This window comes from Heterodontus francisci, chromosome 11 (genome assembly GCF_036365525.1).
Source record: "Heterodontus francisci isolate sHetFra1 chromosome 11, sHetFra1.hap1, whole genome shotgun sequence".
NCBI classification, from domain to species: domain Eukaryota; kingdom Metazoa; phylum Chordata; class Chondrichthyes; order Heterodontiformes; family Heterodontidae; genus Heterodontus; species Heterodontus francisci.
In genome coordinates this window covers 108,972,764-109,100,903 of record NC_090381.1, presented here as the reverse complement: position 1 = coordinate 109,100,903, position 128,140 = coordinate 108,972,764, and the positions used below count along the sequence as shown (strand labels likewise).

At 42.8% G+C, this 128,140-nt stretch overlaps 2 protein-coding genes across 3 annotated transcripts in view; one reads left to right on the top strand and one right to left on the bottom strand.

Annotated features, from left to right (window-relative positions):
- Window positions 1-8,956: 8,956 nt before the first annotated feature.
- On the top strand, window positions 8,957-91,942 carry LOC137375457 (ski-like protein). 2 transcript variants are annotated; one of them, XM_068042739.1, is made up of 7 exons: window positions 8,957-11,281; window positions 70,992-71,081; window positions 71,793-71,893; window positions 74,555-74,796; window positions 77,400-77,665; window positions 88,057-88,284; window positions 90,464-91,942. In XM_068042739.1, exons 1-7 carry the CDS (start codon window positions 10,166-10,168, stop codon window positions 90,644-90,646), a joined length of 2,226 nt encoding a protein of 741 aa, XP_067898840.1. In that variant the 5' UTR covers window positions 8,957-10,165; the 3' UTR covers window positions 90,647-91,942. The 2 variants fall into 2 exon arrangements, with proteins under 2 accessions (XP_067898840.1, XP_067898839.1); XM_068042738.1 differs by having other exon boundaries at window positions 70,989-71,081.
- Window positions 91,943-122,021: 30,079 nt separating this feature from the next.
- LOC137375071 (extracellular calcium-sensing receptor-like) overlaps window positions 122,022-128,140 on the bottom strand; it is an 8,004-nt gene continuing 1,885 nt past the window's right edge. The window contains exons 2-6 of the mRNA XM_068041699.1: window positions 126,624-126,891; window positions 125,444-126,280; window positions 125,037-125,264; window positions 123,017-123,140; window positions 122,022-122,935 (exon numbers count right to left, since the gene is read on the bottom strand). Coding sequence (XP_067897800.1) covers window positions 122,022-122,935; window positions 123,017-123,140; window positions 125,037-125,264; window positions 125,444-126,280; window positions 126,624-126,891 — 2,371 coding nt within the window. The remainder of the gene's footprint in view (window positions 122,936-123,016; window positions 123,141-125,036; window positions 125,265-125,443; window positions 126,281-126,623; window positions 126,892-128,140) is intronic.

Here is a 128,140-nt window from a genome sequence, read left to right as displayed (position 1 = left end):
ATTGCATAGGAGAAGATGAACTGTCCAAATCTATAAATGGCCACTGGGTTTGCCTCATTACTTTCTATGGCATATTCTAATTAGAAAACCTGGAAATTTCGAAGTAAGTTAGCAATGGCAAAATGGTGAAATTTGTGGCGTATATCGTCTGATCTCACTGTTGCAGGAAAATCTGGGCCAAAATTGTTTACTTGTTTTGCTTCCCAAACAAGTTTTGTCCTTTTCTGTGACAGACCTGTAGATGTGCCCCTCCCTTTTTAACTTGAGACACACCTAATGCAAGGGTTTGCTTCCGATCACACCGACAGATCTTTCCCAGTCATTGGTGAAATTCTGGGAATGAAATGAAAAAAAAGTTAGCAACTTTTTCTCTGAAAACAAAAACAAATCCTCTTTTAAAATACATTTTCTCAGCCAGAATGGTGATAGGGGCTTTACAATTGGCAGGAGCACCCATGGGGAAAGAGATGAAAATCAGCTAGCCTTCTGTCTGGCGATTGTTTTACACCAGTTTCCCCTGCTGAAATATCAACATGTGGATGTCTGCTGAAGGGATAAAATGAAAAGAAAGACTTGTATTTATGTAGCATCCATCATGATCTCTGGATGTCCCAAAGTGCTTTACAGCCAATCAGGTACTTTTGTAGGAATCACAGCAATATCCCACAAACAGCATCAAAATGGCAAGATAGTATTTTCTTTAAGTGATGTTGGTCGGTGGATAAATATTGGTGCGGTCACAGTTCCTCACAATTGTGCTGTAGGATCTTTTATGATCAACGGAGAGGCATCTCGGTTTAATGTCTCATCTGAAAGACTATAAGGCTATAAGAAACTGTGAATTTCCATTAGGAGTTGGACAATACAGACAGGAGGACAGGTAGGAATGTGAGATTGGAGGATGCAAGGGAATGACTTGAGCTGAGAGCCAGTGGAGAAACAGTGCCAGCATTAATTGCTCCTCAAGCAATACCAACAAAAAGATACAGATTATCCAGTCATTGATTTGCTGTTTGTGGGATCGTACTGTGTTCAAGTTGACACTGTGTTAATCTTCACTGAAACAGTGATTACACTTCAAAATTAATCCATTGGTGGTAAACGCATTTTTGGGAGTCCTGAGGATATGATGAACTTAATAAATATACGCTCTTTCCATAAGAGTAAGAATTTTGAGCTTCATTCACATGAGACAATAACAACAACAACAACTTATATTTATATAGTGCCTTTAATGTAATAAAACACCCCAAGACACTTTACAGTAGCATTATAAAACAAAGTGTAACACCAAGCCACAAAAGGAGATATTAGGTCAGATGACCAAAGCCTTGGTCAAAGAGGTAGGTTTTAAGGAATATCTTAAAGGTGGAAAGTGAGGTAGAGAGGTGTAGGAAACATATTCCAGAGCTTGGGGCCTAGGCAACTGAAGGCACGGTCATTAGTGGTGGAGTGATTAAAATCAGGCTTGCACAAGAGCCCGGAATTAGAGGAGAGCAGATATCTTAGAGCATTGTGGGACTGGAGGAGATTACAGAGATAGGGAGGGGTGAGGCCAAGGGGGGATTTGAAAACAAGGATGAGAATTTTAAAATCAAGATGTTGCTTGACTGGGAGCCAATGTAGGTCAACGAGCACAGGGGTACTAGGGCAATGGGACTTTGTGTGGGTTAAGACATGGGCAGCAGAGTTTTGGATGACCTGAAGTTTACAGAGAGTAGAATGCGGGAGACCAGCCAAGAGGACATTGGAATAGTCAAGTTTAGAGGTAACGAAAGCACGAATGAGTGTTTCAGCCACAGATGAGCTGAGACAGGGGCAAAGTCAGGCGATGTTACGGAGGTGGAAATAGGCGGTCTCAGTGATGGCATGAATATGATGTCAGAAGCTGATCTCAGGGTCAAATGTGACACCAAGGTGAGAACAGACTGACTTGATCTCAGAATGTTGTCAGGGAGAGGGATGTAGTTGGTAACTAAGGAGTGAATTTTGGAGCAGGGACGAAAAACAATGGCTTCAGTATTCCTAATATTTAATTGGAGTAAATTTCTGCTCGTACTGATGTTGGATAAGCAGTCTGGTAATGTAGCAACAATGGAGGAATCGAGAGAAGTGGTGATGAGCTAGAGCTGAGTGTTGTCAACGGACATGTGAATACTAACAGCATCCTTTTGGATGATGTCACTGAGGGACAGCATGTAGATGAGAAATAGGAGGAGGGGCTAAGGATAGATCCTTAGGCGACAGCATTGATAATGGCGCAGGAGCAGGAAGAGAAGCTATTTCAAGTGATTCTTTGGCTATGATTATATAGAAGAGAATAGAACCAGGTGAGAACAGTCCTAGCAATGGCCTAGCAAGCCACTCAATTGTCAAGGGAAATTAGGGATGGGCAACAAATGCTGGTCTTGCCAGTGATGCCCACATCACATGAACGAATAATAAAAAAAGAGCCCCACCAAGCTGGACGACATTGGAGAGGCACTGGAGGAGGATAATGTGGTAAACCTTGTCAAAGGCTGCAGACAGGTTGAAAGGATGAGGAGGGAAAGTTTACCTTTGTCACAGTCAGATAGTATATGATTTGTGGCTTTGATGAGAGCTGTTTTGGTACTGTGGCAGGGTGGAAACCTGATTGGAGAATTCAAACATGGCGTTCCAGGAACAGATTTGGGAGGCGACAGCACATTCAAGGACTTTGGAGAGGAAAGGGAGGTTGGAGATGAGTTGGTAGTTTATCAGGATGGTGCGGTCAAGGGGTTGGTTTTTTAAGGAGGGGTTGATGAAGGCAGATTTAAAGGAGAGAGGGACAACACCACAACAGCGGCTAAAATTAGGACAAGGAGGGGAGTTGGTTGATCAAAATTTGGTGGTAATAGGATTGAAGGAGCAGTAGGTGGGTCTCATGGACAGGATGAGCTCAGAGGTGACTTGAGGGGAGATAAGAGAGAAACTAGAGAAAGATGTGAGTTCAGGGCGAGGGTGGGGGGGGGGGGTGGGGTGGGTGTGGTTGCGGGTGGCGCATTATAAAAAGTTTGGTCAAATGGGCTAGTGGAAGGGAGGGATGCAGCAGAGGCAGCTGATTGGATGGTCTCGATCTTAGTGACAAAGAAGTCCATGAGCTCCTTGCACTTATTATTGGAGGTGAGGGTGGAGAAGACACAGGAGAGGGGTTTAAGAAGATGTTTTGCAGTAGAGAAAAGAAGCCGGGGTTATCTTTGCATTCCAAAAATTGATATCAATCGAGCAAACACCAGACTGAAGCATTTAAATATCACTTTGGCGTTACTTCTGTATTGCTCAAGTTTTAATTTGGATTATGGGAGACCAGTGCCGATGATTCAGCTCCTTCCAGCTAGATATCCACTCATTATTTACTGTTCTAGAGATATCGTGTATATTTGGAAATGATATAAATGTAAGTTGTTAAAGGTATAAATGTCTGCAAAAGTGATGAGACTATTGGTCGCAGTCCTGTACACACAGTTTGTTTCGTTGGAGTTCGAAGCTCTTGGGAGATGCGCAAAACAAGCAGTGTTGCTTTGACTTCCCATTATAGGTCCTCCTACTGTTACTGGTCCTACCCTTTATATGTCCCACCTATTATATGTCCCCATAACATACACTATCCATCCCTCCATTCTGCTCCCTGCCCATTATACGCATCGTTACATGTCCCCATTATATACCCTGCCCCTTATATGTCCCAGCCATTATACAGTCCACTTGTTATATGGGACTCCTTCATTATATGACCCTTGTTATGCGTCTCACCCATTATACCCCCCGCCCATTATACATCCTACCCTAAACAACATCAGAACTTAAAGGAACTTAGGGAATAGGAGCAGGAGTAGGCCATTCGGCCCCTTGAGCCTGCTCCGCCGTTCAACTAGATCATGGCTAATCTACCTCAACGCCATTTTCCTGCACTATCCCCATATCCCTTGATGCCTTTAATATCTAGAAATCTATCGATCTCTGTCTTGAATGTACTCAATGACTGAGCCTCCACAGCCTTCTGGGGCAGAGAATTCCAAAGATTCATCATCCTCTGAGTGAAGAAAGTCCTCCTCATCTCAGTCCTAAATGGCCTATGCCTTATTCTGAGATGGGCACCCCCAGCCAGGGGAAACATCCTGCCTGCATCTACCCTGTCCAACCCTGCAAGAATTTTGTATGTTTCAATGCGATCACCTCATTCTTCAAAACTCTAGAGAATACAGGCCCAGTCTCCTCAATCTCTACTCATAGGACAATCCTGCCATCCCAGCAATTAGTCTGGTGATCCTTCATTGTACTCCCTCTGTGGCAAGTATATCCTTCCTGAGGTAATGAGACCAAAAATGTACACAATACTCCAGGTGCGGTCTCACCAAGACTCTAGTCAATTGCAGCAAGCCATCTTTACTCCTGTGCTTAAATCTTCTTACAATAAAGACCAACATACCATTTGCCTTCCCAATTGCTTGCTGCACCTGCATGTTAGCTGTCTTATGAGATGTCTTAGATTAACTGGTTGCTTCAACCTTCTTCTGGGAGGATGGTGTTAACGTTCTGAGACATCAGAGTGATGCATCTTTGACTGCACAACAACAACTTATGTTTTATAACACTTTTAATGTAGAAAAGCATCTCACGATCCTTCACAGAAGTGTAATGCAGAAGTATGCTACAGAGCAATATATTCGGAGGTTTTTTTAAAAATTCATTCATGGGATGTGGGCGTCACTGGCTAGGCCAGCATTTTATTGCCCATCCCTAATTGCCCTTGAGAAGGTGGTGGTGAGCTGCCTTCTTGAACCGCTGCAGTCCTTGTGAGGTAGGTACACCCACTGTGCTGTTAGGAAGGGAGTTCCAGGATTTTGAGCCAGCGACAGTGAAGGAACGGCGATATAGTTCCAAGTCAGGATGGTGTGTGACTCGGAGGGGATTAAAGGCTTGGTTAAAGAGATGGGTTTTAAGGAGATTTCTTAAAGGAGGAGAGGGAGCTGGAGGGGTTTAACTAGAGGGAATTTGAGTGTGCAGTCTAGGTGACTGAATTCATGGTGGGTCAAAGGGAGGGGAGGGATGCACACTAATGCTATCCCATCCTCCTGGATCTTTTGCTGCTGTGTAAATTCACCATTCATGCTGGTAGCTGTATCTGGACAAACTGGCTTAAATTTCACCTGCCTTTCTCTCGTGGAAACTTGTCCATCTAAGTGACAGACTAATATCAACAATTTTTACTTTTGTAGCCTTCTCTGTCTTTCTGTTTTTTCAGGAACAGTCTTCTATATATACTGTACTAGACAGAGGACTATCAGTTGCAAACCAAGAACTAAAAGGGGTGTGGGTGAAATTGGTCATGTGGGAGGGTGGGGGTAGTGCAAAATAGGTGATAATGAATCGATAGCCCGTTTTACACCTCACCTGATTATCTTTTCCACAAAATAGATGTGGAGGGATTGCAGAGCAGTTCCAGAAGATGTGATTTGCAATTTTGCTTCAGGGTTGTGGCAGGGGCAGAAACTTTACTGGAGAAATTCAAACAGGCAGTTGTGGGAAAGATTGACACAGTTTGGTTTTACAGGGATTATAAAGTGAGGATGAGGATCTCAAAGTCAATACCATGGAACATGAAGCCAGCAAAGATTGGGATAATGGATGTACATACACACTTTGCTGTGGCTGAGAACCAGAGCTGCAGCATTTTGTACAGCTTGTAGTTTATAGAGAGCACGAGTGAAAGGACCAGCAAGGAGAAGTCAGAGAAATGTAATTTCAAGGCAATAATGTTGTGTAGTAAGGTTTCAGTGGTAGTGCTGGAGAAATAGGAGCGAACAAAGGCAATGTATCAAATGGATATGGAGTGGAAGCTGTATTTCCAGTTGAGTAATATACCAAAGTCCCATTTGCCTGGGCACAGCCTGACATAGCAGCCAGGGAGGTTGATGGAATTGATGCCAGAACCACATAGACAGTTGTAAGAGCCAGAGAGGATGACTTTGAACTGTAAGGCACAGCCAAATTCTTGGGTGGTTAAAGGACTCTTTGAGACCTTCAGAAGTTTTGGGATGTCAGAACCTCTTCATTTGTTAGTTTAATGTCAGACATATGAGTAAACAAAGGGACAGAATTCAAGTGTGATTGCAATAGATTAACAATCTGGAGGCTGAGGGTTCAAATCCCAACATGATAATTTGTGAAATTGAATTCAGTTAATCTACCATGTAAGTCTGTGGGCTAGTACCAGGAAAAATGACAAATACTGCACATTTTTGTAAAACCCAAACTGATGTACATATGTCTTTGAGGGAAAGGAGCTGTGTTTTCAATGTGACTCTAACCCCACAGTATGTGGTTGACACTCAAGTTCCAGAGCAATGGGTAATATGTGTGGCCTCACCAGTGTTTCCCACATCCTGAAAACCATTGAAAAAAAGCTAGTCTTCAACTAGAACATGACTCACTTTTAAAAAAATATTTAGAGACATGAGCACATAATCCAGGCTGACATGACCAGTGCAATACTGAGAGCATGCTGGACTCTCTGAAGTGCCATCTTTCAGCTGGGACCTTAAAATGAGGCCCCGTCTGCCCTTTCAGATGGACGTGAAAAATCCTGTGACGGTATTTAGAAGAAGATCTGGGAAATTCTCCAGACATTTATCACTCAAACCAATATTTTAAAACAAAATTTTCTGGCCATATTGCATTGCTGTTTGTGATAAGATGACCATATATCCCTGTTTTCCGGGGAAAGTTCCTGGATGAGGTATTGTATCTCTAGGTAAACAATGTCCCTGGCTCACGAAACTGGTCCTCCAATGAATACCCTAACAATTAATGGTTACACGGGTTCAAATCAGAGCTGGGAGAGATGTAGTGTAGTGGTAATCTCACTAAACTAGTAATCTCAAGGCCCAGCCTAATGCCCTGGGGACACAGGTTCAAATCCCACCATAACAATGGAATTTAAATTCAATTAATTAATTAAAAAAAATCTGGAATTTAAATCTAATCTCATGGTGCCATGAAGCTATCATTGATTGTTGTAAAAACCTATCTGGTTCACTAATGTCCTTTGTGAAAGGAAATCTGCCGTCCTTACCTGGTCTGGCCTGCATGTGACTCCAGCCCCACAGCAATGTCGTTCACTCTTAACTGCTCTCTGAAATGGCCTAGCAAGCCACTCAGTTGTCAAGGGCAATTAGGGATGGGCAACAAATGCTGGCCTTGCCAGCGACGCCCACATCCCATGAAAGAATTAAAAAAACACAAGCTGCCCTGCACTTGGTCAATAAAGTAGGTGGGACTGTGTGGCACATCAGCTTCTGATTGATGGGAGGGATATAACTAGTAGAAGAGGTGTACTCACTTGAGGGACATTATACAAAGGTTGTGTTCTGTAACTGCAGTGTGCATGCTCTGCCTGCCCCCACCACAAATCCCCAGATAGTGCTCGGAGTGCACACACTTTTCTTGTATAATTTGGTTGAGGAGCAAACAACCCTGGAATCAACATGTCTGTGTAATGGGGGCCACTGTTAACTGGACTAATGAGTGGTGGCTGGAACCGGGCTGTGTGGAGATCCTGGGAGCCGGATCAGAGCTTCCTCCATGACCTCGAGCGGTATCGGTGCATGGTGGGCTGCGTGCCCTGGGATTCAATTTAGAAAATATGGTCACATTAGTTTTGGGAGCTTTCTGGGCTCAGACCTGACTACATTGTACTCATAGAATTGTTACAGGACAGAAGGAAGCCATTTGGCCCATCGTGCCCATGCTGGCTCTCTGCAAGAGCAACTCATCTAGTCCCACTCTCCTGCCTTTTCCCCATAGCCCTGCAATTTTTTTTTCTCCAGATAATTATCCAGTTCTCTTTTGAAGTCCTCCACCACCCACTCAGGCACTGCATACCAGATACTGACCATTCGCTGCGTGTAAAAACTTTTTCCTTATGTCGCTTTTGCTTCTATTGCCAATCACCTTAAATCAGTGTCCTCTGGCCAATGGGAACAATTTCTTTCTATCTAATGTCCAGACAGTCATCATTTTGAACACCTCTATCAAATCTCCTCTCCAAGGAGAACAGACATATCTTCTCCAAACTATCCATGTAACTTAAATTCCTCATCCCTGGAACCAATCTTGCAAATCTTTTCTGCACTCCCTCTATAATGCGTTAACATCCTTCCGAAAGTGTGGTGTACAGAACTGGACACAATACTCCAGTTGAGGCCGAACCAGTGTTTTGTACACATTCATAATAACTTCCTTGTTTTTATACTCTATGTCCCTATTTATAAAGCCCATATGCTTCATTAACCACTTTCCCAATCTGTCCTACTACTTTCAATGATTTGTACATATATACTCCTCCACCACCTTTAGAATTGTACTCTTTAATTTATATTGCCTCTCTTTGTTCTTCCTGCCAAAATGAACCAATTCACACTTTCCAGCATTAAATTTCATCTGCCACTTGTCTGCCCATTCCACCAGCCTGTCTATGTCCTCTTTGAAGTTTATCACTATCCTCCTCACAGTTCACAATACTTCCAAGTTTTGTGTCACCTGCAAATTTTGAAATTGTGCCCTGTAATCCCAAGTCTTAATCATGAATATAGATCAAGAAAAGCAGGATCAAGAAAAAACACTGATCCTTGGGGAAGCCTGCATCCAGTCTGAAGAACAACTGTTTTAATAAAACATTTTAATAAAAAAACTTGATTGATTGTAAAGCGCTTTGGAACAGCCTGAGGTTGTGCAGGGCACTATAAAAATATTCAAGTTTTTTTTTCGTCCTTTACAATGGGTATCCCTTTAAACTTAAAAAAAAGGTGGCCACGTGACGGGGCGCCCACGTCTGCCCGGAGTGTGTGAGTCAGCGCTCCGTCTCGCCATGTGACGTAGCCGTTTTCTGCGTGGGCGCCGTTGACGTTGGCGCTTTCTGTGTGGCAGTGACATCATCAATGTCGGTGCACCGTGGCGGAGGGACGAGGAGAAGAGGCGAGGAGAGACAGTTTCTGTCACAGAGCCGGCCTGGGCCCAGAGGTTGTTAAATACTTTGAAGAGCAAGAGAGAAGAAGAAGATTGCGGATAAAAGAAAGCGGGGGAAGTTTGTGTGCGAGGAGGTAGAGCCGCCGAGGGGGCTCGAGTGTTGACAGGTCCCAGACACCGAGCGGCCCACAGAGCCACCGGCCTGTCAGGAAACACCAACAGCCGGCGGCTTTTATCCATCGCATTGGGACTTTAGAAAACATTTACATCGATAACATACAGGCATAAATGTGAAGGCAGATTAAATTGGAAGCGGCCTGGAGTCTGGAACTGTCAGTCCCCAATCTTCAATCAGCGTTTCTCCCCCACCCCCCTCCCCCACCGCCGTCTTTTCATTTGGATTTTGGAGCTGCTTTGGAAGAGAAAAGCTACCGCCGTTATCAACAGCCCAGGCTGACCCGGGGCAACATTTCAGTTGGCAGACACTCCCAGAGATTGATGCTGCAAAGGAGGCAGAAAGAAAGAAATAAACATCATCGCCTTCTTATTGAGGAGAGTTTGCATTCTTCTCACTTTCTCTCCCAAAGTAAGGAGCCCAATGTCAGTCTTCAGTGAGCCACATTGGACGTGCTTTGGATTGAAATGTATTAAAATTCATTTGTGAGAAGGAAGGAAGGAAAAATTTAAGACGACGGGAGTGGGACATTTTGTCGTGCATTTGGCACATCCCACGTGAAATAGTGGTTTGAATCCAAGTGCTTTCTGGTTAGAAGGTGTATTTCCTCCCATCTGGCGAATGATCAAATCAGTGCTGAGAAATTTCAAACAAGGAGGTTGGCTCGCCACCTGCTGAGCAGATAGTGTGTGCTCTTCGTACTAGTCTGAATATCGTCAGCGGAATGGGACTGCACAACACGAAACTGTGTACGTGAGATTAATTCGACAAATACAAATGTGGAAAGAATCAAAGCTCGTCCTTTGCCTTCAGTAAATTGGTGACATAGCGACTTAAATTGTTCACAGCATTCTAGTCTTTGTCATTGATGTGTGACCATAATGTGTTGAAATGCACGCAGAAGACCATTGCGTTCCGATTTTGTAGGAGCAAGTAATTGAATCTAAAATTGTAGCTGGAAATCAAAAAAATACACATTATCTGGCAGTTTTCCCAGCAACAATGGCAAGTGTACAAGGAGCTTTAAGAGTGATGGATGGAGTAACCTTCGGTGAAGTAATAGTGAAAAAAGAGCCGATGTGTGATGGAGTGGGAGAAAGAAGCGTCGCAGGAAAAGAATTTGATGGTAGAATTACAAATGTGCTGAAAACCCCAGGAGTAAAGCAGGAAAGTGGGCAGGCCCTTGGACTAGGGGAGACAGTACGCACAGACATGGGCGTGTCTAAAGCTTGCCTGTTGTCAGGAGTTCGTCCATTGGATCTTAACCCTGCGCTCAAGCACACATTGGCACAGTTCCACTTGAGCAGTCAGAGCTCTCTAGGCGGGCCAGCAGCATTCTCGGCCCGTTGTACCCAAGAGTGTATGTCACCAGGTGGGCTTGTATCCATGACATCGCCCCCAGTGCTGCCCGGACCACTGCTTATACCCTCAGATAGTTCAACTGACCTCACGCACACTTTACTGGAGGGGGAGACCATCTCATGTTTCATGGTTGGCGGGGAGAAGAGGCTGTGTTTGCCGCAGGTCCTAAATTCAGTGCTTCGAGATTTCTCACTTCAACAGATCAACACCGTCTGTGATGAATTGTACATTTACTGCTCAAGATGTACAGCAGAACAGCTACAAATTCTCAAGGTCCTGGGAATCTTGCCTTTCAATGCCCCATCTTGCGGACTTATAACCCAGACTGATGCTCAGAGGTTATGTAATGCTTTGGTTCATCCAGGCATCCTCCCTCCAGATGCCAACAAACTCCCTGGCAAGACATGCCTTGCCCAGTTCCAGAACACTGCTTCCAGCTTTGAGGTGGAACATTGGTGTCTCGGGAAATGCCAAGGTTTATTTGTGTCACAATTTTACAACCACCCTGATGCTGCCTGCATTCAGTGTCTGGACTGTCACATGATGTTTTCTCCTCAGAAGTTTGTGCTGCATTCGCACAGGTCTCCAGACAAGAGAACCTGCCACTGGGGCTTTGATTCAGCGAAATGGCGCTGCTACGTGCAGCTGAGTCGTAAATACGCAGAAACATCTGATGAAAAGTTCTTGCAACAATATCTAGAAGAAATGAAAGAGCGGTTCAACCTCAATAACCAGCGAAAAAGATTGCTTACAAAGGTAAGTTCCAAATTGATTTAAAGGCTAACTTTGCTAATTTTACAAATAACTACGAACAAATATTTCCTGGTCAATATTTATTTCTCAACCAACATTACAGAAACAGATTATCTGGCCATGGATCTCATTACTGTTTGTGGTACCTTGGTGTGCACAAATTGGCTGTCGTGTTTCCCTACGTTTTAATACTGACTACTACATTGCTCTAAAGCGCTTTGGGATGCCTTGAGGCTGTGAAAAGAGGCTGTACCAATGCAAGTCCTTTCCTTCTCCTAAGATGACTTAAATCAACTTTGTGTAAATTGAGTGGTGCATTCATTTAGGCACTGACTTTTCACCTCTGAGACCAGAGTTAAAATCCAGCCCAGACTGATGGTACAAAGGTCTGCTGATTATAGGGTCCTATGTGAAAAGAGTCAGCCATTTATGGCACAGAAGGCCTTTCGGCCCATCGAGCCCTTGCCGGCTTTCCATGGAGCACTGCTGTCAGTCCCGCTCCCTGACTCGAACGACGTAGCCCTGCAAGTCAGTTCCTCTCAAGCAGTCATCCAGCTTGCTCTTGAAGTCATTGATCATCTCTGCTTCCACCACCTTTGTGGTTAGAGAGTTCCAAGTCATTACCACCTGCTGTGTAAAAAAAAAAGTGCATCCACTTATTCCCCCTGCATCTTTTGCCCAAAACTTTCAATCTGTGTCCTCTAATCCTTGTACCATTTGATAATGGGAATGACCTTTCCTTGTCTAATTTATCTAAGCCTGTCATAATGTTGTACACTTCTATTAAATATCCCCTCAGTCTTCTTTGTTCTAAGGAGAACAAACCCAGCTTTTCCAACCTAACCTTGTAACTAAAATCCTCCATCCCTGGAACCATCCTGGTAAATCTTCTCTGCACCCGCTCAAGGACCCTCGCATCCTTCCTAAAGTGTGGTGACTAGAATTAGACACAATACTCCAGTTGCGGCCTAACAAGAGCTTTATAAAGGTTCAGCATAACTTCCCTGCTGTTGTACTCAATGCCTCTATTTATGAAGCCCAAGATCCCATATGCTTTTCTAACCACTCTCTCTATGTCCTGCCACCTTCAAAGACCTATGCACATGCACTCCCAGGTTCTCTGGTTCTGCATGCTCTTTAGAACTGTGCCATTAAGTATATATTGCCTCTTCCTATTCCTTCTGCCCAAATGTATCACCTCACACTTGTCAGTATTAAATTCCATCTGCCACCTCTTTGCCCATTCTGGAGCTTGAATAGTCTCGAACCAGTTCCAAGTGAACATGAGTCTTCAGCACAAAACTGGCCCAAATTTGGCACTAATTGACGGTCTCATTCTGATACCATGGGATCACTGATTTGAGAAATGGGAAACAGAATGTCGCTCTGGTGTAGTTGCAGGTGATCGATTGAGGTTAGATCTGACACATTAGGACAGAATAGAGCAATACAAATGCAAAATACTGCTGATTCTGGAAATGTGAAATAAAAACAGAAAATGCTGTAAATACCCTGCAGTTCAGGCAGCATCTGTGGAGAGAGAAACGTTTCAAGTTGATGACCTTTTGTCAGATCTGAAAAGGTTAGAGATGTAAAAGGTGTTAAGTGCAGAGGCAGGGAAAGGAAGAAGGGGAGGAATGATAAAAAGGCAAGGTCTGTGATTGGGTGTAAGTCAGGAGAAGTTAAATGGCAAAAAGGATAATGGTGCAAGGCAAAAGGAGATTTGATAATGGAACAAGAAATAAAAGATGGGTCTAAAGGAAGTGTAAATGGGAAAAGCAGAATCATCTTGGAAAAAGAAGGCAGAGGTTATGATTTGTGCACTTCCTCTGACAAACTGTCAACCAATCCCATTAGTACCCTGAATATAATGAAATAAAAATGCGTTGAAGTAAAATTTTTTGTGCTTTTTGGATTTCAGATACAGATCTTTTTTCCCACTCGGGTCTACAGATTGTAGACCCATGTACAAGTATATTTCAAGGTGTCTGAGGCCAAAAGATTTCTTCCTGGTTTTGGGAAAACTGCGAATGCAGTGTCCAGAGTTCGCTATTCTATTTTTTTATATTTATTTATTTGTTGACTGGCATATTATTTCTAATGCTGTGTACTAAAATATTTTCCTGACGTTGGGCAGAAGTATCCTGGGTGTATGGCAATATTTTGCAAAGGGCTGTGCATCCAAACAAGTTTGAAAATTAATTGCATTGAATTTACAGCACAGAAACAGGCCATTTGGCCAACTAGTTTATGTTCCACATGAGGCTGCTCCCAACCTACTCAATCTCACCCGATCAGCATAACCTTCTATTACTTTCTCCCATATTTACTGATCTAATTTCCCTTTAAATGCATCAGCGCTGTTCGCCTGAACTACTCCATGTGGTGGTAAGTTCCACATTCTCACCACTCTGTGTAAGGAGAAGTTTCTCCTGAATTTTCTATTGGATTTCTTAGCAACTAAAGAAAATAAATGGGACAAATGATCTGAAACCCCATGCAAGTGCAACCACGTTCCTTCATGATTAGCGCCAGGGATAGATAAAATGACTTCTAAAAAATGTTTCAAACCCCTATCAAAGCATACTACCAGCGAGCTCATCATTAAAGTAGAAACATCATAACGATGTGTCAGCAATGATTGTTTTATCTCCCAGATACAACTTCCGGCTGAGTCGTTCATGGATCAGTTGCTGTACTCAGATTGATTGCACAGCTAGCTCATGTATTTTCTTTTCTTCAATGGGTCTGCTTTGTGATGAAGTTTCCACTAAGCTAAATTGAGATCTTTCTTTATCGTGGTCTGCTTGAAGCCCTAAATTGTGGTGACATTGATGCTAACTTTATATAAGTATCAGTGTAATAGTAATTTTCTTTTCAACTTGAGGACCTGCTTGCAGCTAACTGTTTGTAGGACTCAATTTAACATAAGCTGAGTAACAAAATAGTGTTGGATTCTTTGCTTACTTTTGTTAGCTCAAAATCCATGCGCTGACGATGGCAACTGGCAGAATTCACAAACCAATTACTGTAGCACAAGTCCATTTTATTTTTTGTTCTTGGATGATCCATGTGGTGAATGTTGATCTGAGAGTTTCTAGTAATAATTACAGCAACTGGATCAAAAATATATAATGCTTGAGAACGGTTCTGTTCAAGTCATGAGTCTAATTGGAAGTACCATCATGCTGCCAAACCTATTTCTGAACTGCTCCCAGTTACTTGGGTCTGCTGTGCTGTTCTGTGTTAAAACAGCAACTTAAACATATACTCATTTAACGTAATAAAATGTCCTAATGCATTTCACAGGAGCAGTATAAAAACAAAATATGTCAGTCACATGAGATATTAGGTCAGATGACTAAAAGCTTGGTCAAAGTGGTAGGTTTTAAGGAGTGCCAAGTGGAAAGTGAGGAAGAGAGGTATAGGGAGCGTATTCCAGAGCTTTGGGCCTAGGCAACTGAAGGCATGGCCACCAATGGTGGGGTGATTCAAATCAGGAATGCTCAAGAGGCCAGAATCAGATGAGCACAGATATCTCAGAGGGTTGTGAGGCTGGAGGAGATTGGAGAGGCAGGGAGGGGTGAGGCCATGGAGAGATTTGAAAACAAGGATGAGAATTTTAAAATCAAGATGTTGCATGACCAGGAGCCCATGTAGGTCAGCAAGCACAGGGGTGATTGGTGAAATGGGACTTGGTGCAAGTTGAGGTAGTGGAGTTTTGGATGACCTCAAGTTTGTGGAGGGTAGAATGTGGGAGACCAGCCAGGAATGCGTTGGAAGTCGAGAGATGATAAAGGCATGATTGAGGATTTCAGCAGCATATGAGACTGTTGCAGGGAGAGGGATGGAGTTGGTGGTTAGGGAACAGAGTTTGAAGCTAAATTTGAGGCCTGTATTCGTGCTTGTAAAGGATGTCTGGTACCACTGGGCATGGTAAAACATAGTTCAGTGTAAGGAGTATGTATTTCTGTTGCATTGTAATAGACAAATTGTATAGTCATAGAGAGATACAGCACTAAAACAGGCCCTTGGGCCCACCAAGTCTGTGCCGACCATCAACCACCCATTTATACTAATCCTACATTACTCCCATATTCCCTACCACATCCCCACCTTCTCTCAATTCTCCTACCACCGACTTACACTAGGGGCAATTTACAGTGGCCAATTTACGTATCAACCTGCAAGTCTTTGGCTGTGGGAGCACCTGGCGGAAACCCACGCGGTCACAGGGAAAACTTGCAAACTCCACACAGGCAGTACCCAGAATCGAACCCGGGTCGCTGGAGCTGTGAGGCTGCGGTGCTAACCACTGCGCCACTGTGCACCATTATAGTGGTGATTTATAATGTAACTTTGATCACTGGTGCTGAAATGAAGTATGATTTTATTGTCCATTTTTTAAATTAAATCCTAACTTAACAAATTGTATCAATGTAGACTGAGTTTCATGAACTTTCAGTTGTTAAACTGTAGTTAACTATGCAAACGAGATAGGGTTGTTTAGTTATTACCAACCTGAGTAAGGAGATTTGTTTTGAATAACCTGCTTTGCTTAATGTCCTTACTATGTCGAGGTACTTGGTTCTGGTTTGGAAAGAAAGGGACTTCAGTGGTGATCCTGGTTTCAGTGAATTTTGTGGCCAAGCTTCCGAATGATTGGTTTGGCTGGGGATAATTGGAGGAGTGGATTTGCCATTGATGGGTGGAGGGGATGTTTTAATTGTAGCATATGGTGACTGGTTGCATAAACCTCTGAACTGGGCCAATGCTGACAGTACTATATGTTTTATGCTGCATTTGCTATGTTACTTAGGAGCTCTGTGCCTCTGAAATGCTGAATGTGTCAGCTGATTTTGAAACCAGTATAGCTAATAGGTTAGCATTAGGTACAACACATCCAGGCAGTATCGAAAATTCTACATCCCCTTTTAGTTGACTACCAAAAAGTGCTGATTCAAATGCTTGTTTTACATACACTTTCATTCAGGGAGTGGAGAATTTGTTTTGGCCTTTAGTGACGTCTGCCTTACAGAACAGACCTGCTAACTGAAGTCAAATTGCTGACTCAAGGCTTTATGTTTTGGGATCTGTTCTGAGTTGGATTATTTGATTGTGTTCAGGATTTGTATTCCACTGTAAGCAGTTAAATGATTATTGGTGCACTGATATTACAAAGCTTGAAACAATGTGATTTTGACACATTTTTCTCGCTTGCTGCGGTGTCCATTTGCTGTTCTAAAGCTGATTTAGTTGATGGCAATCCAACTCTATGACTACTAGCTGTGTTAAGACTGACAGCTGGTGCAACCTAGAAGCAGCAGTCTGGAGGCCAATGTTTGCCAGGCTTTCCCAACTGCTGCTGTGCAATGTGTTTTCAATAAATGCACTGTTCCAGATGCAGTGCAGTCCCACTTGATGCAACGCCGCGACATCAGTATGCTGAGACAACAGTTAAATGCGATGTTTTTTGTCCATGCACTGCGGCACAAGTGCTGATATCATGGCGTGAGTACTTTGTACGTGGATAAACAGTTGCAGCCAGTGTGTGCACTCTTTGAATACTGAGGTTGAGTTTGCAGCCAGTTATACAGAGGCTGCACTAAGAGTGGTGTGCAAGGGCCATTCTCTTGTGAGTTGAACAACAATGTAAAACAAAAATTAGGAATTGGGTGCCTGACAACACAGCTGCCAGTGGTGGATAGGAGCGGAGGAATGTAAAGGAGGCCATTCTTGTAAGAGTGGAGACACACACTGGAATATAGAGGTAAAAGTTGCAGATAGAAACATAGAAAATAGGAGCAGGAGTAGGCTATTCTGCTCTTCGGGCCTGCTCCGCCATTCAAGAAAAGATCATGGCTGATCATCTAATTCAGCCTTTTGTTCCCGCTTTCTCCCCATATCCCTTGATCCCGTTGACATTAAGAAATATATCTGTCTCCTTCTTGAATATATTTAGTGACTTGGCCTCCACTGCCTTCTGCGGTAGAGAATTTCACAGGTTCACCACCCTCTGAGTGAAGAAATTTATCCTCATCTCGGTTCTAAATGGCATACCCCGTATCCTGAGACTGTGACCCCTGGTTCTGACCTCCCCAGCCATCGGGAACATCCTCCCTGCATCTAGCCTGTCTAGTCCTGTTAGAATTTTATAAGTTTCTATGAGATCCCCTCTCATTCTTCTAAGCTCTAATGTATATTGGCCTAGTCGACCCAATCTCTCTTCCTACGTCAATCCTGCCATCCCAAGAATCAGCCTAGTACATCTTCTTTGCACTCCCTCCAAGGCAAGAACATCCTTTCTCTGATGAGGAGACCAAAACTGCACACAATACTCCAGATGTGGTCTCACCTAGGCCCTTTATAACTGCAGTAAGACATCCTTGCTCCTGTACTCAAATCCTCTTGCAATGAAGGCCAACATACCATTCGCCTTCCTAACTGCTTACTGCACCTGAATGCTTGCTTTCAGCGACTGGTGTACAAGGACACCCAGGTCTTGTTGCACCTACCCCTTTCCCAATCTATCACCATTCAGATAATCTGCCTTTCTGTTCTTGCAACCAAAATGGATAACCTCACATTTATCCATGTTATACTGCAACTGCCATGCATTTGCCCACTCACCCAACTTGTCCAAATCACATTGGAGCCTCTTTGCATCCTACTCAGAGCTCACATTCCCCCCAGCTTTGTGTCGTCTGCAAACTTGGAAATGTTACATTTAGGTCCCTCACCCATGTCATTAATATATATTGTGAATAGCTGGGGCCCAAGCACTGATCCCTGCGGTACTCCACTAGTCACTGCCTGCCACCCGGAAAAAGACCCGTTTATTCCTACTCTCTGTTTCCTGTCCGTCAACCAATTCTCAATCCATGCCAGTATATTACCCCCAATCCCATGTGCTTTAATCTTGCACACTAACCGCTTGTGTGGGATCTTATCAAAAGCCTTCTGAAAATCCAAATACACCACATCACTGGTTCTTCCTTTATCTATTCTAGTTACATCCTCAAAAAAACTCCAGTAGATTTGTGGAGCATGACTTCCCTGTTGTAAACCCATGCTGATTTTGCCCAATCCCGTTTATGCTTTCTAGGTGTTCTGTTATCACATCCTTTATAATAGACTCTAACATTTTCCCCACTACTGATATAAGGCTAACTGGTCTGTAGTTCCCTGTTTTTCTCTCTCCCTCCTTTTTTAAATTGTGTGGGAAGACTTTGGAGGGATTTGTAAATAAGGACAATAATTTTAAATACAGTGGGGTAGATTTTCAATTTAGCATTGGGGCACAAAACTCTTGTTGCATGGCATGTTGAAAATCTCCCTAAATGTGTTTGGGGATGAAGAGCAGGTCAGTAAGGACAATGATGATAGGGGAGCAAGACTTTGTTTAGGATAGGATGCGGGCAGTGGAATTTCAGAAAGGTTGGGGCAACAAAATATGTAGGGAAGGCACAACTTTTGACCACAGCTTTATGTATAATTTATGACACTGTTCTTTATTTTCTCTTTCATACTTTCTTTTTGCATATAGTTACTTTAAAATTAGCAATTTTAGTGTTTTATGAATTGCAATCTTGTGGGGGATGTGAGGTGGTGGTGGGGACAGAGTTGAGAGTATGTGGCACTGTGCCTGCCCATGGTGAGGACACTCATCGTGAAGTTACAATTATGATTTTGATCACAATTGCGGTCGATCTTTATGACCAGATGTGGTGTCAGCATTGGCTCATTGGGTAGCACTCTCGCCTCTGAGTCAGAAGGTTGTGGGTTCGAGCCCCACTCCAGAACTTGAGCGCAAAAATCAAGGCTGACACTCCAGTGCAGTACTGAGGGAGTGCTGCACTGTCCGAGGTGCCATCTTTCAGATGAGATATTAAACCGAGACCTCATCTGCCCCCTCAAGTGGACGTAAAAGATCCCATGGCACTATTTCGAAGATGATCAGGAAAGGTATCGCTGGTGCCCTGGCCAATATTTGTCCCTTGATCAACATTTCAAAAACAGATCATCTGGTCATTGCTGTTTGTCGGAGCTTAATGTGTGTAAATTGGCTACCTTTTTTCCTACATGACAGCATTGACTACACTTCAGAAGTACTTCAAAAGCTGAAAAGAGCCTTGAGACGTCCAGTGACCTTGAAAAGCGCTATGTAAATACAATTTTTTTTTTAGATGATTGCTATTGTTAGATTTTATGAAAATACACAGCAAGGAGTGAAATTAATAGAACTGTTTATTTTTACACAGTGGATGCACAAGAATGGGTGATGGTTAAACCAAATCAATTAATTTTGAACTTCATTTTAAGATAGAACTTGCATTTATATAGCGCCTTTCAAAACCTCAGGTCACTGCTTAACACTCTAGCGGGTGCTTTTGTAATTCTCACTGAAGATACCGTAATTCTCAGTGTTTGAAAGTACTGTAAGTATGTCAAATGTTCTTGTGGTTGACAGTGCAAGAGAACAGGAAGCATAAGTGTCACTAAGTAATCTCTGTGGGCCTGTTGTGTATCCAGTGGTTAGGGCTGTGACAACCACAATTTTTTTTTACGTGGAACCGAGTGAGTCATTACTGTCCTTTCCCACTCCTACCTGAAATCTGTCCTCTTCGCCCCACCCATGCAGGCTCTGCTGACATCACTGGCATTTCCAGCTCATATAAGGGGGTTGTATCAGTGCTTCCCCTCCACCCACACCCACCTCCTGCCCACCCAACCATGCCACGTTGTGTCTGAAGTAATTAATTTAGTAGTAAAAGAAAGATTCAGTCATGTAAGGGATGAGCAATTCAGTCCAATATGTGGTGCCATTCATTCATGCTTTATCTTGGAACAGCCTTCCCATGCCATTGCTTTGAATTAAAACTCCTGAAGTGATTAAGCTGCAATTAAATTATTGAAATTCATTTTTTTGTTTTACTTATTTAATTTAAAAAGATATGTAATGGATTTGTAAACTGTTTCTGATTCTAGTATATTTTATTCATACTGCAGCAATATTTTTCTTGAAATAATCCAATTTTTTACTGTGCCATGATTTTAAATTGCTGTAGCCCCCTTTTTTTTTTAACCAAAAATTTGCCATTACTCAATGCCTTTTTGATGCTAGTACTGCAGCACCGCATCACTGTGCTAAGATTTAACCCTGTAGCCCCCAGCCCACTTCGTAAGTTATCAAATATGAACAAATAGGCTGCTGGACATTTTAATTGCACAGAAAGGGGAAATTTTAAGCGTAGGTTAATATCATCCTGGGGGAGCTTGTTCAAATGTACAGCAGCTTGAACCCCTATAGTTATCCTTTTACATCGCCTTTGAATCAGAAAATTATAGGTTCAAGTCCCACTCCTGGATTTGAGCACAAAAAAAATAGGCCGACACTCCAGTGCTGCGCTGTCGGAGGTCAGATGAGATTTTAAACTGAGGCCGTAACACCTCTCATAGGTGAACATAAATGATCCCATGGCACTATCTTGAGGAAAAGCAGGGCAGTTAGTCCCGTTGTCCTGGCCAATCTTATCCTTCAGTCAACATCAAAACAGATTATCTGGCCATTATCACATTGCTGTTTGTGGAAGCTTGCTGTGCACAAATTAGCTGCTGCATTTCCGACATTACAACAGTGAAGACACATCAAAAAGTACTTCATTGGCTGTAAATTACTTTGAAATAAAAACAGTGCTGGAAATACTCAGCAGGTCAGACAGCATCTGTGGAGAGAGAAGCAGAGTTAACGTTTCAGGTCTGTGACCTTTCATCAGACCAGTTCTGCTGAAAGGTCACAGACCTGAAACGTTAACTCTGCTCTCTCCACAGATGCTGCCCGACCTGCTGAGTATTTCCAGCTCTTTCTGTTTTTATTTCAGATTTCCAGCATCTGCAGTATTTTGCTTTTATTGCAACGTGCTTTGGTTTGTCATGTGGATTTGAAAACCCAATTTTTTTTCCATGCACCCGATAAATAGGATGTGACTAAAGGAACGTAGGAATAGGAGTAAGCCATTTAGCCCGTTGAACCTGTTCTGCCATTCAACGAGATCATGGCTGATCTAGAACATAGAACATAGAATAGTACAGCACAGTACAGGCCCTTCGGCCCACGATGTTGTGCCGAAACTTTAACCTACTCTGAGATCAAACTAACTACCTACCCTTCATTCTACTATCATCCATGTACCTATCCAAGAGTCGCTTAAATGCCCCTAATGTATCTGCTTCTACTACCACCGCTGGCAGCGCATTCCACGCACCCACCACTCTCTGTGTAAAGAACCTACCTCTGACATCTCCCCGAAACCTTCCTCCAATCACCTTAAAACTATGCCCCCTGGTGATAGCCCTTTCCACCCTGGGAAAAAGTTTCTGACTATCCACTCTATCTATGCCTCTCATCATCTTGTACCCCTCTATCAAGTCACCTCTCATCCTTCTTTGCTCCAATGAGAAAAGCCCTAGCTCCCTCAATCTTTCTTCGTAGGACATGCCCTCCAGTCCAGGCAGCATCCTGGTAAATCTCCTCTGCACCCTCTCTAAAGCTTTCACATCCTTCCTATAATGAGGCGACCAGAACTGAACACAATATTCCAAGTGTGGTCGAACCAGGGCCTTATAGAGCTGCAGCATAACCTCGCGGCTCTTAAACTCAATCTGTGAACAAACTCCAAATACCCACTTTTGCCCATATCCATTAATACCTTTGGTTAACAAAAATCAATCAATCAATCAATCAATCTCAGATTTAAGATTAACAGTTGGTTGACAATCAATTGCTGTTTGTGGAAGAGAGTTCCAAACTTCGACCACCCTTTGTGTTGTTATGACCCAGGCAGGAGTAATGCACTGTCAATTCAGTCCCACTACTCCACAGGGCACAACACGTTAATAAAGTTTCCCACCTACCGGAAATTGGCCAAATTGAGCACTCTATTAACTCCCAGAATAAAACACACCAAACCAGATTTCTTTAAGCAACAACAAATTAACTATTCGTTAATAAACTAAATCTTAAACACTATTGAGATAAATCTATGTCCAAAAAGACTTTATAACCTCTTATTCCTCCTAACCCTCATGCACACACACATACATTCAAAAACTGGCAGTTAACCAGTTTTAAAAATTATGTTTTATATTAGAGCTGTTTCTTAGGAATAACAAAATAACTGGGTTGTAAGTCTTGATGGGTTACGTTCCCGGTTTGGTGAGGTGTCCCAGAGTCGAATAGTCCAATACCACTCGAAGGCTCCAGGCGAATTTGATGAACGGTCTATAATGGCTAGGCATTCAAAGCACTTTGGCTGCAGCAGGCATTTCACAGATCTTTCAACAAGGAGTATAGCAACAGGTCTATTTGGATTTTGAATTAGCAGTCTAACAGCAGAAACCTTACTGAGTTTCTAGAACTCCCAGAAACACAAAAGGCAACAGAAAGTCACTCCTAGGGCAGAGACATCTTAGAAACTGGAAGTAACAAGGAATTTGCTACCTCCAACAATGCAAAGATTCCTTTCCAGGGGTCTTCTCTTTAGGCGAAACACAGCCTGTAGGCCAATGTAGATTTTCTGCTGAGACACACAAATCCTTCCTTCGGGGAGAGCTCGCTTCGCTGGTCTTCCAGATCAAACCAGTTCTAGCCAGTCTTACACACAGTCAACCTGATACAATACAGCATGTGACCTCTCTCTCTCGCTGTTGCACAGGAACAGGCTTGTAGCTCATACACACTGTTCCCAGAGAGACAAACAACTCTCAGTCTTAAGGGCACACAGAGCCCCCCTCTTAGTTTTTAAAGCAGAGAGAGAAAAATAACACTCCCATGACAGTGCATAGAAGTGTTTCCTAATTTCATTGAATATTGGTTTCACCTTACTGTAATAGCCGTAAGAAATCACCACAGCTGGATATTCTTTTTGTCCATTTTCACCATCTGTTTGACTGCCATCTTGTTAATCATCTAAGTGTGAATTTTGATTAAACAGTTTGGGATGTTAGATTCCCAGACACCAGGGTTTTCATTTTCTACATTTTTCAAATTCCCCTCCCTTCTCTTTCAAGATGCTGACTCATATTCAAATACCACAGACAGTCTTTGGCACATGGTGTTTTGCCAAAATGGCCATTCTTCATGCTTGTATTTAAACGGCAGATTAGCAGACAATTTGACTCTGCTTAACGTTATACCTGAGCCTAATGTTTTTCTTCTAGGATATCTGCATATGTGTACTTTCCAGCAATGGTTACTGCACATTAATCACCTTGGACACGGAGGCTAGTAGTAGCAACTCTTGAGATGTGCTAAATCAGTACAAAGCAAAACCAGAACCAACCTGCCCATATGGATTCAGTAATGCACAGCGCTAGCTGAACTATTGGGGTTGCTGAAGTCTTGGTTCATTTTCTTTAAAGTTGAAAAATGCTTTTCAAATCTAGAGTGTTTCAAAATTCTTTTAAGTCTAGTTGTTTCAACAGTAGAAATTGTATACAGCTGCCACGGGTGCATTTTATAAAATGAATGCACAAATAGTACTTTTGAAATGGAATTGTAATCGGGAACAACGATCAAAAGCTGGGTTAAAGATGCAAGTTTTAAGGAGAGTCTTAAAAAAGCAGAGGGAATTGGAGAAGTCGAGGGGTTTTGGAAGAGAATTCTGGGGAATGGGACCAAGGCAGCTGAAGGTATGGCCACCAGTTGTGCACACCCCACCCTGTCCCTCAAGAGGCCAGAGTCAAAGGAATGGAGAGTGTTTGGGGAGCCAAAACAAGAAATGCTGGAATCACTCAGCAGGTCTGGCAGCATCTGTGGAAAGAGAAGCAGAGTTAACGTTTCGGGTCAGTCAGTAACTCTGCTTCTCTTTCCACAGATGCTGCCAGACCTGCTGAGTGATTCCAGCATTTCTTGTTTTTGTTTCAGATTTCCAGCATCCGCAGTATTTTGCTTTTATTTTAGTGTTTGGGGAGGATGGTTTACGAATAGATAATTTTAAGAGTTTTTCTTCACTTATGTTCACTTAAGAGGAACTGTCATTGGTCTTGCTGTTCAGTATAAGAAGTGAGTTTAAATGTAGTTCGCATTTATGCGAACAAGTATGAATCTCTCAATTTTTTATCTGTATTGGTTTAAATGTGTGCTCATCACAGATCACAGTGCATTTATTTTAAGGCTGCTAATCATTTTTTCCACTACTGTCGTCGCCAGTGCTTTCCAGTCAGTGTTATGTCAGGTAAAGGCCAGTTAACTGTGAAAGAATTAATTTTTCCGATAAGAGCACCATTTGATTACTTTCTTTGTAAAGTTAAGTGAAACATTTTTTAGTAATGGAAGTAATATACCTAAATTTTTTGGAAGGGATTGTTACAAGAATTTCAAAACACAAAAGCCATATAGCTTTATGAATGTTAAAAGTGGTGGCAAACATGCGGTATTGCTGAAGCTTTTATAGTAACTGTTTTAGGATCACTAAAAATGACAGTGTTTATGTGAAAGCATTTCGATGATTGCACATTTGAACCAGTGCAGAATTGATGGATTCATACTTGCTTTTCCAAATTTTAAAGAATTTGTGTTTTGTGGGGAGAGTGGAGCCACAAATAATTTGAGGTAATTTTTGGCATTGCGGTTGGTTATACAGCATAGGTTCTTAAACTCAATCTCCCATATTACACCTATAAGTGCGATTCCAAACATCGCAATTTCATCAGCCGTAGGATGCATATTTGCAGTATTCTGGAATGGTTTTGCAGGACAGCTTGCAGTGTGGCAACCAATTTGTATAGGCAATGGCTAGGCTACAGCTACCCCATTATAGAAAAGGTCATTAAAGTCACAGCACAATTCACCAGGATCATATCGCTAATGAAAAACTTTATTTATGAGGAGAGACTTCAGATCATGGACTATTTTTATTGGAGCAGAGAAATCTAAGAAAGATATAATAGAGTCTTTTTTACATGTTTTAACAGTTTTGATGGAGTAATGAATAATCATGGATGTGTCATATGTGGATTATATTTTGTCCATGGTTTATGGGTTCTCCGAGTTTGTTACTTTGCAAATAGTTTAAAAAAAAAATAAAGGTAGCACTCTTAAAATTGTTTTTGCATATGTTTGCTTGGCAAATGGCTGCGGCTGCCCCCCCCCCCCGCGCCCCCGCTGCTACCTCCAACCAAACTCTCCAATCTTCAGACTTTGGCATCTTGTCCATCACCCTCAATACATAGAGTCATAGAGTATTACAGCACAGAAACAGGCCCTTCAGCCCAACGCGCCTGCGTCGACCATCAAGCATCCATCCTAACTAATCCCATTTCCCCGAATTTGGCCCATAGCCTTGTATGTTATGGCGTTTCAAGTGCTCATCCAAATACTTGTTGAATGTCATGAGTATTCTTGCCTCTACCACCCCTTCAGGCAGTGAGTATTTCTAGCATTTCTTGCTTTTATTTACCACAACTCGCTGTTTTCTGTCCTTAAACCAACTTTTTTATCCAATTGGACACTGACCCTCCTCTTCCATCTGCCAGCAACAGCCATGATTTTAGCTGTATGGTTCCCACAGTCTAGAATTTCCCCCTGTAAACCCTTCGAAATCCTGCATGATCTTTAACTCACCTCTTTGACTAAGCTTTTGGTTTCGTTCCTCATTTCATTCTTTGGCTTAGTATCCATTTCATAGAAATGAATCATTTCTTGTGTTATGCTGCAGTGCATCATCTAGGGATTTTGTTTTCTTGTTAAAGGCACTATATAAATGCAAATCTTTTTGTTTGGTTCTGCATCAAGTATATAAAAACCGAGTTGAAGCCAGTTGTATCTGGGAAAGCAAGTCACTAAGTAAAATTGAATGCTTGAAACTATTGATGTGTATTTCTGAGCTATTAATTGACCATCTGCTCTTATCAGGATAGTCCGAGCATAGGCAGCAATTGTCAGAAAACACAGGTGGCTATTAGCATACTTGTGTGATTAAAAACAAAAAATGCTGGAACCACTCAGCAGGTCTGGCAGCATCTGTGGAAAGAGAAGCAGAGTTAACGTTTCGGGTCAGTGACCCTTCTTCGGTTCCGAAGGTCACTGACCCGAAACGTTAACTCTGCTTCTCTTTCCACAGATGCTGCCAGACCTGCTGAGTGGTTCCAGCACTTTTGGTTTTTACTTCAGATTTCCAGCATCCGCAGTATTTTGCTTTTATTTTAGCATACTTGTGTGTATTGATTATGGAGCTTGCTACTAATTATTCAAGTATAGTACCTTTGTTTTGTAGACTGACTTCTCAAACATGAGACTATTTCATAAAGGTTTGTGGTGCAAAAAGCAGATTCTTAATGTACTACAAGAAATTAAGTAATAGCAGCAGGAGTAGGCTTTTAGGACCCTCGAGCCTGCTCCACCATTCAATGAGATCATGGCTGATCTGATTGTGGCCTTAACTTCACTCCCCTTGTAGATCAAAAATCTAACTCAGCCCTGAATATATTCAATAACCCAATCTCCACTTCTGTCTGGGGAAGAGAATTCCAAAGAATAACGATCCTCTGAGAGAAGAAATTCCTCCTCATTTCTGTCTTAAAGGGGAGACCCCTTATTTTGAAGCTGTGCCCCATAGTTCTGGATTCCTGCACGAGGGGAAACATCCTTGTAGCATCTACCCCTGTCAAGCCCCCTCAGAATCTTATATGTTTCAATAAGATCACCTCTCATTCTTCAAAACTTAGGGGAACACGGTTGCGTAATGGTGACGGCACTAGACTAGTAATCCAGAGGCCTGGGCTGGGGTCATAGGTTCAAATCTCATCATGGCAGCTGGTGGAATTTAAATTCAATTAATTAATCAATTTAATTAATTAAAAAGCTGGAATTGAAAGCTAGTGTCAGTAATAGCCCCATGAAACCATCATCGATTGTTGTAAAAACCCATGTGGTTCACTTTATGTCCTTTAAGTAAGGTAATCTGCTGTCCTTACCTGGTCTGGCCTACATATGACTCCAGACCCTTGATTAACATGGTTGACTCTTAACTGCCCTCTGAAATGGCCCAGCAAGCCACTCAGTTGTCAAGGGCAATTAGGGATGGGCAACAAATGCTGGTCTTGCCAGCGACACCCACATCCCATGAAGGAAAAAATGATGCATAACCTGCTCTACCTTTCCTCATAACACAACCGCTTCATCCCAGGAATCCGCCTAGTGAAACTTCTCTGAATTGCTTCCAATGCAAGTATATCCCTCTTAAATAAGGAGACCAAAACTGTACGCCGTGCAGTCTCACCAATGCTCTGTACAGTTGTAGCAAGATTTTTATACTCCATCACCCTTGCAATAAAGGCCAACATTCCATTTGCCTTCCTAATTACTTGCTGTACCTGCATGATAACTTATTGTGATTTATGTACAAGGACACCCAGATCTCTGTACTGCAGCATTCTGCAATCTCTCTTCATTTAAATATTCTGCTTTTCTCATCCTCGCGCCAAAGTGGGTAACCTCATATTTTCCCACATTATACTCCATCTGCCAAATTTTTGCCCACTCACTGGACTTATTTGTATCTCTTTGCAGACTATGTGTTCTCAAACTTGCTTTCCTATCTATCTTTGTATTGTCTGCAAATTTGGCTACAATACAGTCAGTCCCTTCATCTAAGACATTAATATAGATCGTAAATAATTGAGGCCCCAGCACTGATACTTGTCGCACTCTAGTTACAGTTTTCAAGCCTGAAAATGCTCCATTTATTTCAACTCTGTTTCCTGTTAGTTAGCCAGTGCTCTATCCATGCTTAAGTTAGCCTAATGGTAACCATGAAACCATCTGATTCACCAATGTCCTTTAGGGAAGGAACTCTGTCATCCTTATTTGGTCTGGCCTATGTGTCACTCCAGACCCATAGCAATGTGGTTGACTCTTAAGTGCCCCCTGAAATGGCCTAGCAAGCCACTCAGTTGTATCAACCCCCTATGAAATTTAAGCAAAGGAATGAAACCGAACAGACCACTCGACATCAACCTAGGCACTGGAAACGACAACGGCAAACCCAGCCCTGTCAACCCTGCAAAGTCCTCCTTACTAATGTGGGGCTTGTGCCAAAAGTGGGAGAGCTTTCTCACAGACTAGTCAAGCAATAGTTGATATATTCATACTCACGGAATCATACCTTACAATGTTCCAGACACACCATCACCATCCCTGGGTATGTGCTATCACACCGGCAGGATAGACCCACCAGAGGTGACGGCACAGTGGTATACAGATGGGAGGGAGTTGCCCTGGGAGTCCTCAGCATCGACTCTGGACCCCATGAAGTCTCATGGCATCAGGTCACACATGGGCAAGAAACCTCTTGCTGATTACCACCTACCACGCCCACTGCCCCCCCCCCCCATCACCCCGACTGATGAATCAGTGCTTCCCCATGTTGAACACTAATTGGAAGAAGCATTGAGGGTAGCAAGGGTATAGAATGTACTCTGTGTGGGGGACTTCAATGTCCATTGCCAAGAGTGGCTCGGTAGCACCACTACTGACAGAGCCCTAAAGGACATAGCTGTGAGACTGGGTCTGATGCTGGGTAATCAGCAAGAGGGAAAAACCTACATGACCTCGTCCTCACCAATGTACCTGACACAGATGCAACTGTCCATGACAGTCTCGGTAGGAGTGACCACTGCACAGTCCTTGTGGAGACAAAGTGCCGTTTTCACATTGAGGATACCCACCATCGTGTTGCGTAGTACTACCACTGTGCTAAATGGGATAGATTTCGAACAGATCTATCAACTCAAAACTGAGCATCCATGAGGCACTGTGGACTATCAGCAGCAGCAGAATTGTATTCAACCGCAATCTGCAACCTTATGGCCCGACATTTCCCCACTGTACCATTACCATCAAGCTGGGGACCAACCCTGATTCAATTAAGAGTGCAGGAGGGCATGCCAGGAGCAGCACCAGGAAGGCTCAAAAAGTGAGAGGTCAGCCTGGTGAAGCTACAACACAGAACGACTTGCATGCCAAACAGCGTAAGCAGCGTTCGATAGACAGAGTAAGCAATCCCACAGCCAACAGATCAGATCTAAGCTCTGCAGTCCTGCCACATCCAGTCATGAATGGTGGTGGGCAATTGAACAACTAACCGGAGGAGGAGGCTCCGCAAATATTCCGATCCTCAACGATGGGGGAGCCCAGCACATCAGTGCAAAGACAAGGCTGAAGCATTTGCATCCATCTTCAGCCAGAAGTGCCGAGTGAATGATTCATCGTGGTCTCCTCCTGAGGTCCCCAGCATCACAGATGCCAGCCTTCAGCCAACCTGATTCACTCCACGTGACATCAAGAAATGGCTGAAGGCACTGGATACTGCAAAGGCTATGCGCCCGGCAGTAGTACTGAAGACTTGCACTCCAGAACTAGCCACGTCCCTAGCCAAGCTGTTCCAGTACAGCTACAACACTGGCATCTACCCGGCAACATAGAAAACTACCCAAGTACGTCCAGTCCACAAAAAGCAGGACAAATCCAACCTGGCCAATTACCAACCTATCAGTCTACTTTCGATCATCAGCAAAGTGATGGAAGGGGTCTTTGACCGTGCTATCAAGAGGCACTTACTCAGCAATAACCTGCTCACTGATGTTCCATTTGGGTTCCGCCAAAGCCACACAGCTTCTGACCTCATTATCACCTTGGTCCAAACATGGACAAAAGAGCTGAACCCTGTGGTGAAATGAGAGTGACTGCCCTGACATTAAGGCAGCATTTGACTGAGTATGGCATCCAAGACCCCTTGCACAACTGGAGTCAGTGGGAATTGGGGGAAAACTCTCCGCTGGTTGGAGCCATAACTGGCACAGAGGAAGATGGTTGCGGTTGTTGGAGGTTAATAATCTGTCCCACGACATCACTGCAGGAGCTCCTCAGTGTCTTAGGGCCCAACCATCTTCAGTTGCTTCATCAATGACCTTGCCTGAATCATAAGATCAGAAGTGGGTATGCTTGCTGATTGTATGATGTTCAGCACCATTCACGCCAACTCAGATACTGAAGCAGCCAATGTCCAGATGCAGCAAGACCAGGACAACATTCAGGATTGTGCTGATAAGTGGCAAGTAATATTCGCGCCAGGCAATGACCATCTCCAAGAAGAGAGAATCTAACCATTTCGCCTTGATGATCAATGGCATTACCGTTGCGAAATCCCCCACTTTCAACATCCTGGGGGATACCATTGACCAGAAACTGAACTGGACCAGCCATGTTAGTACTGTGGCTTCAAGAGGCTAGGAATTCTGCAGCGAGTAACTCGCCTGTCTCTCCAATGCCAGTCCACTATCTACAAGGCACATGTCAGGAGTGTGATGAAATACTATCCACTTGCCTGGATGGGCGCAGCTCCAACAACACTCAAGAAGCTCGACACCATCCAGGACAAAGCAGCCCACTTTATTGGCACCCCATCCACCACCTTCAAAGTTCACTCCCTTCACCACTGACACAGTGGCAGCAGTGTGTACCATCTACAAGATGCAGTACAGCAGCTCACCAAGGCTCCTTCGACAGCACCTTCCAAACCTGCGATGTCTACCACCTAGAAGAGCAAGGGCAGCAGATGGATGGCAACACAACCACCTCTCCAAGCCACACAACATCCTGACTTGGAACTGTATTGCTGTTCCTTCACTGTGGCTGGGTCAAAATCCTGGAATTCCTTTCCTAACAGATGTATGTACATCCCAAGGACTGCAGCTGGTCAAGACGGCCAGCTCTTCACCACCACCTTAAGGACAATTGGGGATGGGCAATAACTGGTAGCCTAGCCAGTGACGCCCACATCCCACGAACGAATAAACAAAAAAAATTGCTCCCAATATCATGAGTCATAGAGTCATAGAGTCGTACAGCATAGAAACAGGCCCTTCGGCCCACTGGGTCCATGCCGACCATAATGCCTATCTATACTAATCCCACCTGTCTGCATTAGTTCCATATATCCTCTATGCCTTGCTCATTCAAGTATCTGTCCAGATGCCTCTTAAATGTTGCTAATGTTCCTGCCTCCACCACCTCCTCTGGCAGCTCATTCGAGATACCCACTATTCTGTGTGAAAAATTTATCCCTTTGATCCCCTTTAAACCTCCTCCCTCTCACCTTAAATCTATGCCCTCTAGTTTTAGTCACCCCTACCATGGGAAACAGACTCTGGCTATTTACTCTATCTATGCCTGTCATAATTTTATATACCTCTATCATGCCCCCTCTCAGCCTCCTTCGCTCCAGGGAAAACAGAACCAGCCTATCCAACCTCTCTTTATAACTCAAGCTCTCCAAACCAGGCGACATCCTTGTGAATCTTTTCTGCACCCTCTCTAGCTTAATCACATCTTTCCTGTCGTGCGGCGACCAGAACTGCACATAGTACTCCAAATGCAGCCGAACCAACATTATGTACAACTGTAACATGACATCCCAACTCTTGTACTCCAAGTCTCGGCTGATGAAGGCAAGCATGCCATACGCTGCCTTCACCACCCTGTCTACCTGTGTTGCCACTTTCAGGAAACAATGTACTTGCACCCCAAGGTCTCTCTGATCAACAACACTCCCCAGGGCCTTGCCATTCACTGTACATGTCCTGCCCTGGTTTAACTTCCCAAAATGCATCACTTCGCACTTGTCTGCGTTAAATTCCATTTGCCAATCCTTTACCCACTTTCCAAGTTGATCTATATCCTGTTGTAACCTTAGACAACCTTCTTCACTGTCCACTATACCACCAATTTTGGTGTCATCTGCAAACTTACTAATCATGTCCCCTAGATTCACATCCAAGTCATGAATATATATGACAAACAACAGAGGGCCCAGCACCAATCCCTGCGGCACACCACTGGTCACCGGCCTCAAATTTGAAAAACAACCCTCCACTACCACCCTCTGCCTTCTATCACCAAGCCAATTTTGTATCCAATTGGCTAGCTCACCCTGGATCCCAAGTGTTTGAACCTTCCAGACCAGACTACCATGTGGGACCTTCTCAAATGCCTTGCGAAAGTCCCTGTAGTCAGCGTCCATCGCCCTGCCCTCATCAGTCCTCTTGGTCACCTCCTCAAAAAACTCAATCAAATTCGTGAGACATGATTTCCCACACACAAAGCCATGCTGACTATCCCTAATCAGACCTTGCCTTTCCAAATGCATATAAATCCTGTCTCTCAGATTCCCTTCCAATAACTTTCCCACCGGCCTGTAGTTCCCTGGCTTATCCCTACTGCCCCCCTTAAATAAAGGCACAACATTAGCTATCCTCCAGTCTTCTGGTACCTCACCCGTGGCTAACGATGATACATAAATCTCTGCCATGGCCCCAGCAATCTTCTCCCTTGCTTCCCATTGCATCCTAGGATACACCTGGTCAGGCCCTGGGGCTTTATCCACCTTAATGTGCTTCAAAACCTCCAACACCACCTCCTTTGTAATGTTGATATGCTCCAGGATATCGGTGTTCCCTCCCTTGAACTCACTAGCTTCCATGACCTTCTCCACGGTAAATACAGACGAGAAGTATTCATTTCTTTACGCAGAGGGTGGTGGGTGCCTGGAACGCGTTGCCAGCGGAGGTGGTAGACGCGGGCACGATAGCGTCTTTTAAGATGTATCTAGACAGATACATGAATGGGCAGGAAGCAAAGAGATACAGACCCTTAGAAAATAGGCGAGATGTTTAGATAGAGGATCTGGATCGGCGCAGGCTTGGAGGGCCGAAGGGCCTGTTCCTGTGCTGTAATTTTCTTTGTTCTTTGTTCTATTTAAGACCTCGCCCATTTCCCGTGGCTCCACACATGCATTACCACAGTGATCCTTAAGGGGACCTTGCTACCCTTTTATTCTTAATATACTTAGAGACTTTTAGGAATCTTCTTTATCTTATCTGCCAGGGAGATCTCATGGCCCCTTTTCACCCTCCTAATTTCCTTCTTAAGTGTACTCCTACATCCCCTATACTCCTCGAGGAACTCGCTTGATCCCAGCTGCCTATACCTGACATATGCCTCCTTCTTTGTCCTGACCAGACCCTCAATATCCCTCGTCAACCATGGTTCCCTAAACTTTCCAGCCTTGCCCTTCCATCTAACAGGGACATTCCGGCCCTGAACTCTTCCTAGCTCATTTTTAAAAGCCTCCCACTTGCCAGACAGACCTGTAAACAGCCTCTCCCATTCAACTTTTGAGAATTCCTGTCTGATGCCATCGAAATTAGCCTTCCTCCAATTTAGGACTTCAAATTGAGGACCAGTCCTATCCTTTTTCATAACTATCTTGAAGCTAATAGAGTTATGGTCACTGGTCCCAAAGTGCTCCCCCACTGACACCTCAACCACCTGCCCATCCTCATTTCCTAAGCGGAGGTCGAGTGTAGCCCCTTCTCTAGTAGGCCCATCCACATACTGCTTCAGAATACTATCCTGGACACACTTAACAAATTCTTCCCCATCTGATCCCTTTAGTACTAAGGCAGTCCCAGTCAATATTGGGGAAGTTAAAATCACCTACTATTACAACCCTATAATTCCTACACCTATCTGTGATTTCCCTAAATATATGCTCCTCCAATTCCCCCTGACTATTGTGGGGCTTATAGTATAATCCCATCAAAGTGATCACCCCTTTCTTATTTCTAAGTTCTACCCATATGACCTCGCTGGACATTCCCCCCGGGATTTCCTCTCTAAGTACTGCCGTGATGTCCTCCCTAATCAATAGTGCAACTCCCCCTCCTCCCTCTCCTCCACCTCTGTCATGCCGGAAGCATATTTACTCCAAGACATTGAGCTGACAATCCTGCCTGTCCCTCAACCACGTTTCCGTTTTCGCTATAATATCTCAATCCCATGTACCGATCCATGCTCTGAGTTCATCTGCCTTACCTGTAAGGCTTCTTGCATTAAAGTAAATGCAGTTTAGCCTACCAGACCTTCCACGCTCCCTGTCCTGCCCCTGCCCGGCCTGCCTACTGGACTTGCTTGCTTTAACCTCTACATTTGCCTCGACTGTCTCATCGGGGAGACGACTACTTTGGGTCCCACCCCCCTGCCAGACTAGTTTAAACCCTCCCGAGCTGTTATCTTGTGTAGTAACCTTTTATGTGGCACCTTATCGAGTGACTTTTGAAAATCCAAATACACTGTATCAACTACTACTAAGTGGGTACAGTTTTGACTAAACCAAAATACTGCAGATGCTGGAAATCTAAAATAAAAACAGAGAATACAGGAAATACATAGCAGGCCAGGCAGCATTTGTGGAGAGAGCACTTCAGGTGGATGACTTTTGTCAGAATGGGAAAAAGGTAGAGATCTAATGGTTTTAAGCATGTACAGAGGTAGGGAAAGGGTGAGGGGGATGGGGGAAGAACCCAAAGGAAAGGTCCGATATAGGCTGGAAGGTAGGAGAGACTGACTGTCAAGAAGGGTGATGGTGCAAGACCAAAGGAAATGGTAATGGGGTAAATAAAGAAACAAAAGTTGGAGAAGTTGTAAATGGGATTAGCTGTCTGGAAAAAATGGGGGCAGAGATTATCTGGAATTGCTGAACTCAATATTGAGATTGAAGGGCTGTATGTGCCAAACTAGAAGCCTCAAGCCTACATTGAACTTGCTTGGACAGTTTAGGAGGCTGAGGACAGAGGAAACCTTATGTATGTCGGGAAACACAGCAGTGAAAGGAGGTGGAAGCTCTTGGCTCCGCAAGGTAAGTGCCTCTTTCAGCACTCTTTGTGAACCAGGAGAAGCAGAAGTGTTCTCCACTGGCCCTCAACAAAGCCTTTCGATTTCCCCAGCCCTGACACCAGCTTCCCCAACCCTACCCTCCTGATTGCGCCCCACCCCAGCTAGTAACCTATCTCTCCTCTCGTGATCACGGGTTGTCTTCCACATACTGATTGCTGGGCCTCTTCGACTTTGATTATCAGGGCCTCTCCAAGGATCCCTAGCTGTGGCTTCCTGCGCTGATGTTCTCACCCACCTACTGCCGGACTGTTAATTTAGTCACCTATAGGGCAAGAAACAGAGTCAAAACATGTAATTGAGCTTTTCCATGAAGTTTAGTAAGGCTTCCATGTCCCTGGCCTTGTCGGGTTGTCAGACCATTTTCAGCCTCACCCTCACCCTTCCTATAAATCTCAGAGCTGTAGTAACTCAGATATTGATGTGTAGCTGAGACATGTGTACATTTCATCTGTGTGAGAGCAGATGTTTTTATGGAAGACAACTGGTATGTTTTCTGTTCTGAAACCACCACTGAAGTTTTAATAGTTGCCTTTCTTTTAGTACATCACAATAATTAGATAAATTACACCCTAAAGAAGTGTAATACTGCAGAACTGCCCCCTATAGTGTTTCCTTGGGTTACTTTACAAAATGCTGGACATACATTTTCAGCAACCAGGAAATTCCTGTGTTCTGGGAGGTGGGAGGGAGTGTGGCTGGATAACTGACATATGCCAAGGTCTTTAGCAGATCTAATTTGTACAAGAATGGCCTCATTGATTTCATCTTTTTTTTCTTCAGAATTGAGATGAATTTGAATGGTACTGTGACAACAAAATGACAATAGTGTGTGAAATGGTGCCGCATTAAACCAAATTTCTAGTATCATGGAGCTGCACAACAGTTTAAAAAAAAAAGAAAATAAAAAAAAAAATGATGGAAATACTCAGGCAAGGCAGCTTCTGTGGCGATAGGAATAGAGTTGATGTTTTAGGTCGATGACCTTTCGCCAGAATAAGGCACTGACCTGAAATGTTAACTCTTGTTTCTGTCTCAGCAGGTGCTGTCTGACCTACTGAGTATTTCCAGTATTTTACATTTTTCTTTCAGATTTCCAGCCTCTGCACTATTTTGCTTTGTGTTAGTTAAAATGAAAAACTTGTTTTTCAGCAGGAGATACCACTTTAATTTTTTTTACAATATCTAATTTTATTAATTTCCTCTCTAATTTGGCTTTTTAAAACTTCCACTTAAATTTGTAGAATCTTCACTTCTATCTGTAAAGGAGCTTCATATGGAAAATTATTAGTATTAAATGCTGTGATATTTACGTTATATAATGGAAGCACAGACCATTTATTAGAAGTCGGTTCGACTTGCCTCACAAGTCTAAGGTTGGAAGATGGTGCTGTTTGGATTGTGGAGTTAGTACTGATTGTAAATACGGTGATGTGCACTTTTCCTAAGATTTTGAATCTGTTCCCAGATCCAGCTAGTCATCCCAGTAAATAGTTAAATGTTGTGACTGCCAAGATGCATGAATTCAAGGCCTGAACTGAAAGAGGAGTTGATGAAAAATATTTATTCAATAGCACTTAATATTCAATTTTTACCAAATGTTGGAAGGTGACGTGTTCAGGAAGTTTTCTTAATCTGGTATAAATAATGAAGCACGTCTGACCAGTTAGGAACAAAAAACAACTTGCATTTAGATGGCAATGTTTTTAATATAAAAATGAACCAAGGCATTTCACAGAAGTTTAACCAGACATTTACAATGTCAGCTTGCACGCGTAGCCTAGTAGATGAACAAAACCTGCTTTCTTTCCAAGAGATAAAAACTATTGAGTTTAAATAGTGGAAGAGAGGTTAAGGGAGGATCGGAAGGCAGTGAGCACAGAGGAGAGACTGCAAGGTAAGATTAGGAGACTCTCAGTGCAGAGTCAGAGGGAGGATATTCCATGAGATGCAAGCAATCTTCTTGTTGATGTGATGTTTCAGTCCATGGTATCTTGCAGTTTGGAATGCACAGGCATTCTAAATGGCACCTACTCCGAGCCTATTGGCTGATTGTAAGGTGTTATTGGAACAGAGGAACAATGTTATATCTCTTTAAAATAACATTCCTGATTTCTTTAAAGCATTTAGAAATAAATAATTAAAAGTATTATGGTAACCTTGATCCAGAGGATCTTAAATTGTGTACTATTTAGTTGTCATCTTCTGGATTTCTTTTTCAGTGGAGTACTTTATGATCTAGCATATACCTATGTATAAAATTACATTGTAAACTATACTGTAAAATTCACCACTGCGGCAGTTTCCTAGTGCAGTCTATACAGGTGAGCTACTCCCTACAGTATATAGTACAACAGCTAGCCTTTATTACACTCAGGGTTACGTTGCCCTCTTGTATTGCAGCAACATAGTTGTTTGTGACCTGCTGTAACTTTGTTACTTATGCATAGCAGAAAACTGATCATGATGGGAGAAATTGAATCATAATACAAGCAATTCATTTGTAACTCTGACAGCATTTTGCTTCTGGTAAATGACATCACCAGTAACCATTCTAGGCTTCTAGTAATGTTTCTGAAACCAAAACAAAAATGTAACCTGATTACAAATGTTTAGTTTAATACTTAATCCTAAATTATCATGTAAGAAATGTACTATAGTACTGTGCATTTTGGTAATATTTATTGTCAAATGAGTACAAAGTGTGTTTTATGCTGGTTGTTGCGATGAAAGTACTTGTGGGCTTACCTTAGTATAATCTATAAATCTTTTGCTGCGAAGAATGGTAGCAAACATGACTTAGGCTAGGATATGGTAGCATAACGGTTATGTCACTGGACTAGTAATCCAGAAGCCCGGATTAATGATCTGGAAACATGAGTTCATATCCCACTATCGTAGCTGGGGAATTTAGATTCAGTTAGCTAAATAAATCTGGAATAAAAGGTTAGTATTGGTAATGGTGACCATGAAACTATCGGTTGTTGTAAAAATCCATCTGGTTCATTAGTGTCCTTTAGGGAAGGAAGTCTGCTGTCCTTACCTGGTCTGGCCTGTATGAGGTTGACTCTTAACTTCCCTCTGAAATGGCCTAGCATGCCACTCAGTTGTCTTCAAAAAGGCAGCTCACCACCACCTTCTCGAGGGCAATTAGGGATGCGCAATAAATGCTGCTCTTGCCAGCAATGCCCACGTCCCTTGGATGAATGAAGAAAAGTTTCTGCAAATTTATTTGATTCATCATGTGAGTCAGAGTTAGAGAAATGCAGAAAATTCCTTATTTTTATTTAATTTAACAAAAGCAGCTCTGGTTATATTTTTGAATGTGGTGTTGAAATATTACTGCTTTCAAGGGTTAAGGAAGAAGGTGAAATCTGGGCGTAGAGTGTTGAAGCACTGTTGTAAGTCATTGCAGAGTGGTGGGATTCATGATCTAGTTCCCTCACTTTAATCTCAATGGAGACACTGTGTGAAGGCCAGAGAGGGAGGGATGTAAAGAAGGAAAATTGGCGAGAGAATCATTCAGCTGCCTTGAAGTTGTGGGTCTGCTTTGTTTTGGATCTTTAACTGCAGAAAATAAAGCAAATTCTAGTGCTACTGTTACTGGAAGGTGATACCAAGAGGGACAGTTTGCTTACAAGTACTTGCATCTTATCGTAAGAGTACTGCAGCACTCAATATTGAGAATCTGGCATTGACACAGTCAACCTGTATGTGTATAACATTTTCGATTAGGTGTGGATAATGATGTTTCTAGAGTGATAACAATACTCCACTTGGACAGTACTTCTAATATCAATAAGATCACTACTATTTTTGAAATAACGTGTTGCTTTTTAAACTGATGTACTTTGTGAAAGAATTCAATGACCTAGAGTTTTTCACAATACAGGAAAGGTACAAGAGTAATTTTGGAAATTTAACCATGTGCTCAGGACAAATGCCAGTAAAAACAAATTTAGTATTCATCTCCGATATGTAAAGTATACCAGTGTTAGTTTCTCTCCCACTCAGGCACCCACATGGTCTGATCAATCCAGTCAATTGCTGACACATTTACCTACCTACCCACTGAGTCATCTCAGCACATAATATCAAAAATCCTACACATATTTAACCTCTTATTTATAAATTCATTTTAACGTGTGGTTTACCGAATTTCTCTCATTGTGGAAGTATTCAGTTGCACATTGTTATGTGTTAAATTAGTCTGAACACCGGATTGTTCCTTTCTTGAAGGGAAAGTGTCCTATATTTAAGGAAAGGCAATATTGCAGATATTTGAATTTTGTATCCTTTCTTCCACTGTTAACAAAAGAATTCAAATTAAACAGATGGTGGTTCACTGTATTGCACACATTTTTAGTTTTCATGTTGGACAGTGTTGGAGCTGTCCCCTGATGCCGTGTCCATAAAGTCTCTCTGGTTTGAGCATAGTGTCATGGTTTGTTTTGGGAATTCCTTTCTATATGGTGTTTCTTAAAGATTTTTGACCATAATTGGAGGTCAAACTTTTGCTAGTTTTATGCTCCATACCCCAGTAAGAGATTGTGACACTATAGTGAAGGAAAGGCTGAGCCTGAACATAAATAATAGGATATTTTAAATGCCACAAGTGTATTTCAGACTGTTAAACATTTGCAGTACACTGTGTCTCAAAGTTACAAAATGTAATAATTTGGCAAAATTTAAATTTTTGACCATTTTCAACCCACACAGATTTGTGTTACATGTTCTTTTGTGTGTAACTGACTACAGATCTACCAATATACAGCAAATTGTAACTTTATACTGTATGATTATGGAATGTTTATGAAATCAGTAATAGTGAAAGTCAGTTGTAATCTGGTTTTGCAAGTTGAAAAACAATTTGAAACTTCTTATATAGGCCAGAGTTTCACTTAACTTCAAAGTAAGTAGGAGTTTTAAAGAAAAGTGACTTGACGGACCTTACAAATCATGTGGAGGATGCGCAAAATGATTCATTTCCCTGCAATCAACCAAAATTTTGAAAACTGACCACTGTGTACCCGTGATTAGTTTACTAAAAGTAGGTGGGGAAATTCTTTGGTTACTGACTTCTGATATTGCAGAACCCTCTAGGTGGCAGATATTAATCCACTATTTATGTGGGGGAGCTCCCAAACGCTCGTATACATAATGCTTGCTAGTTAAAGTTGAAAGAAATTAACTAGGGCTAAGTCCAGTTGGCCACTACATTTTAAATAGCACCTTTATTTATGAAGTAACTTTAACTGTTGTAAGCTAAATGCTGGACAAATGTCAAAATGAAAATTGGAAGTATTTTCGAAGCGGATGAGCATGCATTTCTTGTAATGGGCTTTATTATTACATTGTATCTTTGTAACAGTTAAGCTAAACATTTTTAACCTGGCAAATTCTACTCTGTTTAATACAAAGACCAGAAAAAGAACTTCTCTGGTAAAAACTGAGGGTGTTGTGCCTGAGTAAGAATTGTTTCAGTTGTGATTTTCGTTATAATGTGGGGACGTTTCTGTAATTTAGTCGTAAGCTGGTTTGCCTCCATACCACAGATGGCATAGTGATAAGGTACAAGATGCAGGACAGCCATTTTGAAGGATGCAAAGTCCTCAAAAAGATGATTGTACTATTGTGGAAGGAAACAGTGCGCCAGAGGGAGAAATAGACTGACTAGCTTCTGTGTTAGAACAGTAAAGTGTAGGTTATCCACTCAATCTGCTTGAAACAATTATAGTCTTAATTCATAGTTGCTTAATTTAAATTATTTGATCATTTAATTTTTTAAGCAATATATTCCCACTTTGCTAAGTTATATATGATGCTAAGTTTGATTTTTTTTTAAATTAAGAGATTTGAAATTATCAGAAGTAGATTGTACTTCAGAAGACTGCCTATTGTTATTTCACACTACTGCTTATTGTAGGACAGAGGGTTCGACCTAATGGTGGTGATTTAAATAGTTACCAAAAGAGCATTTTTTGGGGATATATTTGACAATTTTGTCGCATATAAAATTTAAATGATACGTGTAGATTCACAGGACTGACCACATGCATATATGCATATATACAGACAGACAAGTATTTAGATAGCTTTTAATGGCTGGGTACCATTATGTATAAACAGGGAGAGGCAGAGTTGGGGACGATTAGTCACTTGGCATTAGCCACAGGAAGGTGGTTTGGAATTTGTTAACCTAGGTAATTGAGGGCTGGAATTGGCTGACATCATTTACTTTTCAGGGACTGAGGGGTTCGCAGGAAGAGTGTTCACATATTTTCCAGCTAAAGGAAAAGGAATATGAAGTTAAATATCGCAATAGAAGCATCAGCCTTTGTGCTGGCATGGCACTTCTTGATTGAATATAGTAGTTGCTGTGTAATATGGGAACAGTAAGTAGAGTTGCATGGAAGAATCTGTTTCAGTGGTATTAAAGGTTTTGTTGTTTCCTTTCGTGACAGGACTGAGCATCTGAGACTTTAGGGTGGGGGAGGATTTTAAACCCTATACCCTCACCCCATGATGGAGGGTGGGGGGGAAAGAGGAGTTTGGGGAGGTGGTGGGGGAAGTAAAAATCCAAGAATGGGAAACTCAATCCCAACCCACCTCCCACTGCCAGTGCCTGGTTTCAGTGGAGACAGGTTGGACCTTGGCGACTAATTTGCTCTCCCGAGGCATGTCAGACATTTAAATATTCTAATGAGGCTGGGTGCCCCAAATTTTAGGACAGTTTTAAATTTAAGTGCCACAGGCTGGGCTTCCATGGGCTTGAAAAACCCAGCAGCTGCAGAAAGGCTGGATCCATCAGTTAAGTGCCTTTACAGCACTGCTTGTGGGTCAGGAAGAGTAAGAGCTTCCACCCAGTCTCCCCAAGCTAGCCACCTTCCCTCCTTGCAATCATACACCAATGATCGAACTCCAACCCCCCTGCAAACCACCCCACTCTGCTCATGGCCTGTGATCTCTTCTCCGGCCTCCCCATCTCTCTACAATCTACTCACAACCCGTGATGATCTTTCAATACCCTTCTCTCCCTTACCACCACCCCCCCTTCCCCCCCATCTAATTGCAGCTTGCAATCTCCTCTCATGGCTTCCTCCTGAGCCCGCCCCGATCTAATCACGGCCTGTGTTCTATTCTCTGGACTATCCTGATATCCTCACCAGCCCTTCTCTATGTCCCACTGACCCATGATTGATCCCCACCCTCTGCTTCCCTGGTGCCAAAGGCCTTCCCGCCCAACTTGCCAGATTCTTAATCTGGCTGGCTGCTGGTTGGGAAACAGTCAAAAAATGTATACGAGGTTCTGCTGTGAAATTCGGCAGGACCTCCGGGAAACCCACATTTCGAGGTTTTCTAGTTGATGCACCTCACTCGCCGCCTCACCATAAATATCAGGGCCTATGAATCAGCAGAGCTGGGGGAGGTATTACCTCACTTCCTGTGAGATTTTACAAAGTGACAGTGTTAACTAAACCCTCCCCCTCCCCCACACTCGTTTGAGATCGAGGAAAATCTTACATGTCCGTGGAGGTTGAGTTTGAATTTAAAAACAAAAAGAACAAAGAAGACTGTCTTCTATTTATACCCTGCCACAGAATATAGTATTTAAAGATTTAAAAAAATCTCTGACTGCACAAATCAATGAGACTATAAATTTTTGTTGCATCATTTAAGCTTAATTCCAGGTAGCATAGAAGGCTAATTTCTGCATGTTACTTTTCTCATTATTTTGAATGATTGAAACTGTAGGTCTTTATTCTGTATACTACATTAATAAAACTCTGGTTGTTTCTTGATCATTTCCCTGTACATATAAAGTCAAGCATATGCACATAAAGATCCTATTTTACAAAAGGAACAAGAGAACTATTTAAACCAGGGTGTGAAGCAGCTGTCGAGTATTATTAACATTAGCATTTACACAGCAACTTTAATGTAGGAAAACATTTCAAGGTGCTTTATACAGACAAAAATGGATGCCGAACCGGAGAGGGAGATATTAGATGGGGTAATCAAAAGCTTAGTCAGGTGTAGGTTTTAAGGAGGGTCTTAAAGGATGAGGTGGGGCGGCGGAGGGAATTCCAGAGCGTTGTTCCTTGACTGCTGAAGGCACAGCTGTCAATGGTGGGGAGTGGGGTTGACTGCAGATGAATTCAGCGTTCTGGAAGGTTGTCGTGCTGGAGGAGATTTCAAAGATAGCAAGGAGTAAGGCCATGAAGAAATTTAAATATGAAGGTCCAAATTTTAAATTGCACATGTTGGAGGACAGGGAGCTAATGTAGATCAGCAAAGACAGAAGCGATAGGTGAGCTGAAGTTGGTGTACAATAGGATATGGGCACTAGAGTTTTGGATGAGCTGAAATTTATGCAGGGTGGAGGATGGGAGGCCGACCAGATGGGCTGAAGCAAGTGTGAAGTGAGGCAATATTATGGAGGTGGAAGTAAACAGTTATTCTGATGAGGCTATGGGATCAGGAGCGCAGCCCAGGCTCAAATTGGAATCTCAGGTTGCAAATAAAAATTAGAATTGATTTACTTGTTAAAAAAAAGAGTAAAATGAAATGGCAGGGTTGTGAGGCAACTCACTCCTGTATTGAAGGAAACTGATCTCCTTTGCAGTCTTGGTATTGTTTGACTTGGCGCTTTTTGGAACTGTTTTATAATGTATTTTTATTTTACAGATTTTTATGAATAAACTATATTTTGGAAATTAAAAAAAAGGAATCTCAGGTTGCCAACAGTCTGCCTCAACCTAAGACAGTTAACATAGTTTTTACAGGTGAAATATACTTAATTGAAATAAGTGATTGGTTTATGATCCGTCCTGATCTCCAGCATGAATTAGGGATTATAAATCAATCTTACATTTTCCATAACAGTCTACTAATCAAGATTGCAAGGGGTGTTCTCAGGATCTACAATACCGTTCTTCAGCATTAAAATGCAATCAAAGAAAATATAATTCATGCAGCTATCCGCACCATAAAGTTTGAATTTATCCCCAAGGGCCAAATTCCTGATTAGAAAACAAAGACCAGCTGCTGGTCGTTTTTTTGTCTCTGTTTATCTGTTTATATTTGGTCTTGCTTTTCTGTATTCTCATGAAAAACTCTCTCTCTCTCTCTGCATCTGATTTTATGCTTTCAGTTCTCAGCTGTTTTGTGGCTGTTAATATTAAATCTGTGACTGCAGGAGCAAAAAAGCAAGTAGAAAATGTGAGATGGGGGAAAGAAATGAAAGAATAAGTGCAGTAGCAATGAATTGAAAATGGAAAATTCTGTTAAAGTGGGAAAGAATAATGTAAAATTTGAAAAGGTGTATTAAAGCAAGAAAATTAATAAATGGAAGTCGGGAAAAAAAACAGATTTGCTTACTTTTGAGATTGCAGCTGTCTTTTTTTTAATCATCTGCAAAATCTTAGGAAGTTTTAAGCTTTATAGTGTTTATTTTTACAGTGAAACAAGCTAGTTGGTTCAGAACATCGAATATCAATAGGGTTTTAATCATTTGCCTTTTTTAAAATAATGATTTAGATTAGAAATTAGTGTAAGTTTTTTTTAATGTAACGGTAAGTGTTTTTCAGGAACCAACAGCTGAACAATTTCCCTGTGTGCCCTTATGGAAATTATGTGCTTACTGAGGGGCCAGCTAACCATAAAGATTAGCTTCTGCTGTACATCTTTCATGTGTTTACCGCAGAACCTTTTAACTCCATTTTCTTATCTTCCCGTTAATAAACAGGAAATAGATGTTCGCGTGTGAATATGCAACTTGCTGTTTGCGTATGTTAGTTATATGATGTGCAGTTTATTACTGCAGTGTGTACCGTGCTTTGTGGATCTGGAAAGAACGAATGGTGCAGAGCAATATTATTACACAGAAAAAAATCTATTTACTGAGACAGCTTTTCAATCTGCCTTTAAATGCCTTCTCGAATTCTACTTATTCAACCAGGCCTTTTGTAACTCCTAATTGTTGTGCTTTTTCTCAATGTCTGCTTCTCTGCACCACAGTCGGGTATTTGTATCTTCGCTTAAGATATTACCACCAAGGTGGTAGTTGAATTTTTATTTAATTTCCAGCATAGCTCCCAGCCTTGTAAGAACCTCAGATGATGTAATTACTGTATCAATTCAAAGTGGTTATGAGTAACAACAAATCACCTTGTCAGATATTAACTTTGGAAGTCTGTGACTCTGAAGTGATTGTGAAAATTAAAAATCCTCATTAATCATAGAGTCGTACAGCATAGAAACAGGCCCTTTGGCCCACCACGCCCATGCCGACCATAATGCCTATCTATACTAATCCCATCTGCCTGCATTAATTCCATATCCCTCTATGCCTTGCTCATTCAAGTACCTGTCTAGATGCCTCTTAAATGTTGCTAATATTCCTGTCTCCACCACCTCCTCAGGCAGCTCATTGCAGATACCCACTATTTTTTGTGTGAAAAATTTATCCCTTTGATCCCCTTTAAACCTCCTCCCTCTCACCTTAAATCTATGCCCTCTAGTTTTAGTCACCCCTACCATGGGAAACAGACTCTGGCTATCTACCCTATCTATGCCTGTCATAATTTTATATACCCCTCTCAGCCTCCTTCGTTCCAGGGAAAACAGACCCAGCCTGTCCAATCTCTCTCTATAACTCAAGCCCTCCAAACCAGGCAACATCCTTGTGAATCTTTTCTGCACACTCTCTAGCTTAATCACATCTTTCCTGTAGTGCGGCGACCAGAACTGCACACAGTACTCCAAATGCGGCCTAACCAATGTCATGTACAACTGTAACATGACGTCCCAACTCTTGTACTCAATGCCTCGGCCAATGAAGGCAAGCAAGCATATGCCTGCTTCACCACCCTGTCTACCTGTGTTGCTACTTTCAGGGAACTATGTACTTGCACCCCAAGGTCTCTCTGCTCAACAACACTCCCCAGGGCCCTGCCATTCACTGTATATGTCCTGCCCTGGTTTAACTTCCCAAAATGCATCACTTCACACTTGTCTGCATTAAATTCCATTTGCCAATCCCTTGTCCACTTTCCCAGTTGATCGATACCCTGTTGTAACCTCAGACAACCTTCTTCACTGTCCACTATACCACCAATTTTGGTGTCAATTGCAAACTTACTAATCATGCCCCTTACATTCACATCCAAGTCATGAATATATATGACAAACAACAGAGGGCCCAGCACCAATCCCTGCGGCACACCACTTGTCACTGGCCTCCAATCTGAAAAAACCCCCTCCACTACCACCCTCTGCCTCCTATCACCAAGCCAATTTTGTATCCAATTGGCTAGCTCACCCTGGATCCCATGTGTTTGAACCTTCTGGACCAGCCTACCATGCGGGACCTTGTTAGAGGCCTTGCTAAAGTCCACGTAGACAATGTCCATTGCCCTGCCCTCGTCAATCCTCTTGGTCACCTCCTCAAAAAACTCAATCAAATTCGTGAGACATGATTTCCCACGCACAAAGCCATGCTGACTATCCCTAATCAGGCCATGCCTTTCCAGATGCATGTAAATCCTGTCTCTCAGAATCCCTTCCAATAACTTTCCCACCACTGATGTAAGGCTCACCGGCCTGTAGTTCCCTGGCTTATTCCTGCTGCCCTTCTTAAATAAAGGCACAACATTAGCTATCCTCCAGTCTTCTGCAAAATCACCGTGGCTAACGATGATACAAAAGTCTCTGCCAGGTCCCCAGCAATCTCCTTCCTTGTTTCCCATAGCATCCTAGGATACACCTGGTCAGGCCCTGAGGATTTATCCACCTTAATCCACTTCAAAACCTCCAACACCTCCTCTTTTGTAATGTTGATATGCTCCAGGATATTGGTGTTCCCTCTCTTGAACTCACTAGCTTCCATGACCTTCTCCACAGTAAATACGGACGAAAAATATTCATTTAAGACCTCGCCCATTTCCTGTGGCTGCACACATAGATTGCCACACTGATCCTTAAGGGGACCTACTCTTTCCCTAGCTACCCTTTTACTCTTAATATACTTATAGAATCTTTTAGGATTCTCCTTTATCTTATCTGCCAGGGAAATCTCATGGCCCCTTTTTGCCCTCCTAATTTCCTTCTTAAATGTAGTCCTACATCCCCTATACTCCTCGAGGGACTCGCTTGATCCCAGCTGCCTATACCTGACATATGCCTCCTTCTTTGTCCTGACCAGACCCTCAATATCCCTAGTCAACCAAGGTTCCCTAAACTTTCCAGCCTTGCCCTTCCTCTAACAGGAACATTCCGGCCCTGAAGTCTTTCTATCTCACTTTTAAAAGCCTCCCACTTGCCAGAAGTCCCTTTACCTGTAAACAGCCTCTCCCATTCAACTTTTGAGAATTCCTGTCTGATGCCATCGAAATTAGCCTTCCCCCAATTTAGGACTTCAACCTGAGGACCAGTCCTATCCTATTCCATAACTATCTTGAAGCTAATAGAGTTATGGTCACTGGTCCCAAAGTGCTCCCCCACTGACACCTCAACCGCCTGCCCATCCTCATTTCCGAGTGTAGCCCCCTTCTCTAGTAGGGCTATCCACATACTGCTTCAGAAAACTATCCTGGACACACTTAACAAATTCTTCCCCATCTGATCCCTTCGCACTAAGGCAGTCCCAGTCAATATTAGGGAAGTTAAAATCACCTACTATTACAACCCTATAATTCCTACACCTATCTGTGATTTCCCGACATATATGCTCCTCCACTTCCCTCTGACTATTGGGGGGCCTATAGTACAATCCCATCAAAGTGATCGCCCCTTTCTTCTTTCTAAGTTCTACCCATATGGCCTCGCTGGACATTCCCACTGGGATATCCTCTCTAAGTACTGCCGTGATGTCCTCCCTAATTAATAGTGCAACTCCCCCCTCCTCTCTTACCTCCACCTTTGTCACGCCGGAAAGATCGGTAGCCCGGAACATTGAGCTGCCAGTCCTGCCCATCCCTCAACCACGTTTCCATAATAGCAATAATATCACAATCCCATGTACCGATCCATGCTCTGAGTTCATCTGCCTTCCTGTAAGGCTTCTTGCATTGAAGTAAATGCAGTTTAGCCTACCAGACCTTCCACGCTCCCTGTCCTGCCCCTGCCCGGCCTGCCTACTGGACTTGCTTGCTTTAACCTCTACATTTGCCTCAACTATATCATCGGAGAGACGACTACTTTGGGTCCCACCCCCCTGCCAGACTAGTTTAAACCCTCCCGAGTAGTGCTAGCAAACCTCCCCGCAAGGATATTGGTCCCCCTCCAGTTTAGATGCAACCCGTCCTTCTTGTACAGGTCACCTCTGCAGCAGAAGAGATCCCAATGATCCAAGTGGCTGAAGCCCTCCCGCCTACACCAGCTCTTCAGCCACGTATTCCTACCCTCACTAGCACGTGGCACAGGGAGTAGTCCTGAGATTACAACCCTAGAGATTTTTTAACCTTCTGCCTAACTTCCTATATTCACTTTGCAGGACCTCATCTCTTTTCCTGCCTATGTCGTTTGTACCAATATGGACCACGACCTCTGGCTGCTCACCCTCCCCTTTCAGAATGTCCTGCAGCCGCTCTGAGACATCCTTGACCCTAGCAGCAGGGAGGCAACATACCATCCTGGAATCTCGTTTGCGGCCACAGAAACGCCTATCTGCACCCCTTATGATAGAATCCCCTATCACTATAGCTCTTCCAACCCTTTTCCTCCCCTGCTGTGTAGCAGAGCCCTCCGTGGTGCCACCAACTTGGCTGTTGCTGCTTTCCCCTGGGAGGTCATTTCCCCCCCCCCCCCCCCCCTTCCCCCAACAGTATCCAAAGTGGTGTATCTGTTTGAGAGGGGGATGGCCACAGGGGACTCCTGCATTACCTGCCTGCGCCTACTACTCCCTCTGGTGGTCACCCATCTCTTTGCTGCCTGTGCAGCCATTACCTGCGGTGTGAGCACCTCACTAAACGTGCTATCCACGACGTCCTCAGCATCGCGGGTGCTCCACAGTGAATCCACCCGCAGCTCCAGCTCCGTAATGCGGGTAGTCAGTAGCTGCAGATGGATACACTTCCTGCACACATGGTCGTCGGGGACACTGGAAGCGTCCCTGATTTCCCACATAGCGCAGGAGGAGCATATCACGGGGCTGAGCTCTCCTGCCATGACTTACCCTTAGGTTAATTAGTTACTCCCTGAATTAAAAAATACTAATTATACTAGGAGCCTTGTTCTGCCCACTTCAATCTAAAATTCTTTTAGAAAAAAACACTTTAGTAGTACTCACTTTATCTCCAGAGGTTTTATTTTCAACAAAAAAAACTTACCCCTTATTTTTTTAAGATATTCTAACAGCTGCTACTCACCAACCAATCACCTTGCAGCTCTCCTGTGATGTCACTGTTGGCTTCCCCTTTCAAAACTCAGGCGCGCTGGCGCTGCTGTTTTTAAACACCGCTGGTCTCGCTCAGTCTCCTTTCCCGCTGTCGCTGCTGTTTTTAAACACCGCTGGTCTCGCTCAGTCTCCTTTCCCGCTGTCGCTGCTCTTTTTAAACACTGCTGGTCTCACCCAGTCTCCTTTCCCGCTGTCGCTGCTGTTTTTAAACACCGCTGGTTTCACCCAGTCTCCTTTCCCGCTGTCGCTGCTGTTTTTAAACACCGCTGGTTTCACCCAGTCTCCTTTCCCGCTGTCGCTGTTTTTAAACACCGCTGGTCTCACCCAGTCTCCTTTCCCGCTGTCGCTGCTGTTTTTAAACACCGCTGGTTTCACCCAGTCTCCTTTCCCGCTGTCGCTGCTGTTTTTAAACACCGCTGGTCTCACCCGGTCTCCTTTCCCGCTGTCGCTGCTGTTTTTAAACACCGCTGGTCTCACCCAGTCTCCTTTCCCGCTGTCGCTGCTGTTTTTAAACACCGCTGGTCTCACCCAGTCTCCTTTCCCGCTGTCGCTGCTGTTTTTAAACACCGCTGGTCTCACCCAGTCTCCTTTCCCGCTGTCGCTGCTGTTTTTAAACACCGCTGGTCTCGCTCAGTCTCCTCAGTTGTTTATTTTTGTTTACACGTTTGTATCAACTTGGGGTTTTCACTGAAATTGAGAGTTTGGGGGAGGTGAATAGTAGAACATGATAGGATCTGTTACCGTGTAAATGCTTTCAGAGAAATGTTTTTGGCACAGAAGCAGGAAGACAGTTCCAGCTACTGTAATTTGGTGCAATTACCTATTCTCTGTTTTTTTGATGAATGCCCTGTTGTACTTGGCGTACTATTAATTACAAACTATTTAGTTTAAGATATTGATTGATGTCTAAAATTCTCATACTTTTTGACCCTAACTCTAATGCAGTGTCAGAATACAATTTCAAACAATTACTCTTTAAGAAATGCTGACAACATTTTTTTCATTATCTATACCCATTAATTGTAAATTACATGAAAAAAATGGTGATTAAATATCTCCTCATTTTGCTGTTTCGGTTTTTGGGCACCAATGGCTGCTTTACATATTGGGCATCTTTACAGCCCTTTACAGCCCACAGATGCTGCCAGACCTGCTGAGTGAATCCAGCATTTCTTGTTTTTGTTTCAGATTTCCAGCATCCGCAGTATTTTGCTTTTATTTACAGCCCTTATTGTCTTCCTGCACTCATCATTAGATGGTGCTCAAAAAGGAATGCTTGATAATGTGTGTCTGCTTCTTCAACTTCATTGTTTGTGTGCACCCATATTCCCCTCCATCCCCGCCCCCTGTTTTCACGAAGCAGCACTTCTGATGGCAATATATTATGGGCTAATGAAAGAAGTGATGATGTCCTATTTCGGACCATTTGCATTGTTCCAGAGCTGTATATTGTTTGGCCCTGGTGCCAGGTATTGTGGTTGAATGCGTGTAATAGTAGGGGATTTTAACTACCTCAATATTAACTGGGATAGTTTTAGTGTGAAAGGAATTGAGGGAGCAGAATTCTTGAGGTGCATCAAGAGAACCTTTTTGGCCAGTATGTAGCAAGTCCAACACGAGAGGGCGCAGTTTTAGGCTTAGTTTTAGGAAATGAAGATGGGCAGGTGGAAGCAGTGGCAGTGGGAGAGCATTTTGGTGGTAGTGATCATAATTCAGTCAGTTTTGACATAATTATGGAAAAGGACAGAGTTAGAACTGGAGTTGGAGTTTTCAATTGGGGCAAGGCCAATTTTACTAAGCTGAGGTGTGATTTCGCGAAAGTGGACTGGAAACAGCTACTTGAGGGTAAATCAATGTCAGAGCAGTGGGAGGCAGTCAAAGGGGATATTCAAGGGGTTCAGAGTAAACATGTTCCCACAAAGGCAAAGGGTGCGATGGCCAAATCTAGAGCCCGTGGATGTCAAGGAGCTTACAGGGTAAGATAAGGCAGAAAAGGAAAGCTTATGCCTGACACACAGAACTCAATACTGCAGAAAGCCAAGAGGAGTATAGAAAGTGGAGGGGTGAAATCAGAAAGGAAATTAGGAAGGTTAAGAGAGGGCATGAAAGAATATTGGCAAGCAAAATCAAGGTGAACCCAAAGATGTTTTATCAATACATTAATAGTAAGAGGATAAGTAAGGAAAGAGTAGGGCCCATAAAAGACCAAAAAGGTAACCTATGTGTTCTTTTTTTCTTTTCTTTCTTTTGGGCCTCCTTATCTCGAGAGACAATGGATACACGCCTGGAGGTGGTCAGTGGTTTGTGAAGCAGCGCCTGGAGTGGCTATAAAGGCCAATTCTGGAGTGACAGGCTCTTCCACAGGTGCTGCAGAGAAATTTGTTTGTTGGGGCTGTTGCACAGTTGGCTCTCCCCTTGCGCCTCTGTCTTTTTTCCTGCCAACTACTAAGTCTCTTCGACTCGCCACAATTTAGCCCTGTCTTTATGGCTGCCCGCCAGCTCTGGCGAATGCCGGCAACTGACTCCCACGACTTGTGATCAATGTCACACGATTTCATGTCACGTTTACAGACGTCTTTATAACGGAGACATGGACGGCCGGTGGGTCTGATACCAGTGGCGAGCTCGCTGTACAATGTGTCTTTGGGGATCCTGCCATCTTCCATGCGGCTCACATGGCCAAGCCATCTCAAGCGCCGCTGACTCAGTAGTGTGTATAAGCTGGGGGTGTTGGCCGCTTCAAGGACTTCTGTGTTGGAGATATAGTCCTGCCAAGTATTCTCCGAAGGCAGCGAAGATGGAATGAATTGAGACGTCGCTCTTGGCTGGCATACGTTGTCCAGGCCTCGCTGCCGTAGAGCAAGGTACTGAGGACACAGGCCTGATACACTCGGACTTTTGTGTTCCGTGTCAGTGCGCCATTTTCCCACACTCTCTTGGCCAGTCTGGACATAGCAGTGGAAGCCTTACCCATGCGCTTGTTGATTTCTGCATCTAGAGACAGGTTACTGGTGATAGTTGAGCCTAGGTAGGTGAACTCTTGAACCACTTCCAGAGCGTGGTCGCCAATATTGATGGATGGAGCATTTCTGACATCCTGCCCCATGATGTTCGTTTTCTTGAGGCTGATGGTTAGGCCAAATTCATTGCAGGCAGACGCAAACCTGTCGATGAGACTCTGCAGGCATTCTTCAGTGTGAGATGTTAAAGCAGCATCGTCAGCAAAGAGGAGTTCTCTGATGAGGACATTCCGTACTTTGGACTTCGCTCTTAGACGGGCAAGGTTGAACAACCTGCCCCCTGATCTTGTGTGGAGGAAAATTCCTTCTTCAGAGGATTTGAACGCATGTGAAAGCAGCAGGGAGAAGAAAATCCCAAAAAGTGTGGGTGCGAGAACACAGCCCTGTTTCACACCACTCAGGATAGGAAAGGGCTCTGATGAGGAGCCACCATGTTGAATTGTGCCTTTCATATTGTCATGGAATGAGGTGATGATACTTAGTAGCTTTGGTGGACATCCGATCTTTTCTATTAGTCTGAAGAGACCACGTCTGCTGACGAGGTCAAAGGCTTTGGTGAGATCAATGAAAGCAATGTAGAGGGGCATCTGTTGTTCACGGCATTTCTCCTGTATCTGACGAAGGGAGAACAGCATGTCGATAGTCGATCTCTCTGCACGAAAGCCACACTGTGCCTCAGGGTAGACGCGCTCGGCCAGCTTCTGGAGCCTGTTCAGAGCGACTCGAGCAAAGACTTTCCCCACTATGCTGAGCAGGGAGATTCCACGGTAGTTGTTGCAGTCACCGCGGTCACCTTTGTTTTTATAGAGGGTGATGATGTTGGCATCGCGCATGTCCTGGGGTACTGCTCCCTCGTCCCAGCACAGGCATAGCAGTTCATGTAGTGCTGAGAGTATAGCAGGCTTGGCACTCTTGATTATTTCAGGGGTAATGCTGTCCTTCCCAGGGGCTTTTCCGCTGGCTAGGGAATCAATGGCATCACTGAGTTCCGATTTGGTTGGCTGTATGTCCAGCTCATCCATGACTGGTAGAGGCTGGGCTGCATTGAGGGCAGTCTCAGTGACAGCATTCTCCCTGGAGTACAGTTCTAGGTAGTGCTCAACCCAGCGGTCCATCTGTTTGCGTTGGTCAGTGATTATGTCCCCCGATTTAGATTTGAGGGGGGTGATCTTCTTGATGGTTGGCCCAAGAGCTCTCTTCATGCCATCATACATTCCTCTGATGTTTCCGGTGTCTGAGGCCAGCTGAATATGACTGCATAGGTGTTGCCAGTAGTCGTTTGCGCAACGCCTAGCTGTTCTTTGTGCAGTACTTCTGGCTGCTTTAAGTGCTGCGGATGTTAAATTGCTGGGGGCTTTCTTGTAGTTCAAAAGTGCAATGCGCTTAGCGGCTATGACAGGTTCCAGCTCTTCATTATGAGATTGAAACCAGTCTGCATTTCTCTTCGCACTTTTGCCGTAGGTGGTCAAAGCTGACTCATAGATGGCGTCTCTGATGTGGGCCCACTTGGTCTCAGCATCCCCTGTGGGAGTGTTTTGAAGGGCTGTTACAAGTGAATTTAGAAATTTTTGTAACAGCTGTGGGTGAGAAATTCTGCTCGTGTTGATGCGCGGGTGGCCCTTCTGCTTGGAATGATGCAACTTCTTTGGTCTGAGTCTAACCTTGCTGCACACCAGGGAGTGGTCGGTGTCGCAGTCCGCACTGTGGAAGCTGCGTGTGATTTGAACACTGTTTAAGGCGGCTCGCCTTGTGACAATGAGGTCTAGCTGGTGCCAACGACGTGATCTTGGGTGCCTCCATGAAACCTGGTGACAGGGTTTAGTGTGAAAGAACGAGTTGGTGATGCAGAGGTTATGATAGGTACACAACTCAAGCAGTCTCTGCCCGTTCTCATTCATCCTTCCAACGCCATAGCGCCCAAGGCAGGAAGGCCATGAGTCATGGTCGGCCCCAACCCTGGCATTAAAGTCCCCCAGCAGGAATAGGTGTTCGGTGTTGGGGATGCTGCTAATGATGTTATGGAGTTGTTCATAGAACTGGTCTTTAGCTTCAGGTGCGGAGCAGAGTGTTGGAGCATAGATGCTGAGTAGGTGTACTGGACCAGAGGTGGTGAGCAGTCGGATGGACAGTATGCGTTCCGAGCCATTTGAGGGAGGCTCTATCATGCTGAGCAAGGAGTTTCTGATGGCGAAGCCCACTCCATGCTGTCTTGGTTCTTCAGGATCCCTGCCCTGCCAGAAGAAGGTGTAGTCTTGCTCTGCTAGAGAGCCACTCGCGGGGAGGCGAGTCTCCTGAAGTGCTGCAATGTCCACATTGAATCTACTGAGCTCGTTGTTAATGATGGCGGTCTTCCGAGAATCGTTGATTTGTGTAAGGTCTTCCGACAGGCCAGGACACATAGGGGCAGAAGATATTGGTATTGTTCTTAATGAATACTTTGCATCTACCTTCACAAAAGAGGGGACGATGCAGATATTGTAGTTAAGGAAGAGGGGTGTGTAGTATTGGATGTGATCAACATAGGGAGAGAAGATGTAAAAAAGGGACTAGCATCCTTGAAAGTTGATAAATCATCAGGGCTGGATGAAATGTACCCCAGGCTATTAAAAGAAGGAAGAGAGGAAATAGCGGAAGGTCTGACCATCATTTTCGAGTCCTCACTGGATACAGGTGTGGTGCCGGAGGATTGGAGGACTGCTAACGTTGTACCTCTGTTTAAAAAGGGAGTGAGGGGTAGACTGAATAATTACTGGCCAGTCAGTCTAATCTCAGTAGTGGGCAAATTATTGGAATCTATTCTGAGAGACAGGATAAACTGTCACTTAGGCACAGATAAATCAAGGGTAGTCAGCATGGATTTGTTGAGGGACGATCTTGTCTGACCAACGTGATGGAACGTTTTGAAGAAGTAACAAGGAAGATAGATGAGGGTAGTGCAGTTGATGTGGTCTACGTGGATTTTAGCAAAGTTTTTGACAAGGCCCCACATGGCAGACTGGTTAAAAAAATAAATTCCTATGGGATATTAGGAAATGCAACAAGGTGGATACAAAATTGTCTCAGTGGCAGTTAACAAAGGGTAATTGTTGACAGGTGTTTTTGCGACTGGATGGTTGTTTCCAGTGGCATTCTGCAGGGCTCAGTACTGGGTCCTCTGCTTTTTGTGGTATATATTAACGATTTGGATGTAAATGTGGGGGCGGGGGGGGGGGGGGGGCATGATCAAGAAGTTTGTGGATGACCCAAAGATTGGCCATGTGGTAGATAGCGAGGAGGATAGTTGTAGGTTGCAAGAAGATATTGATGGTCTGGTCAGATGGGCAGAAAAGTGGCAAATGGAATTCAACCCAGAGAAGTTTGAGGTGATGCATTTGGGGAGGTTAGACAAGGCAAAGGAATAGAGGATTGATGGGAAAATACTGAGAGGTGTGGAGGAAGTGAGGGACCTTGGAATAAATGGCCGCAGATGCCTGAAGGTAGCAGGACAGGTTGATAAGGTGGTTAAGAAGGCAAATGGAATCCTTTCCTTTATTAACTGAGGTATAGACATAAGAGCAGGGAGGTTATGCTGGAACTGTATAAATCATTGGTTAGGCCACAACTTGAGTACTGTGTGCAGTTCTGGTCACCTCATTACAGAAAGGATGTAATTGTACTAGACATGGTATAGAGGAGATTTACGAGCATGTTGCCAGGACTAGAAAAATGCAGCTATGAGGAAAGATTGGATAGGCTGAGGTCGTTTTCCTTGGAACAGAGAAGGCGGAGGGGAGATCTGATTGAGATGTACAAAATTTTGAGGTCCTGGATAGAGTGGATGTGAAGGGTCTATTTACCTTAGCAGAGTGGTCAGTGACTAGGGGGCATAGATTTAAAGTGATTGGTAGAAGGATTAGAGGGGAGCGGAGGAAAAGTATTTTTCACCCAGGGGATGGTGGGGGTCTGGAATTCACTGCCTGAAAGGGTAGTTGAGGCTGACACCTTCAACTCATTCAAAAGAACTCTGGATATGCACCTCAAGTGCCGTAATCTGCAGGACTACGGAGCAAATGCTGGAAGATGGGATTAGAATGGGTGGAACGTTTTTCGGCTGGCACAGAGACGATGGGCCAAGTGGCCTCTTTCTGTGCCATAGACTTTCTATGATTCTAACACGTTCAAGGTGCTACAGGCCCCACCAAGGGAAAGTTAGATTTAGAAATTTAAAAAAAATGTCCATGGCAGCCTCTTACTCTTGGTGCAGCAGGCCCCCCGAGTACTCCAGTAGCATGCTTCCACTGCCAGAAGTGGAAAAATGGCCAGGGTGAGGAGGACATCTGTGAGGTGAGCTGAATTGCTTGGTCGCTTCACTTTTGCAATAGAGGTGGCAGACTGGAAAGCCCAGGCCACTGAGTTTCAAACATGGGGTGGGATTAATGTTTAACACCTTGCGTGTGAAAATAAAAAAAACATTGTTGGCAATTAGCTCCAATTTTGTGTCCTTAGTTTAAAAAAATCCTTTTTAACATCATAAATGGCCCCTCCTTGCTGCCCTTTGAAACCACTGTCATCTCCCTTTTGAACAAATTTCTCATGCTCGCCAACCCCCCCCCCCACCCCGCCACCGTCCCATCCTTTCCAACTACCATCCTGTATCTAACCTTCCTTTTCTCTCCAAGATTTCCTCACAGGCCTATAATAATGTTCACAAAACTCCCATATTGAATTCTTTCATTCTGCTTTCCACCCTGTCCACAACTGCAATCCCATTCTAGTCAAAGTCATGAAGAAGTAATTTGTGACTGAAAGCATAACACATTCATTTTGGTCAATTTTCTATCCTCCTCCACTCTCTGTGGTCGACCTTCCTGCAATTCCTCTTGCTTTCTACTTCTAAATGTCCCAAAAGATTGAGCACATCTTTGTTGATATTTGTTTTGGAATGTAGGCAAAATGAGCAATTTCCATTCCAAGTAGCCCAGATGGTATTGAGAGTCAGCTACATCTACAGCAGTGGTTTTTCCTCCTCCTCTCATGTTCATTCCAGTGTATCCATGATTCCATCCTTTGTCACTTATTGCCTTTGTTTATGTGTTGCCCCTTAAAATCGTTGTCCACAGGTCTGGTGCCTGTTTTCATACATACACTCAGAACACCCTGTTCAATCTCTACTACAAACCTTGATTCTGTGACCACCTATGTATTGTCAGACTGTCTATGGGGCATTTTAAATTGTTGAGGGCGGTACAGAAATGCAATTTGTAGTTGTAATTTAGGTGTCAAGTATTAGGTGACAATATGGAAGTGAGAAACAAATGTGTGTTTGTGAAGTGGCCATTCAGGCACCATTGAATGAAAACACGAGACACACCTTTGATAAATTTGCATTCCTTTTCCTTGGACAATCCCAGTTCCTCTTGTTTACTGTTCTTGTTCTGGACTGTTGCCTATTTTTACATTGTAAATCCATCACTTGCCTTTGGTGGGCCTATGTCTTATCTATATGTAATTTATTCCTAACCAGTACCAAGCATTTTAGGAGTGCCATGCATGAAAGTCATTCTTCCTTATATTTACATGTTTTGCCCATTGGAAAATCAAGATGAAAACTGGACTTGGTAAATCCAAAGGTCCAGTGATACTGAATGTTTTTGAAATGAAAGTAGTTGTAAATGTGCTAAATGTTATGCTGAGACACATTTTACCTGGTGTTATGTCCTGCTGTGATGTAAGTGAAAATCAATCTTGTTAGTTTTTATTTTCTCTGACTTCAGTTAAGGATTTTACTGCTGCTTTTGCAGATCCTAGGGAAATGCCTTCATGATCAAATTCATGACGAAGTCTGTCAGGTGGTGTTCGGTATGAGCCTTTAACGGATGTAACATTGCCCGTTTCTGCCCCTGCTGCTGAAACCCTCATCCATACTTTGTTACCTCTAGACTTGACTATTCTAGTGTTCTCCTGGCCGGCCTTTCACCTTGCATGCTCTATAAACATGAACTCATCCAAAACTGCCCTGCCTATATCCTAACTTGTGCTCAGTCCCATTCATCCAACATCCCTGTGCTTGCCTACATTGGCTCCCAGTCCTGTAATGTCTCAATTTTAAAATCATCATTCTCGTTTTCAGATCCCTCCATGGCCACCCCCCTTCCTATCTCTATAATCTTCAGCCCTACAACCTTCTCGAGATATCTTCGCTGCTCCAAATCTGGCCCCTTGCACATCCTTGATTTTCTTCACTCCACCATTGGCAGCTGAACTCCTAAACTCTAAGCTCTAAACTCTCAAATTCTCTCTCTAAACCTCTCCACCTCTCTCCTCCTGAAAAGCTACCTTAAGAGCTCCTCAAGTGACTCTGTTAAATTTTGTTCAGTGCCCTGGGACATTTTACCATGTTAAAGGTGCTGTATAATGCAAGTTGTTGTTGTTATAGCACAGAATACCTTTTTGATCTTGGAATCAAATCTACTACCATGACCTTTTGGTGGCCACTGCCATTTCAAAATCTTTTTCTTCCAATCCTTGACAATGTGATCGGAAATTATAATGGTTGAAGGACTGAGTGTTAGGAAAGAGGATGTTTGTCAATTTGGGATGCAGGAAGTTTTTTTTCTGGCAGAAGAATCTGAAGCTTGAGCTGACAGACTTATGTGAATTCAGAAGCCCGCGGGAGATGTGCGGCTCGTAGTGCATCTGCAGCGCAATGTTGGCGAATTCCTGCTGGTACTGGCGTCCGAGGCTGTCGCCCACCTCCCAGAGGACGCGGGTGAGCTTTCCCGGAGTCAGTGGTGGGAACTGATGAAATGTTTTATTACCTGCACCCCCTCCCGCTTCCCCTTCCCAGCTCCCCCCTCCCAGCTCACCCTCCCGCACCCTCTGGGTTCCTGCTGGAGGACTTTAATGTCAGGGTTGGGGCCGGCCATGACTCATGGCCCTCCTGCCTTGGGCGTTATGGCATTGGAAGGATGAATGAGAATGGACAGAGACTGCTTGAGTTGTGTACCTATCATAACCTCTGCATCACCAACTCGTTCTTTCACACTAAACCCTGTCACCAGGTTTCTTGGAGGCACCCAAGATCATGTCGTTGGCACCAGCTGGACCTCATCGTCACAAGGCGAGCCTCCTTAAACAGTGTTCAAATCACACACAGCTTCCACAGTGCGGACTGCGACACTGACCACTCCCTGGTGTGCAGCACGGTTAGACTCAAACCAAAGAAGCTGCATCACTCCAAGCAGAAGGGCTACCCGTGCATCAACACGAGCAGAATTCCTTATCCACAGCTGTTACAAAATTTCTAAATTCACTTGAAAAAGCCCTTCAAAACACTCCCACAGGGGATGCAGAGACCAAGTGGGCCCACATCAGAGACGCCATCTATGAGTCAGCTATGACCACCTATGGCAAATGTGTGAAGCGGAATGCAGACTGGTTTCAATCTCATTTTGAAGAGCTGGAACCTGTCATAGCCGCTAAGTGCATTGCACTGCTGAACTACAAAAAAGCCCCCAGCGAGTTAACATCTGTAGCACTTAAAACAGCCAGAAGTGCTGCACAAAGAACAGCCAGGTGCTGCACAAATGACTACTGGCAACACCTATGCAGTCATATTCAGCTGGCCTCCGACACCGGAAACATCAGAGGAATGTATGATGACATTAAGAGAGCTTTTGGGCCAACCATCAAGAAGATTGCCCCCCTCAAATCTAAATCACTGACCAACGCAAGCAAATGGACCACTGGGTTGAGCACTACCTAGAACTGTACTCCAGGGAGAATGTTGTCTCTGAGACCGTCCTCAATGCAGCCCAGCCTCTGCCACTCATGGATGAGCTGGACGTACAGCCAACAAATTCGGAACTCAGTGATGCCATTGATTCTCTAGCCAGCGGAAAAGCCCCTGGGAAGGACGGCATTACCCCTGAAATAATCAAGCCTGCTATACTCTCAGCACTCTTCGAACTGCTTTGCCTGTGTTGGGACGAGGGAGCAGTACCACAGGACATGCATGATGCCAATATCATCGCCCTCTATAAAAACAAAGGTGACCGCGGTGACTGCAACAACTACCGTGGAATGTCCCTGCTAAGCATAGTGGGGAAAGTCTTCACTCGAGTCGCTTTATACAGGCTCCAGATGCTGGCCGAGCGTGTCTACTCTGAGGCACAGTGTGGCTTTCGAGCAGAGAGATCGACCATTGACATGCTGTTCTCCCTTCGTCAGCTACAGGAGAAATGCTGCGAACAACAGATGCCCCTCTACGTTGCTTTCATTGATCTCACCAAAGCCTTTGACCTCGTCAGCAGACGTGGTCTCTTCAGACTACTAGAAAAGATGCTACTAAGTATCATTACCTCATTCCATGACAATATGAAAGGCACAATTCAGCATAGCGGCGCCTCATCAGACCCCTTTCCTATCCTGAGTGGTGTGAAACAGGGCTGTGTTCTCGCACACACACTGTTCGGGATTTTCTTCTCCTTGCTGCTCTCACACACGTTCAAGTCTTCAGAAGAAGGAATTTTCCTCCACACAAGATCAGGTGGCAGGTTGTTCAACCTTGCCCGCCTAAGAGCCAAGACCAAAGTATGGAAAGTCCTCATCAGGGAACTTCTCTTTGCTGACGATGCTGCATTAACATCTCACACTGAAGAGTGTCTGCAGAGTCTCATCGACAGGTTTGCGGCTGCCTGCAACAAATTTGGCCTAACCATCAGCCTCAAGAAAACGAACATCATGGGACAGGACATCAGAAATGCTCCATCCATCAATATCGGCGACCACGCTCTGAAAGTGGTTCAAGAGTTCACCTACTTCGGCTCAACTATCACCAGTAACCTGTCTCTTGATGCAGGAATCAACAAGCGCATGGGAAAGGCTTCCACTGCTATGTCCAGACTGGCCAAGAGAGTGTGGGAAAATGGCGCACTGACACGGAACACAAAAGTCCGAGTGTATCAAGCCTATGTCCTCAGTACCTTGCTCTACGGCAAAGAGGCCTGGACAACGTATGTCAGCCAAGAGCGCCGTCTCAATTCATTCCATCTTCGCTGCCTCCGGAGAATCTTTGGCATCAGGTGGTAGGACCGCATCTCCAACACAGAAGTCCTCAAGGCGGCCAACATCCCCAGCTTATATACACGACTGAGTCAGCGGCTTGAGATGGCTTGGCCATGTGAGCCGCATGGAAGATGGCAGGATTCCCAAGGACACAAAGACCAAACAAAGAACAATACAGCACAGGAACAGGCCATTCGGCCCTCCAAGCCTGCGCCGATCTTTATGCCTGCCTGAACTAAAACCTTCTGCACTTCCGGGGACCGTAACCCTCTATTCCCATCCTATTTATGTATTTGTCAAGATGCCTCTTAAACGTCGCTATTGTACCTGCTTCCACCACCTCCCCCGGCAACAGGTTCCAGGCACTCACCACCCCCTGTGTTAAGAACTTGCCTCGCACATCCCCTCTAAACTTTGCTCCTCGCACCTTAAACCTATGTCCCCTAGTAACTGACTCTTGCACCCTGGGGAAAAGCTTCTGACTATCCACTCTGTCCATGCTGCTCATAACTTTGTAAACCTCTATCATGTCGCCCCTCCACCTCCGTCGTTCCAGTGAAAACAATCCGAGTTTATCCAGCCTCTCCTCATAGCTAATGCCCTCCAGAGCAGGCAACATCCTGGTAAACCTCTTCTGTACCCTCTCCAAAGCCTCTACGTTCTTCTGGTAGTATGGTGACCAGAATTGCACGCAATATTCCAAGTGTGGCCTAACTAAAGTTCTGTAAAGCTGCAGCATGACTTGCCAATTTTTATATTGTACAGCGAGCTCGCCCCTGGTATCAGACCCACCGGCCGTCCATGTCTCCGCTTTAAAGACGTCTGCAAACGCGACATGAAGTCCTGTGACATTGATCACAAGTCGTGGGAGTCAGTTGCCAGCGATCGCCAGAGCTGGCGGGCAGCCATAAAGGCGGGGCTAAAGTGTGGCGAGTCGAAGAGACTTAGCAGTTGGCAGGAAAAAGACAGAAGCGCAAGGGGAGAGCCAACTGTGTAACAGCCCCGTCAACCAATTTTTTCTGCAGCACCTGTGGAAGAGTCTGTCACTCGAGAATTGGCCTTTATAGCCACTCCAGGCGCTGCTTCACAAACCACTGACCACCTCCAGGCGCTTACCCATTGTCTCCCGAGACAAGGAGGCCGAAGAAGAATGAGGAATAAATGTACATTTAAAAACCTTTTCTTTGTTTTAAATTGACTTTACTTTCAGGATCAAAAGTTAACTCTAATTCTCCCTCTATTTCAGTAATGAGAATCCTTTTTACAGTAGAAAAGATTAATGTGCAGTAGAATTCAAGAACGCATACATTATGATTGCAAGAAGCAGTCTGTAAAAAAAAAAATCTTCAGTTTCGTTTGTTGAATTTATTTACTTTGAGGATCTGGAATAGTTTTGTTTCATATTTAGAGCGGACATCTTTGTTCAAAGTACTATCCCAAGATCCAGTGTTACAGTCAGTATTTTGCAGCCTGCTACTCTGAGTAATGTGATTCACCTGGGGGTCATTGTTTAATTGGAAAATCTGGTAAAGTTAAGTTGAATCTTCCCTTTTGATGTCACAGCAATAAAGACCACTGCCCCTAATTGCATCACAAAAACAGCAGTATTGAAGCTAAATTTATTCATAACGCAGTACATTGATGAGAATACTTGACAAAGAATTAGATTGAGGAGTATACATTTACTTTAAAGAAAAGGATTAGCATTTTCCTTTTTTGAGTAATCGTGTACAGATTTCATGTTTAATGGGTTTCGATCTTTGAAGAAAATTCCCAAGGGACTTATACATAGAACTTGGATGAGAACAACAGTTTGCATTTACATGGCATCTTTAATATAGAAAAACATCACAAGGTGCTTAAAAATGATTATATTAGTTAGCTGGAAGTGAAGTGTGTGTGGGAAAGGAGGGGATGTGTGGAAAAGGAGGATTGCCCTTCCAATGTGGTCCATTAGCCATCACAGGCAGCCGTAAAACTGATCATCTTGAAACCTATTAGGAGACATTTTGTTTAAACCGATTATGCATCCTGATAAGAAATTTTTAAAAATGCCAACTATGTGACATTATAGTGTCCACTGGGCACAATCACAGAGATCTTCTTGGATAATGTCAGTCCACCAATGCAGCAGTTGCATTCCAACTTGATAACATTGCTTGTTCCTTGGATCTTACTAAAATTCTGCAATTATAATTTAGAAATATGAAAACTATGAGACAACTAAAGATATAAGGTCTTCATGTGGAGTCTAGTTGCTCTATGGGGCAGATCTAGTTTAGATGTCTTTAACAATTACTTCAGTGGGAAAGTCATGATTAATGGCATATGATGGATTGAATGCTGCTTTGTCAACTTGGTTCGGATTTTCGTTATTAATTTTCCTGTTGAGTCAGAAGATGGGCAATATGCCTGCTTGTGCTTACATGGTATGACATATTATCAACAAATCTTGTTTTTGAAAGACTGGGTTTACCTGAGTGGTGAGGATACTGACATGAGGAAGTACCATACTTGACTTCATACTCACCAATCTACCTGTCGCAGATATGTTTGTCAATGATGGCATTGGTTGAAGTGATCCTGTTTGACAAATTTATTAGAGATTTTTAAGGACATAACTAGTAGGGTAGATAAAAGGGAACCAGTAGATGTTGTATAACTGGATTTCCAAAAGGCATTCAATAAGGTGCCACATAAAAGATTAATAGGCAAGATAAGGGTTCCTGGTGTTGCGGGTAATATATTTGCATGGATAGAGGATTGGTTAACAGGCAGGAAGCAGAGAGTGGGCATAAATAGGCATTTTCAAGTTTCAGGCAGTGAATAGTGGGGTGCCGCAAGGATTAGTGCTGGAGCCTCAGCTATTTGCGCTCTGTATTAATGACTTGGATGAAGAGACAGAGAGCAAGGTATCTAAGTTGGCTGATATACAAAGCTCGGTGGAAAGGTAAGCTGTGGGGAGGACATGGAGAGGCTGCAAAGGGATATAGACAGGCTAAGTGAGTGGGCAGCAAGATGACAAATGGAGTATAGTGTAGGGAAGTGTGAAGTTATTCACTGGTCGTAAAAATGGAAAAGCAGAATAATTTTTAAAAGGTTTGAAACTGATAAGTGTTGATCTTCAGAAAGACTTGGGGGCACTCGTACAAGGAACACACTAAGTTAACATGCAGGTGGAGCAGGCTATTAGGAAGGCAAATGGCATGTTGGCCTTTATTGCAAGGGGATTGGAGTACAGGAATAAAGTTGTCTTACTAAAACTACAGGGCTTTGCTGAGTCCGCACTTGGAATACTGTGTACAGTTTTGGTCTCCACATTTAAGTAAGGATGTACTTGCACTGGAGGCGGTGCAGTGAAGATTTGCTAAATTGATCTCTGGGATGAGGGGATTGTCCAATGGTGAGAGGCTGAGTAAATTGGGCCTATATTCTCTGGAGTCTAGAAGAATGAGGGGATCTAATGGAGACATACAAGATTCTGAAAGGGCTGGATAGGGTAGAAGCTGAGAGAGTGTTTCAACTGATTAGGGAATCTAGAAGGCGGGGGCACAGTCTAGGGAGAAGGGGCCAGGCAGGGGCACAGTCTCGGGAGAAGGGGCCAATCATTCAGGACTGAGATGAGGAGAAATTACTTCACTCAAAGGGATGTGAATCTTTGGAATTCTCTACCCCTGAGGGTTGTGGATGCAGATTTTTGGTCTCGCAGGGAATCGAGGGATATGGGGAGCAGGCAGGAAAGTGGAATTGAAGCCCAAGGTCAGCCATCATATTGAATGGCGGAGCAGGCTCGATGGGCCATATGGGTGGCACAGTGGCGCAGTGGTTAGCACCGCAGCCTCACAACTCCAGGGACCTGGGTTCAGTTCTGGGTACTGCCTGTGTGGAGTTTGCAAGTTCTCCCTGTGTCCCTGTGGGTTTTCGTCGGGTGTTCTGGTTTCCTCCCACCGCCAAAGACTTGCAGGTGATCGGTAAATTGGCCATTGTAAATTGCCCCTAGTGTAGGTAGGTGGTAGGGAATATGGGATTACTGTAGGGTTAGTATAAATGGGTGGTTGTTGGTTGGCACAGACTCGGTGGGCCGAAGGGCCTGTTTCAGTGCTGTATCTCTAATAATAAAAAAATAATAATAATGGTCTACTTCTCCTATTTCTTGTGTTCTTGTATTTCTACCTAAACTTTTGTACTCAATTGCGTTTTCTGTTAATTTGATTGCATTCTGTGATCTAGATGAGCATTCCCAAAATGAAGACTAATTGGCATTCTGGCTAAATCTGCCTATGGTAATCTGATATTTACGTGCACAGCCTCTCAAAGGTCTGAATAATTCAGTAAAATTACATCTGAAGAGACAGTAATGCAAGAGCAGCAACTGGTGCGCTTTTGTAATGGAAATAATGCTGTCGCAAGACTTCTCTTTCTAAATGTGGCTAAAGTATAAATTTCTTGGTTGATTGTGCAAGCTTGTGTGAAGGCATGTAATAACCCTTTCTAATCAGTTGTATGGAGAAGATAATGGAGGCTGTCGGTTTTTTGAGTGGGACAGAAGGTATCATGCGGCTTGACATTGAAGGACTGAAATAACAACATGGTCAAGCATCTTGTTTATAACTTCCCATGTCATCTTCATTTTTTGCTTTCCCACCCTATAGATTGGGGTAGGTGGCCTTTGGGAAATGCTGTATGATTTCACTTCAGCTAGATTGATATATAATGTATGCTGCCAGGTTGTTTCTAACCAGAAGTTTTAATGATTAGACATAATTATTTGTGACTGAGACTCACAAATAACAATGCAGACATCCATGATTGTGATGGTGTTGTGGACTGCACTTTAAATTATTGCATAATCTGAAATGTTTTAAAGGGAAATACTGGAGATGTGTCAGTCACCTTGTAGTCTGTGTCACGCTTTACAACTGATCGTTGGAAACTTCCTGTGACATTATGAAATTCTGCTCTAGTGATGTTATGAATGGGGAGTTTTTCTACAATTAACTGTTGTGTGAGTTGGAGTTCCAGGCAGTTCATTTGCTTCTAGTCTCTGTCTCACCAGTTGTTCTAAGGCAGGATAATGGCCTACTGAGTCAGAATATCAAATGTACAAATATTTCCCTTTATTACATTTTGGATTATGGGCTAATTCAGTAATTGTGGCAAAATGTTTTGTGCATTGGAAATTGAACTACTTACAACACACTTCATGCAGTGGAACAATCCAATCATGGGTTCTTGGCAGATCTAATGCAATATCTGCTTTAATACTGAGGTGACTGTCTTCCTGTGACTGTTGACAATCTGAGTGGCCTTGCTTTTTAAAAGATATATAATGTTTGAATTACCTTTGTTACTATCTCAGTGAGACTGTTAACATTAAAATGAGATATGAACTTGCAGACCAATTTAAAGAATTACACCAGATTTCACATTTTAAGACTACTTCTTACCACGACTAAAGTGAAATAAATCTCTATTAACTAAATAATATTTTGTAAGTAGCTGAATTTGCAAAGAAAGGTATTTTCTTCACTTAGTAAAACACTTGAAAACCTCACACCACACTTATACATTACATAGTCCTCTTTGATGTCAAGTCTTTGCAGTTAAAATTCCAAGCTCCTCCCAGTTGCAATGGATGTCCCAGGCCTTCCTCAATTTAAATGTCCTCTGTGGGGCGGCACAGTGGCGCAGTAGTTAGCACTGCAGCCTCACAGCTCCAGCGACCCGGGTTCAGTTCTGGGTACTGCCTATGTGGAGTTTGCAAGTACTCCCTGTGACCACATGGGTTTCTGCCGGGTGCTCCGGTTTCCTCCCACAGCCAAAGACTTGCAGGTTTGATAGGTAAATTGGCCATTGTAAATTGCCCCTAGTGTAGGTAGGTGGTAGGAGAATTAAGGGAAGGTGGGGATGTGGTAGGGAATATGGGATTAATGTTGAATTAGTATAAATGGGTGGTTGATGGTCGGCATAGACTCTGTGGGCCAAAGGGCCTGTTTCAGTGCTGTATCTCTCTATGACTTTGCTCCCTTCTTTGAGCACTTTTGACCTGGACGTCTGTGAATAAGGTAATCCCTGGTGACCCTGTTGGTTTTTTGGTGGCGTACTGGCAGTCAGAACTAGTAACCTAGAGGCCCAGGCTAATGCCCTGGGGACATGGATTCATGGTAGCTGGTGGGATTTAAATTCAATTAATTAAAAATCTGTAATTGAAAGTTAGTCTCAGTAATGGTGCCACGGAACTATTCTCAATTGTCGTAAAACCCCATATGGTTCACGAATGTCCTTTACGGAAGGAAATCTGCCGTCCTTACCTGGTCTGGCCTGCATGTGACTCCAGTCCCACATCAATGTGGTTGATTCTTAACTGCCCTTTGAAATAGCTTTGCAAGCCACTAGTTGTCAAGGGCAATTAGGGATGGGCAACAAATGCTGACCTTCCCAGTGATGCCCACACCCCATGAAAGAATTTAAAAAAAAAAAAAGTTGCTATATGCACACTTGCATCTTCAGAATCACTGACTCCTTGTTTCTGATCCGAAAGTCTGGGAGGGTGAAACCCAATGTGATTCACAGTTTCTGCTTTTTAAAAAAAAAAGTCCTTAATTTGGGCTCTTTGTTATCCTGGTAAACAAGATTCTTGTCTTACCTTTTAACAGAGTTGATGTGAAGTCACCTGACTTCTCTGACTCCATCTTAAACTTTTTAAAATCTCAGCTTTTAAAACATAATGTTACAAAGTCCAGCTTTCGTAACACCTCCCCCTAAAAGTAGAAAATTCATTACCATAGTTTTACATTTTACACAGATAACAATATTTTATAGTTCTGAGATGCTTTCCTCCATTGTACCCTTTTTAAAAACTCTGGATAGAGCATCGGCAATTATGTGGCTCTTTCCTGTAACAAATACAATCTTTAGGGTAAATGGTTGTAACATTAAACTCCACCGAAATAATCTGGTGCTTTTGGTTTTGAACTTTTCTAAAATCTTTAACGTATTTTAGAATTGGTGGAAATGGTTATTTCCCGTTGGCCATTATTGACATTTACTTCAAAATGTTTAAGTGCCAATACAAGACCTAATGCCTCCATTTCATTAGTGGAGTACTTCTTCTGGTACTAATTGAGATTTCTAGGAAAATAACTGACAGGCCATTCAGTACCAATATCATCATCCTGGAGTAACACTGCTCCTACTCCTACATCTCTCTTGACATTTCTTCGTGGACTAAGATTTTGAGAAGGTTGTAGTGATCGGTTGCAGGCCCATTGGTGGCTAGTTAGGCCTATCCGTGACTGGCAGATTCTCCCACAGCAGGTACAAGTGAAAGTGTGGTCAGTCTGCCCACCCCCACCCCCCCCCCCCCCCCCCCCCCTCCAACAGCAGTAGCAAACCTCCCAGTAAGGATGCTGGTCCCGTTCTGGTTCAGGCGCAATCCTTTCATCTTATACAGATCCCACCTTCGCCAGAAACAAATCCAGTGATCCAAGAATCTAAAGCCCTCCCTCCTGCACCATCTCCCCAACCATGCATTCATCTGCTCTAACCTCCTATTCATATACTCACTAGCCCGTGGCACTGGAAGAAACCCAGAGTTTTCACTGCAGGTGTTCAATCTGAGAGTTTTCAGCCTCTGCCCTTCATCCAGTTCATTGAAAGTAACGCTATCCTTAACCACCTCTTCTGTCCTTTGACATATATTTGCTGGTTGATGAGGTCCACGGTCATGGTACCTTTTCAACATACTCACGTGACATCCTTTGACTATTTCGTCTGTCTAGGGTACTAACCAAATAGTTTATCTCACTAAGTTTCCTTTTAATGAAGTAAGGTGCACTGAACATAGCTTTCAGTTGTTACCCAGGCAAAGGCATCAACACAAACACCTTGTCTCCAGGGTGCAAACTGCTTGCCTGAGCTGTTCTATCCACTTCAGTTTTCATCACTTGCTGAGAAATTTTAAGATATTTTCTGGCCATCTCACAAGCGTTTTGTGAGTCTTCTCAACTCTAACACATAATCTAAGAGGGTAGTTTCCTCTTACTGTGCTAAAAATCTCTCCTTGATGAGTTTAAGGGGACCCCTAACCTCATGCCCTTAGACCAGTTAAAATGGACTGAAACCAGTGGACTCATTTGGTGTATAATAAAAATAATATCCTTTTATCCCAATCGTGAGGTTACTCAACGCAGTAATCCTTTGTTGTACCTTTTAGGGTTTGGTGATACCTTTCCAAAGCACCTTGTGACTGCGGGTGATAAGCGGACGATTTGAGCTGTTTCACTCCCACATTGCACATGACCTCTTGAAATACTGCTGACATGAAATTTGACCTCTGGTCTGACTGAATTTCTTTTGGCAATCCATATTTAGTGAAAAACTGAATGAATCCCTCAATCACAACTTTTGCTGTGATCTTTTTCAAAGGTATTGCCTCTGGAAACCTAGTGGACAAATCCATGATGGTTAGGAGAAACTCGTGACCTGACTTAGTTGTGGGTAATGGTTTGACATAATCCACAAGAACCCTACTAAACCGTTCATCAAAAGCAAGTATCAACATCAATGGGGCTGGCTTAATTGAAGGCTGTGGCTTCCCAACTACCTGACATGTATGACAAGTTGTGCAAAATTCAACCACGTCCTTATGCAAGCCTGGCCGATACAAATGCTGTCTTATTCTGGCCTGAGCCTTTAGAATACCCACATGACCTGCCACTGGGATTTCATGGGCAATTCTCAAATTTCACTACGGTACCCCCTGGGTAAAAACAACCTGATGGACTCCAGCCCAATCCTCATCAGTGAGCCTCTGGGTAGGTCTCCACTTTCTCATTAGAATGCCATTCTTAATATAATAGCACTCTGGGACCTTTTCAGCTTCTGCCTCAGAACACGCCATAGAATCGTAGAATCATAGAGAGATACAGCACCGAAACAGGCCCTTCGGCCCACCGAGTCGGTGCCAACCATCAACCACCCATTTATACTAATCCTACATTAATCCCATTTCCCCCTCCCATCTTCCCTCAATTCTCCTACCTACACTAGGGGCAATTTACAATGGCCAATTTACCTATCAACCCGCAAGTCTTTGGCATCTGAGACAAATGTCTTAAGTCAGGGTCTGCCTGTTGTATCTCAGTCAAAAACAATCTGTTAAACAATTCACTATTGCTAGCCCTGGAACCTTTTTCACACATCCAAACGTGAAGATCACAGCTGCTACTCATACAGATTTGGAGGGGTGTGGGGGGGGAAGGGCAATTACTGTTGCAAGTCTTTGCCAATAAAATTCTAGCTGATCTGTATCATTTTCCTTTTCAGATATTTTAATGTTCAAATCATTTTTTCCCTTGTATTTTTTTTGTCTCAAAGTGTGGGCATTGCCAAGTTTTTGATGTTTAAGAAATGTATCAATACATCAGATTTAATTCTACATTTTCTCTTTTGCAGCAGTCTGGCTCTGAAGAACTTCAGCCAAAGAAAACACGGGTAGAGCATACAGATCCCCAGGATCAGCTGCCTGAGAAAGGCTTTGATAGGAAGGTACTCCATTAATGCAATATGCAGTACTTTTTTGGTGAGGGGTGGGGATGGGTGCAAAGGAAGATTTCAACAGTTTGGAAATGATCTTACTGTACCAATTTTCTTTTTCTTTATTTTGAAATTTTGTAACTAAATGTGCTGGAGGAAGTTGATCAGTCATTGTGGTCCTGTGGTTTCCAGGCCAGTGTTCTCAGTGCTATTCTGTGCCTGACTGCAGAATCATTTATACAACCAGCAACAAGTTGTCAATGCTTTTTAAACTGTCAGAAACCTGTACTTCTGTAATTGATCAGGTTTGTTTTGTATATTCTGAGAGTGATCCTTAAAATAAGGCAGCCTCTATGTTATCTCTGGAATATCTCACATGCATAATTATTGTTTTTCAGTCAACTGAATTGTCATTCCGCTGAACAGAAAAAAGTATTCACTCCTACCCCATCTATTCATGTGACCTTTATCAAAGCATCATTATTATAACTGCTAAGCTGGTCAATTATCCTATTACCATTTCAGTAAAATACTGCGGTAACATTTAGTTCTAGCGTGAATTGCTGATAGACAGCTGTTACTTTTGGTGCGATGGAAGGTGTTTCTAGTTTAGTGTCACAAAAGGACTGGTACCCTAGCAGAGGAATTGGTGGTTTAAAACAGTAATAAACTGCATTGATTTTATTCAGAATTTGTTGTTTTTTCCCTCTTTTTTTATTGCAGGTTGACTCCCAGCATACTCTGACATTCCAGCACTGGTATCCAGTCATCAAACAAGAAATGGATCATCTGACTCAGCAACATGCTTCAGTTATCCATCCAAGGTATAGTTCACTCGGAACAGATTTACAGTACAGCCGCTACTGAAGAAGATAACTTAGGAAAACTTAAAGACGCTTTGCTGACTAATTTTCTTCTTCTAGAAATAAATAATGCCAAATTGTTGACTAACAGTGCAATATACTTATACTGCATTAATTATCGCAGTGGACTTATCTAATCTTGTTGTAATTTTACAACAAGCAATTTATACTTATTGAGAAATTACAACAGCCTCGATTAATCTCCCACAAATGCATTAAGTAAACCTGTATCTGTATCAAGGTTGCAGTAGATACATAAAGCTGTTTAAAGCTTGTTGTCACAAATCAGTTGGTCTGAAATCAAGGTTGCAAGGATTTTGGATCCTTTGATTTTTCCAAAGTGGCTGAAATTAGGACCATATTTTAAGATGTGGAGAGGAAAAGGAAACGGAACCTGTTTCTCATCATGCTCTCCCAGCCCGTGTCTTCGGGCACTCTCTGTTACGTTAGGTAAACAGATTTCAATGCATTATCCAGAAAGATGATATGTGTGTCCAATGGCAACTGACCATCAGCTTCTTTTTTTCCTATCACAGGCTAGATTTTGATTTTAGTTTAGAAGGTGTAAACTTATGATTTTTTTTGTGACAGGGGGAGACTAAAGATATAAGTCAAATAGAAATAATAGGACAGTAAAAGTGAGATGTTAATGTAGTGCGTACTTGCAATACTTGACATTAGCTGCCAGAGGCCACCACTGAAGTTAGAGTGTTCCACCAGTGCCAGAATAAAGGAGTAGAATAACAAACCAAGCAGGATTGCACAAGGCTATACAGTAGCATGTAATCAGACCAAAACCATTGTCTATGGCCTCCAGCACAAATTGTGCTTCCTTGCCACTGACTCAGTTTCCCCCATATCAACACTTTTACTGCCCATTTCCTGTTTTCACCCCTCTCGCTCATGTTGTATTTGTGTTCTTGGCATTCTGTTCAACCCTGAACTGAGCTGGAAACCCCATGCACTTTCCATTGCCTAGACTGCTTGCTTCCAATTCCATATCATTGCCCATAATTCAGCCACTCCACTGCTGAAACCATTAGACATGTATTTGTCACCTTCAGACTTGTCCATACTAGCTCTCTCCTTACTGCTGCCTCGTCCTGCAACCTCCATAGACTTCAACTTGTTCAAAAATTCTTTTACTCACATCCAGTCCCACATTAAGTTCACACATCACCCCCATCCTCGCTGATTTACACAGCTTGGCCATCCACAATGCATTGCATTGCAAGTCCTTGTCCTCATTTATAAATTCCTTGATGACATTACTCCACCCTATTTCCACAGCCTCCCTCAGCCTTCTATTATCTCATTAATATCTTGTTTCTTTGACTGTGGTCTCTCGTGCATCCTCGCCACCAGCCTCAGTGACAGGGCCTTCAACTGCCATAGTCCAATAATTTGGAACGAAATAACTCTGCTGCTCCATCTTGAAAAACCTTTTTAAAACTCATCTCTTCAACAAAGCTTTCAGTTAACCCTTAGATTATTACCCTTCTTAGCTTCTCATCTGTTTCTTTATGAATATTTGTGAAGACCGTTTTCAGTTTTTATGGTGATATACAAATGCAAGTTGCTGTTAACCCTGTTTGGGTTCAAAAGGGTGAACTTCTGATCAGAAATTGGAAGTTGAGCACGTTAATGCATGCTGCCTTAGTTGCACAAATGGTTCATAACTGTCCAGACTAATGATACAAAATGATTGTGAACCTTGATGTCTTGTTTCCTTAGCCATGTGGAGCTCAGTACAATCGAACTGTACACTTCTAAACTAGACAGGCTTGCATGTTTTTTGTTGAGGCGCTCAACATTTTACCTTATTACTTCCTGAAAATATTTAATGCAGGGAAATGTTTAACACTTTTGCCTTGCTACCATATTTTAATGTGATCAAAAATCCCTCACATCAATCTACCCTTGTGGATTAATCCAATTTGAGAGTATAGCACAACTGCAATTTATAAATCACAGTGCATCATAAGCTTTCAGTAGTAGTTCAAATCCTGAGAATTGGCTGAGTGAATGTTAACAGTTGAGTGTTCTTGCACTGCTTGATGGTAGAATGTTAGATTGAGCCATATCTCTTGGGTGGGGAATTTCATATGAACTATGTGGTTACATGCACACAAGAGGTCTTTTGTCTGAGCAGCCTTCAGAATTTAGCAAGGACCAAACTGCAAACTGGTTCTGCTTTTATCTGCTTAATTTATTGAAGGAGAAAAGCAGATAAATTTTGAAGATGTCAACATCCAAAATAAAATGCAATGATTTATATCTTTATGATGTGAACATCACAGGACCTCCCTTTTGCATTAAACATGTTAACCAAATTTACTGAACTAGCTTCCCAAGAACAAATGCATGCTTTGAGATAAAAAAAAACAGTCACCTAATAGTAACCAATGTTTGGAAGGATATGTACAACAATAGCAACAATTTGCATTTATATAGCGCCTTTAATGTAGGAAAAAGCCCCAAGGCACATCACAGGACTGTTCCAAAACAAAATTTGACACCGAGTCACATAAGGAGATATTAGGACAGATACACAAATTTCACAATATGTGATACAAGTATGTATGTGACTTTTTAAATAAATCTGTGTTTTAAATTCTGCAGCTGTCTTCTTTATATGTACGATAAAGTGATAGCTCCAAATGTCTCATTGGCTCCACCTTTACAACGATGTAGAGATGCCATTAAGTCAGTGAATAAGGAATCTGTGGTGAGCACGTCAACAGCCTTGGAAGAGGAGGTGAAGCGTCGGAGGGATAACATGAATAAGAAGTTGATTTCCTGTTTTGCATTGTCTCCAGAGGAGGAAGGGAATAACATTCCGACTTCAGATTCTTACAGTCTATGTGAGTTCAGCATGGTGCTTAGATATTACACTATCTCCTGCAGGGAGAACTATTTTAACTTGCTTCTTGAGTGTCATATGGATGTTGTAATTTTCAGGCCTTTTATAACATAGGGGCATAAACCTTTGCTTAGCTTCTTTGACAATATTTTAAAAAATGGATTTCAAGCTTGTCTTGGCATTAAATACTTTCGCAACGTAATCATAGAGCAAGTACATCACCAGAAGTTCCGTATGGGAGATTATTAGCAAAAATGGGAATGCATGGAATTGGAGATAACCTAGTGTCATGCATTTTTAATTGTTTGGCAGGCAGGAGAGTAGGGATAAAGGTTTCATTCTCTGATTGTCAAGCTGTGACAAGTGGGATCTGTTCTGGGGCCTCAGATTTACACCATATATGTTAATAACTTGAATGAAGGAATAGAGAGCTGGATATGCAAGCTTGGCAGGAAAAAAGACAGAGGCGCAAGGGGAGAGCCAACTGTGCAACAGCCCCAACAAACAAATTTCTCTGCAGCACCTGTGGAAGAGCCTGTCACTCCAGAATTGGCCTTTATAGCCACTCCAGGCGCTGCTTCACAAACCACTGACCACCTCCAGGCGCGTATCCATTGTCTCTCGAGATAAGGAGGCCCAAAAGAGAAAATGCAAGCTTGCAGATGACACCAGGTTGGTACGCGCAGAAGTTTTGTGGATGAGAGGCGGAAGTTACAAAGTGGCTGTGCAAAACTGTGGAAGGTGGAGTTTAGTGTAGGGATATGTGATGTCATCCATTGGATCTGAGAAAGAAAAATCAGGATATTTTCTTAATCATGAGAGACTAGACTGTGTAAGAGCAAAGGGATTGAGCTGTCCATGTACCAAAATCACTAAAATCTAGTGCACAGATGTGAAAAGTAATCAAAAAGGCTAATGGAATGTTGGCCTTAATTCAAGGTAGTTGGAATTCAAAGGTTGTACTGAACCTTGCTTAGGCTCCAGCTGGATTACTGGCATTCAGTTTCGGGCTGTGAACCTCAAATTTTTTTTATTCGATCTTGGAATGTGAGTGACACTGGCAAGGTCACATTTATTGCCCATCTCTAATTGCCCTTGAGAAAATGGTGATGAGCCACTTTCTTGAACTGTTGCAGTATTTTAGTGCTGTTAGGGAGGGAGTTCCAGGATTTTGACCCACCGATAGTGAAGGAATGGTGATATAGTTCCAAGTCAGGATGGTGTGTGACTTTGAGGGGAACTTGCAGGTGGTGGTGTTCCCGTGCATCTCCTGCCCTTGTTCTTCTAGGTGGCAGAAGTCACGGGTTTGGTAGGTGCTGTCGAAGGAGCCTTGTTGAGTTGTTACTGTGCATCTTTTATATGATACACACTGCTGCCACTGTGTGCCAGTGGTGGAGAGAGTGAATATTTAAGATGGTGAATGGTGTGCTGGCCATGCAGGCTGCTTTGTCCTGGGTAGTGTCGAGTTTCTTGAGTGTTGTTGGAGCTGCACCCATCCAGGCAAATGGGGAGTATTTCATAACCTTGTAGGTGGTAGTCAGGCTTTGGAGAGTGAAGAGGTGAATTACTTGTCACAGAATTCCTGGTCTCTGACCTGCTCTTGTAGCCAAAGTATTTATATAGCTGATCCAGTTCAGTTTCTGGTCAATGGTAGCCCCAGGATGTCGTTGGTGATGAAATTTAACATCAAGGATAGATGGTTAGATCCTCTTGTTGGAGATGACCATTCTCTGGCACCTGTGTGGCATGAATGTTACTTGACATAATCAGCCCAAGCCTCAATGTTCAGGTCTTGCTGCATGTGGGCACGAACTGCTTTGTTATCTGAGGAGTTGCGAATGGTACTGAACACTGTGAACATCTCCACTTCTGACCTAATAATGGAGGGGAGGTCATTGATGAAGCAGCTGAAGATAGTTGGGCCTGGGAAACTACCCTTAGGAACTACTGCAGCGATGTCCTGGTGCTATATTGGCCTTGAATATTCAGATCTACCAGAATGATACGGGGGCTTAAAGGGTTAAATTATGAGTACAGGTTGCATAACCTTGGTTTGTATTCTCTTAAGTTTAGAAAGTTGAGAAATGATCTAATTGAGGTATTTAAAATGATTAAAGGATTCGATAGGGTAGGTAGGGGGCATTATAAAATTATAGCTGGGCCATTTAGTGTGAAATCAGGAAGCACTTTTTCATAAAAAGGAAGGGTGCATTCTGAAACCTGCTCCAAGTAGGATTAGGGTTAGACCATGATTTAATTGAAGGTGGAACATGCTCAAGAGGCTGAATGGCTGTCTTCTGTTCCAATGGTGAGGCATAAATCATAATTTGAATCTTTTAATTACATTCTCAGATTTTTACCAAATTTTCAGTTTGCTTTCATGGTAATTTATGATCAGTGTCCTTGAAAGCTGCTTGCTCAAAATCTTGAATATGCAACTTGGAGTTTTAATTTCTATTTTAATATGCTACTCTAAGTAATGAATTCTGTGGTGCTCAAATACTGCTCTTTAAATATTGTTCCTTGATAAGTATGCGTTTAGGACCAGGTAGGTTAAGAAAGACTTAATATTGAAATTTTGGTTTCATTATCTCTTTTTCGTAGGTTATCGAGCCTCAGAGTCCTCTACTGAAAATGTAGAGGGATACATAAAGTCTGAGCATGTCCATGACACAAATAAACAGGGGATTGCCATGGAATTGGATAACCATGCAACAAGTACTGACCGAGAAACTGGGAATTCACCTCTACGCATTGGAATTACTACAGAAGAGGAGAATGAAAAAATAGTGGAACAAATCATGAAAACGTATTGTAAACAACAAGAGAAGCTGAATAACACAATTCAACAGAAGAAACATCTGCAAATGGTAATGAAAAAATATTGGCTATACTTTTAAAAACAAAATTCTTTATACATGGAGATTGATGTTTTGCTGCAACTGAACATAGATAATTGAGCCACCAGACTTGAGAAAAAAAATTGTGGTGTTTTGGGCTGCAGCAAACTTGAGTTATAACCTTCTGCTATCACTGGGTGGTGTACTTTTCCGTTTATCGTTAGAAAGAAAGACTTTCAGTTATATAGCACCTTTCATAACCTCAACATCCCAAAGCCAATGAAGTACTTTTGAAGCGTAGTCACTGTTGGAATATAAGAAATGCAGGAGCCAATTTGCACACAGCAACTCCCACAAACAGCAATGTGATTTTTTTTAAAAAATGATGATTGAGGGATTAATATTGGTCAGGACGCTGGGGAGAACTCCCCTGCTTTTTGAAATAGTGCCATTGCATCTTTTACATCCACCTGAGAAGGCCGACGGGGCCTCAGTTTAACATTTCATCTGATAATGCACTGCTCCCTCAGTACTGCAGTGGAGTGTCAGCCTAGATTTTTGTGCTCAAGTCTCTGGATTGGTACTTGAATCTACAAACTGAGTCAGATGCGGGTGCTGCCAACTGAACCATGGCTGACATACAATTGGTACATGGGGCAACCAGAGATAAATAAACAGCAAAGAAAATGTTTTGCCACTGAACTGCCGATACTAATCTGTATAGGCTATGCTAAGTAACTTTTATGTGATTTTTGGTAGTTTGATTATTCCTCACCACACAATTCGAAGTCACATTTAAAATCTATTTAACGGAGCATTGTAATCGAATTTCTTGTGATTTGACAGTTTCATGTTTCCATCTATTTTAGTTGATTGAATTGGTCTCTGGGATGCAATAGAATAACTAACAAGTGGTCAGATATAACACAGAAAAACTAGTGGAAAACATTGATGATCTCTGTATTAGACATTTAGGTCGGAATTTTACCTACCTTAATCGGGTCCGTTCGGAGGTGGCCGGGTGGCGTCACGCACAGACGCCATTTCATGATCCAGGAAGTTGGGCGCGAATGAGTCGACACTCGTACGCCCAACCGCAAGTAATTTCAAGACACTTAAAGCAGTTGAGAAGCCAATTGACTGGATATTTACGTGGCCGTTTGATTTTACGGCTGTATATCAGGTCACTGATCGTGTTGGGGGCCCGGCAGCTTTAAAAGGGTGGAAGGCAGGAAATAAGTGAGGGTGTTGGAGGTAAAGTTTTTGGTGTTGTTTATCCGAGAGAGTTTTTGTGTTTCGTATAAATGTTGACATTTGTAGCTTGTGCAGAGGACTTCAACTGAGTCTGACTCATTGCAGCTCGGGACTTATCTGTCCTGAATCAGTGAGTAGAAAGAAGGGGGTTGTGTTTGCCTGTCCTGACAGCTGGAGCTTAAGAGATTTAAACATTGAATCTGGTAATCAGTCCAACGATGGGAATTGTGCATTCTGGAGGCAGCACTTCAGAGGAGGAGGACCGTGCCCCAATCCGGGACAGAAGGACAGCTGGGCATGGGCACGCGCAAGCAGCTGGTCAAGTGGCTGCCCGTTATGCGGGAGGGAGAGCAGGTGGCAGAGTCGGGTTAGAGCGAATACGTGTCAGGAGACACGCCTACCCAACAGGCAGGGTATTTCGACCGCATCTGAGCTACCTGCAGCTGTCGGAACGCCAGTGCAGAAGAAAGCTGTGTCTGTCATATGAGACCGTGACATTGTTCTGTGAGATGGTGGCAGTGGATGTAGCCTCAAACTGCCTCGGTGGCCATTCAATGCCAGTCACTCTAAAGGTGACTCTCATCCTTAACTCTTATGCGTGTGACTCTTTCCAAGCATCGACAGCAGACTTGTGCGGAGTCTTCCAAGCAGCTGCGCACCACTGCATAAAGGTTGTGACTGATGCACTGTTCAGACGTGCTAACAATTTCATTAGTTTCAAAGCGGACAACACCAGCCAGGCTGAACGAGCAGGAGGAATCAGCGCAATAGCTGGGTTCCCAATGTTTCAGGGCATTATAGACTGTACGTATGTGGCAATTAGATCACCAGCAGGTCATCCAGGGGCATTCATTAACCGAAAAGGCTACCATTCATTGAACGTTCAGCTTGTTTGCGATTATCGCAAGAGAATCATGCAGGTTTGTGCACGGTACCCAGGGAGTTGCCACGATGCATACATTCTCAGAAACTGTCAGGTGCCTGCTCCTTTTAGTCCCCTGGATAGACTGGAAGGTTGGCTACTTGGCAACAGGGGTTATCCTTTGAAGACATGGCTGATGACACCCATGAGAATCCCAAGGGGTCATGCTGAGGAACACTTCAATGAGAGTCACAATCGAACCAATGATTGGCCTGCTGAAGATGAGATTCAGATGTCTGGACCGATCAGGTGGAGCACTGAAGTACGTGCCAGCACAGGCATCCAAGGTTATTGTCATTTGTTGTGTCTTGCATAACCTGGCGATGGAAAGGGGAGACTCCATTGAGGAGGTTCAGGGTAACTGTGAGGCGTCATCAGATGACGATGGGCAATACCCACAAGATGACATAGTAGAGGAAGCAGAATGTCCTCTGGAATTAGCAGCAAGAGAGACCTGGGATGCCCTAATAGGCAGGTGTTTCTCTTGAGAGGATCGCTCCATGCAAGGATTTCACATTGTGGCATGCACTGAGCCATTGTGGGATTGTGAGAGGGGAAAGACACGCACATCCAAGGGAAGAAAGTGATCAGATTAAAAACCGCATCATGTCACGATGATCCCAACCCAAGTGTGTGACATCTTATATATCACTGCTTCAGCAGCGTAACGATGTCTGATGCTGCCTCATGGATGACATATGGAAAGTTAATTGTTCAAACCACAAATTTATTTACAGTGATGTAATGTGCAATTGAAATAAATAATCGGAAGGTAACTCAGTGAACCAGGAGTGATATTGCTGTGATTTCTTAAAATGTTTGTGGGTGCTGTTGCGTGTGGACGATCCCTCGTCGCCAGACTCACCAGAGGCAGGTGGCTGATCGGGCTGCCGCCCTGCTCTTGATGATTTTGGCGGACGTCCTCTGTCTGCTTGTAGCTGTGCAGGCTGCGGCATATCATGGTGCTCATGAGAAATATCAGGTGCACCCTCTAACACCCTTGGAGTTTGCGGTTGGCATGTAACTCGTGGAGGGAGCAAGGGGATGCATGATGCGTCAGGAGCCCGGAAAGGAGCTCCTATGTGCTATCAGCTGCTGCCCCTTTGCCCTCCTGAGGCTCAACTGGTCTTCAAAGCTGCCCTCAGAGGGATGAGCAGCCTTGACCTGCCACATGCGCATCTGCGTTTGCACCCTGGTGGCCTGGTCCAGGGAGGCTACACTCCCCCCTGAGATCACGTTGGCTTCCAGTACTGGCCCCTCCACTACAACCGCCAATCTGTCAATGGAGGATGCCAGATGGACAAATGCCTGAGAGTTTGTGGCAGACATGCCCTGGATGGAAGTTTCCAGGGTATGTGCTATGGCTTGCAGCGTCTCTGGCAACTCCGCCAGATGTTCATGCACCACATGTTGAAGCTGCAACATCTCCCGTCGATGTTCTCAGAGGTGTGGCATCAGCTTGCGGCTCTGCACTGGCCTGGCCTCCCACACTCCTCCGACACAGATTGAGGCACATGTTCCTTACTGCAGTTTGCACACATTTGTGTGAATCTACTTTTATTAGCACAGTTAAGGGCATGAGACAATCACCACTTCAACTGCCTCCCCAACCCCCCCAACACCCTCCCACCACATTATGGGTCACTTTGACGACCAGGGCCACCAACCTCGCCATCTGCCACAGCGCGTCCTCCATCCTCCCCTGCCAGCATCATGGCATCCTCCTCCATAGGCCTGATTGCCCAGGCCACCACTGGTTCAGGACCTCTCTCGGGCATTGTGAGCCCTCTTCTATTTAAACAAGGACACCTAGTTTAGACATATGATTTGGTCTCTCACACCCTCACCCATTGGGTTTGTTGTTGCATTTCGGCATGACTACAATGCCGTGCCCAATTGGAACACTGTTGGATCACCATGCATCCCAGATCTGCCCATCCTGCATCCCAATACAATGCAGCAGGCAAGGACTGCTCATTGCTGGTTTCCACCTTGCATTATTATGACAGATTAACCCTTCGCTGACATATTCACAATGTGATTAATGACAGAGTACCCCTTATCCGGGCAGAGCGAAGCAGATCATTGGGCTGCTTGTTGCACTGGAGCCATGTCCTCCGTACTACACAGCGGCTGTTGACCTCCTCAGCGACCTTCAGCCAGGCCCTCTTGGTCACTTCTGCAGGCCTTCTTCGGCCATTGGCGTTGAATACTATGTGCCGCCTTGCTTCCATGGCCTGGAGGAGGACCTGCAGAGGTTCGTCTGAGAATCTGGGGGCTGTGATGAACCTTCTCCCCTCCTACGCACGGACTTCCGTCTGCAAATGTTGGCCCCTTTCCAGCCCCCGGGGCACTGTCACTTTTACTTGACTTCTCTTTCCAGTCAGCTGGTCACCTTGGCAGTTACACTGACAACTCCTCCTCCACTGTGTTCCCCTGAGAGTCTGCTCCATTGTACTGTTGTCTGCGTTTTTACAGTGCTGACATTGGCCCTGCCCCCAAATCTATGTACTGCTGTTTGCCTTTTTAAAGGCTGACATTGACCACGCCTCCAAATCCACTGCTGCAGCCAGCTGCGCGCACCCTATCGGATGCCGAATATGCCGAGGGGCCGCTAATTGCCAGCCCCACGCGTGATGCAGGTGGCGCGGAGTGGATTCGGTTTTCTCGGCCGTTCTGACCCGGAGTTGCCGGCAGCCATAAAATTCCGTCCCTAGTTATTTTGCAAAATGCAATTGCTTGCACGTTGATTTATTGGGCTGGAGTTTGGGATCAGCAGCGAAGCAAAGGTGCTCACTGCTGATCTCTAAGAAGGATGCCAACAAAGATCTAGCGATCTCTGTGGAATGGTTTTCCCTATTCCCGATGACCGTTTCAATCTGGCACCAAGTCAAGGGGCTCTTTTGGCATGCAGCAGCAGTGATGTCAGCAAGCAGGATAAGCAACTAATCACATCAAAGCATTCACATACAGGAAACCAGGGAGTTAAAAGGACTTAATATCCTTAACTTTTAAATTTTCAGATAGCCAAATAAATGATTATGATTGGATTAAGTTAGAAGCTAAAATAAAGATAAACAATCTTGAAAATATAAAAATATGCGGAATTATTGTGATTATGGAGAAATTGGACCTTCCGCAAACATAAAATTAGCATCTCAGAATCACTGAGATGTTTGGCAGTAATTATCACGTTAGTACGTTAAAAACCCAGTTACACCTCATTCAACAAGGAGTAACTTTTTCAAGCGTGAAAGTGGAAATTCTCCTCAACTAATTGATTTCTGATTGATTTCAGTCTGGGGGTGCCTCAACAGCGCACCCCCTGAAGAAGTGTACAATCACTGATGACAGCTTCTGAATTTCTGTATTATTCTGTACATGTGCAACCTCTGTTGAGCAACCTCGAGCTGCAGTATGCTGATGAAGCCTTCGTATGCGCGCACACAGAGGCCGAGCTTCAAATCTTCGTCGATGCATTCACCGAGGCGTATGAAAGAATAGGCCTTAAGCTAAACATCCGGAAGACAAAGGTCCTCTACCAGCCTGCTTGCGCAGCGCAACACTGCCCCCCCCCCCCCCCAACCCACTGACTCTTAAGATCCACAGCGAACCACTGGACAATGTGGATCACTTCTCATACTTTGGGAGCCTCCTCTCAGCAAGGGCAGACATCGCCGATGAAACTCAGCATCGCCTCCAATGTGCCAGTGTAGCCTTCGATCGTCTGAGCACCAAGCTCATGGTCTACAGGGCCGCAGTGTTTCCAGCCCTCCTGTATGCGTTGGAAACATGGACACTGTACAGCGGACATCTCAAAGCCCTGGAGAGATATCACTAGCAGTGCCTCTGCAAGATCCTGCAAATTCAGTGGCAGGACAGGCGCTCCAATATCAGTGTCCTCTCTCAGGCCAACATCCCCAGTATCGAGACATTGGTCATGGCTAGTCAGTTACGTTGGGCGGGCCACGTCATCCGCATGCCTGATGCAAGACTCCCAAAACAAGCTGTCCAATCCGAGCTCCATCACGGCAAGAGGCTATCTGGGGCAGAGGAAAAGCTACAAGGATGTCCTTAGAGCCTCCCTGAAAAAATGTGACCTCTCCACTGATTCGTGGGAATCTCTTGCCTGAGACTACCCAGAATGGAGAAGAAGCATCCGCGAAGGAGCCAGCCAGTTCGAACAACATTGATAGGTCTTATTTACCCTCAATGACCAAGTGCTAACAGTGGAATGAGTGTTCGGAAATTCGAGCATTCCATTCACTCGCCTCAACAAATACCACCTGCCGCACATGTGGCAGAATGTGCAGATCCAGAATTGGGCTATTCAGTCATCTAACGATGCACAACCCTAGACTAGAAGAAAGTCATCCTCATTCCCGAGGGACTGCCTAAGAAGAGAAAAGACTCCAGAAGTTGCTGTCCGTTTCAGTGGAGTAATGGTGGCTAACGTTGACCGTTTTTGCTATCATTATCACTGCAAAATCTGGGCGATTTATATTTATCTAGCATTTTTTTTTAAAGGAATCGGTTCTGAAGTTTTGGGTGCAGATTTTGGATCAGTCTGTGCTCCTGAGCACATCTTGCAAGATGGAGATGCACGGAGTGCTGTGTTATTCTTCATTTCAGGGAGTGAGGAAAAAAAGTGTGAGGGTAAATAAGACCTGTAGGGAATTTTGTAGGCAAAGGTTATTGGAGTTTGTTTATCGGCTTATGGGCAAAAATGTGAAAGAAAAGTTTAAAATATTAGAAATATGTAGCAGGTCTATTTGCATTTTTAAAAAGAGAAGACAGAGTAATATTTTGGTGTGGATCTTTTCATCAGTCTACATCTGAAAAGTAAACCTGCATTCCCTTTCCAGATATTGACAGGGCTTGAGTTCCAGCATTTATAGTTTTTCCTTAAACCATACATTTTTTGTCAAGGTAGTGTCAATGTAACAATACTGAAATGAAATGTTCATTGTACCCAGAAGAAAGGGAAATTCAGTGGGAAATTACTCTTTGTGCTGTTCTAGGAACATAGGAATGTAAGAACAGGAGTAGGCCATTTGGCCCTTCAGATTGCTCCGCCGTTCGATAAGATCATGGCTGATCTGGTTGTGGTCTCAACTCCACTTTCCCATAACCCTCGACTCCCTTGTCTAACTGGCTGTAGCATTTGCTTACGTTACAACAGTGACTATGCTTCAAAAATATTTATTTGGCTATAAATTGCTTTGGAACTTCCCCTCTCTTTCTTTCTTTCTTTCTTTCTGTACCAAATGTCTTATCCAAGTGCAGGCCCACTATGTCAGAATTGATTACAGTTAGGCAAATCCAGGAGCTCAACTTTGGGAAAGCATGCTAGCAACTTGCTGTTTTTAGATTTGTGCTCTATTTTAATCAGGTTACTATAATATTACACTGGTTAGACAATGAAATCAAGTTTACAATTTGCAAATGTGTCATGACAATTTGTTTATTTTGTTCCACTCATCACTCATTTGATTTTTTATGAAGGGTTGATGTAAAAAAAAAATTGGCAAAATTGAGATTTTCAACATTACAGTAAGCAAGTGCAAACCCCTCCATGTCAGCTCGATAAATTGTTATGGCTTGGTTTAGCAAATAAGAAACATTTCTGAGGGAAAATATTTAGGGGTCATTGCTGATCTTTAAATAACCTGTTGTGTGAAATATTAGATATGATAAGCATAATGAGAGAGGAAGTACCAGAGGATCTGACATCCTGAAAAGTGGATAAATCACCAGGGCCGGATGGATTGTATCCCAGGCTGTTAAAGGAAGCCAGGGAGGAAATAGCGGATGCTCTGAGGATCATGTTCAAGTCCTTGCTAGGTACAGGTGAGGTACCAGAGGATTGGAGGTCTGCACATGTTGTACCATTGTTTAAAGAGGCTGCTAAGGATAGACCAATTAATTATAGGCTGGTCAGTTTGACCTCTGTGGTGGGCAAATTATTAGAATCAATTCTGAGAGGTAGGATAAACTGTCACTTAGGCACGGATCAATCAGAGATAGTCAGCATGAGTTTGTTAAGGGAAAGTTGTGCCTTACTAACGTAATTGAATTTTTTGAGGAAGTTAACCAGGAGGATTGATGAGGGTAGTGCAGTGGATGTTGTCTACATGAATTTTAGTAAGGCATTTGACAAGGTCCTGCATGGCAGAATAGTCAGAAAAGTAAAAGCCTGTGGGATTCAGGAGAATGTGGTGAGTTGGATCCAAAATTGGCTCAGTGACAAGAATCAAAGGGTAGTAGTCAAAGGATGCTTTTGTGACTGGAAAGTGGTTTCCAGTGCCGTTCCGCAGGGCTCAATGTTGGGCCCCTTGCTATTTGTGGTATATAGTAATGATTTGGATTTAAATGTGGAAGGCATGATTGGGAAATTTGCAGATGACACAAAAATTGGCCATGTCGTTGATAGTGAAGCGGACAGCTGTAGATTCCAGAATGATATCAATGGTTTGGTTGAGTGGTTGGAAAAGTGGCAAATGGAATTCAATCCGAAGAAGAGGTAATGCATTTGGGGAGGGCAAACAAAGCAAGGGAATACACAATAAACGGGAGGATATTGAGAGGGGTAGTGGAAGTGAGAGACCTTGAAGTACATATCCACATGTCCCTGAAGGTGGCAGGACAGGTAGATAGAGTGGTGCAGAAGGCATATGGAATGCTTTCCTTTATTGGCTGAGGTATAGAATACAAAAGCGGGGATGTAATGCTGGAACTGTATAAAACACTGGTTAGGCCACAGCTGGAGTATTGTGTACATATTATAGGAAAGACATAATTGCTCTGGAGAGAGTACAGAGGAGATTTGCAAGAATGTTGCCAGGGCTTGAAAATTGCAGCTATGAGGAAAGGTTGGATAGGCTAGGGCTGTTTTCCTCAGAACAGAGGAGGCAGAGGGGTGACTTAATTGAGGTGTACAAAATTATGAGGGGCCTAGATAGACAGGAAGGACCTGTTTCCCCTAGTGGAGAGGTCAATTACCAGGGAGCACAGATTCAAGGTGATTTGGTAGAAGGATTATAGGGGACATGAGGAAAAACTTTCCCACCCAGAGGGTGGTGGTTGTCTGGAATTCACTGCCCAGATTGCTCGTGGAGGCAGAAACCCTCAACTCATTTCAAAGTATCTGGACCTGCACCTGAAGTGCTGTAACCCGTGAGGCTCTGGACTGGGTGCTTGAAGGTGGGATTAGATTGGGTGGCTAGTTTTTTCAGCCACGCAGACACAAGGGGCTGAATGGCCTCTTTCTATGCTGTAACTTGGTTCTATGACCATGACATGCATATGGCCTTGGTTATCTGTCTGCAGAATCCAGGGGACTGAGTCCTTTGAATTCCACTACTGAACAGAGCAGCAAATGCAAACACTAACCCCAATTTTAAATAATTAGCTTGTAATTTAGCTGGACAAGTTGCCTTAATGTATGTTCCTTGAATTAAATGCTTTCCACTGTAATTTTTCACAAGAGCTCTACGGTAGGTTAACTTAACCATTATAAATTGAGACTGAGACCAAAATGAATTTCAGCATTATAGTTGATAACATCTGATTGCAAATGGACACAAAGAAAAGGTTCTGCTGGATGTATTCTGCTTTGTTCCAAAACCCCATAATGATATGCATTTTTTCTCGCCTGGACCTCTTTGATTATTTTGTATCATGTTTACTTCTGTGACAACACATGACCAAAGGCAACATAAAATTTCAACATGTTGATTAATATTATTTGAAAAGCTACCCATGAAGGTGAGCATTATTTGTCCTAATTTCCTGAATGTTAAAACTAATTAACTTCTTTAGGTCGATTTTGAGACCTTTGCCTGTTTAATGCGTATTTGAATATCAATGATTTCATGTTTGTTATGACATTGACATACAAGTTCAGTGAGTGATGGTCTTCATAAAAGTGATCTAAAGAAGCTGTTTTTCTAAAATAAAGTACCTACAAATACCCATTTCCCCCCTCATTTTTCAGCAGTAAGAATTTTTAAGCTACTTTATAAAATTAGACCTTTAATCACATGCACAATAATATTTTATGAATTATTGGCCAGAACTTGTGGCCTGGATTTTCTATTCCTGTGAACAACAGCCTGCAATTTTCCGTGCATTCACTTTAAAGGGTGAAAAATCACAGGCTGGAGAGTACAGAAGTAGAGAACCTGGCCTATGTGAGTAAGTCTATCAGGACCACAATTTAAGTCTTCACTTCTTTTCTGTTCAGGAGGTGGAGTTATTGCAAGTCACAAAGCGGATGAAACTCAAAGAATTGACTGAGGAGAAGCTCGGGCTGCAGCAAGAGCTGGATTCTCTGCAGTCTGAGCATGCTCAGAGAATGAACGCAGTCTGCGATGAACAGGCAGAGTTAGAGTGGCGACTGGAGCAACTGAAGCAGGGTTGTTTGTGCGATCATACAACAGAAAGGAGCCAAGAGGCTGAGTACACTGCACAGGTACATATTTACTGAAAGTGTTGCCTACATTAGGAATAAAAAGAAACAAAACCTATTAATTTACAATTAAGCTTAAATGAATATATAGGTATTCACACTTGAAGATGACATATTTGCGAAGCACACTGGATAGGGGGGTATTTCTAAATTTGTAGGAGCTAATGCAAGCCCCAATATAACCGGAAGCTAGCTGTAAATTCTCAGATTGAGCTACATTCAGGATCTGCATAACAATGCAGGTTAAAATAACCCTGATCATTACGACATAAAAAGAGGGGGTGATTTTTCTAAGTCTGCATTGCACTGCTGGTGAGAACCACTCATTTTAATGATTGAAAAATCATAGGCTGTGTGTGCCTGAATTTCTGGTTGTAGCAAAACCATGTCAACATTCAAAATTAGAGTGGATAAGTCGATAAAGGAAAAGAGAATAATGGGAAATAGGAACAGGGTGGGTAAATGTGATTTGGACTGTTTGCTCACATGGAGGGTTAGCACTAAAACAACTAGCCAGGCCAAGTGTCCAGTTTCTGTGTTGAGTTCTGTGTGTTTTTATGTATTTCTGACATACATTGCTAGCTCGCCAGGCTCCCTGCCAGCAGTGTGGACATGTGAAATCATTTGTCAGTTCTCAATGTTTTTAAACCTCTGGAGTAAAATGGCGGAACACCATCATTTGAAGGGACAAGGTCAACCTTCATATATATGCTCGTGTGCAGCTCTTTTTTTCTGCCACTTCTCTTGATTTTTCAGATGGATGTATGGAGAAGGATTTTGAAATGAAAGCGTTGGGGAATTAAGGTGCGGGCGTGAGACAGCAACGATAGGGATGATAGGAGCGATGGCCACTGGGGAGAGGTAGAGAAAAGTGATAATCATTTATGGCACAGCAGGAGGCCATTCGGCCCATTGTGTCCATGCCAGCCCTCGAGCTGTGCAGTCAGTCCCACTCCCACGCTTGATCCCTGTAGCTGTGCAAGTCTATTTCTCTCAGGTGGCCATCCAACTTCCTCTTGAAGTCATTGGTTGTCTCAGCTTCCACCACCCTTGTGGGCAGCAAGTTCCAGGTCATTACCACCCACTGTGTATAAAAAGTGCTTCCTCATATTCCCCCTGCATCTTTTGCCCATAACTTTCAATCTGTGTCCCCAAGTCCTTGTACCATTTGTTAATAGGAGCAGTCTTTCCTTGTCTAACTTATCTACGCCTGTCATAATCTTGTACTATAATCTTGTACATAATCTATGAAATCTCCCCTCAATTTCCTTTGTTCTAAGGAGAACAAACCCAGCTTTTTCAACCTAACCCTGTAACTAAAATTCTCTGTCCCTGAAACTATTCTGGTAAATCTCCTCTCCACCTTCTCAAGGACCTTCACATACTTCCTGAAGTGTGGTGACCAAAACTGGGCGCATTACTCCAGCTGGGGCTTAACCAGAGCTTTATAAAGGCTCAGCATAACTTCCCTACATTTGTACTCAATGCCTCTATTTATGAAGCCCAAGATCCCATATGCTTTACTAACCAGTCTATCAATAAGTCCTGCCACCTACAAAGGTCTATGCACATGCACCCCCAGATACCTCTTCTGCACAGTCTTTAGATCTGTGCCATTAAGTATATATTGCCTCTCTATTCCTTCTGCCAAAATGCATCACCTCACACTTGTCAGTATTAAATTCCATCTGCCACATGTCTGCCCATTCTGCTAGTCCATCTATGTCCTTGTGCTAGAGAAGAACAAGTGGCAGAGTTTTGGACAAGTTGGAATTATGGAGGGAAGCCAGAGAAGAATGACCAGACATGCTTAAGGGTTATTGCACCAAGTGGAGAAGTCAGTGATTCAGAGGCATATGTAAGTAATGATGAATGATGATAATTTGTGGGGTTTAAAGCTGAACTCTGGGTCAAGCAAGGCTGCAAATTATCTTTCTCCGTTCAAGAGAATGACCGGAGATGGAATCAATTTTGAAAGCTCGCCATTTGTAATGGTTGTTGCTGAGCTGCAAAAAGCTGAGCATCATTCCAGACTTGATGCAGTCTGAAAGCACGGAGCCACATTCTTGGAATATTCTTTAGACAATAGTCACATAAACTTAGTGCTGAAATGGATCTTTACAGATAGGAGTCCAGCTTTAACTTTGGTTTGTTTATAACCCCCTTCTATTATGTTGTACAGTTATCAGAGTTGAGACAGAGGCTGGACCGAGCAGAGGCAGATCGCCGAGAACTTCAAGAAGAACTGAGATGTGAACGAGAAGCACGAGAAAAACTGGAAGCCATGGTTAAAGAACTGAAGCTTCAGATCTTAGAAACTTCCAGGAATAAAGCTGGCACTGAGGTGAACTCTGTAGCAGACTGATCACAACCAAAGCTCTCCTGGGGCACCAGCAGTTTGAAGTGAAGTAATTTTTAAAATTGCTTTAAAAAGGAAGACTGAGTTCAGGACTTGAACCTACAGATGCAAGAAATCTGTACAACTGAATAGCAGCTGTGTTGGAGATACTGGAGTTGATTTTAACTAATCCAGTTTAGAGCAAAAAGTAGAAACTCTGGTTTAAACTCAGAGTTTTGTGTATGTGATGTACACATTCAATGCAAAGCAAAATGGCATAGCATGGACAAAAGGTTATTTCATAACCTTTGAAAATTTATATGCATGTAGAGCCAGTCAAACTTCATAATCTGTTTTCTGTCCTCTTTTTCCCAACGCTTTTGTAAATGGCTTTCGTTAAAAGCATCAGCAGCATTGGTCCAGTGCTTTTGTTTATTGCAGAATCCTGTTTACTTTATAAATTGCATAGATATACAGGAAGCTTGTTTTGTAATTTGCTACCATTTGATAACTCAGAAAACCTCAATTTTATTGTCTGGATTTGCATGTATTCTTATTGGTGCTCCTACCCCTCAGCTCTTCTGAACTGATAGTTCTCATACACAGGACAGGCCAGGACTTTAGATTATGAATAATCCAGGAGGATATGATTTGTTGATGTAACAGCTGAAAAGTCCATTGGCAAATGGGTTTCACTTTTTTCAAAAGGCAGATCCCTAAATTGCCGCCTCCTATTGGATAAGTTCTGTAAATGTACAGTATATAGCAGGCATAGTCACAGTTTCATGTAGTTTCTTCCAAATGTTGAGTTATATAAGAGCATTTAATAAATCCTCAATTTTTTGCCACTTTCTTGAAGGCACTGACTCCTTGCTGGGGTGCATTCCTGTGGGTGCTGTTTTCTTTTTGAGAATTTGCCAAGCTGGAAGATGTGAGCATTGCGAGTGAGTACTAGCAGGCTTTTGAAGCATTCGTACTTGAGCTTAATTGTGTCCTCACTCAGCATCCACACACATGCTGTTCCAGCTGGAGTCACTGGACCGTGATTAGGAGTGGAATCTTGACTGGTTTTGGTTTGCTTCCCTCCAAACTTGGAGAGCTCGGGCTAATTGTCGAGCCTCCTGCTGCCACCCCAGTTGAGATTAGCCAACACAGAATCAGTCGGCATTGAATCTGGGACCTTCCTGGTCTGTATGGCAAATGGGATTGTGCCATCTGTAACATCATTTTAATAGATTTTATGTGTGACAAAAGATTGATAATTTCTCTAATATGAAATGGTACTGAAACATATGGAATAAATGTACTGATGGGAACTAAAAACTCAACTTTGCTGGTTTTAATATGGATGTAGAATCTATTGGTTCACTGGCTTTTCACTGCAGACGCAACTTGTGTGCTTGTACATATTTATATGTACATATAAAAACTGAACATGAAGCATGAGAAAAATTGGAAGCCATGGATAAAGAACTGAAGCTTCAGATCGTAGAAACCTCCAGAAATATATAATTAATTATGAATTTGTGTAAGGAGACCTTTTGATCTCCATGTGTGAAGTTACACATCTGCCTCTTTTACTGACCTTTCAGCTGCTACAAGTGACATAAATTTAAGCTAGTACCAATCAGATCCAGTATTTGTGTAACATTACTATGGGTGTATTGCACCATACAGTGCTATTCCTGTTGGCAAGATAAGTAACCAGATTGTTTCAATTCCTGTTCAAAATTTGTAATTTTGATAAAATTTTACATATTAGTCATTTACTCAACAGTGCTGTTTCTGCATTTCCGCACCAGATATGGAATCCATCAGTTTGGTAGTATTCGCCTTCACACTGATACTACCAAAGGGCTGGTATTTGTACTAGTTGTCCTAATGCCTTGTTCCAGTGTTTTATGTTTTGTTTATTCCCAGTTTCTGTACCTTTTGTTTATACAGAAGTGCATGATGGGAAACTGAAAGTTAATATTGCCTGGCAGATGTTTATATTATAATGTTTATATATAACTTTAAACAGTTTCTTCAACATTATAAACCTGGCCTTTTGTACATTCAAATCCAATTTTGTGTAAGTCCACCCAACACCAGCATTTAAAGTTAACACTACCTACTAGTAAACGTACTAGTAGCTATTAAATTTATGGCTGTAATTTTTTTTTTGTAATTTACTTGTGGGTAAGGGCTTGCTCACTCAAATATGGAAAGTGACCGGGACTTTAAAGACAGAGAAGGAAGATTAGATTAACAAAATAGTACAATAAACATCAAGCATTTTATTAGACATCAACAAACTTTGAGTTAACTAATAAATCAGATCTCAAAATTAGCTAGTAATCTTGAAGATTAATCCTGTTAAATTGCATACCACAACTTCAGAATTCTTTGTTTTTGCTGAGAATTTAGTAGGAAAAGTAGCATGGGGCTATAATTGTTTCCATAGTCATTGCCAAAAGACTTCCATTTTACATGACTTTCTGGTACATTAGGCCAAAAAAGCAGTGTTCAAAAAAAATCATGGCTTTATTGTATGATGGATGATGTGAATTTTGGTTTATTTAATCTTATTTTTCCCTGTGTGAAACCAGAATCGTTTTTGTTACTAACAGTGGAAGTCTACAGCATTGAAATTAAAACAAGGGGACTAACTATAGACTAGGTAGGTGGGGCTTGATTCTTGGGCTCTATTGAGTGAGCTAATCCAGCTGGGACAACATAAGGGTGCTACAATTCGCATTAGTCTCTTTTGGGTTAGGGTCAGATTAAAACAGCCATGGTTCCAACTCCTGATCACTGTAAATTCTCTCGGTGGAAAGTTTGGTCGTGGGTGAAAGAGGACAGGATCAAACTTCACTGTGATACCTCCATGATTGAATAACTTACTGGTAGTCATTACACAAGTGTCAGAGTTAAGAAAGGTCAGTTAGGCGAGGTATTGAAAGGTGTTACTAGCCTCTATAGAACAGTCAGTGGCTTCAGGAGACCTGAGAAAATTGGGCATACCTAACAGTATAATTTTTTACCTGAATAATGTTTTGCTGCATAAGGAGCTTTAGTTTGCTTTAACATACTTCCTTATGTTTTGTCATCATTAATTCATCCCACTGCAAAAAGAGATGTGAATAGAATTGTATTTTGTCACTTAGTGGAAATATTAATCCAAAATAGCTGGACCGTTTTACGAAATCTCATGCGTCTTCAGCTTAGTCGAGTTGATTTCCTTTTTGAAAGTTGGGAATCTCCATTTATGCAATTTACACTTCTTTTGTAAACACAGGGTTTTAAATCAACAGATTTTTCACCTGGTATGATAAATTAATTTCCTCTCATTCCTCTCTGGATCCCTATTGAAAATAAAAACAGAAAATGCTGGAAATACTCAGCAGGTCAGGCAGCATCTATGGAGAGAAAAACAGAGTTAACGTTTCAGGTCTGTGACCTTTCATCAGAATTCAAACTTGACTCTTTCCTGTTTAAAATAGTTGTGCTTAAAAGCTCAGTGTGTCTGACTATGTGAATGCATGTAGTAATTGAATGCTAATTGGCTGCTCAGTGACTTGTTTTCAGTTGCTACAGATTGATAGGAGACTGTTGTGTGCCAGGTGTTAACAAAATTGTAAACACATTTATAAAGAATGGATTTAATATTTGACTCCACCCAATATGCAGTGAAAATGTGGCCCTTTAGAAAATGGGTTGTGCTGAAAATTGTGTACCTCTATATATAAAGTGCCAGAATATGGACTTGTTACCTCAGCAATTTAATGAAAATATAATTGTATGTTTGTATCATTCAAAATGCTCACTTGTTTAAAAAGAAAATAATTTTCCTTTCTGTTCAGTTTGAAAATGCTGAGCTTCATCTAGTTAAGCAAACACTATGTTTTGCATACTTGCACTTTCGGAGCCCATTAGCTTTTACTCAAATTCAGGACAAATCAAACAATTATATTTTGGATGGAACAGGTACTGCTGTATGCCCTTCACATTATTTAGGTTTCAAATTAATGGGAGAGAGAACAAATCTTCTCCTAGAAATAATTAAATTAAATATATCATGATGATTACTGCTGCCAGCTCAAAGTAAAGCAAATGGTTTTTGTTGCATTGATGGGCACGTTCTTTATATTTGCCACTCTCTAAATACAGTACATGCAACTTGGCTGGCTGTGAGCATCGGTGATTAATGTCAAGTTCATGGAATTAGAGGGTAGCCTATTCAGAAAGGCGAGGTGTGGTATGCCTTTCTATAATATACAATACATGAGGGGATCAGCGAACATGAGTAATCTGCTGGCATGCTGCTAAGAGAGATAGGCAATCTCATCATTTCAATTTCTTTTGACGATGCATTATAAATTCCCTCACTCCTGAATGAAGCAGGAGGTAACAAGTTCCTGAGGCAAAAGAGTTGGTGCACTGTGGTTTTCTTGTATCTGATCACAGTCCAGTAATTGTGCAGTTGCACATGATGCTGAAGTAGTAACTCAATTTATCTTTTGCTTGGTTACATCTTACACTGTGGACACATTGACAAGTAGCAAGCCAAAAGAATATTTTTGATATACGGTAGTCATTTCCTATGCTGCACCTTGTGTAATAATCTATTTTCAGATGAGAAAAGTTGAGGAGGACGAAATCTTACTTCTCTAGTGGCCTAATATCCCCATTAAACATTTAGCTGCATTCTGAACCTCCCTCATGTTTTGCCTGTGCTTCTGACTGGCAGAATATTCCAAACATTTTATTTTTTTTGAGCAAAATAATTTTTCCTAATATCTGTTTTAATTTACCTTTTAACAACTTGCATTGATGTTTTGCAATTTTGTTTTCCTGGCTTAATTTTAAGTAGTCTGGGGGGTTTTTTGACTGTAGAATGTAATAACAAACTTTGGGATGACAGGGATTCATTTGTTGAATGAACATCAGACATTATGTTCATGGTAACAATGATCATTTTGACAATATTTTTGAGTTCACTGCTACAACGTGCACCACATTTGCTATCTTGGCCAAACTTACGCTGTTGTTGTTCACTTAGTATGCTTTTGAAGGTCAAAGTTAACTACAATTTGCCTACAATTAATATGTGAATGCACTTGACGCTCTTTTGTCCTCGGCTGGGTTTCGAAAATTCTTGTCTTTGCTGCTATTGATACCACGCAGGCAGTCTTGATAATTCAGCAAATCGTTTATTTCCTTCATTTTTTTGCATTATCATGATGCTTTTCTTTTCTTTCACATATGCCTACTTTCTTTCATTTTGGTTTTGTTTTATTTAAAAAAAAATGTTTTGCAACCAAATTGGAACTGGTCATTCGCACCTCTGTATAAGGATACTCAACTATTAATTAGTATTTGGAAATGCTTTAATTTTAAAATATAGGTTATAGAGAAAATGGATGACATATTGCCCTTTAATTATGTATATACTTCAACTTGTGTAGCTTTAAATCTTGTGAACATTTCAGTTATAATAGAGGTAAGGTTGGGTCTATATGTGATATGGCTTTGTGATGCTACACTATAGGCTCTACTGTTTGGCTGAAATTCAACTAAATTTCATCAAACTCAAGTTCCTGTGTACTGGAACAATTCTGTCTGAATGAGAATTACTTTTGTTGGAAAATTGTTAATTCAGTCTATTCGGAAAGAAAATCCTCTGATTCTTCAGCACGGACAGTCACTTGATAATGATTAGCTCTGTGTAGTGTTCCAGACAGAAACGAGAGTTCTGAAAATTCTACACTCTGACTGTAATAACTAAAATCCATAATCTCATTTTTTTTCATTCTACGTGCTCATTCATTTTGCATTTGCCTTACAAATTGAGTCTCGCAACACTGTGAAAGAACAGTGCATAGTTTATTCAAATTTGACGGAATAAATTGATTGGTAAAATTCCTTCTAAAATTGTAGTTGGAACTGGTTAAATGGATTACTGTGCAAAATGTCCCTGCATACATATAGATCAAAGGTGTTTAGCCAGCCCAAGTTAGATTATTATGTGATTCTAATCTTTTTGGTTCATTTTAATAGTATTTTACATTGTTTTACATATTTAAATACAATTGGGATAAATTCCTCACTGTTGCTTTGTTTCAGATTGGTTTAATGGGTCTGTCACTGTTTTATTAGGCAATAGGCAGTGCCAGTGCTCCTGTGATGTGGTGAGTCAAGTAGAGGGTGGTGCAGTATTCAAAATATGTAGTTATAGAGCAAGTACTTGACACATGTCCTTCCAGCAGTGGCAGTTACTGGCGTACATGTCAACAGCTGATTAAAAGTGCAGTTAAATTACAATTTTTGCATTGATTGTTTTTGTGTGAGCATTCGTGGGAAAGTAGCAGCATACGTCAGGTCACCATCACCTCACTCCAAAGTGAGGTACAAGTCTCCCTCCAGGCGGCCCTTTCACACTGGTTTAGATTTACGCTGAATGCACTATGACTCCAGACATTATTCTATAAAAAGATGCAACATAGACTCATTATCAAGCATAAAGTTAGATGTAGGATGTTGAAACGAGGAGATCATTTCCACACTCATTTTCAGGTGTCTGATATTGGATTCAAAGAATCTCATTGTTTATTGCACTACAGATCTCCCTCCAGCTGTCATTAATGTTCTTCAGAAATATATATCTGTAGATTGTTGGCATTTAGTGGTAGCTATCAGTGCTACACTATTTTATGTTATATTTGGCTGTCCTTTGATCTCTCAATATTATCTAATTGGAAAGCCAAACATTCAATGGACATTTGAATTTAGTTTGAATCTTAGTGTTGCTAAATGACAAAAAAAAACCCTGGCATAAATAAGTAGCCAGGCCTATGGCATACTGGGAAATTTTCATGCACAGCTTTGAAGTGAGGTCTCAAATTAAATATATATATGCTTAGTAAATATCCCAGCAAACCCTTTCATCTTGCCACATGATAGAAAGGTGTACAGTAAAATTTGACAATAGGAAGTGTAAATGGAAAGCCTTCAGTGTAACACAAGCTGTAAATTTAACAGCAAGAAAGAAAGAGCCGTTGCAAAAATATGTAACTGGGAGCGTGTTACTAATTGCAGCAGCACACAGATTATCTCATGAACCTTCTCTTGCACATAGCAGTTGAGGTAAGGAGAAAGATAATGCATGAAAGGTCTGCATATTTTGTTAACTACATTGGTGTGCATCTAGTGCAATTTTAAAACATTTTGAATTTGCTTTTAAAAGGTTACAGTAAATTCAGAGTGCCTGGATTTATCTGAAACATGACTGGAATGACCCAATCCTGTTAGCTGTTTTGTCACAGCTCCACTTTGAACTGCAAGTAACAGTGGCTTATGAAAAGTAGTAATGAGTGAGCTTTCATTGAGGGATTTTGGTATTAAACTTAATAGTATAGTGATCCAAGAATTGTTAGTTTCTTTTAAACATTTGATTTTCAGTGGTGGTGGGGGTGGGGGGGGGGGGGGGGGTTGGGGGAGGGGAGGTGGGGAAAGTCCTGTTTTCTCGGGTCAGGTAATGCATCTGCAGTGTTTGGCCAGTGACATCTCAGCCATTGAGTATATTATCCAACGACCACTGGGCATGAACCACACAGCTAGGAACAGTTGACACGCACATTGTGAACAAAGATGTATCCATACCTGATGCAGTATTGGCACAATGAGATAATGCTTCCATTGATGAAGTTCTTAACTGAAAGAGGTGTTTCTGCTCACCCGAGAAAACCTTTGAAGACTGCAGTGACCTTGCTGCAGCAAAAAAAATTCTGTATCAAGACAGTTTAGAAAATACAGTACTGTGAAATAAAAAGCAATTCTATGTATAGGTTGGAGTGATGGTATTTTGTAATCCACTTTTGAAATTTACACAATTTCTACAGATACTATAACATGATGTGTACAGTAAAATTGTTTTATGCAATATGTCTCAATGTTGCTTATATCTAAACTTGTATATAATGGGAATGGTTATATCAATACAGGCAAAGTCAAGAACAGACTTGGAACTGGTTAAACCCTTGCTTTTATCAGGTACTTCCTTATATCAGATTGTACATAAGTGGATTTTGACTATATGTACCTGAGAAGCTGAAAAAATGGTATTTGGTACTCAAAGGGTTGAGGTAAACAAAACAAACTTTGTTGATTGGTGTTGACCACTCCGTGGCATTATCAAGTAGCAGTGGAAGGTGTGTGTTATCAACACCTTAACCCAAAGAGGCTTCCTGTTGAAGTAGTCTTGATTGCCTGCAATGCATTATTACACGGACATTATTCCAGTATTTACCTCATATTAAATCAATGCAGATTTTCTATTGTCTTGTCAGCATAATTGCAAAGTGGTAAACAAAATATTTACACATGTACAGTACCTGGTTATTGTAATGTAAAATGTCTGTTGTATTTATTTTCCAGAATCTTGTTTAAACAGCATACTGAACCAAAATGGTGATGATTGAAGCTGTGCATGTAACCAATGGTTTACATTTTTTGTACATTGTTCACCTTTGTAAGATTCCATATTTAAACCATGATCAAAAATCATCTGAAACCAAAACAATTTCAGACGAAACTGCATGAACAGTCAGTCTGAAGCACAATGATTAAAACTTGCCGAAAACCTATAGTAGTTAATTTGTGTTTTGTACCAAAATGCACAATCCAGGAAAAGCAAAGGGATATCAGGGAAGACAATTCATATGATTTTATTTCAAGATGAACTCAACATAGAATACTGGGATTGCAACCACATATTGTTAAGCAGAAAATAATGCAATAGGAGCGTCTAGCCTTTATTGGAATATTTCAACTTTGTAGCCATTTTCTACACAGGTTGTTTTCCGTATTTAGTATAACTCAATATAATCTATATGGAAAAACTTCTTAAACTATTGCTTTATGTTGGTAATTGTATTTAAAAAATAATAATTTAGTGTTACTTCACATAAAATCAATATAGTCAACCACTACATTTCTTTCAATGTGTATGCTGTATATTTCTGCTCATTGAGGTCAGAATAACCTTATTGGGCAGTTGAGCCATTACCTTTTAGTAGTCATTAAGAGTACACAGCATCTTTGGATCAGGGTTAATGTACATTTTGCTGCAGATTACTTCTAATGTCCACCCTCTGTGCATCAGCATGAATTTTCCTTCTTTCGAAGCTGTAAATTATCAAATTTGGTGATACTTGTACTAACTATGACAATGAAATTTACATAGCTCCTTGAACGTAAAAACATCCCGAGGCACTTCTCAGGAGTATTATCAGTCAAAGTTTGACACTGTACCACTTAGGAGGTATTAGGACGAGTGACCAAAGGTTTGGTCAAAGAGGTAGGTTTGAAGGAGCATGTTTAGTTTAGTGATACAGCACCGAAACAGGCCCTTCGGCCCACCGAGTCTGTGCCGACCATTAACCACCCATTTATACTAATCCTACACTAATCCCATATTCCTACCACATCCCCACCTGTCCCTATATTTCCCTACCACCTACCTATACTCGGGGCAATTTATAATGGCCAATTAACCTATCAACCTGCAAGTCTTTGGCATGTGGGAGGAAACCAGAGCACCCGGAGGAAACCCACGCAGACACAGGGAGAACTTGCAAACTCCACACAGGCAGTACCCAGAATTGAACCCGGGTCGCTGGAGCTGTGAGGCTGCGGTGCTAACCACTGCGCCACTGTGCTGCCCCTGAAGAAGAGTAGAAAGGCGGAGAGATTTAGGGAGGGAATTCCAGATGTTTAGGTCTAGACAGCTGATTGTATGGTCGCTAATGATGGAGTAATGAAATTTGGGGATGCAGAAGAGGCTAGAATTGGAGTAGAGCAGAAATCTGAGCTGCAGAACTGCAGGAGGAAACGGAAATAGAACGTAACAGGAGGCCATAAGGCCCTCAAGCCTGCTGTGCCATGCAATAAGGTAATCGCTGAATATCAACTTAACTTACCCACCCTATCCTCATCCCTTGATTCCCTTAGTTCCCAAAAATCTTTTATTTTTTGGTTTGAATATACTCATTGACTCAGCATCCGCAGCCTTCTGGGGTAGAGAATTTCAAAGATTCCCAACATTGAAACAAACGAACTTATTAGCAAGAGACAGCATGGTTTTGTGAAGGGGAGGTCGTGTCTTACTAATTTGATTTGAGTTTTTTGAGGAAGTGACGAAGATGATTGATGAGGGAAGGGCAGTGGATGTTGTCTATATGGACTTTAGTAAAGCCTTTGACAAGGTCCCGCATGGCAGACTGGTGCAAAAGGTGAAGTCACACTGGATCAGAGGTGAGCTGGCAAGATGGATACAGAACTGGCTCGGTCACAGAAGACAGAGGGTAACAGTGGATGGGTGTTTTACTGAATGGAGGGATGTGACTAGTGGTGTTCCGCAGGGATCAGTGCTGGGACCTTTGCTGTTTGTAGTATATATAAATGATTTGGAGGAAAATGGAGCTGGTCTGATTAGTAAGTTTGCGGACGACACAAAGCTTGGTGGAGTTGCGGATAACGATGTGGATTGTCAGAGGATACAGCAGGATATAGATCAGTTGGAGACTTGGGCGGAGAAATGGCAGATGGAGTTTAATCCGGACAAATGTGAGGTAATGCATTTTGGAAGGTTTAATGCAGGTGGGAGGTATACAGTAAATGGCAGAACCCTTAGGAGTATTGACAGGCAGAGACATCTGGGCGTACAGGTCCACAGGTCACTGAAAGTGGCAACACAGGTGGATAAGGTAGTCAAGAAGGCATACGGCATGCTTGCTTTCATCAGTCGGGGCATAGAGTATAAAAATTGGCAAGTCATGCTGCAGCTGAACAGAACTTTAGTTGGGCCACACTTAGAATATTGTGTGCAATTCTGGTCGCCACACTACCAGAAGGACGTGGAGGCTTTGGAGAGGGCACAGAGGAGGTTTACCAGGATGTTGCCTGGTCTGGAGGGCATTAGCTATGAGGAGAGGTTGGAAAAACTCGGATTGTTTCACTGGAACGACAGAGGTGGAGGGGCAACATGATAAGAGGTTTACAAAGTTATGAGCAGCATGGACAGAGTGGATAGTCAGAAGCTTTTTCCCAGGGTGGAAGAGTCAGTTACTAGGGGACAGAGGTTTAAGGTGAGAGGGGCAATGTTTAGAGGGGATGTGCGAGGCAAGTTTTTTTACACAGAGGGTGGCGAGTGCCTGGAACTTGCTGCCGGGGGAGGTGGTGGAAGCAGATACGATAACGACGTTTAAGAGACATCTTGACAAATATATGAATAGGAAGGGAGTAGAGGGATATGGGCCCCGGAAGTGCAGAAGGTGTTAGTTTCGGCAGGCATCAAGATCGGCGCAGCTTGGAGGGCCGAATGGCCTGTTCCTGTGCTGTACTGTTCTTCGTTCTAAGTGAAAATATTTCTCATCTCAGTCATAAATGCCTCCCTCTCCCCTCCCCCCCCCCCCCCCCACCCCCTTATCCTGAGTTGTGACCCCTAATTTTAGACTCTCCAACCAAGGGAAACAACCTATCAGCATCCTTCCTGTCAAACCCTCTAAGAATTTTATGTTTCAATGAGATCACCTCTCATTCTATGCTACTCAGTCTCTTGTAGGACAACCCTCTCATCCCAGGAATCACTCTAGTAAACCTTTGTCATAATCCCTCTAAGGCAAGTATATTCTTCCTTAAGTGAGGAGACAAAAACTGCACCAAGTACTCCAGGTTTAGACTCACCAAAGCCCTGGATAATTTAGCAAGACTTCCTTAATCTTATACTGTTACCTGCTTGGAATAGGGAAAGGGTGAGGATATGGAGGGATTTAAAAGTTTCATACTGTCAACTTCTCTCTGAGTGATGCTCTGAAATATTATTAATCACATCTGGATACACCACATTCAGGAGTTGATGTTCCAACAAAACTTTTTTTTAAATCCAGAAATTAAGAAAACCCGAGAAAAATAAGTTAAATACATTCTTAGAAATGGTTTTCTGTATGTTCTGACCGACCGCTCAAGACAAAGCCCCCAATCAAAATATGATTATGACTGCGGTGGGAGAAATGCACTGTCAATTCAGTCCCGTCCCTCCACAGATCTCCTACCATATCACTTTAAACCTTCCAAATTAAAGAAAACCACAGCCGAATTGAACCATCTATTAACCCCCGAAAGAGGCAAACCAAACCAGGTATGTTTAGATCAACAAATTAACTGTTTATTAGAGAAATCTAAATTCTTAAACACTACTAAGATGTAAACAAAATTTTTTTTTTAAAAAGTAACAAGTCCTTGCAGATTTACGCTCCTGCTGAAGTGGAATCTTCCAAAATGAAACAGTCCAAGGTTGCTTGAAGTCCTCGCAGCCGTCCGATGAACAAAAAAGGTTCTTCGACAGTAAGACAGTCAGTAGCCTAGTGATGCTCTTCTTTTCCAGTGATGAATTCAGCAATTACAGTTCAGTAATTCAAGCAATTGGTTATTTTCTTTTCAGAAATTAATCTGGCTTGACTTTTCAGAATTCTGAAAGTATAATATAGGGTTTAAACAGACAGAGGGAATTCTCTCCTATTTCCTTCAGTATATGCTGGCAGACAGTCTGAGTCTGTCAAAAAGCCAGTTTTTAAAGCTAGTTTTAAACAGTTACTCGCAACATTGTATATTTAACCTTAGTCTCTGAGTGGTTGTCTCTAAGGCTACCAAGATGCACTTTTGCTTGGTAACTTCTGAGTCTGCTTTAAAGCAATACTGATCCTTTCCTGTCAAAGAACAAAGAACATTACAGCACAGGAACAGGCCAATCGGCCCTCCAAGCCTGCACCGATCTTGATGCCGGCCGAAACTAACACCTTCTGCACTTCCGGGGCCCATATCCCTCTATTCCCTTCCTATTCATATATTTGTCAAGATGTCTCTTAAACGTCGCTATCGTATCTGCTTCCACCACCTCCCCTGGCAGCAAGTTCCAGGCACTCACCACCCTCTGTGTAAAAAAAAAACTTGCCTCGCACATCCCCTCTAAACTTTGCCCCTTGCACCTTAAACCTATGTCCCCTAGTAACTGACTCTTCCACCCTGGGAAAAAGCTTCTGACTATCCACTCTGTCCATGCCGCCCATGCCGTGTCTTTAAGATACACTGCATACTTCCCCGCACCCCACCCCCCACCAAAAAAAAACACGAGGATCATAACAATGTTTTCTTTTTTAACATGAAAAAATGATGATTCCTGGGAATTGACTCGAAAAAAAAGACACTGGCTGGAGGTGGGGGAATCTCAAAAATACAGTTGTAGCTAGTATAAATACAGGAGACATTTGCTAATGCAGAGAGTTCAGTTCTGCGAAGTACTTCTACAGAGTACTAAACACGGGAAATTTGGTGAGTGAGGGAATTTTAAAGGTTTTAAGGATTGATCTCTTTCTAAACTTAAGTTTTGCATTTAGCATTTAATTTAACTTCAACCATAACTTATAGTTTATTTCAGTGTTAGTGGTAAACAAGCTGCCTGCTCATGGCAGTTGCACAGTTAGTTAATTCAATGGTTAGTTAGAATTGGTCATTACTGTCAACAGGGGCTGACTGAGGTCTTTGGAATTTTTGGTAGTATAAATACAGGAGGCTTTTGCCAAAGTATGGAGTAAGTATGATGGAGTCCAGTTTTCTGGGATACTGCTTTGACGAGTATAAATACAAGAGCCTTTTTCTAATGCAGGGAGTAAGTAGGATGGGGTCCAGTTCTCTGGGGTACTGCTTTGCCAAATAACTAAATTCGGCAAATTTGGTGCAGTGAGGGAAAAGGTGCTGTTCTGCTTTTTTTTTAAATGAGTCGTTCGAGAGAGGGAGTGGGAGACAGTGAGAGCTGAGTTCGACAGGCATTAATTAAAATTAATACTTTAAACAAGGTACTAACTAAACTCTAAAAGAGGAAATAGTTTTTTTAGATCATGGGTTGGCAGCTGAGACCTGTTAAGTGCAATTCTTGTGGCATATAGGAACTTCAGGACACTTCACATCTTGGACCAGGTGTGTAGGAAATGTCTCCAGTTACTTGAGCTCGAGCTCCAGGGTTCCGAGCTTGAGGGGCAGCTGGAATCACTGCAGATTATCAGGGGAGGCTGAGTTTCCTGGATCATGTGTTCGAGGAGGTGGCCAAAGAAGAATCTAAAGTAAAATTTCTAAATTGGAAGATTGCTAACTTCAATGAGATCTAAGCTCTGCAGTTCTGCCACATCCAGTTGTGAATGGCGGTGGACAATTAAACAACTAATAGGAGGAGGCGGCTCCACAACTATCCCCATTCTCAACAATGGGGGAGCCCCGCACATCAGTGCAAAAGACAAGGCTGAAGCATTTGCATCCAGCTTCAGCCAGAATTGCCAAGTGTGTGATCCATCTCTGCCTCCTCCTGAGGTCCCCAGCATCACCGATGCTAGCCTTCAGCCAATCTGATTCACTACACTTGAAATGGCTGAAGGGACTGGTTGCTGCAAAGGCTATGGGCCCTGATAATATTCCGGCAATAGCACTGAGGATTTGTGCTTCAGAACTAGCCGTGCCCCTAGCAAAGCTGTTCCAGTACAGCTACAGCTCTGGCATCTACCCGGCAATGTGAAAAATTGCTCTGGTATGTCAAGTAGGACAAATCCAACACTGCCAATTACTGCCCTATCGGTCTACTGTCAATCAGCAAAGTGATGGAAGTTGTTGTCGACAGTGCTATCGAGCGACACTTGCTCAGCAATAACCTGCTCACTGGCACTCTGGATTCCGCTGGGGATACTTAGCTCCTGACTTCATTACAGCCTTTGTCTAAACATGGACAAAAAAGCTGAACTCCGGAGATGAGGTGAGAGTGACATCAAGGTAGCATTTAACAGAGTATGACATCAAGGGCCCTAGCAAAATTGGAGTCAATGGGAATTGGGAAAACTCTATGCTGGTTGGGGTCATACCTAGCACAAAAGAAGATGGTTGTGGTTGTTGGAGGTCAATAATCTCAGTCCCAGGAGATCACTGCAGGAGTTTCTCAGGGCTGTGTGCTAAGCCCAACCATATTCAGCTGCTTCATCAATGACCTTCCCTCCATCCTAAGGTCAGAAGTGGGGATGTTCGCTGATGATTGCACAATGTTCACAATTCGCAACTCCAAATATACTGAAGCAGCCCATGTCCAGATGCAGAAAGACCTGGACAACATCCAGGCTTGGGCTGATGTGTGGCATGAATGTTACTCACCACTTAAGTGCCAGGCAATGACCATCTCCAAGAAGAGAGAATCTAACCATCTCCCCAGAATGTTCAATGGCATTACCATCGCTGAATCCCCCACTATCAACATCCTGGGGGTTGCCTTTGACCAGAAACTAAACTGCACCAGCCACATAAATGCTGTGGCTATGAGAGCAGGTCAGAGGCTGGGAATTCTGCAATGAGTAACGCACCTCCTGTCTCCCCAATGCCTGTCCACCATCAACAATGCACAAGTCAGCAGTGTGATCGAATACTCTCCATTTGGCCAGATGGGTGCAGCTCCAACACCATTCACGAAACGCAACACCATCCAGGACAAGGCAGCCCGCTTGATTGGCACCCCATCCACCACTTCCAACATTCACTCCCTCCCCACCAACACACAGTAGCAGCAGTGTATACCATCTACAACATGCACTGCAGCAACTCACCAAGGCTCCTTTGACAGCACCTTCCAAACCCACGACCTCTACCACCTAGAAGGATTGGGGCAGCAGATGCATGGGAATGCCACCACCTGCAAATTCTCCTCCAAGCCACACACCATCCTGACTTGGAACTATATCGCCATTCCTCTACTGTTGCGGGGTAAAATCCTGGGACTCCCTAACAGCACTGTTGGAGTACCCACATCCCAAGGACTGCAGCCATTCAAGAAGGCAGCGCACCACCATCTTCTCAAGGGCAATTAAGGATGGGTAATAGATGCTGGCCTAGCCAGTGATGCCCACATCCCAGAAATGAATTAAAAAAAACAACCACACTACGCACATCGACCCTCTCCATTACTTCATCAGAGAACTCGCCCAAGTTGGTCAAACAATTTGCTTTGTGTCCACTTTGGGCTGCTTACTTTAGGAAGACCAAGGACATGAAGGAGGTACAGAAGAGATTCGATGAGATGATGCCAGGAATTAGAGATTTTAATTATAAGGACAGATTAGAAAAAATTTGGTTCTTTTCATTAGAACAGAAAAAGACCATGCGCAATCATGAGAGGTTTTGATAAAGTAAATCTGGAAAATCTACTTTGACTCGGTGAATCAGTAGCTAAAGCGCAAAAGCACAAGATTCTCAAATGAGCAAAGTGAAACTTTAGTAATTTTAAATCATGTGGTTATTGGGTATTGGAATACCCTGCTCGAAACAATGGTGTAAGCTTAATCCAAAATAGCTGTGAAACCCGACTGGATCAATATTTGAGGGGAAAAAAGGAAAGGCAGACAATCAGACTAAACGGATAGCTCTTTCAGACAACCCAGCTCTGATGTAAAATTATATAACCTGATTTTATGGATTCAATTGATTTGTTAATCTCCTAGCTTGTTCATTTTTTAATTGCTAGTCTAAGAGGTCATAAATTTCTTAAAACTTTGGAAAGTAAATCAGTTTATTTCGATTTTCAGATTGGCTTTGGTTTCGTTCAAATGGAGTTCCTATTGTCAGTTTATTCCCAATGACTGAGTGGATAAATGCATGACTTTCAATGCTACTAACACTGTAGGATATAGAATGTGAGTTAATTGCTTTAGAGACATTGACTACAACCTATTTGTGATTTAATGCTTCCAAAGCTATAGATGGATCATGACTTAATGCTGCAAAGCCATTAGATAAATTGGAACCTGATGCTATTGAAATCATTGACTGTGATGTAATTTTTTAGCCTATGGGTTTTGTCAAATCATGATTTTTCTCCTAATCAACTAACAAGTCCTAGCAATAAATTATATTGTATGATTTATTCCTACCAAAACCCATGGACTATAGATTGTATTTTATTACAGCAAGTGGCTTGTCATTGATATTTTACTTCCTCCAGGATTTCTTGTGCAAAACTGTATTACCTGGGAAGCAAACACAGAACAGAGGAACTTAAGTCTTTCCAATGTATAGCAAAAGGAAGTACGAACATCCGAGATTTAATGTCAGAAATTATCACAATGAACCTATAAAATTGGAGAAATTTACTGAACTTAATGCTGACTGCAAGTATAAACCCAGATCTCATTTAATTCCTGTTTAGTTATTTGGATCTCGTGGAGCCATAGAGTCATTATGGCACAAGAGGAGGCCATTAGGCCCAATGAGTCCATGCCAGATCTCTATAGAGCAATCCAGTCAGTCTCATTCCCCTGCTCTATCCTTGTAGCTCTGCAAGTTTATTTCCCTCAAGTGCCCATCAATTCCTTTTGAAATCATTGATTATCTCTGCTTCCACCACCCTCATAGGCAGCGAGTTTCAGGTCATTACCACTCATTGTGTTAAAAGGTTCTTCCTCACATCACCTCAGTAGTGGGAAAAGTATTGGAATCTATTCTGAGAGACAGGATAAACTGTTACTTAGGCACAGATTAATCAAGGAGAGTCAGCGTGGATTTGTGAAGGGAAGATCTTGTCTGACCAACTTGATCGAATTGTTTGAAAAAGTAACAAGATAGATGAGGGTAGTGCAGTTGATGGGGTCTACATGGATTTTAGCAAGGCTTTTGACAAGATCCCACATGCATACTGGTTTAAAAAAAAAAATCCCATGGGATCTAGGGAAATGCAGCAAGGTGGATACAAAATTGGCTCAGTGGCAGTTAACAAAGGGTAATTGTTGACTGGTGCTTTTGCAACTGGAGGGCTGTTTCCAGTGGTGTTCCGCAGGGCTCAGTACTGGGTCCCCTGCTGTTTGTGGTATATATTAACGATTTGGATGTAAATATAGGGGGCATAATCAAGAAGTTTGCAGACGACACAGATTAGCCGTGTGTTAGATAGTGAGGAGGATAGCTGTAGGCTGCAGGAAGATATTGATGGTTTGGCAGATGGGCAGAAAGTGGCAAATGGAATTCAACCTGGAGAAGTGTGTGGCGATACATTTGGGGAGGTCAAACAAGGCAAAAGAATACACGATTAATGGGAAAATACTGAGAGGTGTAGAGGAAGTGAGGGATCTTTGAGTAAATGGCCACAGATCCCTGAATGTAGCAGGACAGGTTAAGAAGGCATATGGAATCCTTTCCTTTATTAGCTGAGGTATAGAATATAAGAGCAGGGGAGTTATGCTGGAATTGGATAAATCATTAGTTAGGCCACAACTTGTGTTTTGTGTGCAGTTCTGGTCACCTCATTACAGAAAGGATGTAATTGCACTGGAGAGGGTATAAAGGAGATTTATGAGCATGTTACCAGGACTAGAAAAATGCAGCTATGAGGAAAGATTGGATAGGCTAGGGTTGATCTCCTTGGAAGGGAGAAGGCTGAGGGGAGATCTGATTGAAATGTAAAATTTTGAGGACCTGGATAGAGTGGAGGTGAAGGGCCTATTTACCTTAGCAGAGAGGTCAGTGACTAGGGAGCATAGATTTAAAGTGATTTGTCGAGAGATTAGAGAGGAGATGAGGAAAAACTTATTCACCCAGAGGGTGGTGGGTGTCTGGGACTCGCTGCCTGAAAGGGTAGTGGAGGCAGAAGCCCTCAACTCATTCAAAAGTACCTAGAGTGCTATAATCTGCAGGGCTATGGACCAAATGCTGGAAGGTGGGATTAGAATAGGTGGAATGTTTTTCAACTGGCACAGACATGATGGGCCAAGTGGCGCCTCTCTCTGCCATAAACCCTCTATGATTATGATTTCCACCCCACCACCCCCACCCCATATCTCTTGACCAAAACCTTAAATTCATGAGTCCTAGTCCTTGTATGATCAACTAAAGGGAATGGCTTTTCTTTGTTTACCTTATCTAAACATGTAAAACCTTGTACAGCGCTATCAAATTTCCCCTCATCTAAACCTGTCATAATCCTGTACACCTCTATCAAATCCCCTCTCAATTACCTTTGCTCCAAGGAGAACAACCCAAGCTTCTCCAACCTGTCCTTGCAGCTGAAATCCCTTATCCCTGGCACCATTCTGGTAAATCTCCACTGCACCCGCTCAAGAACCCTCACATCCTTTCTAAAGTGTGGTGACCAGAACTAGACACAATACTCTAGCTGTGGCCTAACCAGAGCTTTATGCAAGTTCAGCATAACATCCCTGCTTTTGTACTCCTATACCTCTGCTTATGAAGCCCAAGATCCCATATGTCCCTGCATCCTCGAGGGACTGTGCCTTTTAGCCTACATTGCCTCCCCCATCCCTTCTGCCAAAATGCATAATCTCGTACTCCCATCTGCCACTTGTCTGCGCATTCTGCGAGCCTATCTATGTCCTGTTGCAGTCAATTGGTATCATCATCACTGTTTGCCACACCTCCACAGTTCAGTATTATCTGAAAATTTTGAAATTTTACACTGTATTCCAATATCCAAGTCATTAACATATATCAAAAAAAATTCTAGCACTGTCTCTTGGGGAACACTACTGTCTACCATCCTCCAGCCTGCACAACAACCATTTACCACGACTCGCTGTTTTCAGTCTTTAAGCCATTTTTTAATGTAAGCTAACACTGACCCTCCTATTCCATGAGTCTCAATTTTATTAACCAGCCTTTTATGTGGTACTTTGTCAAAGCCACACACCATCCTGACTTTGAACTATATCGCCTTTCCTTCACTGTCGCTGAGTCAAGATCCTGCAACTCCCTTCTTAGCAGTACTATTGGGGTACCTATACCCCAAAGACTGCAGCGGGTCAAGAAGGCAGCTCACCACCACCTTCTCAAGGGCAATTAGGGATGGGCAATATATGTTGGCCTGGTCAGTGACACCCATATCCTCCGAATGAATAAAAGAAAAACTTAAAATCCATATAGACAACATCCATTCCCTTCATCAACCTTCTTAGTCAAAAAATCTATCTTTTACAAATCTATACTGGCTCTCCTTTAATTAGCTCAAACCTCTCCAAGTGCCTGTTGATTTTTCCCCTTTTTATTGTTTCTAAAACCTTACTCACCACTGTTGTTAAGCTGACCACTTGTAGTTACTAGGCATGTCCTTACACCCTTTCTTAAATAAGGGTGTCACATTCACCACTCTCCAATTCTTTGGCACCTCTCCTTGTATAAAGAGAAGATTGGAAGATTATGGCAAACCCTTCTGCTACCTCCACCCCCACTTCCTTTAGCAACCTGGGATGTAAGCCATCCAGACCAGGCTATCTATCCACTTCAAGAATAGCCAGCCTTTCTAGTACAGCCTGCCAATCAATTTTCATCCCATCCGTTACCTCTACCATCACTACTTCAACTGATATTTACTCAGCATCCTCCTTAAAAAGGCAAATGGGATCCTTGGTTTTATAAATAGAGGTGTAGACTACAAAATCAAAGAGCCAGGAAATCTTTCTAAATCACTGGTTTGGCTCCAGCTGGAGTATTGCCCAATTTTTGGCACATCACTTTAGGAAGCAAAGGAGAGGGTGCAAAGGAGATTTACTGGAATGGTACCAGGGATGAAGCATTTCAGTTACATGGAGGGACTAGAGAAACTGGGGTGGTTCTCCTTACAGCAGAGAAAGTTAAGGGAAAATATGATGGAGATATTCAAATCATGACAGAGTAAATAAGGAGAAACTGTTTACAGTAGTCATCAAAAAAGATATGAAGACATTTAACAAACAAACATACGAATTTGGAGTCTGCTCCGCCATTCAATAAGATCATGGCTGATCTGTTTTTTTCTCTAGTTCCACACTCCCATCTACGCCCGATAACCTTTGATTCCCTTGCCTAACAAGAATCTATCTACCCCGTCGTAAAATTATTCAATGACCCCACCTCCACCACATTCTGAGGCAGACAGTACCAAAGTCGCACAACCCTATGACAGAAAAAAATACTCCTCCTCTCTGTCCTAAAAGGGCGACCCCTAATTTTAAGACTGTGCCCCCGAGTTCTGGACTCACCCACCTTGTCAAGACCGTTCAGGGTCTTATATACTTCGTCTCCCCTCACTCTTCCAAACTCTAGTGAAAACAAGCCCAGTCTGTCCAACCTTTCCTCATAAGACAACCTGCTTAAACCAGGTATCAATCTCGTAAATGTCCTCTGAACCACCTCCAATGCATTTACATCCTTCCTTAAATAAGGAGACTAAAATTACACACACTGTTCGAGATGTGGTTTTACCAATGCCCTGTATAACTGAAGCATAACATCCTTACTTTTATTTTCAATTCCTCTTGTAATAAAGGATAGCATTCCATTAGCCTTCCTTATTATTTGCTTTAAGGTAGAAAAGGGGGAAATAGTTGATAAATTAATCATACTTAGAATAAAACCACTGGTCCACATGGATTGCATCTATGCATATTAAGAGAAGTTAGGGAAGAGATACCAGAGGCACTTACATCCATAGAACAATTCATTAGAAAAGAAAATAATGCCAGATGACTAGCAGACTGTAAGCTAATATTCCTATATTTAAAAAGAGAGAGAACAAATGCAGGGAACTATAGACCAGTTAGCTTAATGTCAGTGGTAATGGAATCTTTACTTAAAGATGCAATAGAAAATATCTAGAAACTGAAAAGATATTAAAGAACAGTCAGCACTTTATCAACCTATTGAATCCTTTGAATAAGTAACAGAAAGAGAAGACAAGGATGATGCAGTAGATGTAATATATTTGGATTTTCAAAAGGCCTCCAATAAGGTACTGCATAGTAGACACATGGCTAAGGTTAGATCACATGAGGACAGGGGACAGGTAGCAGAATGGATAGCAAACTGGTTACAAAGCAGGAAACAGAGAGTAGGTAGTTACACAGATTGGTGGGAGATAGGAGGTGGTATTCAAAGGGATCAGTGCTGGGACCATTGTTGACAATTTATATTAATGATTTGAACTTGGGAATTAGAAGTAAAACTTCAAAATTTGTGTATGACACCAAATGGGGTTATAATTAATAGAGGAAGAATGTGGCAACACACAGGAACTCATGCAGAATGGGTATATAATTGTCAAATTACTTTCAATGTAGATAAATGTGAGGTAGTGCATTTTGGTAGGAAGAATAAGGAGGCCACATACTGCGTGGATGAGAAGAGTCAGAATGGGGTAGATGAACAAAGGTCTCTTGGGCAGATATACAAATAACTAAATGTAGCGACATAAGTTAACAGGCTATAAAAAAGCAAATCATGCACTGGGATTCACTTCCAGACAGCGAGAATTGAAAAACAAAGAAGTTATGTTAAACTTGTACAGAATCTTGGTTCGACCACACTTGCAGTACAGTCCTGCTCTGCAGATTATAAAAAGAATATAGAGGCATTGGCAAGGTACAAAAAAGATTCACAAGGACAATAGTGAAACTGAGGGGATATACTTATCAGAAAAGGCTGAAAAGACCTATTGTTCCTATCCTTCAAAAAGAAAAGGCTGAAGGGTGAACTGATAGCAATTTTTAAGGTAATGAAAGAGCTTGATAGGGTAATCACAGACGAGATGTTTCTACTTGTTGGGGAGTTGAAAACTACGGGTTATGAATTTAAGGTAATCAGTAATTAATCCAATAAGGAATTCAGGACAAACGTCTGTACCCAGAGAGTGGTTGGAGCGTGGAACAATTACCACAAGGAGTAGCTGAGGTAATTAGCATTGATGCATTCAATGGGAAGCTAGATAAGAACATAAGGGAGAAAGGAATAGAAAAATATGCTGGTAAGGTTATATTAAGTAGGGTGCGATGAGGCTCATGTGGAGTATAAATACCATGATAGACCAGCTGGGCTGAGTGGCCTGTTTCTGTGCTGGACACTCGATGTAAGGGTCAGTAGCCAGAGGACACAGATTGAAAGTAATTGCATAAAGAACCAGAGGCGCAAGAGAAAAAGATTAGGCAGCAAGTTATGATCTTGAATGCACTACCTAAAAGCCCGGTAGAAACAAATTCAATAATAACTTTCATAGAGTTATACAGCACAGAAAGAGGCCCTTTGGCCCATCGTGTCTGTGCCGGCCATCAAGCCTGTCTATTCTAATCCCATTTTCCAGCACTTGGCCCGTAGCCTTGTATGCTATGGTGTTTCAAGTGCTCATCTAAATACTTCTTAAATGTTGTGAGGGTTCCTGCCTCTACCACCCCTTCAGGCAGTGTGTTCCAGATTCCAACCGCCCTTTGGGTGAAAATAATTTTCCTCAAATCCCCTCTAAACCTCCTGCCCCGTACTTTAAATCTATGCCCCCTGGTTATTGATCCCTCTGCTAAGGGAAAAGGTTTCTTCCTATCTACCCTATCTATGCCACTTATAATTTTGTATACCTCAATCAGATCCCCCCTCAGCCTTCTCTGCTCTAAGGAAGACAACCATAGCCTTTTCAGTCTCTCTTCATAGCTGAAATGCTCCAGCCCAGGCAACATCCTGGTGAATCTCCTCTGCACCCTCTCCAGTGCAATCACATTCTTCCTATCGTGTGGTGCCTAGAACTGTACACAGTACTCCAGCTGTGGCCTAACTAGCTCCATCAACCTCCCTGCTCTTATACTCTATGCCTTGGCTAATAAAGACAAGTATCCCGTATGCCTTCCTAACCACCTTATCTACCTGTGCTGCTGCCTTCAGTGGTCTATGGACAGGTACATGAAGGTCCCTCTGACTCTGTGTACTTCCTAGGGTCCTACCACACCCTTGCCTTGTTAATCCTCCCAAAACCCCTCTCACTTCTCAGGATCAAATTCCATTTGCTACTGCTCTGCCCATCTTACCAGCCCATCTATATCTCCCTGTAATCTAAGGCTTTTCTCCTCACTATTTACGACACCACCAATTTTTGTGTCATCTGCGAACTTACTGATCATACCTCCTATACTTCACATCTAAATCATTAATGTACACTACAAACAGCAAGGGTCCCAGCACCAATCCCTGCGGTACACCACTGGTCACTGGCTTCCAATTGCAAAAACAACCCTTGACCATCACCCTCGGCCTCCTGCCACTAAGCCAATTTTGGATCCAATTTGCCAAATTGCCCTGGATCCCATGGGCTCTTGCCTTCTTAACGAATTTCCCATGCGGGACATTATCAAAAGCCTTACTGAGGTCCATGTAGACTACATCAACTGTTTTATCCTCATCTACACATCTAGTCAGCTTCTCGAAAAATTCAGTCAAGTTTGTTAGACATGATCTCCCCCTGACAAAGCCATGCTGGCTATTTTTGATTAATCCCTGCCTCTCCAAGTGGAGATTAATCCTGTCCCTCAGAATTTTTTCCAATAGTTTCCCTACCACTGATGTTAGACTCACTGGCCTGTAATTACCTGGTTTAACCCTGCTATCCTTCTTGAATAATGGTACCACATTTGCTGTCCTTCAGTCCTCTGGCACCTCTCCTGTGGCCAGAGAGGATTTGAAAATTTGTGTCCGAGCCCCTGCTATCGCCTCCCTTGCCTCGCATAACAACCTGGGATACATCTAATTTGGGCCTGGGGATTTATCCACTTTTAAGCCTGCTAAAACCACTCACACCTCCTCGCTTTCAATGCTAATTTGTTTGAGTATATCACAATCCCCCTCCCTGATCTCTACTTTTCATCTGTGTTCACTATGGAGAAGGACGATGTAGGTGTAATCATTTAAAACCTCACCTACGTCCTCCAGCTCCACGTACATATTGCCATTTTGGTCCCTAATGGGCCCTACTCTTTCTCTGGTTATCCTCTTGCCCATAATATACTTATAAAAACGCCTTGGGGTTTTCCTTTACCTTGCCAGCCAATGTTTTTTCATGCCCCCTCTTCGCTCTCCTAATTACTTTTTTAAGTACTCCCCTACACTTTCTATACTCCTCTAGGGCCTCCGCTGTATTCAGCTCTCTGAATCTGCCATAAGACTCCTTTTTTTGCCTTATCCAATCCTCTATGTCCCTTGACATCCAGGGTTGCCTGGACTTGTTGGTCCTACCCTTCACCTTTACGCGAACATGTTGGCCCTGAACTATTACTATTTCCTTTTTGAATGTTTCCCACTGGTCTGATGTAGACTTTTCTACAAGTAGCTGCTCCCAGTCCACTTTGGCCAGATTCTGTTTTGTCATATTGAAATTGGCCTTCCCCCAATTCAGTACTTTTATTTCTGGTCCACCTATGTAGAAGTTTGCGACCCGACCTGGACTCGACGAGATGTGTCGGGTTCGGGTTCAGGTCGGGCCGGGCTCATCTTCCGGGGCCGGTTTTCGGACTCTGGTCGGGCCGGGCCAAGTCCAGGTCGGATCGGGTTGTGTCGGGCACACACGGTATGTGCTCTGCTGGTAAGTATTGGAATTTTAAAAAAAACTTACCTGAGCAGGGAGTCCGAAACGAAACTGAGTCTGCGCAATGAGCGAGTGATGTTACTATGATGTCATCACGCATGTGCTGCAGCTTCCGGCAGGTTCGGTATCAGGAAGGTAAGCAAAGGGATGGTCAGGTCGGGCTCGGGTCGGGTCGAGTAGTGTTGGGTCGGGCTCGGGGCAAAATTGGAGGGACTCGAATAACAAACAAAGAACAGAACAGCACAGGAACAGGCCATTCGGTCCTCCAAGCCTGCGCCAATCTTGATGCCTGCCAAAACTAAAACCTTCTGCACTTCTGGGGACCATATCCCTAATATTCCCATCCTATTCATATATTTGTCAAGATGTCTCTTAAACGTCGCTATCGTATCTGCTTCCACCACCTCCCCTGGCAGCAAGTTCCAGGCACTCACATCCCTCTGTGTACAAAAAACTTGCTTCGCACATCCCCTCTAAACTTTGCTCCTCGCACCTTAAACCTATGTCCCCTAGTAACTGACTCTTCCACCCTGGGAAAAAGCTTCTGACTATCCACTCTGTCCATGCCGCTCATAACTTTTTAAACCTCTATCATGTCACCCTTCCACCTCCACCTCCATCATTCCAACCTCTCCTCATAGCTAATGCCCTCCAGACCAGGCAACATCCTGGTAAACCTCCTCTGTACCCTCTCCAAAGCCTCCACGTCCTTCTGGTAGTGTGGCGACCAGAATTGCACGCAATATTCTAAGTGTGGCCTAACTAAGGTTCTGTACAGCTGCAACATGACTTGCCAATTTTTATACTCTATGCCCCGACCGATGAAGGCAAGCATGCCGTATGCCTTCTTGACTACCTTATCCACCTGCGTTGCCACTTTGAGTGACCTGTGGACCTGTACGCCCAGATGTCTCTGCCTGTCAATACTCCTAAGGGATCTGCCATTTACTGTATACCTCCCACCTGCATTAGACCTTCCAAAATGCATTACCTCACATTTGTCCGGATTAAACTCCATCTGCCATTTCTCTGCCCAAGTCTCCAACCGATCTATATCCTGCTGTATCCTCTGACAATCCTCATCATTATCCGCAACTCCACCAACCTTTGTGTCATCCGCAAACTTACTAATCAGACCAGCTCCATTTTCCTCCAAATCATTTATATATACTACAAACAGCAAAGGTCCCAGCACTGATCCCTGCGGAACACCACTAGTCACATCACTCCATTCAGAAAAACACCCATCCACTGTTACCCTCTGTCTTCTGTGACTGAGCCAGTTCTGTATCCATCTTGCCAGCTCACCTCTGATCCCGTGTGACTTCACCTTTTGCACCAGTCTGCCATGCGGGACCTTGTCAAAGGCTTTACTAAAGTCCATGTAGACAACATCCACCGCCCTTCCCTCATCAATCGTCTTCGTCACTTCCTCAAAAAACTCAATGAATTTAGTAAGACACGACCTCCCCTTCACAAAACCATGCTGTCTCTCGCTAATAAGTTTGTTTGTTTCCAAATGGGAGTAAATCCTGTCCCAAAGAATCCTCTCTAATAGTTTCCCTACCACTGACGTAAGGCTCACCGGCCTATAATTTCCTGGATTATCCTTACCACCCTTCTTAAACAAAGGAACAACATTGGCTATTCTCCAGTCCTCTGGGACCTCACCTGTAGCCAATGAGGATGCAAAGATTTCTGTCAAGGCCCCAGCAATTTCTTCCGTTGCCTCCCTCAGTATTCTAAGGTAGATCCCATCAGGCCCTGGGGACTTATCTACCTTAATGCTTTGCAAGACACCCAACACCTCCTCCTTTTTGATAATGAGATGACTGAGACTGTCTGCACTCCCTTCCCTAGGCTCATCATCCACCAAGTCCTTCTCCTTGGTGAATACTGATGCAAAGTACTCATTTAGCACCTCACCCATTTCCTCTGGCTCCACGCATAGATTCCCATCTCTGTCCTTGAGTGGGCCAACCCTTTCCCTGGTTACCCTCTTGCTCTTTATATATGTATAAAAAGCCTTGGGATTTTCCTTAATCCTGTTTGCCAATGACTTTTCATGACCCCTTTTAGCCCTCCTAACTCCTTGCTTAAGTTCCTTCCTACTGTCTTTATATTCCTCAAGTGCTTCATCTGTTCCTAGCCTTCCAGCCCTTACAAATGCTTCCTTTTTCTTTTTGACTAGGCTCACAATATCCCGTGTTATCCAAGCTTCCTGAAACTTGCCAAACTTGTCTTTCTTCCTCACAGGAACACGCTGGTCCTGGATTCTAATCAGCTGACGTTTGAAAGACTCCCACATGTCAGATGTTGATTTACCCTCAAACAGCCGCCCCCAATCTAAATTCTTCAGTTCCTGCCTAATATTGTTATAATTAGCCTTCCCCCAATTTAGCACCTTCACCCGAGGACTACTCTTATCCTCATCCACAAGTACCTTAAAACTTATGGAATTATGGACTCGGGTGGGGTCGGGCTCGGATCCGCTGTAGTTCAATCGGGTTCGGGTTGGGTTTTTTTTCCTGACCTAAAGCAGGCCTCTACATCTATGTCCTTTTCCATAACTACCTTAAATCTTACAGCGTTATGGTCACTATCCCTGAAATGCACCCCACTTACACTTCTACCACTTGGACAAATACATTTTTCTGGGCTATGGGGAAAGAGTAAGGGATTGGGACTAATTAGATAACTCTTTCAAAGAGCTGGCACAAGTATGATGGGCCAAGTGACCTCCTTCTGTGCTGTCATTCTATGATTTTCCATATCTTAACTGCAGCCTAATCAAAGATTTTACTAGGTTTCACATTGCCTTGTTCGCTTTTGTATTCAATGCCCTTATTTATAAAATGTAAAATCCAATGTAGTTTATTTATAGTTTTATCATCTCCCACTTTTAAAAAGGTGTGTATCTGAGCCCTATCACCTCTTTGCTCTTCTACTTCTAAATGGAACCATGATGAGTAGATGGAGTTGATTTATGGGTCAGACAGGATCTAATTAAATGGTGGAACAGGCTCGAGGGCATGAATGGCCTCCTCTTAGTCCTATGTTCCTATAGTCACAAGGACACAAGAAGTAGGAGCAGAAGTGGACCATATGGTCCATCGAGCCTGCTCCGCCATTCAATACAATCAGGCTGATCTGGGGCTTCAATTCCACTTTCCTGCCTGCTCCCCATATCCCTTGATTGCCTGCAAGACCTAAAATCTATCTATCCCAGCCTTAAATGTATAATGATGGAGCATCCAAACCCTCTGGGGTAGAGCATTCCAAAGATTCACAACCCTTTGAGTGAAGTAATTTCTCCTCATCTCAGTCCTGAATGATTGACCCCTTATCCCGAGACTGTGTCCCCGTGTTCTAGATTCCCCGACCAGAGGGTAGAAACTGAGAGATTGTTCCCAATCAAGCCCTGTCAGAATTCTGTATGTCTCAATTAGACCGCCCCTCATTCTTCTAAACTCCGGAGAATAGAGGCTCAATATACTCAACCTCTCATCATCGGACCACCCTCTCTACCCAGGGACCAATTTAGTAATTCTTTGCTGCACTGTCTCCAGTGCAAGTATATCCTTTCTTTAATGTGGAGGCCAAAACTGCACACAGTATTCCACGTGTGGTCTCACTAAAGCCCTGTATAATTTTAGTAAGACGACTTTATTCCCTTGCAATAAAGGCCAACATGCCCTTTGCCTTCCTAATAGCCCGCTGCACCTGCATGTTGACTTTGTGTGTTCCTTGTTCAGAGAGCCTTGCGGGTACTCATATATCAACACTTACTAGTTTCACACATTTTAAAAAATATTCTGCTTTTCTATTTTCACGACCAAAGTGAACAACTTCACACTTCCCTACATTATACTCCATTTGCCATCTTGTTGCCCACTCACTTAACCTGTCTATTATCTCCTTGCAGCCTCTCTACATCCTCCCTGCAGCTTACCTTTCTACCAAGCTTTGTATCATCAGCAAACTTAGATACATTACTCTCTGTCTCTTCATCCAAGTCATTAATATAGAGTGTAAATAGCTGAGGCCCCAGCACTGATCCTTGCGACACCCCACTATTCACTGCCTGCCAACTTGAAAATATCCCATTTATGCCCACTCGCTGCTTCCTGCCTGTTAACCAATCATCTATCCACGCTTATTACCCCCAACACTATGAGGCCTTATCTTGCCTGTTAATCTTTTATGTGGCACCTTATCGAATGCCTTTTGAAAATCCAAGTATACTGCGTTTACTGGTTCCCCTTTATCGACCTTACTAGTTAAGTCCTCAAAAAACTAATAAATTTGTCAAACAGGATCTCCCTTTAGTAAAACCATGCTGACTTGTCCTAATCATACTATGCTTTTCCAAGTGCAATGTTAAGACTTTAATAAAAGCAAAATACTGCGGATGCTGGAAATCTGAAACAAAACCAAGAAATGCTGGAATCACTCAGCAGGTCTGGCAGCATCTGTGGAAAGAGAAGCAGAGTTAACGTTTCGGGTCAGTGACCCTTCTTCGGAACCAGTTCCGAGCTGGGAGGTGGGAAGTCTGGCAAAATTGCGCAGGAAAGCATGGGATGGGGTGGGGTGCCCGACATCTTTCCGCTGCCATACCATTTTGCCAGCGGTGGGAAAGTTGGCAGATGGCCTGCCTGTCCGTAGCCCAGTTAAGCCCCTTAAGTGGCCAAATAAGGGTCTCTTCCCACCTCCACGAGCATTTTGCACTTGGTGGAAGGGCCTGCCACCACATAGATAGACTGCCAGGTAACCCCTGGTGGCCTCCCAGCAGGTTCTGGGGCAGGCCCTCGTGTTTGGGTACTCGTTGGCCCACAGAGGCCTCCCCCCCCCCCCCCCCGCGAAAATGGCTGCCCCCACGGCAGCGGCACTGGTTGTCCTCAGTGACCCCCCTCCTCACCGGGCCTGTGTGACTGGCCCCAATGCTCCAGACTCATCCTCCAGGTGCGGTCCCATCAATGGCTACCACCAGCAGTGGCGCTGTTGAGCTGCTGGCCCTCTGATTGGGCCGGCACCTCTTGGGGGTGGGCCACCGTCATTCACAGCACAGCTACCTCCGGCAAAATGCCACCCAGGCTCCCTCCGCTGGCTGAAGCCAATTCGCCCCCGCTGCTTTTGATTCTGGCGCTAGTTCTTCTGCTGCCTCTGCAAAGTTCCGGCCATTCACTCTGTTTCTCTCTCCACAGATGCTGCCAGACTTGGCAGAGTATTTCCAGCGTTTTCTATTTTTGTACAAGGAGACGACACCTGGCTTGTGTAGTTGGCTGTAAATGCTGGCTGGAGACCAACACCTACCTGGCTAAAGAATAAGACAACACACGCTATTCTGTCCAGTGACTGAACGGGTAATAAACATACAAGCTTGTTAACTTCGGCTGTGAAATAGCCTAACATATTGATCTCAGTTGTGTCCTAATAAATTATTTACTGTAGTCAATCGGTAGCAAGCCCAAATCCTGAAAAAAACTTATACCAGGAAGTAGCATCAGCCATGGTACCTTGGATATCATCTATCATTTGTTTTGCGAGGCTTTGTTTTCAAAATGCTCTTGAATTTGCGAATGTAATCGACTTTCATTCCATCCCTTGACACTCCATTCAATGCATTCATCACCTACAGAATGCAACTATTTGAACAATGAAGAATCGTTTCTTGAATGAATTAACGAGACAAAATATTATATTGCAATGGACACGTTTAATATTTTGTTATATTTGTCTTACAACGCCAAGCTAAAGCATACAGTAAAATTAGGAAAGATTTAAAATCCATTCGTTAGACATTAAAAAATTATGATAAAACTCTGTGCATGGTGCATAATCAAATAATTCTGTGCATTTCTCACGGGTTCTTATTCTTGGAAAATTCCTCTTGCGAATATCAACATTCGCTACTTTAAACAGAAGTGCTATCATGTTAGCCCATGCTAATATGAATGCTCCTCAAGGTTTTTGAGAGGACCCTCTACCCATCAACTGCTTCTTGGTATTTTTCTCTGGTTTCAGCAATATTATATAACATTTAGGAGCAAAAATACAGAAGAGTAAACCAAAGCTAGATGCCAAAATAGCAAACACTTCTGCAGCAACAGTAAACTTCCCAGGAGAACTGATATAAGCTGGAATGAATGATATCCAAACGGCGCAGAAGATCAGCATACTAAATGTGATGTATTTAGCCTCATTGAAATTATCCGGCAAATTTCGAGCGAGAAATGCAACAACAAAGCAAACAAATGACAGAAAACCAATGTAACCAAGGACGCAATAAAATGCTACTTCCGATCCCACATCACATTCCAGAACTATTATTTCTTTGAAATATTTCATGTTTTTGACAGGAAAGGGTGGTGATGTAATTAGCCACACGCTGCAGATTATGCCCTGCAACAGTGAAAGAAAAAACACGGTGAAGCGTTGTTGAACAGGCCCAAACCATTTGGTCACGTTATTACTGGGAAGTTTCGCCTGAAATGCCATCACCACAACAATTGTTTTCCCCAAAACGCAGGAAACACAGAGAACAAAAATAATTCCAAACATTGTGTGACGTAACATACAAGACCATCCAGACGGTTCGCCGATGAATGCAATTGAACACAGAAAACAAAGCGTCAAAGCGAAGAGAAGAAGGAAACTGAGCTCTGAATTATTGGCTTTCACGATTGGAGTGTCTTTATAAAACAAGAAAATACCACCAGTAGTTGCTGTGATGCAAGCTCCAACCAATGCGAGTGTTGTCAAAACTATTCCACTCATCTCCCCAAATGATAGAAATTCAATTTCCTTCTCTAAGCATTTGTCTCGTTGAATGTTCGGCCAGTATTTACTTGGACATTTGATACAACCAATTGAATCTTGGAGGGGAAGATAGCGAATATCAATAGATAATCATTGGAGAAGTGTAAAACGAAACTGAGACGACTGTTTATACATACCTGTGCTGTTACTGATTTCTCCTTCAGCACATTGTATGCAATCAAAACAACAAATAGGCTGGCCCTTGCGCGCTGCTTTTCTTGTTCCGGGTGGGCAACTCGTAGAACAAACTGAGAGAGGGGCCTTATCATAGAGAATAGAATGCAAAAATCATTAGTTTTATTGTGTTTTCTAAGTTATAGTTTTTATTGTTTAGATTCGATATGGCATCTGTAAAGTTGTAGTGAACTGAACAATAAAAAAATCCTGAGAAAAAAATAGATTACTTCTAAAATACAATAACGACAGGTGGGCCAAGTACCCCATAATGATATAATTTGACCAAAGTACCACCAAAAATGTATATTTCTATTTATCATTCGAGAATTGAACACGACTACATTGATAAATGATAAAAGGTTTCATGGTGCAACGCCAAAGGGTGTGGTAATGGGACAAGAAACAAAAGATGTGCCTGGAGGAGGTGTGAATGGCAGGACTCCGAATGGCCACTGTCCAAACGCAAGGTAAAGGAAATAAGAAAGCCAGGAGAGAAGAAACCAAACCAGCAAAGAAATATGAAACAAAATAGGGGCGACAGTTATTCTCCATCACACCTCCTCTAGACTCATTTTTCTTTCTTTACTTGTCACATTACTACTCTGTTTGGCCTTGCACCATAAAACATTTTCTCGTTTAATCTATCCTACCCTCCACCCTATCACAGACCTTCTTTGTTGTTGTTCCTCCCACCCTCCCCTCTTTCAGTTGCTGAAAACCTATTACCTTTCAGCATAACTGGGAAAAGTTAGAAATGTAACAGACTTGAATCCTTAAGCCTGTTTCTCTCTCCCCAGATGCTGCCAGACCCACTGAGTATTTCCAGCATTTTCTGTTTTTATTTCAGATTTCCAGCATCTGCAGCATGTTGCTTTTATTTCCACTATATTCTTACATGGAACTAATCGAATATCCTTTAGCAGAACTTCCTCATCTGGAAAATGGTGCCATTATAATTGCAACCAAACCAAGATAGAAACAGGGTGCCTATTAATTTTGATATTTTAAGGAAGCTACATTTATAAAACAAAGGTCTGTACCTACATTTTGTTAGCTAATAATATTTTAAACTGTGACTTGTTATTTGATAATTGTTGAATTAATTGTTTATTTATCCCATATCAGACGATGATTCTTGCCATTCGATTAAGTTAGTTTCTCCACTGTCACTTTTCAGTCCAGCTTTTTAAAATTCTTTCTGGAGATGTGGGCATCGCTGGCAAGACCAGTATTTATCTACCTAGCTGCCACTTTGAAACAATTGAATGGATTGTTTCAGAGAGGCCACTTCAGAGGGCAGCTAAGAAATGTGGAACTGAATTCACATATAGACTAGATCCTTCCCTGAGGACATTCGTAAACCAGTTGCTTTTTGAAGACCATTCCACAACTTCATGATCAATTTTACAGGTACCGACTTTCTATTTGCAGGTTAAATCCAATTCTCAAACTGTAGTACTTGTGTTTGAACGGAGGTTCAAGTCCAATAATATTCCCAATATCCGACCACACCATTAACGCCATAATCTGCCAGTTATGCGGTGGTTCGCCGGTACCATTTGACTACTATAGTTAACCTATTTAGCTACGATTTCAAAGTATCCCTGTGGATTTGAGGCATGCCGTCTTACTTCTAAACATATTTGATCATTCAGACGCATGGATTTTCTGCTGAAGTCTCTAGCGTACAGTGGAATGAACCTTCTAACATAGAGACGAGAGTGCGACCAACTGAGCCACGGCTGACATTGAGGTCTTGTTATTTGCATATTTTCCTTTGTATCTTAGAATGCATACAATTCCTTATTTTGTATCATCTTCCCATGTGTTCCTCCATATGACGATTTCTCAAGCTAATCGTTCGCTTGGTGCAAAAATAAACTGACAGTGATTCACGCACACAGAGAATGGCATTGTATTTAATTTATCAAGATATGTTAATACAGCAGTTAAACCCAGACAGCATCGATATTCTCTTACCTTTTTTTGACCACCGCTCCAAACAATGGACTCTTCTTTTATCATAATTTGCTGACCTGAAAGTGCTGATGCGTCGTAATGTCCTATTGTCAAAACAATGGGGTCACCGTGTCGATTCATCTGCCAGTTTACAATGTCGTACGTTGCCACCGAGTCTCCATTTTCATCGAAATCCACTCTTTCTCCAATTTTAGTTGTGAAATTTATTCGATTCATGTAATGCAAAAGCTGCGAAAAGAGACGGGAAAGTTTAGCTAATTGTTGATGTATCTTATTCCATCGGAAAGATTATTTAATAAATAATACAGCACAAGTGCATCCGTATTAATGCGTTTCGTATTAATTCTAAGCTCTGCATTTCTGAAAGGCTTATTTTTAATCGTTTAATAAAATATTTCTTTGCCTACCTGCCATGACGGAAAATTTGAAATATTTGCACATGATTTATTGGCAAATGGCCCTTTGCCACTTTCACATGAAAACATATTGTGAAGGGCATGAGCGACAGCGTAAGTTCCTTTGTAGACATTGTTTGTAACTCTCAGTTGAGACACGTCCGTATAGGCATTGGTTACTGCAGCCAAGCTCTCTTTTCCTGTGCATTCTTTGTCATGGAGTACAGATTTTAAATGATTTGTATTATTTTCTCTCGTTGCCAGAGTGCAGGCAAACGCTTCTTCCCAAAACTCTTTCACTAAAAGATTACCAGTGTGGGCAGATGGATGAAGGCGCATCAGAAAGTTGCGGAACCCTGGAATATCTACTCGATGTATCGCAATTCCAATGGCTCCAGTAACAAACTTTTTGTTTTCATCAGGCGGGAGAAGTGAGGTCGTAATCCACGCTTCACTCCCTACCCACTGTATGCCAGATATATTTTGTCGTGCAATTTCTTTCAACAAAATGGCCATATCGCCTTCCGCAAGAAAAGCCACGACAACTTTCGCCGTAGATGTTTGTATAGTGTGGACAATATGAAGTAACCTTTCTTTCGAATGCGTTCTGTGGAAGGACTCGGAGAAAGCAATACAAACTCCAAGCTGCTGAACAACCTCAGTGAACGCCTGCATTCCAAAATTACCGTAATCGTTGTCGCTTTTAACCGTTCCAATCCAAGTCCATCCAAATCGCTTGACAAGTTGGGCTAAAGCTTTCGCCTGAAAGTAATCACTTGGTATCGTTCTAAAAAACGAAGGGAATTCTCTCCTGTTGCTGAGACAGGCGCAAGTGGCGAAATAACTAACCTGGGATAAAACCACATCGGGGGGAAAAAAACAGATCAAATTCTTTTCGAGCAAACTACCCGTCAAACAGTGGGCAATATTGTTTCATTTTTAATAATTTATCTTTTAAAGTGAAGATATCCTTCTTATTTTGTCACTTTTCCGTGACAGCTTAGGCTTTCTTCAGGGAAATACTTTTTCTTACATCGCTTGGCCGATAAATTATAAATGTGAGCGCGGAAGGCACAGATCTAGAGAAGATGTTTAATGACAAACCGTAGCTCGTAACTGACATCACAACAGTGAGCAGACCGAATATGGCACAACACGAAGTACAGTTATTAAGTTTGCATAAATCTTTTACCATGGGAATTCTGAAAGGACCGATTGATGCAGCTAATGCCAAAGATTGCGAAGATCCAGATACAGCAGCAATTGCAGAAACCCGGGACGATGTTAGCTCCGATCCACTTATTAGTTCAAAGGCGGCTTTTACAGACAAGCGTGGGAGGCTACAAGAATCGTAGATCCTATAGCCCAATGATATATTTGGAAGCAATGTTGGGCTCATGTTTATTTCTGCTATGGCGAAGATCATTGCTTGTATGAAGCGAAACACTCTAAATTCAAAACTGTGGAGCAGAAATATTTGCAGATTAGAGAAGGGTATCCTGATTGCTGTTGAGCTATTATTCATCTGATGCCGAAATTCTTATCCAAACCTTTTGTTCCCACTACACTCGATGCTCTACTGGCCGGCCTCTCGCCCAGCACCCGAGGTCATCCAAACTCTTGATGATCCTATCCTAACATGCAACAAGTTCTCAGCAGGTCTGGCAGCATCTGTGGAGAGAGAAGCAGCGTTAACGTTTCAGGTCAGTGACCCTTCTTTAGAACTGGAGTTGTGAAGCAGTTCTGAAGAAGGGTCACTGACCTGAAACGTTAACTCTGCTTCTCTCTCCACAGATGCTGCCAGACCTGCTGAGTATTTCCATCATTTCTTGTTATTATTTTAGATTTCCAGCATCCGCAGTATTTTGCTTTTATATAATGCACCAAGTTCTGTTCACCCATCACTCCTGTGATCGCTGCAACACCTCTATTTTAAAATTCTCATCCATGTGTTCAAATCTTTCAATGATCTCATCCCTCTCTAACTCTATAGTCTTCTTCATTCCTACATCCCTCCAAGTTCTCTGTAATCCTCCATTCCAAGCCTCCTGTACATGCCTGGTTTTCATAGCTTTACCACTGGTGGCTATGCCTTCAGCTGCCTATGTCCTAAGTATTGAAATTCCTTGCCTAAATCTCTCCGCCTTTCTCTTCTCCTTTAAGGCCCTCCTTAATATCTATCTTTTTGACCAAGCTTTTAATCATGAGCTCTAATATCTGCTAGTGCATCAATGTTTGTTTGATAACACTCCTGTGAAGAATCTTCAGACATTTCACTACCTTAAAAACACTACATTAAATGCCAATTGTTGTTACACATTTTATTCTCACAATATTGGTTAAAGAAATTCGAACCTGTGCTCAATTGAATGGGCAGGCATTAATTCGATTTAGATCCCACCCATGTTATAGACTTCGACATTTCTAATGCTGGGGGTCTGTGGTTAATAAAAAGAGGTATATAGATTCCCATGGACACAGTTTGAGCCAAACTAGGCTTGTCTTACCTTAATGTGTTGTGTAGCCTTGGCTGTGTTCTGCAAACAAAAACCTACATTCTATTGCAAATCATTTACAAAATGTGGAGAAAAATGGTGGGAGGAAGGAAAAAGCTTCAATTCAGTATTGATTTAACACAAAAGGGCAAGAACAAGTAATCTATTCCAAATCCAATTCACAACATCAATACAAAGAAATTATAGTAATAAT

What these genes read in the sequence shown, in the direction of transcription:
- LOC137375457 (XM_068042738.1), top strand. Translation starts at nt 10,166, where the DNA reads ATGGCAAGTGTACAAGGAGCTTTAAGAGTGATGGATGGAGTAACCTTC. An exon ending in AGAAAGGCTTTGATAGGAAG is followed by an intron (nt 71,082 to 71,792) that starts GTACTCCATTAA and finishes TTTTTATTGCAG; the next exon opens with GTTGACTCCCAGCATACTCT. An exon ending in TTCAGATTCTTACAGTCTAT is followed by an intron (nt 74,797 to 77,399) that starts GTGAGTTCAGCA and finishes TCTTTTTCGTAG; the next exon opens with GTTATCGAGCCTCAGAGTCC.